Here is a 121896-nt window from a genome sequence, read left to right as displayed (position 1 = left end):
TACTGAAACAACCCGTTCAAAAAATGTACTCGTTCATTGTCCGGCATGTAAAACTAAAATTTACGTTTACAGAATATTGAAGCTTGATAAATACAGATACTCGTACAGTAGAAGCGTATTCCTATTCCTATTCCTATTCCTATTCCTAAAAAAGCAATGCAATCTACGGTACTTCGGTAGCGATATTGAGAAATCCGTCTAACTTTAACGGAAGTATGTTTCAACTACTCTAGGGTCTGAAGACGCTGTTCGAAATCAAAATCGGGATTAACGCTATTTGTGCAATAGAAATCAGAGTAATACTAATGATAATAACTGGTTTGTAATTATTATAAACCAGTTCGGAAGGATTTTTGCCAGAAGGGTAATTTCGTTCCACTAGTTTATGTAAAATTTTGTAGTAGAGTTTTGAATCGAATATTAGAGTCTTGTCTTTCTCATGCTGTTTTTCTGGTTGTCAACAATCTGTTAGTTCTTACAGTAGATTGGTTGACATATGAATATATCACAACCAGGGTTAAAGTTAAAAATTTGTAGTGCACTGTGCAAACTAACTGATCAGTCTCGGTGTCTTTTTTCTGTAATTGTTGTTTCTCTCTTTTGCATTCGATTTGGGTTTATTATCATTTACACAGCTGCTGAGTTTCATGATTAAGAGCTTGATTGTCTGCAGTTGCCTGTCTGCCAGATCAAAGAGCTAACTGGAAGATGAACATCACTGCACCGGCAAACGATACAAGTATTCTATTTACTACGTCACGCATTGCTAATTGCTTTTCTAGATACAAAGAGTGGAATGATATCTGTCAGTACAACAGACAGCAAGTAGAACAGGTGTACCTATTCTACATCTTCACATATTTATCTCTTTTGGTGGTTTGCACGATCGGCAATGTATTCATTCTGGTTATCCTAATGCGCAGTTTGCGCAAGTGGAAAGCATCTGCGCGAAGTTACATGTTGGGAACTGCCATTGCCGATCTCGGCGCTCTGTAAGTAGCCTCTGCATCGTCCATCGATGCAGTATAATATCTTTTCGTGGCACATGTGCACGTTTAAAAATGTTCTGTACAGATATGCTGGTCAGGACGAAATTGGTTTTTGTAGTCAGATTACTAATGGCTTCGCGGTCTTGTTGGCTGCTGATAAAATGCTACCCAGTAGGATACAACAAAACCGTTGTGTACTGTATGGGCTGTACCGTGTTTAATTATAACAGTCGCTATCACCTTACAATAGTTACACTCAATCTTCAACTCCCTGCAGGGAGATGCAACTCCGTGGAGCTGATTGGCCCCGCCTTGCGCCGTTATTGGTCGCTGTGCTCTTCGGAATTGCAACTACGGTCTACGGCGTAGACCAGCTAAATAGCTGGTAAAGCTTCGCCGTGGACGTACCCCGACAGGCCCGACCAAACTAACCTGAAGTTTGAAGTCAATTTTCAACTTTGATGCCATAGACAGGCAAAAATTTATTTTCATGCATTTCCGTAAACAGAAGCACATCATAACTATTCAAGAAATTTTAACTTTCCAAAAGTAAATTTTTGATTCTTTCATACTATCGCGCACATAAGCATACTATGTAAGTAGTAAAGTTTTAGAATATATATAGTAATATTTTGTCAGTACAATAAAGTTTTTTTGATTCTCCGTTAACTACCCCGTAAAAGGGACAACTCCGGACGCGCAAAACACTGGAAATCACCCTCAATCTTCGTTGTTAACTTGAACTGGGAGACGTATTCTTATTCGCTGCTTGAAACACTCCCCCTCTCCTCGGGGTTGCCAGCCCGTGCAGGGAGTTGAAGATTGAGTGTAACTAATATTACATGCATAATGCATCTGCGGAAAGTCAGCTTCGTCTTGAGTTGTAGATGTATGCCTTCCAGCATCGTAAAATTAATGGCTTGCAATCAGTTTCTCAAACAAAATGCAAGCACTTATAAATCTTTAAATTATTTTTAGATGGTTAGGATTGCCATTGTGCGTCGACAATATAGGGATATCATATCAGCTACGGTTTTTTAACTATTCGAACGTATACTCAAGTTTCGTGCTTCTGGAAGGGTGCACACTGTGGTTTCAACAAATTTGCATGCACTGCGCTGACTGGTAAGCCTTACGAATAAACAAAATTGACAAGACAAATTCACGACAAGGCAAATTCAGTATGAATAATTTGTACGGTCATCTTGGGTGTTTGGTCCTCAACGATCCTGTTTCTGATAAATTTTATCTAGGATGCTAGTGGCATTTAGCTGGGAACGACTACTAATAATTATTAACCCATTTCGCTTTGGATCGTTGCAACGAGTGTCGACGGCCTGGATTATAATAGCGATCCTATTTCTCGTAGCGCTACCGATTGGGGTATTCAAGTTTGTGGTTTCCTGCTTGTTGTATAATGACATAATCATCATGCCAGCTTGGGTTAATCGATGGTCAAAGATTGACCGTTCGGCTAGGGTAAGAAACCTTGTACCACACAGCTTATGAATTCAATTTTAAAATGCGGATGGAAATCTTTTTATTTTACTATTATTTTTACTTGAGTCCTGGTGCTGAGCGTACAACTGGCGTACAAGCATGCCCACAAAACGACCGACCTGTGTACATAATAATACAATATAACTGTAAGATATATGGACGATTTACTCAAAAAACTCGACCCATTATCAGCGGCGCCTGTATTTCCGCTTATTTCACCAGTGTTCCTTTGTGTTATGCATGTATTCCACCGGAATTCTGACTAAGAAAAACTAAAAAGCTAAGAATGACCTAAGAAAATTAAAATGCCGGAGGAAAGCGCGGGAATACAGGCAGAACATACACGAATACCGGTGGTCGACTAGGCGGGAATGCTACCTACGAATACGTAGCGAAAAATAATGGGTCGAAACCTTACAGTGACTCCAAGTCTCCAACTGTACGGCCAAGTGAGTCAGTCAGTCAAGGAATGCAAACACGGCCACTTCGTAGACCGTCCATGCTATTGTCTTCGCAAATTTCGTTAACATAAGCAGAGTGCTGAAGCGTGTAGCAGGGTCGATGGGGTCAAACATATGCTTTTGATTCTCCCCGCTCACATGGGGCGGTCGATTTGTAATTGTGGATAGGTTTGTAGTTTTCCAGATACAATACATACAGCACGGTATTTGCTTGCAAGAAAGTTGCTTTTCTGTATTACAATCATTCTATGAGTGTTAATAATTGTTTTTCGCTGATAGGTTATTGCAGAACTAGTGACCTTCATCCTTATCTTAATCCCCGGTGTTTGTCTGATGGTATTACTCAGTCGTCAGCACCGTTCACCCATCGGCCTAATGCGACTGCAACAGATACAGTCGTCGCATGCCAGCTTAAAGGGGAATAATTCTCGTTCCAGCCGCTCGGACACGGGCAATACCATCATCCTGCTTAGCAGTTCCGCACTGTACCTTGTCACCAGAATCCCCATGGTCGTTCAGTCGTGCTATTTTTACTTGAGCGGTGTAGATTACGACTTTACGGTTCAGCTTTTTACAGTTCCTTTTGTCGATATTGCCCAGTACGCCGGGTATTCATTTACGTTTTTCACTTATCTTGTCACTACCAGGAATTTCCGTGAGCATTTGTTTAAACTATTTACACCTCCAATGTCCGAGGATGGTACTTACGTACAGCATTGCCGATCGGGGAGACTTTCTATATGCTTTGGAAGACACTATCGAGCGTCTTCGTCCGCCGCGAAAGCTAGCGCAACGGCTGACGACAGCTCATCTGAGCAAATTCCGCGAGAAAAATCTTCAGCTGATATTAAATGTCGCCTTACTACCACGCTTCTATAAAAATTGTGCTAAAACATTCATTTGCTGAATTTGTTTTTTGGCAATTCTGGCTTTAAAATGGTTCGTTGGCTTTGCGAGAAGAGACCCGATACAAAGTAGCAAATTCGGGTAAATGCAAGAAGACGTTCACTTTCGTGCTCTTCCAGAAACGTTTTTGCATCGTTTAATGGCATTCTATAGCCACATGATTTGTGAACAATAATGTGAAAGCCGTTTGTGCGCGCAACATCCGGTTGAGAAGTTATGGGTGACATGAAATCCCTAAAGTTTAAATGCACAGAGGTGCACCAAAGTCTCATTATGTACCGATCTTCTTTAAATTTTTTACGAAACTATACACAAGAGAAGAAGGTTGTTTCGACACGAAATCGGGTTTCCATCATGTTCCTAAAATCTTAAAACGAATTTCACAAGTTTTAAAATTCATCTTAAAACCGGAAAAAAAATGCCAGAAATCCGGTTGCATGCAGTCAGAACAATCTTTAAGCCATCCATCGAATCCGACACAGGCCGAAGCGTGGTACCGTGCCTTTGGCATTCTGGCAGTCGCTCCAGATGTCCGCATGCGGGTTGTAACAGAACGCAGAATCGGTAACCCAATTTTTGAGCATTTGACGTACAACCTCCGAACGCGAACAACAGACCACCGAGACTGGCAGCCGCGAACTTCTCCAGGTGCGTTGGTAAGGTACCAAAGACGCCACGTACGCATACCGATTGACCAATCCATCGTGGCTCACGAGTGACCCCTCATGACCACCAATGCGGTCGCTAAAAGCGGCAGCACCGAGGTCCCTCGGACTTTCCAGTACAGCCACATCCGTCCAGCCAGCATGAGCGCTCGCGAGTTTTCAGTTACAGTATTAGCTTGATAAGCGGCGTATTTGTGCACAAAACCAATGCAGATTACGAACAAGTTGTCAGCGGAAACATGAGAGAATATTTACGGTTTGTAGATCAGCATCGTCAAACAGACACTATGGGGCGGCTATTGCTACTTTCAATGGTAATGGCGTATTGCTACTGCCGCAGCTCGGTAAAATTACTGTATCTCATTTTAGACCGCTACAGTCCAGAAACCGTTTTAACAATGTGTCCTTGTGCTTCCGTCATGCATATTTTACGGCATGTTTAAAGAATGCAAACGATACGTAGACTGATTAGTTCAGACTGCCTGCAGTTATAAACTGATTCAATAACAGCATACGCTCATCATTATCCATTTTCGGCTAGTTAAACAAAACAAAAAAGGCAAAGGAACAAAAAGTCAGCTATACGATCAAAGAAAAGAGTCGTACTATGCATAGTAGCGAGGGCATTAGTGCCGTATCTACAGACACGTTTCGTGTAAACGGAGTTTAAAAACTAGGTGATTTCGAAATAGAGCTGAGGAAATTGTCCTTCGGCAACAGTTGTAGTTCCGCATGTACTAGTTTCGGTAATTGGATTATAGCCAATTTCTCTTTGGCTGTAACTGTACAAGCCGTTGCGTCGCTGACGTTCATCTGAAAGCATTAAAATTATCATTCTCATCCTGCGCACTCTGTTACTATAAGAAATGATTCTTGTAGCACAAGCATGTGCATACATTCTGGATCTAGAACGTTGGAGAACTGGACTGAGAGCGAGCAGCTTCCAGAAGAAGCGGTCACAGTTGCTTTCCCATTGGAACCATACCAGGATTGTTGCATGCCCTAGACAGTAATTATTACAAACATTATGCTTGTACACACCGCATCTCGCAATTTGATGATTTTGATCGCGCTGCACATCGTTTTTGTTATTCATGGAACTCGCTCCACTTACTTTAGTTTGCAGTGATAGAACGTATCGTTTGCCGAAAGCTACCGGAAACCCCGTGCCCAGTTGGAGTTTTGCAACAGTTAAATTTTTCTTCCTGAGAATGGCCCCTGAATGGCGAACACTTTCCAACTTTTTTCGTTGGTTTCTCGAGCGTCCATTGGTGCTGGCCGCTTCGCAGTCATATATTTTGATGGCCACATCACATTGCACGCCGGCAGGAAGTGGACTTTGGACAAAAACACCAACAGCCACCAAGTTAATCGTCGCCATGCTCTGATGAAAAATGTTGTTAAGTGTTAACACTGAAAGCAAAAATTAGCAGGTTAACTGTGTTATATGTACCAAATCTGCGCTGCAAGGATGTTGGTCGGGTGCGATAGATAACCTGAAAAAATAGACTGTTTATGTTTTGACTCGATCTGGTGCAGAACATCTATGTTTTATTGCGAGGTACTGAATACATGATGACATCGGGAAATCCAGCCATGTAGGTCCAATAAGACGAGCTGATCGTTTTGCCAAACCTGGATACAGTTACTTCGATTTGGCTGCCCACTCTTATCCGGTTGACGAATTTCTCGGGTAATGGTGTTTTAGTGAACCAAAACTGAAAAAGCTGGTCGGATTCTTCGGCCGATAATAAACCCGACTGCAAAGCAAATGAGCGTAATAAATATTACTTCTAGCGTAAATCGTGAACTGCGCAAGAACTTTCCGTCGGACCAGCCCGGACTGGCATCCAGAATGCCCAGTTAGATATTAGTGTATCATTCGGACATTCTATCCGAACGATGGAACTTCAGTTTTGTCGATCATTATCATATGCAGTTTAGGTGAGTGTACTCCGTTATGCATCTATTGCTGGATAAGCGTACATGCATGCGTGCGAAGTTAAAAATAGAATACGCCGTTTATAAGAAAATTTAAATCGACAAAGCACTGAGTGATCGGTAAACATACTAAGCACAACAAACCTTGGATGGTCCGTTGGCGAATTCCTCGGAGGTCATGATCGGGAATCTTATCAAAAATAGTCTATCGCCTAAAACCGACCGCTGGTTGGCTTCGGTAGGATCAAGTTTCTTCTGCTTGCACTGATGACTGGCCCATCTGCAGTTTAAAGGAAAACAAAACGAAAATTTGTCGAAATCTATTCTAAAGGTTCGGTTGGTTAAAGTTTCAACATCTGTAAAAATAAATGATAAAAGCAAACGATCAGTAGTGGACACCTTACGTACTTCACTACTGCGTTGAACACGTCCACTTCTTTGGCCTTTAGAGTGTCGCGACGTAATATTAGTGTCAAAATTTCCAAGTCAATTTCCAGGAAATCTGCCGACTGCAGTACCGAAGCTCCCCAAAGATCGGTCTTCTTCAAACATAAGTTCTCCAAAAAGGTTTCGTCGTACAGCTTTGCCTAGGTAAAACAACGCATACCGTGCATCCTACATTTTATTAACAGGGTGATGCTGCATGTACGGGAAACAAGGGCACTGGCGGCAAGCAGCGCCGTGCAAGGGTATTTTTAGTTTTCGATTTTCGAACTTTACAAAGCTTACATTATGTTTTTATCATTTTGCAGTGTAAATCTGACAACATTGACGCAGTGACGCTTTATCTGTTCTGACAGTGGCAACTTGCGTAAGTATGTAACATATCGCTTGTTTCTTCTCGCAAATACATACTTTTTTTCAAGAAATAGGGATTTTACAACTACAGTCTTCCAATTTTACGAGGTCATAGTCATCGCCCGTTTCCAGATGTACCTTAAAACGTTACTGAAGGTCTCGGAGTCCATGTCAGTGATTTTAACAACGCTTGCACCAGCCTCCTTCATTACTCCGTAAAACATCGTTTCAAACACCGCACTGCCCATGGCCAACAAAAGTCTGCAAAATCCAGTTGTCCAATGAACACTTTTTTTCAGTTTCACGTTTGAATATCGTTAGTCGTTACATCAGCATATCAGACTAACGATCAATATAAGGTAAATCAATAGAGTATGTAAAGCATAAAGCGATCTGCAGTGGTGCATTATAATTTTAGATCTACAACTGGGAGTCTGAGACTAATCTATACTTCTAACACAATTAAAAATATGTAGTTCGCCCAGATTCCAGACGACCACTGGCTTGGCTGTGCTAGGCGGCGATGCCAATCGGGTTCTTCACAGCTTTGTGGAACGAGGGTATGGGAGACACCACCGGTTGGGGAAAAATTAAATCAGGATGGTTTTAACTTGAAACTTTTAGACTTTTTTCCGCTTGAGGGACTACACACCTAAAGACGGGCTTGGTGCCAGTGATTTCTTACTTGTGTGCTTTGATGTCGACACTGGGGCTATCTAGCGGCTGAATCCGGCAGGTGACATCGCTCAGAATATCCTTCCCGAAAATATGTTTGGCCCTACTGGCGATCGTGGATAATACACTCTGCCATCCCCAAATTGGCTCTACCGCTTGAGCAATAGAGTCCATTGTGGATGCAGTGGTAGCCCGTGTAGTCCGTCAGAACGACGCTGGAGGGTGTCCACAAGGATTTGACACCGGAAGCGCACGAAGAATAAAGGACAAAGCGGAAAAGGATAGCGCACCGAAAAAGGAAAGCGGAATAAGAAACTTTGCAGCGGTGCTTCTCGTCAGTCAATGACAACTTTAAAAGTCGACGGATCGGTCGCTAATGAATTGTGCCGGCAAATATTTGGCAAAACAACAGCGCAATGGCAATTTTCTGAAACCTGATTGAGTAAGCCGCAGAGGCCGGCATAGCGTGGGAATCGCTCGTGGCACCGCCCACACAGAGAGCTGCATTGCTAATTGGTCGGTGTGATGAAATAGCACTCGATGAATCAGCATGATGGTGCAGCGCTCTAAACTCCAGAGGATGCGCAGAGTCAAAACGCGGACTTACATCGAGCATCTGCGACTTACATCGAAACGAGAAATAGGCGTACCAAGTCCCAATTGGCTGGGCTTCGATGTAAGTCGCTTTTTGCTCGATGTCTGTCGGTGGGCGTCGACGAAAACCGTTACGAACATGGGCGTACCTTGTAACGGTCTAAGCGACGCCCAGGTACTTACAAACTTCGCGTTTCCGCGATTTTTATTGGTGGGTCAGCATTCTGAGTTAGATCGAGGCTGCCCACCGCCAATAGCAAAATTCAAAACCACGTGATCGTTTCTCCATACTTTGGGCTGACAGCGACGGTTACACAGTAAAACGACAGGGTTTTCCGTCTTTTTTAAAGTTTTTTAAGTTCTTGTCTTCTAGTTTGCTGTTGAAATCAGAAATATGAAACTGATATTCATCTATAGTGCAGGGAAGCCTGTATTCTGGGAATTCAGATAAGACGGTGCAGTAAAGTGTTCGGCCAGATGCACTCCTGTTTATACTGATCGCTTGCTACCTGATTATCGTTCAGTTTAAAATAATTTGAATCCCACCGCAGCTGACTAGCGTATTACAAATTGATTCCGACTTGCCAAAAGGTCCTTGAATCCTTGTGGCTGTCTCTAACGATTTGTGGTATACTTGTCATGTATTGCTGCCATTTGCTGCCGTCGTATCGCAGGGAACACTGCGCGCTGGCTACGCAGCTGTGGGTGTTGGTTGCAGTTTACTGCATTCTGTGCTTGAGTTCCTGATCGGATGTGGAAACCCGACTACGATTTATACTCCTGGACAACTCCATTTTTGGTTTTTCGTCCGTATATTTTGACAGAAAATTGTATGTTTTGCTTGACCGTGTGGCGGGTTCCCGCTGTGATCTGGCTACCCAGAAGTATTGTTAGTATATCTTGTTGTTTTTTTTGTTTATTTTAGCTTAAAATAATACTGCATAGCAGTACCTTAGCGCGCCTTGTTTTGGTACTTTTAAACAGGTTATGTGTCGTTGTTTAACTTTTAGAAAAGTAGTGCTACAGTTTATCGTTAGAAGCATAATGTCAGCACAGCACGCATATTACATGTCAGTCTGTATGTCCTGACTGTTGTGCGCATGCGGTCGAGTTTAGCCCGTACATACATACATGCAAGACGCGTAAACGGGCGCGGTTTTGCGTTCGATGTCTGTATGTAAAGGGTGAAAAACGTTGTAAGTAAGTCCCCGAAGCGCCTGTGCGCATCTGGTCTACTACTGCAGAAGAAATACGAGTTACAGATAGTTCAATGGCTGTCTTCGATTAAAAAAAACACACGCTAAAACAATAACTGTAAAAAATGGTCGATGTTTCGGCTCCTAACAGCGGCATAGAAGTCAGGGGAAAAAGAATGAACAAAACGCTGGAATTACTGTATATGCTTCTTGAGTTTCAAGTTCACGTTTCAGTCTCAGGTTATTCAACACGTATCACGTACACTCATTCCTTATTCCATCTTCTGCGCCTGTTTTTTATCATGGCGGTCGTTGTACGTTTATCGAGATATGAAATCGAGATGCAAGCACGACAACTACTTACTAAAAGGTTTTTGCGAAATTCCTCTTGCTAAATTAACTTTCCCGTTGAGTGTTTCCAAGGAAGGGTGCAAGGAAGCTGAAGTGACTTATTGAAAGGTCAGTAAAGGCATTTTACTGAAGACGTCCTGAATAAATGAAACAGATGGAGGGAGTTTTAATCGGAAGACTGTTCCGAAAGTGCCGGGAGCCCAGTGCTGTCAACATTTTGTAATTGCCAGTATACCGTCAATTCCGTAACAGACACTTTCGTTTCATGCCTTTTCGGATTCGATAAGCAAACATCCGGCGGTATTACGTTTTGTGATGGGCAATAATCCACTAAGTCCTAATGTTGTGACTGCTTTTCAAAAACATAGGGCAAGAAATCATGCGCAACTTGGTACTAAAGTATTCCCATAATTTTTGAATTAGATACTCTGGCCTTGAAATGTTAAAAACCTTCTAAGCCTTCAAATATGAAGATTAAAGTAACCCTGTTTGAGCACGAACTCAAGTTCGCATTGTGGTAACAAAAATGCAAATGTTTTCACAGCACATAATGCATTTACAGTGTAATGCTTAGGAGATCAATTTGAAACTCAATCTCAAGCCGGTTCCTTAATAATAATTTTCCCTTAATTTTTAGTAAGTCATGAGCACATTACTAATTAATTATTCTCTTTTTCTGAAATGCATAATCTCGACCAGTAGTGTACGGTCAAAAGCGTTTGTCGTGTAACTCGTATTACAGGTACCTGTTAAGAGGGATACAATATATTGTAAATTTGTAACTATCTGTAGTAATAAACCATCGACTTCAGATTTTAACTATTCTATATTGGCTACTCGCTAACTCGCTGTTTGAATTCGCGTTTTCCAGTTAAATGTGAAAAACCGTAGCAAATGCTGTCGGACATCAGGCAGACAGAAACCAAAGATTATCGGATCCACAACAGCTTGTAGAGTGTGCACTGTGCAGCTGGCCGAGGTAAAGCCAAGATGGACGCTTCATGCGGAAAAAGAAATTAATTGTCCAGTACCATTTATTAGGTCCCCAGCAAACCAGGAGACTTAGCGTCATAACTGTTAAGGTGAAAAGTGCACGCGATGAATCCCCTGAGTGTTCACTGCGGTGCCCGTTGAAATCGCTAATCTGACGCTCTCCACTGCGGCGTTGAAAAGCGTTATACAGGATGAATGGGCAGACGCCTATCACTGCAATTGCCGGAATGTCGAACACGACGAAGAAATTAGCGAAAATGCAGGCAGCTTGCACCGTACTGGAATCATTTAATCCGCAGTAATCTGGTATCGAGCTGCAATGTAGTTGATTGCACACAATGTTCGGAATGCAGAGGATATGGAGCATCATGAATACACCAATACACAACGCAATCGCTAATTTTTTCGTGTGCCTTCCACGATACGTTACCGGTGACACAATAGCCCACACGCGGTTAGCAGCAATCAAAAAAATGGCAATAAGCGGACATTCCGGTTGTCACTCAGTTAGCAAAGATGTTAACGATACAAGCCGTCAAGCCCACGACCCACTCATTGGCAACGGCTTTTCTGTACATTTCCACCGGATTCCCAATTATGCAGTAAGTGAGAAGATTAAAGGTCAATAGGAAACGATGTAGACGCTGAAAGCGTTTTGGAGCTGCTTGTGAGCGAAAAGACGACCAGCAGTGGAAGATTTGTAACCAGGATCATGGTTGATAAGGAGAGTTCGATCCACAACGATGTGTTTGTTGATAGATCCACCACAGTCGTATTTAACCGCTGCAGCCTCGTGGTAGCATTACGGGTTATTTTCAGTCTTCAGCGACGAAACAATAACTTTTGTTCCGCGTCGCAAAGTTTTTTTTTTGCAGCGGCTGAAAATTTTCCCAACTTTGCAAATAGTAAAGGCTCTGGGAAGGTCTGTGACGAGTGATTATAATATCCGCAAGCTAAGTGAGAAGCGAAATCATTCAACTAAAACTCGGTCAAACATCAGTATCCCAATTCCCAAAGGTGTGCTTGGCTACTGGCGCCAGACTTGGTAATAATGTACCACGGTCTCTTTATAATGTACAGATACACCCGCTCTTAATCCCGGCATGGGATTTCTGTGGAGCGGTCTCAAGTCAACCAGCAGCCCTAGCTACTTCCTCTCTTGCACGCTTTCTAATCGAGGGCATCTTTTTCCGCTGAAAACGCAATTTGTATTTACCGACAGACTCTGATGGAAATCAGTCTGTAATGTGACAATTAAATTTAGGATGCTTTAAACAAACAATGAATCCTGTTTTGCGGCGCATGTGATCAGCTATCATGCACGTGCCCGTATAAGAAGAAGTCTTGGAACAGGCATGTTGACCTTTACTATATCCTTAAGGAAACAACCGTTAGGCGCCTCCTACAAAATTAGTTTACATATACTGGGCGTGAGAATCCGTTTCGGCTGCCAACGTATTCACATTAATTGATAACCCAAAAAATTCCAAAATTATTCTTTGTAAGCCGGAAATTGCCGGATGCGTTTTGGATAGTACCGTTCTTTGAACAGACCAAAACTCTTGGCCATGCAGCTGGGTTACTGGGTTGAATACTTATGATTTTGCTAATGACACGGAAGACTCATGATCTTTACAGAGAATGACCTAGCGGCGGGAGTAAGTCGATTGTTACTGCTGATAATGACATTGTTGTGTCGTTGTGGTTTCCCATGCTTGTAGTTTATAAGTAAGTATATTTCAAACGGGACCCAAAAATGCAAGCTTAGCAATTATGTATTGTTTGCTGTTACATCATGTTTCCAAATTCTGATGGTAGCAGATGCTGACTGTAGCGTTCATTGTATACCGAACAAATGTATCAGTGCAATGTGCAAGAAAGCGCACGTTAATACACTTTATAAAACCAAATTACAATACGGAGAACGAACACTGCAACATTCATCAACGGAGAACAGTCTGAAAGAGGAAAACCGGTTCGCATCACAATCGCCAGGCGCCAGCACTGGGCTCGAACAGAGAAGCGCTTGTCTGCGCAGTATGTGCTAAACGAGCCATAAACTTCTTTTTGTCATACATTATACTTGTCGCTCTTCAGATAGCCCCATTAAAAATGAACAGAGGGTTTTATTCAGTTTACGCGTAATCGCACTTTTAAAACGAATGAAGCACCTATTTTCCGCAACAGTTCGAAAACCGAAATTTAGCGATACGAAAGGAGTTCAAAGGACGAAAAGAATAACACAAGGATGCAGCAAAACATCAGCGTGAACCTTGAGCTTATACAGAACGTATCTACAAAATCCGGTGCAAACACTCTTGATGCCAAATGGTTAGGCCACTTCGAAATAGAGCTGAGGAAACTGTCCTCTAGTAACAGTTGTGGTCCCGCATTCATAGCTTCGGAGCGCTTCGTTATAGCCAGGTCTCTGTTACAAGAGTATCCGGCATTATTTTGTCTGCGTTCATCTAAAATATAAAAATTCCGATTGTCAGCATGCACAACCAACCATTAAAGCTGCACAAAACATTAATAACACCCTTTTGCAGCATGCTTACATTCTGGATCCAGACCATCGGAGAACTGCACCAAGAGCGAACAATCTGCAGCAGACGCGGTTACTCCACCTCTCCCGTTGGTACCAAAACAAGACTGTTGCATGCCCTATAATCAATTCAACATCAATATTAATTTTACCACGCCCATGCTTGCAAGTTGCACATCAGTTTCTACTATCCACTTACTGCAATCTGCAGTTGTAAGGCGTACTGGGTACTACCGGAAAGGCTTGTTTCAGCTCGATTTTAGCAGTGGTTGAGTTTATGTGGTGGGGAATGGTCCACGTTTGGCGAAAATCTTCCAGTTCTTTTGGCTGGTCTTTGTAATATCCACGAATTTTGTCATTTTCATAAACATAAATTCTGATGGTTGCAGTACACACATCGCCGGTAGGAAGTGGATTTTGCACGAAAAAAACCAACAGCAGCCAGGTTAATCGACGTCACACTCTGTAAGTATATAAAATTTGTTGTCCATTAGTGATTAAACAACCTTCGCTATCTAGTCAACCAATCATTAAAAACAGGTATATGTACAAGTGCATGTATTAAGCTAAAGCTGTACCGAGTCTGCATTGTGTGATTTTGGGGTGGAGGTGACAGAAAACCTAAAAAGATCAGAATGGGCTGTCAGTGCTTTGCTTCTGTCGGTTGTATACGAGATAGTAAATACTTGATGACATCGGGATAACCGGCTCTGTACTCCCAAGATGTGCTGCCGAGCTGCTGGTGGTGCTGCCCAACCTGGAGATCATCACCTCTGTGTGGCTCCCGACTCGTAGGCTGCTTCTGAATTTCTGGGGCAATGGTGCTTTGGCGAACTAGTACTGAAAAAGCTGACTACTTTCTTTGTCCAGTAACAAGCCCGACTGCAAAGTACGTAAATGAACATCATAAATTAGAACGAATGAGTAAGCTGACTTTCTGTTGAACTCAAGCATTTTAGATTGTTCGCTGTTATATTGACTGGTCATCAAAAACCTTAAAAATGGGCATTACATAATGTGCAAGCCATATAAGTAATGAATTGAAGAAATGGTTAATCGCTAAACATAATAGACACGCTAGATATCTGGAATCTTGAGGGGTCCACTTGCAACATCTTCGGGCGTCATAACAGGGAATCGTATCAGAAACAGAGCATCCCCTAAAACCGACCGCTGGTTGGCTCCGGTAGGATCAAGTTTATCCTGCTCACATCGATGCTTGGCCCATCTAGAATTTGCAGAAAACTTACAAATTTCTCGAAATCTACGGAATGATTTGTCGAATTTGCAGAAAATGTACAAATTTGCCGATTTTGTCTTCAAGAGGTTCAGTTAGAAACGCTAACAAGCAAGATCTAGTCAGTAGGTAACCACGCCAAAACGAACGGCTAGAGTTACTGTCAACGCCTGCATGAATAGGAAGATAATGCTGTACATACTTCGTAACGGCATTGCACACATCCACCTCTTTGACCTTTAGAGTGTCGCGACGTAAAATGATTTGCAACACCTCCAAGTCAATTTCCAGGAAATCGGCGGAATGCAGTACGGATGCTGCCCATAAATCAATCTTCTCCAAGCAAAAGTTTTCCAAGCTGGTTTCGCCGTACAGCCGCGCCTAGATACAACCATGCACAGATAATTTTATATCGCAATGCCGAACATCTATGATTCAAACAACTTAAAGAATACGAATCTAGCGCCGACTAAGAGCAGGAATACGATTACGTACAGTACTTCGACTTTTCTGAACAACGGACCGTGTTCACTCTTTTTGAACAACGAATCACCCACGTATTAAGATCTTGGCTACTCTTAAGCAGTTTGCAAGTTAGTATTACAGAGTATACTTTGAAGTACTGAACCATTTGCTAACCAAAACAAAGTATTCAAAACAAACCAATCCATTAAGTGAAAACTACTCACCTGAATAAACCAAGCCAGACAATTATGTTTCTTAAAACACGAGATTTTGCAGATTTCTCTTGTCCATGGGCAGTGCGGTTTTTGAAACGATGTTCTACGGCACTATGAAGGAAACTACGAACGTCGTTAAAATTACTGACATGGACTCAGAGACGTTCGAAATCGTTTTAAGGTAAAGCGCGCTTACCCTGACTGCTGTATTGTACATGCGCTACACGGTTACTGCAAGCGCAAGGCGACATGTGATCTACGTTAACAATGTTGTACAACCTGGTAGGTACACTTATTACGATCAAATTGGACCCTTCAACAAATCCACCGCATTTTCGACTCTTTATGCCGCGAAAAAGTATGGTATCCCGCATCTGAAGGACGAGAAGGACGCTTGCGAGCAGTACTTGCGACAAAATGTGCTTTCTTCGGGCTTGTAACTTGTTGATAAGCAGCATTCGTTTTACTTTTATCATAAACGTTTGAACATCATATCAGCTAATAATCTTAGTTTTTCTCTAAACTACTCAGCTGTTAGTTAACTGAATTTCCTTCGAAACACCGCAGTAGCTTACTTGTGTGCTTTAATGTCGACTTTAGGACTGTTGGGTTGCTGGATCCGGAAAGTGACATCGCTCAAAATATCCTTCCCGAAAATGTGCTTGGTTCTGTTGGCTATCGTGGACTGCTGACTCTACCATCCCCAAATGGGCTCCACAGGTTGAGCATTAGGGTCCATCGTAACGCAATGGTTGCCAAAGTGCGAAAACAAAATTGGCTTCCCGATTCTCTTCAGAACGATGCTGAGAAACTGAATCACTTCTGCATGCAGATTTACAACACTTTATTTAAACTGATCGAAAAATAGGACGCACAAAAAATCACAGGAATCAGCAAGGAACCATTATTGCCTATTAGGAGGTGTCCGTCAGCCCGTGTAAAATCACCTGATAGTGCAGGAGTGCAAGCGAAAGCACATACAGTAAAACCTCTGACTTTGAACACTCGCGTAAATTGAACACTGGTGTATATTGAACGGTCATTACGGAATACGGAACCGGCGCGTCTCGTAGACTATAACACAGGGGGGACCTCGCGTATATTGAACACTTCCCTAAAGTGAACATTGAACAAATTAGCTGGAACGAATCTAATTATTTACTAATATTTAGACCTTTTGAAAATGAACAAAGCGCCGGAATCTGGTTTCGACAGCGAAAAAACACAAAAACAGCCCTTAACGGACCAGAGTTCACTGGTGTCAAAGTTGTAAATAGCGAATGCCTACAGATTTTGATTTGTTATGCGCGAAAATAGCGTAAACAAGGCTTGCTAGCGGGGCTGTCCCCCTTGAGGCGGCGCCTGTTCGCCCTCAGGGGCAGCTTTAGAGCGCTAAAGCACTGTTTCCAAGGGCGGTCCCCCTGGGCGCAGCTGTTCTGTACATTGAACAGGCGTCTACATTGAACGAAAAATTTGGAACCGCAGGTGTTCCAAGTACGCAGGTTTTACTATACCATTATATCACTGCTCATCGGTACGTACATATAATATGATGATACGCCGCGTTTTGTGTAAGCACGGTACTTTGCCATCTGCGCAGAGAAGCACTGAACTCTGTGCGAGCATGCAAGTACTGAAGTCTAAAGGTATTCTACTCTGTATATCGAAAGGGAAGAAAAAGGAGCGATGACTTTATTTCATCTGGAAGAATAATAAAAAAAATTCAGTGCACGAGAAAGACAGGTAATAACGTTCTGTTCGGCTCCCACAGCTGTAGCGGTTACGATGGCATAGCGTGTTAAGGTACTTCGAAATAAAAGTGAGGAAAATTGTGCGCTAGCAGTAGTTGTTGTTCCGCTTGTATTATAAGTAGACAGTTTGTCTGTAATTACCATAACCATCCCCGTAGATGTTATTATTGCTAATCTGCTGGTGCTCGTCTAAAAAACAAAAAAATAACGATTTTTACCATGCGCTAGTGAGTTAGTGCATTTGTTTTATTAATCTAATAAAACTGATATCAGTATGAGTACATTTGGATCATGGGCATCGAAGAACTGCACTATGAGTGAGCAGTTCGCCGAAGATGGTTTCTGATGGCTTCCCAGTTGTACCATAACACGATGCTCCATGCGCTCAAAATTTTGAAGTTATATTTAATTAAGGTTATTTTAGCCTTGCAGTTTGTGGCGTTTTATGACTATTACACTTACCGTAGTTTGGACTTTGGAGTGATAGAGCATGTTTTTTGAGACACTACAGCGCAGTATGCCACATTAGCTGGAAAGGGGCTGCGTGCAATAAATGTACGAGTTATAAGTTCAGATAATAAGAGTAAGTAATAAGTAAAATTATGCAATAAGTAATAATAGTACGCCCAAAATGGTACTGCATGCGGTTAGTCGAAATTGTGTTCTGTGTACTGTAATTGGATGTCTTTTCTGTTTCTCGCTAGAAGCTAATTAAGCAATCGTATTTAATTTACTTTCTGTAATCATACATGTAGACTATTCATTAATTGTTGCACATAGAACTGCTAATTCAACCTTTATGTGCCGGATGTGCTTAGGAACTTGGCGTTATTTGAACACTGAAAGGTTCACTTCGGCGCACCTCAACCCTTGCCGAACAAATTAATGGTCTTTACGCCGCTGGTTCTTCTACTGTAAAGTAAAGTTGAGGAAATTGTCCGTTAGTAGCACTTGTTGTCCCGCACGTACTACTTCCATTTTTTGGATTATAGCCAATTTGTCTTTGATTGGAGTAATATCCGTGCATGCTGCTATTTCGTTGGCGGTCATCTACAAGCATTCACATTCCGATTTTTAGCATGTATTCTGCAGAAATGCAACTAACCATCAGGTAATGTGCATGTTAAATAAATGACTGTATTTTGTATGACTTGCATTATGCATACATTCTGGATCTAGAGTGTCGAAGAATTGTACAGATAGTGCACAATTCCCAGAAGAAGTGGTCACAGTTGATTTCCCGGTTGTACCATAGACCGATTGTTGCATGCCCTTCAATTCAATATAAACTTTCTCATCCTTGCCCATAGTTTGACATCATTTAGTGCCTTTGCTGAATAACTCGCTTACTTTAATTTCCAGCGAGAGGGCATATTGTTTTTCGGGCATTACTGGAAAGGCTGAGCCAAATTTAAATTTTGCAGTAGTTGAATTCGTATGACCGGGAATATTCCATATTTGTCGGAAGCTTTCTAGTTCCCGTGGCTGGTCTCTATAATATCCACGAACGCTTACTCTTTCATATTCGTATATTTTGATAGCGGCAGTGCACGCAACGCCGGCAGGAAGTGGATTTTGGATAAACAAACCAATAGCAACCAAGTTAATTGTCGCCGTCGGGCCGCCCTTTGATCACAAAAAATTATCCCTGAGTGGTGAGATAGGCTTCGCAATCTATGTACTTATGTGCGTAAAATAACTGTTGTACGACATCTTACTAAATTTGCATTGTGAATCTTCAGAATGGATGTGACAGAGAACCTGCACAAAATCCAAAAGATATTAATCTGTTGATAACTTGGTTTCTGATGCACGTATGCAGGGCGAACTCAGTATCGCCCTACACACCTTCCCCGTTCTGCTCCATGCAGTCATCTGCCCGGAGCACTACCATACGGCTGCATAGACGCTATATGTGCAACCAAGCCGCGAAACTCTGGGCGGACAATTAGAGCAGTGCCTACAGCCAAGGTGTTTATAACGCGAAATGGAATTTCCCCTATTCAGAAGATCTGTATGTACCTTATCACATCGGGAAACCCAGCCATGTACGTCCAATTTTCCATGCTATTCGTACTATCAAACCTAGAAATAGCCACTTCTGTCTCGTTGCCATGTCTCATTCGATGGATGAACTTCTCTGGAAGCGCAATCTTGGCGAACCAAAACTGAAAAAGCTGACTGATTTCTTCTGCCAGTAACGCGCCCGACTGCAAACCATATAAGCGGCATAAAAATTAATTGAAAAAAATCATTCTCCATGACAAACTATTGACTTCCCGTCTAACGGAACGGAAGTACATCAGACAGGACTAGAGTAGTGTACTCTCTCAGATACATCCGGTCCGTCGGACCGACAATTAAATCAATGGTAACTTAAAGGTCAGTTGGTTAGTGTTGCCCAAAATTATACACAGTTATAACTGTCTAATGTTAAAACTTTAAAAATAACTCATTTTGGTATTGCGCAAGTCATTTAGTTGAACTTGATAAGCTGATCAAATCCTGAGTAGTCGAAAATTAAATAATGCAGTAAACCTTGGCGGGTCCAGTAGCAACCTCCTCGGAAGTCATCGTAGGAAATCTTATTAGGAAGAGTGCATCCCCCAAAACCGACCGCTGGTTGGCTCCAGTAAAATCGATTTTTTGCTGTTCACACTGATGCTTCACCCATCTAAAAATTTCAAGTTTTATTAGCCTTGATTACAGTTCCAGGTTAAGTTACAATAAAACGCACATTTCAAATCTCTCCACGTCGTACATACTTCATAACTGCATTGTATACATCCACCTCTTTGACCTTTAAAGTGTCGCGACGTAAGATTACTGACAAAACCTCCCGGTCAATTTCCAAAAAATCTGCGGAATGCAGTACAGATGCTCCCCATACATCAATTTTTTCCAAACAGAACTTCTCCAAGTTGGTTTCATCATACAGCCTTGCCTAGGTGAAATATTACGGACAGCATATACGGTAAAAGGTAAACTGGACCATCCACGATTCAATCAAATATTGAAGTTAAATATACTATTCCAGTCTGAGTCGGCTGGATATGGCACATATGACTGGAATTTGTTGATTATTAAAATTGTCTGCATACATCAGTACCTCAGTTTTGTGCTATGTAGTATGTACACTCTGGACAGTTCATAATTTTACTTTAATTCCATCAGCAAATAATACCTGAACAAACCAAGCCAGACAATTATCGGCAGCTATATTTTGTCTCAAGTACTGATCGCAGGCGTTTTTCAAAATTGGGATGCCGTATTTTTTCGCGGCATAAAGAGCAGAGAATGCGGTTAATTTGTTGAACGGGCCAATCTGGTCATAATAGATGTATCTATAAGATACACAGCAACATACACATGCAGATATTGTAGATAAATCCTCTTCAGAAGTAAGCGTACAGTATGTAATTGCCGCAATTGAAGTAAACGTAACTGAAGTAACCTCTACCTTAAAACAATTCTAAATGTCTCTGGATCCATGTCAGTGATTTTAACGATATTTTTGGTCTCTTTAACTGTACCATAAAACATCGTTTCGAACACCGCACTGCCCATGGCTAACAGAAATCTGTAAAGATCAAGTACGCTGTCAGTAATTATGAACACTTTTCTCACAATACTTCTGGGTGGTTATGTAAAATACTACGTCTTAACTCCAACCGTGATCTCACTTATGCGCTTTGATGTCCACAACGGGGCTATTGGGTTGCTGGATCCGGAAGGTGACGTCGCTTAAAATGTCCTTCCCGAAAATGTGTCTGGCTCTATTGGCAATGGTGGATTGTTGCCCCTGCCATCCCCAAACTGATTCGATAGCTTGAGCGTTAGGGTTCATCGTCTTACAGTGGTAGATCATCTACTCTGTACTCACAAAGCAAAAACAAATTTTCAACACCGATGGAACATAAATGATATCAAATCGAAAAAAGTGGCAGTTGTCGGTGCTGGTTATTGGATAACTGGCAAAGAGGCTGATAGAAGGAACAATATATTATTAAGATTTTCTCCTCCTGCAAAAGTAAAGGAGTTACTAACTACTGTATGTTCGCTTTTTAGGTTAGTCGGGTACGATGTAGCATTTTCTAATCTCATTAAGACCCGAGTCGGTCAAATCGTGTGTTTACGACAGTGCAGTGCACGATTTGTTCGAGGAGTTCCAAACTTAACTTTAGCTGCTTATCTGTACAGATTAGCAAACACTGTTTTAAGTGCTACCTACCTGTATAATAGAAAAGTGCGTGTCTCAGATTATTATTGATAGGCTATGATAGCTAATTCTCGTCGTGACCTGCTGACAGGTAGCACCGTGTATTTGGGCTTGAACGAGCAAAGATATCAGCCTGCCGTTGGAATGCATTCTTGCACCGTTATCTTTGCCGACGAAAAACTTGGAAATATTATTATTATTATCGGTAATGTATACGTCCATGGAGATACGAGGATATGAGTTTGTGGAACAATTTATCAGCCATTAACTGTCAAGACTTTTTAACGCCTAAAATTCGTTATTCAAATGACTATGATGATTCGTAAAATCTTCGAGTTATTTTACCCAGGAGTTTCTACAGAATAGCGTGAAAACAAATTTTGTTCGATCGGACAAGTGCAAGCAAATTGCAAAAAAACCTTGGGACGAACAAATGTATATCTATTTGGTCGCGCGGTTTATAACGCGCAATATAAATGTACGGACATTCGGCAGACATAATGCAAAAATTACAGGATCCACCACCGCCTGAATGCTATACAGCTGATCCAAATACAGCCAAGATGGTCGCTCCAAATGATGGAAAAAATTAATGGTCCAGTACAACTGATTCGGTCCCCACGAGATAAGAAGACTTGTGGTCATAACCGTTAAGGTAAAGAGCGCCCGTGATGATTCTCCTTTTCCACCTCGTATCCCGCTAAAATTACTCGCTCCATCATTTTTCAGATTCTTTAAAGGATCCTTCCGATGCCGAATGGTTTTGTACAATATAAATGGACACACTCCCACCACCGCAATAACCGGTATATCGAAGACCAGGAAGAAATTAGCAAAAATCCAGATGGCTTGCGCCGGGTTGGTGTCATCCAGTCCACAAGGATTCGACCCGGGATAATACGTCAACTGATTGTACAAAATATTCGGCAGACAGAGTACGTGCAGTGCACTTAAGACACCGCAGCAAAAAGTAATCGCTAATCGTTTTGTATGCCGATTTCGGTAGGATACCGGTGACACTATGGCCCACACACGGTTGACAGCGATTAAGAGATGCGCATAGGATGACATTCCCGTGATGACCCAGTTCCCGTAAATGTTGACAATACACGCCGGCATATTTAAAGCCCAAGCGCTGGAGATGGCGTCGCTGGATATTTCTATCGGGTTGACCACAACGCAGTAGGTGAGCAGATTGAAGACTAAGAGAAAAATGATGTAGACTGCAAATGGCGTCTGCAGCGGTTTTGATATCAAGAAAATCAGTAAAACTGGCAGGTTGGTAATTAACACGGCGATACTCAACGAAAGGTCCGCCCACATGGAAATGCTACTGGCTTCCTCAACGCTGGATATATTTTGCCGCGCGGTCTGGTTATCCATAAAGCTGGACGACAATGAACCTAACGGAAAGCCATAAGAATTAAATTTGATCAAACTAAGAAATTTGTGATTGTTTGTGGAAAACAGCTGTCGAACGATTACTGACTACTGAAAATTGTTCGTTATAACTGGCAGCCTGAATTAAAGTCAAAGCAAAAAAGCACTTCACTAATTTACTGAAAGCTGCTGCAGATCAAGTCTGTTAGGAAAATAGTGGTACCATATATTTGTAATATATAGTTGACAAAAGCAAAGAGTGTCTCAACACATACCCGAATCAAATGTATCGATACCGACAAGCGCCATTTTCCTGAAACTCGTACCACGGCGTACGTATGTTGGGAGGCAATATCCAAACAGTAAATTAATATTAAACTTCTAGTCCGTTAAATTAAACTGATTGTTAAAATATTGGTTCAAGGTTAGGTTATGGAAAGTGCCTCCAAAAACGTGATAAATGGAAGGTTTCATAATTGAGACAAACATTACTGCAGTCGCTTGCAGTGCGTTGTTTACATACAGGCAAACTACTTTATATGCAGTAGAAGGATGTTTCGGGTAAGGACCTTGACATGATCTCAGATCGGCATAATAATCGCCATTTGATATTCAGCAACATTTTACACCAGTACATAAGTTCCGGCACTTTGGGGAGACGGACCATCTGCGCAAAGCAAACAATGTCTATCCCGATGCATATCTGGATATGACGGTATTTCCCGGCATTATCGTGCAGGTTATTGCTGATGCAGCTTTAAATCATAAGGGAATGCGGACACATCCCATTCATTACCTGACATTTCGCATGTCGGAATGGCAAAACTATCGACGATAACGTAAAAAAAACCTGACAGTTTATAAAAATACGATTGTTCAAATGGTATTAAATATATTTCACAATAGCGAGCAGTTAAATAAATTTACTAAATTTACTTTTGTTTAAATACACATTTTATTTTCTGTGTTTTTTTGTTTATTTTTAACTGTGATTGCGGACCATACATTTTCTTTTTTACTGGCTACTACACATTTTAGTACGCAAATTACGGTTGTTCGTCTTTGAATTTATTGTTTACTGAGTACACAGCCGCCAGCTCGAGCACAAGTCATAGTTACAAGTATTTTGTACAATAATTGAGCATATTTTACAATGAAATGCGCGATCGTGTTCGTTTTCTTCGTATTAAAACGACATTTATGTAAATCTGTACTGTACCCCGGGCGTTGAGGCAACACTTCTTGTACAAACAAACACAGCCAGCACACTTCTGTCTACGTATACCACTTCTTCTTGAAATACACTTCCGGCTGTCAAGGCAGTCCGCTCACTCCGCTGGACATTCGAATACACAGTACTTCCGAGTACGATGCAGCACCGTTAACTTGACAGCTGCTGAATTTCGTACGTGTTTTTACCAGAACATTCAATTTTTTTAAGCGATCCATGTCCTTCCGCTGACAAGCGGTATATCTGATTACGGTGCAATTGTTAGTCTGTACTCTGTAGCAAGAAACGACAATAAGACTGTCAGTAAGGCAATCCATATTCCTGAGTACCTTAACACAGCCGACGTTATAGTAGGGGCATCGATGGGGTTGCCAGACTGGCACAACCTCGAATTTTTCAATCCATAAAAACAGGCTGTTCAAGAATTTCTGCTTAACCTATGTTCTACAGAGTACTGCGTAAAGTATAACGCATGGCACGTTTTATCGGTGCGAAGCATTTCTGCAAAACATAAAGTCAACAAATTCTTTTCCCGTAAAGCTTTGCGAACTTAGTATAGGAATTTCTTTATTTATGGGGATAGCCGACAAAAGCTGTACATTAATAGGCGAAAACATTATTAAAATTTCGTCTTCAGTTTCGGCGTCGTTTTTGCCGCATCAGTTTTAATGGAGCGCAACAACCGTACCGTCATTATCGGACGCATCGTAATCACCATCAACACCACACTCAACGATACCGACGATGCCATCTTTTCGCCCAACCGCAACATCTTCTACGTATCCGTGGATATCATCGCCCTCATCGGTGTCCTGGCCACCAACGGTTTTGTTCTAGGTATTCTCTTATGCAACCGCCATCTGCACACCCCCTTCAACATCTACGTCATGAGTCTATGTACGTCCAACATCCTTTGTTACGACGTCTTCGTTAACGTCCTGCAGATCTTAAATGACTGGTACGCCACGTGGTGGATGGGACCGGCCGCGTGTGTGGTGTTATTGTACGGGAATTTCGTCTTCACCGGCGGAACGAATATGTCCCACTTCCTCATCACTTTCAACCGGCTGTGGGCGGTGTTCCATCCATTCTCCTACCGCGAATACCACTCCAGGAATTTCGCGGTAATTGTGTGCTTATCCATCTGGGCGATCATCCACCTGGTGACCTTACCGCCGCTGCTTCTTGATTTGCCCAGTAAAGGCCGTGTGGATGAAGGCGGGTGTGACCTTGATCCTGGAACTCATCGCACATGGACCCTGGTGGTCTTAATTGTCGTTTACCTGATTCCGACCGCGTTCGTCATTGGATCCTACCCGGTGTTTGTGTACAAGAAGATCCGTACCGGTGTGGAGAAAGGTCGCGATGTGGTGCCGTCGGTATCATCGCGCAATCAAAGTTTGTTTCGCAGCCGTCACCGGGAGCTGGACCGCGGATTTTTGGTGTTGACCGCGATGACGATGAGCGTTACGGTGTGCTGGCTGCCAAATAATGTCTCAGCCACTGTCACGATTTTTACTGGACGTGCGGCGCCGGAATGGATGCGTAAGATGTTCTGGGCGTTGTATCCGGTGCAGGCGCTTATCGATCCCGTCCTATTTGCGGTGTGTCTGCAGGATGTGCGGCAAGCAGTCAGAAAGTGTTTATCTATACCTTGCCGAGCTGGAACGTGCGTAACTAATCAACGTGATCTCGTTCACAAGAAATTTACCGGTCAAACTTAATTGTACAATTACAATACAGCTCGTGTTTGCAGTAACAGTCATTGACATTCAGTGCTATTACTTGTTACCATGTATATATATCAATTAAAAGGATAACTTTCAAGCTCGTTGTACTCGTACTGACAAATTTATGACATTTTGATGCTTTTCCTACGCTGTGCACATATATACATTGTACAGTTTTACATAATTATTCTGATCTGGTGTTCTACGTTGCCAGTTACGTCAGTGTGTCCAGTTAATTTTGTTTCGCCCGCTGTCGATTAACAATACGGTGAGAACTCAGAATACGTACTGTCAAGCAACTAAAAGCAAGAAATTAAGAGCTGAACAATCTCGAGTATACAAATACACTTTACAGCTACGGTTTCGGCTACAGTACATGTATTACTTTTTTGGACCTATCCAGATCTATGAACCCTCAAAAGTCATTGCAATTGGTCTCATTTGGGATGCTCTAGCAGTGTAATTTCAATATTCGGACATGTATAAACGCCTAATGAGGTGCGGAAAATGAGATACCAACTACACTATGACAGTATGCATATATCTGCATATGGCAGATTCACTGCCGCATTGGACGTATTTACCTGTATCAGGCTGTATGTACATACAGCGAAGACCTCCATTGTATCACACCTACTCTACATGCCGTGTGTTATTGCATTGTTTCCACCAGGCTCGACGCAATTGCTATCTGATCGCAATTCGGCGTGCTACGAAATACCGCTCATTAAAATATTGAGCACTGGAGATGTGGAATTAAGGAACAGCGAACCAGATTTACAACGCAGCTACGCATTCGCCTTCCGCGTTTCTGTGATCAGTGGTTTCCGCTGCCGTTTGTTTCTATACGGCGTTCATACTAAAATTCTAGAAGTGGCCGATAACGTTTAATATACAAGAACATCACCCGATACCGCAACGGCTGCATGCAGTGAAAGAGAAGTTACTGTCGATGTCTCAAACGCCGATGCGGCTGATGTAACAGCTGACCATAAGACCGATTCGAGTCCGCTCTGTCAAGAAAAGCTCCACCACTTTCTGGACTTCTTTTACATCCAAAAGCCGCAGCAAAGCCTGCACAGTAATACTGTACCGCCAATTGTTTCTACATATCATTCGCTGGCTTAATAAATTCCAGATCTGCACGGGCGCACTGCCATTAATAATCACTCACGTGCAACAAATCCACCGCGACGTTTACACCTAGTAACTTTTCCTGAAGTCGCACAACAAAATTGTGGTTTCATGCCACCAAATTTTCACTGTACAGAGTCTGTGTAGAATATTGAGAACAATGTTCGTTCATAAATATCTCCTGGAGCAGAACGATAGACTCATCAAAGGTGCTTCAACGGAGCAGCATTCTACCACGTCTGATAGAAAGAAACGTGGTATTGTTTGTCACAAGGCGCGCCGGAACAGTCAATTTCTCCACTCTAGACCACAATTTCTCTAGACCACTCTAGTCAATTTCTCCACAGGGCGCCAAATCCAATGTGCCGCAGTGCATTTCAAAAGTACGTCTTCCACCTGGCAGGATTGCATGATATCCAGCCCTATATCACCTCACCATCCGTATATCTCCTCATCATTTTAATAACGTTAACCGAAATTATGTTCGGCTCGGGATTTTAAAAATCCAGTTTGCGTATTCGCATGTTGCTTTTTTGGCATTTCAGTTTCATGCATTAAATGTGATTAACATGTTAATCATGTTACGTATTGTACCACGCATCGTCGCACTAGTACAGACTACAAAAATTGTTTAATAGATAAAAAAACAGACCACAGATTACGCTAGTACAGACGCACTAGCACAAACTACGAAAAAAAGCTATTGAATTTTAATAGCTGTTAAAATCTAATTTTTTAGTTTATTGACAAAATACAGTTAATATTGTGTAACACAGATTTTTTAGCTTCCGCACTTTTGTGCATTATTACTTAATTTCCATTGCTTGTGCGTTCGCTGTTTTCAGTTACTGATGTTTTCCATTGCTTTCGTCCGTATAACTCGAGACTCGACAGCGCTCTCTGAGTTGCACAGGACTGGTATGCAGTAAACATTTTAACAAAATATCACATACTTCCGCATATTGTACAGAGCCAGAGTAAAGACGATGGGGTCAATAACAGCTTGAAAATTGAAAATCAAATTAATTACTTGGGTAGCATAAGGGTCATACGTCGCCGAGAAGCTCAGTTTGATGTACCAGATCATGCTTGGTGTCCAGAAGATGAAGACCGACACCGTCAGAAGCAGTAACAGCCACGACGTCTCGTAGTTATCATCAAACCGTGTTCCGTTTCGGCTAGGAATAACGCCTATAAAAAATAGTACGTATGCAGCGTTAATTGGTGTGCCGAAATTCTTACCCCTCGTATTTTGACGGCGACCGTAACTTATTTTCACGGCGGATAATTGCGATAAATGCCGATAATCAGTCTACAGCTGCCACGTTCGTTACAAATAATAACGGCAAAAAACTGTTCTTAGTAATAAGCAGCAGAAATTATGTAAGCCCTAAGGTTTCGACGGCATTTCAAATCAAAATCGATGGCATGGTCAATCCTATAAAGTCTTATACCCGGTAAGCGCTGATGCTAGCTTTTATTAAATATTAATACTTCTATGAAATGTGTGTATTTGCAGAGTACTAACCTTCATTACTAATGGCATAAATAATGTTCTCCGGAGCAATAGCACTGAACAGCTTTCCAATCCGCCGACCACGATGTTTCTTGCGCAAAATATACGGACACCCGACGAGCATGATTACCTCGCTCATTACCAGAACCATCTGGGCAAAGGTATTCCACGCCTTTAGGACCACACTACTGGCGATATTAACAACGCAGCCGCTAGCCATACGGGACACACGAAGCAGTGAAGCGTTATAAACAATCCCTGGAACGATTATTACGTGCAGGACGATCCACGACGCCGCACACAGGAGGACAGCCGTTTTCGTGGTATGCCGGTATTTGTACTGTACCGGAAAGGTGACGGCCCAGATGCGGTTGATAACGATCAGCAGATGACCAAAAATACTAACATTACCCAAAGCGTATTGGGTGTACAGGTAGAAGGAGCAGATATCCACTCCGTACTGAAAATGGAACATATCGTTCACCGTAAGGTCGATCGGCGTGTACGTTACCAAATACGTTAAATTGGTGATCAGTAAGTTGAGGATGTAGATGAGAAATGGATTCCGTGCAATCTCCCGGTGTTGGCGCAAGAGAATAATTAAGACGACAGCGTTGAGGTGAGTAGCGCGAGAACGACATTAAGGATTTCACATAAGTCATACGCGCTGGTCAGTGAATGCGAGCAGTTGGTATTGTTGAGGATTATCAATGGTTTCATAATCTGTCCAGTATTTATTTCACGAGTTTCAAAGGTTACAACCAGGTACTACTGCTCATAAATTAGATTTCATAATTATCGCTGCATTCAAATTCAAACTACAGATGACTGCTTCAATAATATTATAAAACTAGGATTTAGGACAAGGAAGCCTCGTAGCAAGATTAAAAAGAGGCAATGGGTCTGGGACTCCACCGGTTGATTTTGTGCTGCATCATGACATACGTACACGTTTACGTTCATAAAAAGCAATCCGTACAAACGCGCGGCTCACAAAGCGTTCTAACACAAGTACTGTAACATGAGTAAGCCAATAATTTTGGAAACAAGTAGGGTAGGTCAGCATTTCTATAAGAAAAAGAAGACAACCAAGCTTACTTGTTCGCCGAAAGATATCTGGGTTGATAAAGAACGCCAATAATGCAAAGAACGTTTTCCTCTGCACAACACAGTCTTGGCTAGCTACAATCTTCCAGAAACCGTTGTTAATACGCGCTGTGCGTAGGCGGTTTCTCAATTAGGCTGATGCGTATATTGACTGACAGGCTGGGATATTACGGCTTCGGGGACATCACAACAAGAGGTACACCGTAAATGGTGGAATTATACTTGACCCACTGACTGCGGTATGGCTAATACCAATACTTAAACGCACAGTGAAACGGAATAATAGTACCACGTTGTAATATTAAAGCTGAACACAGCGGGTCAACGAACATTAACATGCAGCATACGGCGTCATAAGATGCCCATTTTTCATTCCTGGATCCGGCTGAAGACCAAGTTAACTTATGATGCATCAAAACGATGCATTAAATGTTCATTTTGGCATAGATTTAACCATAGTTGACGTAGGCTGCATCGGATGGAACAAGAACATACTTTGTGGAGAACTGAATTATTGCTACTTAAAACAGCATCACGTTTGGCACAAACTCAGTTGAAGAGATAACTATAGTAATTCTTTGCTGTAGGACATACCAACGATAACAAGCTTTGCGGCATCAAATTTTTAAGGTAATCTTGTTTTAAGGTTTCGGGAAATGTGGAAAATATAACTTCATTACGTACAAGCAGCAAAACGTCATATTGCATTGCGCCGGCATGCGATGTGATCAAGTCTACCGCTTCGCTTGTTGATGATGCACTATCAGGCTGCAGGCACCTAGAGTCCCACCGTTCTGCATGACGGTCAGTCTAATAAATCTTTTTGTTTCAAGGAAAAAGGGCAACGCGTGGGCGCAGAACGGAAGCGTTGCCCCTGCAGTTGCAATATAATCCGGTGTATAGGGCGAACAATGACAACACAAAGTGCACCTTAACGGCTTAAAGATTCTTCCGGTGTCTTTCTTGCAGTAAACCTTTCAAGTTTGCACACACACGTGAAGCATGCTGTATTGTGGTGGTTCACCAAATGCGGCTGTCTTCAGTAGGTAATCTTTAAAAGGTTCAGCATTTTATTTTATTGTAATGTGCTAATACGTTACAGCGTTCAGCTGGCTCTGCTAAGCAAGGGCTGACCCTGAGACGCACTGCGGACCGAAATAACTCTTAATCCTGTAAACTACAACGACACGGAATTTTTGGATTCGCTATAAGCAATCATTTCTTGATAAACGCCCAAAGCCGCTACCGTACCCTGTATACCAGTAATCAGACAGTAGATACCAAACTGCACAGATACTGTAGTATTGTGTGCATCACGAACTGAATACACTATGGAACTGAACTCACTACAGAATTTGTAGCATTCTCTACACGTATGAAAAGCCAGAATGATATTATCGAAAGCGGTCCATATTACAGTACAGTACTACTCGTACAAATAGTAACACAGATAGTCAGAGCACATTGCTAACGCAGAAATTTTCGAAAGGCAATTTTTGCCTGTGTACGAGTGCTGTCAAAAGCCAGGGTAAACACAATGGGGTCAACAACAGCTTGAAAGTCATAGACTAAATTAACAACTTGGCTGATGTATGGATTCGATGTGGAGCGAAAACTCATCATCAGATACCAGACCATGCTGGGCGTCCAGAAAACAAAAACCGAAACAGTTAGCAGGAGCAGAAGCCACGAAGTTTCTTGATTGCTCTCCACGGTTTTTCCACTTCGAGCTGCTCCATCGTCTGCAGAAAACCACAACTGACATATAATAACAGAAATCAATACCTAAAATTAAAAATATTTATGCTGGTATTTATTTGTTTAATTGTGGTGTTTTGCTGACCTTATTACGCAGTCTGTTACTGTCTGTAGAGAATCAAAATAAGAAGTAAACTGCTGCTTACCGTCATTTATAGAGTTTTTCTCTGATGATAACTGCGAACTACGAACAGTCTTTAATCCCACACGTCGCGTTCCCTGTTTCTTGCGCAAAATGTATGGACACGCTGTTAACATGATCAGTTCACTGATTACCAGCAGCATTTGGGCAATGGTATTCCACGTCTGCAGCACCACACTCGCGCCGGTGTTGATCACACACTTTAGCACGCAACCATTGTTGGACGCCCGCAACAACGGCTGATTGGCAACAATCCCCGGAAGTATGATTACATGCATTGCGACCCACGAGAGTACACATAAAATTATCGCGGTTTTTCCGCTGTGATGCTGTTTGTAATGCACCGGCATGCTGACCGCCCAGATGCGATTGATGGCGATCAATAAATGGCCGAAAATTCCAATATTCCCCAGAACGTATTGGGTGTATAAGTAAAATACGCAGATGGTAACACCATATTGGAATAATTCCAAATCCTGGACGGCGAGGTCCAGTGGGGCGTAGGCCACGAAAAAAATTAAATTTGTTACCAACAGGTTAACGACGTACGTCAAAAACGGATTTTTGCCTAATTCACGCGTCTGCCGCAATAAAACAATTAACACCGCGACATTTAACGGAACAGCTAAAATCAAGTTAATTAATTCGCAGATGTCGTAGATGCGCAAAACAACCGGGATGAACGTGCAGTTTGTGTTATTGGCCATTTTAAATAAAATTACTGTCAATATTTTTGCGAATGAATTAATAAATGGCCAGCTCCAGATGTTCCCGGATGTTCTCGGATCTGATTAATTTTTCACACCCGACATTTCAAAAATCATCACGGATGAAGCTTGGTATTGCCATACATTTTACGGAAGGATACACCCACGTCGGGTACCTTAAATGGGAGATGAACACGCCGAGTGGCTTATCGAACACGATGGCGACAATTTGATCCTGCGGCGATGTTGAGTGGGCTCTTTGTTTGGCCCTGTGGCACGTAAGGAGATGGATTAAAGGGCAAATCACAGCTTGAGCTGGACGTGTTAAACCGCTCTCACAACCAGCAGGCAGTCTAGGTAGAAAACGTCAATTTCAAAACGCAGAAAAATGAAAGCCACGGTAGTCATACATTATACGCCCAATCGTAAAGTTTTAACTTGCGCTATTACCATTACTTACTACTACTTGCGCTGCTTGCCCTTAAAGTGGTTATTAGTTACTTCCCGACATGGGTACTGTTAATAGATATGCAACGTGTTTGGTCTTTAAGGGCGTAGCAGAAAAAGCCCTACCTTTCATGTACGCGGCGCTGCAACGCATGCATACAGTACACTCGGGACTGGCTTGCTTTTTACAATTATTCACTGTACTTTTGGTGAAGTATGAAAATTGTAGGCAATTTTAGATCCCATATAGAGCCACAAACATGCAGATAGGTACGGAGTTCAACAATTCCTCAGTGACTTCCTCTTTTTATATGGCTGTGAAAAGCCACTGGTCCTGGCATGCGGTTACGCTGCCCATGTTACTAGTAAGTAGTAACATTATTGGCTGAATTGGAATATCTGTTTATGATACATCGTCACTAATGCAGTAACAGATGTGCGTGACAGATTATTTTAAATTTTACGGTTTCGCAAGATGCTGGACTGCAAAATCCGACTGGGCACATAAATTTTGCACCGGTGTACAGGTGTATCTGCACCGGTGTACCTGTAGGCTGTATAGTGTACATATAAGTCTCAGAAAATCCATTTATTACAATAAATATTATAAGTCTTGAACAGTTTGTCTGTTGCATCTTCTGAAGCAAATAATCCGTTTTAATCTTGAAAGGCACTGGCACCGCAATTATGGACATAATACAGTACTGTTAGTTCTGTATTAAAGCGTACAATCGGTGGTCCAAGGCCCAAGGGGATGCAAAAGCACGTTCTTGATAACAAAAATTGTGTAACTGGTGAAAATGAACGAAGATCCTGAATGATAATCAGATAATTTGTAATGAACGCCTGCTTTATGTTCGACATTTGTTGTTAGTGGATCTAACGTGCTGCTCTTTTCATGATTTTAACCTCGTTCTTAGAAGCAACTGAAGTAGCGTAATTAACCTCGAACACGCCCACGAACGATTTATCGTCCTCCACTGTTATTTAACTGACGACTGTTGGTCGAGTCAAATAATAACCGGAACCCGTGTGACCTCAGGCAGCAGTGTAAGTTTACTTGGGGAACTCACCAAACCTTCAGAAACAAGAAATATCTGTTCGTCCCTATATTACAGAACAACATGAAGTTGTTATGGAATCAAAGGAATTACACCGAAAGCTAAAAAACATTTGCTAAGATGCCTACTCTATTTTGTCCTGTTGTACTCTATTTTATCGATGCAGGTTTATTGCAGCAGCAAGAGCGGAGAAATATCGTCCAAATTTTGGATCGAATGAATGGGGTGTAAAATCCTAAACGTTCTGTTCGTGGGCGCCGAATGATGAGTGTAAAAAACAAAATATATTTTATTTTATGTTACACAAGAAAGCTGCCAGCGACTGAAGGTACACTTAGGTACATTACGCAGCCAGGAGCACATCATTGGAGCATCAGTTGCATCAATCTTGTTTCGTCAAAGGTCATGCACATATTCTTGGGTTACGCAAGCCCTTGTCAATAATGGCGTAGCGCCCCGCTGTATCGTAGAAGTTCAGTTCAGTTTCTGGTTCATATTAGATTCCGCTGTTTTACAGAGTAAACAACCTGTTTATGAAACGCTCTGTACAACAGTTTTCAGGCAAGTGCAATGGTTGCTGGCAGTGAAACAACTCAAAACAGACAACTAAGTGACAGCAGTGAATGGGATAGAGCAGCGCTTTGCAGCGGGGTTTTAAGCAGCCGCTCAAGTCGCGGAAACTACCGAATATACCGGATATACCGTTGACCGAACATGGATGTACCGTACTGATAGCCCATTATAGCGGCTCGATCAAGTAGCCTTACAGAGTTTGTGTACGCGAAATCAGCACTTTCACAGTGTGCGCTGGCTGCTTGTGCTTCCGAACGCACGAGCATGCAAACGCTGCATGTGTGCTGTTTTCCCGTACACAAAATCTGTGGTGCCCACTGGATCGAGCCGCTACAGTATGTTTGACCTATTCTTACAGCTTCCTTCATGGTTTCAGTTACTACCAAAATGTTTACCATCTTGCAGTGCGAAAACTAACAAGCCGTTCGATGTGTTGACAGTTTTGAAAACGTAAACGTTCTAAATGCTGCTTTGGTTAGTGGTGATCGAATCAAGGGATCGATTTGCTCTGCGAAAACTATTTCTGTTTTATACATGAGTAATTCTGTTGTTGTTGTTGTTGTTTTGAACGACCTACCGTAAAACGTTTAACATTTTTCCCTTAGCGTACGTATCACCATCCAAAATATTGCACTGCAAAATGTCTTTGATTTTTTTAATTTTTTCCCAACGCGATACAAAGTATTTCTGAACCAAGTAAATGCTGCTGTACCACCCGTACACGGATTGTATTCAAAGTATTTTCGTATTCTATCAAATGCCAAGGTGAATACAATAGGGTCAACAACAGCTTGGAAGTTGAAAATAAGGTTAATCACTTGTGTCACATATGGATCATAAATTGAGGAAAAGCTTAGTTTGATGTACCAAATCATACTCGGGGTCCAGAAGAAGAAGACCGAAAGAGTCAGTAGCAGCAGCAACCAGGAAGTCTCTTTATTCTCATCAGCTTTTCTCTTGTACACTTTCATCACTACTGCTAAAAACAGAATCTCATTACACATCCGCGAAATGCAGGTGCACATCTATTTTTAAGCACAATTATTGTATCGCTTACTGTCTTTGTTTGCGGTATAACTAGCGCCGTCGTTGGTGTCACTGTCTGCCGATTTTGCAATCTGACGCGTCCCGTGCTTCTTCCGCAAGATATAAGGGCATCCAGCCAGCATAATTATCTCGCTAATTACCAGCACCATCTGGGCAAAAGTGTTCCATGTCTTCAGGATAACGCTGTTGATGACATCCACAACACAACCTTTCGGCATATTGGATTTGGACAAGAGCGTGGCGTTAAAAACGATTCCCGGAACTATGATAACGTGCATGATAATCCAGGAGATGCCGCACAGAATAGTGGTTATGCGGACTGTGTGATGCTGCTTGTAATGAATGGGTGCGGCAACGGCCCAGATGCGGTTAATCACGATCAGTAGATGGCCGAAAATACTGATATTACCTACGCAATATTGTGCGTATAGGTAAAATGAGCAGGCCGGCAATCCAAACGAAAAATCAGCCATATCATCCACAGCAAGGTCCAGCGGTGTATAGCAGATAAAAAACACGAGATTTGCAATTAGCAGATTCAAAACGTAAATTAGGAACGGATTTCGTGCGACTTCGCGAGGCTGGTGCAGTAAGATAAGTAAAATTGTGCTGTTAAATAGTACCGCTAGAATTAGATTGGTAATTTCACAGATATCATAAGCTCCCAGCGGTGGCTGGGAACGCGACGAGTTGGTTGCATTCAGCATGGTTTCATTTGTGGTGAAATTAAGAAAGGCCTCGTGATTATGCATTGCCGGTGTGGATCACGCAATTTTGCACGATTAATGATGATGAGACTGCTGTCACATCGTTGAAACTGTCAAGAAGTACTTTCCACGACATTTATATTCCAGGAAGCTGCTGTGTGATGTGGCGACGTGGTGAAGATGGTGACAGTTGAACAATCCCGATCGTGCCTCCTACGCCTTGATCTGGACACGTAATAAGACCGCAGACATTGTTGGATCTGGAATTCTGGAAATTGTTGTTGTCAAAATAAACGGCGTGATAAAAAATGAATGTGCGAACGCCAAACGACCCAGAGCACGACCACCGAGGTGTGTTTTGATAATAAGAAAATGCCTGGTTGTTAGAAAATAATTTGAGAAGCTGCGGTATGGACGGAATCTGGCTGACAAGAAACCGGACATCTCCATTATGCCCACTGAAGTAAGACTAATACGGAACTTCACCGGTGAGCTGTGAATTAAACTGACATTTACGCCACCTACATCAACAAGTAAGCAAGATTAACAGGATATAACTGACGTCAAAGAATCGATAGGTACCTTAATATTCAGATGCCGCGGCTATCCTATGAGCACGCTAGGCTTGGCTATTTATACTAATTAGACGGCTAAATTGACATCAGCATGTAATACGTTTAATTACGAGCTATTTAGAACGGGTAATTTCTGAAAACTGCACTAGAATTGTGCGTTCTATAAATCGTAATACGATCGTTGGCGCTCGAGAGGAGCCCGAGGCCGTATATGTCAAGCACACCTTCACACCAGCGGATGCAGTTTATTTACCAGCGTTGATAATGAATCAAATTATCTTATTAATTTTAACACAGATACGATTCCTAGATGAATGTTTGTGGATAGGAAAATGCCATCCCAATGTGGCAGCATGTTTAATCATTCCATGCACGATAGTTTAGTCTAGTCTCGTTAACGGTTAACCTTAACAACAGGCATGTTGTTTACAGGCATGTTGTTACAGGTTCTACAGACTGGGCACCATTTTGATAGCTGCTTGCTTTTAGACATGGAAATGGAAGTGCACATGTAATACTGTACGTACTGTAATACAAACATAATACCACACCACAATAAAAGGCGAACTGAAAACAGTATCGGGACCAACGTACAATACGGCATACAGGCCTGTATATTATATCACGCTACCGTGTCCACATTCCGGTAAGTACGAGTAATTAATAAAAAATCGGATCTGGCGCTGTTTACGTAGTGATGTGCTGAAAGCATCTAACCATGATCATTATTTGATTACTTGACAAGCATGTAGTGATGATAGCCGCCGTTAATTACGTAACACATTCGTCACTCAGAAGTCGACATTTATGAGAATAGAAGACTGCATACACACGCTGGCGAAACTTTCCGGAGGTATGTTGAACTTCCTGCCCGTATGATTTAAACTGAAATTGACTAGAAAGCGCCCTAGTGCAAATAATATCCCAACAGGACTAACAGTTATTAATAGCTTTTGAGCAGACGAACTCGGAGATCACATTACCTCACCTCGAGCCTTTCTTGAGAAACCCGGAAGTACTGTACCCGCGCGAGTTTAAGGGACAGTGAATTCCCCTGGACTGCCCGCACTAGACGTCGGTTTCTTTGATGTCAAAGAAGCCGACGCCTAGTGCGGGCGGTCTGGGGCAAGTTTCTGTCCCTTAAACTCGCGCGGGTACAGTAGGTTGTTATTCCAGACGTACGGAAATGCCGGGCTAGCTGACGAATAGCGGTGAAATCTTTTTGTTCAGCAGCTGTGAAGCACAGCAGTCATCGGTACGTTAGAGGAAAAGGGTGAAGCCTTATTGTCGCTGAATACCTAATAATATCCGTGGAAACTGTGGAATCCGGAGGAGAATACCGTAAGCGAATAAGACTAGGAAAACAAATGTACAAATGTACGAAGTTGACCGAATCTGCAACTGATCAGTCTTTAGGGATGCAAGTCCACTTGATGTGCTTATATGTGTGCTCCATGCTTATCAAGTGCTTGTATGTACGTACACTGTACATACTTGTATCGCGTATTCCGAATTGATGGATTAGTCAGATTTCGAAAACATAAATTAGATTTTGAAGAAAAATACTTTGAATTAATTTTGTAAGCGGCATCAGTTGCGGTACCTTGTTTTGCTGTAATTCAACTGTTTTGTCTTTTTCTGCACAAAAAAACATTACAGTGAAAGCTTTAACTACATAATAATAAAAACGAAAGTAAAGTTTGGAGTTGCTGGTGCATGTTTCCTTGCATAAAATGTCCGCGAGGGTTTGTTAATATTGATTATTGCGCCAACCCAACAACTAAAAACATCATCACTAATCCGCCAAGGAGCACAGGTACAGATACATCCACAAAATGAGCGACCTGAGCTGCGGCAGACGCTAGAGAACCAAATAGAAGCAGTAATAACCTATTTGTTACAACAGCCTAAGAAAATCTTGATTTTTATCAGGGAAGAATTTTGATGCAAATCTACAGGCTGCTCGATATAACTTACAGGTAAATCAACGAAATTAAAAAGCCAAAAACGGAAAACACTGATCCAACCTCATCGCAATCGCACTGCTCCATTACGGCACACCCACAATCTGAGATAAGCCGCAGAAAATCGACATAACCGGTATTCCTCAAAGAGGTTTACAAGATCGCTATAGTAGTTTACTATGGGGCTCCGCTATAACATAAGCAAAATCGATCGAGTTTTCAAGTTTTAATTAAGAAAACTGCGTAATACGCAAGGGCGATGTTTCTTACCGATAGGTCACATAAAACAAGAGTACTTCTCAAGGGGCCTTCCTGCATAACTTGTAGCATGTGCCCCCGAGGACGGTACTGCTAAGATCTACTCCATTAGCACACTACGGAATAGTTCTACAGAGTATAAGAGGTTGCGTAAAATAGTTTCTGGGCTATCGGAGTAATGCAGGTTATCAAAATCACGGGTATTCCTCTACAGGGCTAATCCATTTGAAGATGTTATTCTGTTTAACGGGAGCCTGGATGCTGAAATTCCCAAACGTAATACCCTTTATCATCCGGTGAACCTGAAGAACTTTTCATGCATACGAGTACTCAAGAAATTTCGGAATTTCGGAAGACGGTATATGAAATTTAATCGTTTTCAAAGGTCGCTGGACTTAACGCACGTCATCTGCCATTCCGTTTCTTTAGATACTAGTATTACTGATTTCTGTACAAGCGTTGCGTCATTAACGATTAATGATAAAAAAGGGAGTAAAATTTCCCGAACACCAAAATGGCAGCGCATGTAAAACTGATAACAAAGACCCCAGATTCCCATATGCATCGCCACAGAAGATATTATAATATTTAAGATCATCAGCACAACGAAAATGCAACCAAAGCATTCGGTAAAGAAACGACATGCAGCATCTCCGAATGCCATGTGGTATGGACCGTGATTTACTCCAGAATACATCGCACGTAATGCGTAGCAGTACCTTGTAGTCTTATACACGAGTAATTCCTTATGCAAATGGTGCAAAGCGGGGTCTTTATCTGAGTCATCTGCAATACCTACCATTAACTGTTTTTCGCGCTCTTGTATCGCCTCTCCCACGGAAGCATAACTACTGTGTCGATTATCAGAAAGCTAATACGGTATTAGCTAGGATAGCTACTGCGGAAATACGAGTGTAAGTTGCGCCCTGAAGTACAATTCAAATGAATTTTTGATGATCCGTCATTTTTCTAGACGAGAAAAAAGACAAGGCTTGTGACAGCAACCAACACTGAAAACAATGGCTGGTTACCGGCAGAAATGACAATATTCACGAAGCGTCGCAAAAAATTTTGTAGTAGCTTTGCGTCCTCCAAAGAGCAATGGTATTAACAATGCTTCCCAGTTTCCATTAAATAAATATGTAAATGGCAATGCTGGCATTTGGTGTGAATTTCGCTGCCTCAGGAGTCAGGATCGCTTGGCAAATATCCAAATTATTTTCGTACATCCGTTTTCATATGCTTTTTATTATGTACAGTCTGCATTTAATAGTTTTCAGACTGTTTTGCAATTTCAGTCTGTCGAGGATAGTCCAGCAAACGTACCACATAATGCACATAGGTATTTGCTTTACTTACAATACAGAGCGCCGACGCACAGCATGCAAATACAGATATGTACGTTCTTCTGGAACAAAACTTCGCGCACTATTTACGTACAGATATGCAAGAACATTTATTTAGGCAGATTAGACAAACGCAACAGGACAATATTAGCAGCATATCAGGATTTTTACCAAGAAAGTGCTTTAATGTAAATGTAAAGATCGCTAGCTATAAGGTAATAGTAAATCCATGAAAAGAAAAAGCCGGCCATAAATAACCATAGTCCAGCCATAGCGCACCCTGTACCGCAGTACGTCTCCACCGCGATGATAACCATACCCAAGATTTGAGATACGCCGCAGACTATTAAGGCAACGGATGTTCCCAACAGATGCGACGATTCTTTCCAACCGGTTATGCGTATACACGACCTCTGAATAAATTGATTCGTGTGGTATTCCTCTATGGTTAAAAAAGACCGATACACCTTTAAGCAGACTCAGTTGTGACCTATGAGCATTCGATTTCGGCCCGTAAAACATGCAACCGTTTTTGAATTTTGTGTTGTGTTAACGAAGATCAATCGCTTTCTACGACGAATAAATATAGGGGGAAAAATGAGTCTAGCCGAACCAGTCCCGTGTACTTCTGACGTAAGCCAGCTGGTGGTTTACGTTGTGGCTTGACAGTGTTTTATGTAAAGCGCTGCTATTAAGGCTGTGCGGCATTGACGGTACATGTGGTTTTAGCTGCACCGGGCTACAATACAGTTGTAGCCTGCTTACCTGCAATTTGAGCTGTATCAGTCGTCAGCGCGTACTCTTTGGCAAAGAATACCAGTCTCCTTCCAAGGCATTCTGTCAGCATGATTTCTGGTTAGTACTGGTTACCTAATTTATTCTGTTCATACTCGTTTGTTACTGCTGATCCAATTCCTGAACGCAACGTGAATAATGTGTTGAAATTATGGATTTAACTTCGGGAGGAGCTGTGCCGTCCTCAAAGCCTTCTTTTCCTTGTTCAATCTGCGGATTTGTCTGCACGACCAAAAGCGCCTTCACCAAACACAACGGAAGCAACAAATGCAAGGAGAATGTGGTGCGTCGGCAGCGCGGACTGGACACATCAGCCACCAACCAAGTTTCCGCCACGGTCTCCAGTTCCAGCCTTCTAGACCAGGTGAAGTTTCTGAGAGCAAATTGTCGATTAGTAAAGCGTATTCCCAAAGGCGCTCGCAGAGCAGTCGCCACAGCGTTGAAGCGCGTAGTTTCTCGGTGTGTTACGGAAAACTCAGAAAAATCATGGGAAGACCTGCTTACGTTTGCATATTTCGTGTTTCGTTTACCAGGGAAAGCAAAGAGCGATCGAACCCAGTCTTTAGCCTCGCTGATTAAATGTAATATTGCTAGCTTTGAGTCAGGGGTTAGAGAAATTCCCGTCGCACCTGCCCAACCGCTACGTCCTTTTGATTTACCGAAATTCGTTCAAGGGAAAATTCAAAATGGCGACGTGTCAGGAGCTGTCCGCATTCTTTGTTCAGGAGACGCTCTTGCGCCCCGCACGGCAGCCACTTTCGCAGAACTGCAGAACAAACATCCGGCTGCCAACCCGGACGCTTGCTACCCAGTATTGTCTTCAGCTCAGAGAGATCAGATAAGCCGTGTCAAACAAAAAGAAATATTCGAAGCGATTACCAGCTTTCCGAACGATTCGGCTGGTGGTCTAGATGGGTTTAGACCGCAGCATTTCAAAGACATGATAAACGATATCACGGACGATAGCTCTGGCCAGTTGTGTGAAGTTCTAGCCCAATTAGCGGATAATATGCTAGCCGGTCGGGTTCCCGAAAAAATTGTGCCTGTACTTTACGGCGCAAGTTTAACAGCCTTAAATAAAAAAGGAGGAGGTATAAGACCTATTGCGGTCGGTAGCACTATACGCCGTATAGTCGCGAAAATTGTGATTAAACGCGTACAACAGCAAATGGGTGAAAAACTGAGGCCGAAACAGATGGGTTTCGGTAGTCCCGGCGGCTGCGAGGCAGTTGTACATGCGGCTAGACGTTTTGTCACAAGTCCATCAGATGAGGTGCAAGTTCTCGTAAAGTTTGATTTTCGTAATGCCTTTAACACGATCCATCGCGATAAAATGCTACAGTGTGTGCAATCCGAATTACCAGAATGTTTGCATTTTATTAGCCAGTGTTATCGAGATCCCAGTAGTTTAGTATTCGGCGAGTGGGACATTCTTTCCCAGGCCGGCGTGCAGCAGGGAGATCCATTAGGCCCTCTGTTATTCTCTCTTCTTATACTAGCGCTAATTTTGTCTTTGTTGTCGCCCTTGAATGCATGGTATCTAGATGATGGCGTCATAGGCGGCAAATTATGCGAGGTATTAGCTGATGTGGATAAGGTCATTGCTACTGCACATGAATATGGTCTAGAACTAAATCTCACAAAATGTGAATTCTTTGTTTTCGGCGGCACAGCGCTAGATCGTGAAATTGTGCGGGAAACGTTCATTAAGTGCCACCCAGAATTCTTACAACCCACTGAAAGTGAATTGTTACTGCTGGGCGCTCCTCTTTTGCAGGCCGCTATTCCTGATGCGATTGCCAAAAAGACCGAAGATCTGCAAAGGCTCTCTTCAAAGCTAAGTGTTTTGCCTGCTCATCAAGCATATTATCTCCTGCGTACCTGTATTTGTGTCCCAAAAATGAACTACCTACTTCGCGCTAGTCCGACCTGGCTCTGTACAGACGAGCTAGAAGTTTTTGATAGCGTGAGCAAATCGGCACTTGAGTCAGTTACCAATGTCAGATTTGATAGTGTCACTTGGGCTCAAGTTTCGCTTCCCGTTTCCAGTGGTGGGCTAGGGATCAGGCGTGTGGCAGAACTAGCGACTTCAGCCTATTTGGCTTCGGTTTACGCCACGTCGTCTCTGGTTTCAAGCATCGCTCTGAACGGATAAGCGACTTAGTGCACCAGTTGTGGCAAGCAGCTTCGGGTACAGAACTACCACAGAAAACCTTAGACGGTCACAGAAAGTGTGGATACAGGAGTAGTCAAAGTCTTGCGAAGTAATTGTAAATTTGTTTAAAACGATGTTACCCACTGTGCGCGCTTTTAGTTGCACAGCCGGAATCGGGAAAGTGGCTAAACGCCCTCCCGTACCTTCCCTTGGAACGTTGATGTCTGATGAAAGCTTCCGCGTAGCCGTCGGATTACACTGGCGCACCAATCTGCAGTCCTCATCTCTGCACTGACTGCCGTCAACCTGTCGACCAATACGGCCACCACGGACTTTCTTGTAAAAAGAGCGCCGGACGTTTCCTTCGCCACACATCCTTGAACGAAGTGATTCGCAGAAGCCTGGTTACTGCTAATATACCGGCTGTACTCGAACCGAGAGGGACTGATCCCGTGAACAATCGCCGGCCGGATGGTTTGTCACTACTGCCTTGGAAAAACGGATTACGACTGGCTTGGGATGTGACATGCGTCGATACAGTTGCCTTGTCTAACGTTATCAGCAGCAGTATTAAAGCTGGTGAGGCTGCCAGGAAAGCGGAAGAGGAAAAATGTAGTAAATACGAATATCTGGTAACCGAGTACGATTTTGTCGCTTTAGCTTTTGAGACTTTTGGTGTTGTCGGTCCATCGTATTTGAAATTTTTACGTGAGCTGGGTAAACGCCTAAAGGATGCTACTGGGTGAACGACGATCCTACGAGTTCTTGTTACAGCGTCTTAGCATCGAAATACAGCGCGGGAATGCTCTGTCGGTTACTTCAACTGTTCCACGTTCTGATGGTTTAAGTGCTGTTTACTTTGTTTTGTGATCTGTTTTTGTGTATGATGTTAAACTGCTAGGTAATGACTAAACCAATAAATATTCTTCATATTGCAGAAATGTAATTCTATGGATGTACGCAGTTCCATTTCCATCTGCGGAATGGCATTTCCAAATCCTGCAGTTATACGAGTGCTGCTTTAATACCTGTTATCAGTACTTGTAATCTTAATGACCTGGGACGCCACATGTGTGCACGGTAGCTTTGTCGCACATCGCGGCAACATCGAAGCAAGCGGGGGCAGCCGCGGCGCGCGCAGAGCAGGATAAAGTGGCAAAGTATCGGGAACTCACCCGAGACTACCTGTTCCGTGCAGTTGGCGTCGAAACACTCGGACCACTCGGACCGGACGCCTCTCGTTTGGTCACCGAAGTCGGGAAGATGATACAACAGGAAACAGGCGAGGTACGGGCGACGGAGTTCCTGCGCCAACGGATCAGCATCGACATCCAACGCGGGAACGCGGCCTCAGTCATGGGAACAGCACCAGCATCGGCTAACTTAGACGAAATGTTCTGCGTGATTAGGCCGCCCATTTCAGTAATCGGCTGAGCTGTGTATTCAGTACAAATCTTTCACTTTTATAGAAAATTTGCGACAAATTTTGAAGGTCAATTTTTCCACATTTGCTACTTTATCGGTTTCAGTAGAAAAGGCAAGGTGGTATATCTTAATAGCGGCGCTGTACATAAAACGCTGTCTAGCCGCAACGTAAACCACCAGCTGGCTTACATCAGAAGTACAAGGGACTGGTTCGGCTAGACTCATTTTTCCCCCTATATTAGTATGCCCAATTTTTAATTTCGCTAACCACTTGTTAAGCATAAGGCATGCGGATATATTACCTTGCACTTACCTCGTTCGCAGACCACTTCAAAGCAGAGCTTGCGCAAAACAGCCTCCGGACGATCTCAAGCATGCAGAGTGTCAGCGTCATCCAGTCCATTTGTTGGATCAAGCCATTTAAATACATCGTTCTGTCTGGTAGGGGCTTGCATGCTGACATTTCCAACAGTAATCCGGCCGGCCGCATTCGACGTACCTATTAATTATTCAACTGGATACTTGGAAGCTGAAAATGGAATATAAGAACTTATGAATAACATCATGCTTTCTCTTTTCCGTAATTTTTCTACCTGGATTAAGTACAGTGTAATTATTTTAGCTATGTAACGCTTTTCTTCAAACTCTGGGTTGGTAAAGCTGATAAACCATTATCTTAGAAATTGTACTGCCTTGAACTCGCAAATATTACTTGCTGTCGAGCTGTTACATTCCGGTAAAATATTTATCTCGGCATATCCCTGCATAGAATATGCCCTCCTTTAGTACAGTAAACATGAACTCTTATAATACTAGCTTAGGAAAATTTAACACGACTTTTTACATATAGAGCTGGGCTTTTACCAGGACAGTGCATTGTTATAAATGTAAAGATCGCTCGCTGCGAGGCAAAAGCAGAACACCGAAACTATAAAGCCAGCCAAGAAAAGCCTCAATCCCGTCATGGCGCCACCACAGTGCTTCTCTAAAGCGAGGATAACCATACCCAGGATTTGGGATGCGCCGCAGGCTATTAAGGCGATCGAACATGCCCACAGTCGCGACGACTCTTTCCATCCGGTTATGCGTATACACATTTGCTGTATCCATTTGCTACGATACTCCTCTACAATTCAAGAAAACTGTTATAGTACTAGAGATTTGCGCTAGGCACTCAGCACCTTGAGTCCCTGTGCCTAAAACGTGCACATGACGATAGTTATTGCAGTGCAAGCTTTTCTAAATAAATGTTATCGCTTTATTGAAGTTTGGTCGCCTTTGCGTATACAGGATATATATTACAATTTACATACATATCAGCATACGCTGCATACCAAATTTTTAGATTTGCCAATCACTTTTTGAGCATCAAGCACGAGTATGCATTTACCCCGTTCGCAAATAACTTCAAAGCAGAGTTTGCGCAAAACGGTCTTCAGACGATCCCAAGCATACAGAATGTTAGCATCATCCATTTTCTGAGTTGAATCCAACCATTTAAATACATCAGCCTGTCTGGAAGGAGCTTGCATGCTGACATTTCCAGCGCCAATATACCCACTAGCATTCGGCGTACCTAAAGATAACTCTGTTTTGTAATATATGAAATGATAAACCCAACTAATGCAGCAGAGTAGTGCAGGCTAATTCCTAATACCAAGTAACGCCTTAAACTAGCTATTACAAAGTACAGATACTCTAAATCTTTCATTTTAACTAAACGAAAAGAACCCGAGAAGAAGTATAATTCTTAGGAAAGGTCAGCGAACTCTACGTGCATCTACTGCCGCACGGCAACGGTATATTTGTAAAAGTAAATGTTACGTTGCAGGAAAACTTCAAAAGAACGTAGGAATACAAAAACAAAACAGTTTGCACAGTATCGAGAATTCGGTCACCTGAACGTACAGTGTCGGGCTTGGTAATTGACTCCCCAGATTCCCATTGCGATGGCTGGCACAATGTTAAGGACCATTATCAAGCCGCATCTCCAGACGCAGCATTCAGCGAAGACACTGCAGCAGCTACGCACACCAGATGGTACGAATCGTATTATGGCAATCTGCACGCAGTTGCGACCATCTTCCTTCGATTTCTTGCTTTCTTTAAATATGCGGCGAACCTTTCGATGCGCCATTTCCCTTACTTTACACGCCTGGGCTTTGATCGACCTCCATAAAGCTCCGTCACCAGTCTCTGGCTTCGGCTTTTGGCGCACCACATTGTTAATTGCTATCGACGGCATTCCTTTGTCCAAAACAACGACGAATACCAAAAATATAAACGTTTTACTGCTAAATCTAAAAGAATTTTTTAATTTTCTGCAAATCTGTAAAAGATCTGCTAAATTACCATTTGAACAGTGCAAATGTTGGGCCCTGCTAGCGCTACTAACGCCGATGCGCACACTAATGCCAACTGCGGCATGATCAATAACACTCCCGGTATGCCGCAGATAATTTCATCGCAAGCTTGCAGTTGTCGAAAAATAAACAAATACGCTCTGGTGGCAAATGCTGCTGCTTCCAGTAAATGTTTATCTGGCATGGCTTTTAGCATATATTCATTGCACGTCCCATTGTCTCAAAAATATCATGGTTTTGTGTACTAGCACTTCCGTTATGACTGTCATTCGTTGCGGCGGTTAACATACATGCTTCGTCTCCTTTCTGGTATTTCTGATAGCATACTTGATTCGAAAGTGATAAGGTAAGCGTTATAATGCTTTTTACTAACGGCTCGTGGGTTAAGTGGGGCCTTTTATTATAAACTAGGTTAGATTCTGAAATTTTCTTTTTCTAAAATAGAAAATCTGGTATTTGTACGTTCTCAGTTATCGTTCCGCCTTGTACGAAGATTGTTAATTAAAGAGGAAAGGTTTAGGTCTGGATACGCAGTAACTGTCGATATTATTATTTTCCAAAATATTAATATTGAATGAAATGTATGGAGGTGAGTGTGAGCAGATCGAGGCGAACCTTACGGCAATTTGCCATGCTTTGTTAAAATATTCCATAAACCTGTAACAGACTCTGGCGAGGAGATCACGAGTGAGCTTTATTGACAAATAAAGGGGAACAATACTGCGTAATAGCAGGGAAGCAAGAACAAAGGCGCTGATGGCCAAATCTAGCAAGTGTGTGCTAAAGGGTTCTTGAGCGTCTACCAAGGCGTTGAAGAATGCTGGCTGCGACCACGTGCGTGCTGCAGGCCAGATGCGTCAGCTGTGTGATGATGCGCAGACTGGACTCAATCCAACGCGAGCGTATGAACGCTGAGTAGTACTGCGAAAGAGGAACGAGAGAGCAAGTACTGCTCAGTGTGTGCGCTGCGTATATCCGCTTCAGCGGATGAGTCAGTGCAGCAGCAGCACACGTACGTACGGCGAGAGAGGCGATAGCGGCATGCAATGGGTGCAAGTACGTCCTGTGTGGACCGTACGCACCAGGCGCAGGCTGCCATCTCTGACAAACCTTTTAAAAAAATTATGCTACACAATCAAAGTTTAATTCATGGTTTCAAAACCTGAGCAATCATCAAAATCAGAATACGGAGAATTAATGTAGATTACGTTTTACGTACTCCCAAGAAAGAACACCGACAAAATGTCTATGCACTGCATCATGTAGTAAAGCTCCATCGAAGGCGTTTTGTTGCTCAGAGGGATCATTGCCAAATCGCTCGCATAATGTTTGGAATTCGGGAATATTGCCGAATTATAATGATAGGATATATGCATGACTTGATTTCATTGGGTCGGTTGACACGTATCGAGTTGTGTAAAATATATTTGTAGCTTTTTACAAGTGTCCCAAGCTTGACCACGAGTAGCGATTCGAGAAAGGTGAAAGTTTGCGAAATAAATCATTTAACTGCATATCTACCTTATTCCGCCGTTTTGAAGAATAGCGCTGTGACAGGCAAGCACAGAGAGCTCACAGGTGCCTTTATTGTACAAATAAAGTGGAGCAAATACCGCGTGATTGCGGGGAAAAAGCACAACAAAGCCAATGTCTGGCGGAAATCAGCAAGTCGAGTTGCTGCGAGCTAGTTCTAGAGCGTAATGAAATGTAGAGAATAGAATGTGCTGGCGGCAACGGCGTCACGCTGTCCAGACACATGGAATGTGTGTGCGCAGACTGGACTCGTATCCAACGCGAGCGTATATGCGCTGAGTCATACAGCGAGAGAGAGGAGCGAGAGAGCAAGTATGCTCAGTGAGTGCGCTGGCGGTAGATCCGCTAGGCGGAGAGTGCAGTGCAGCTACTCACGTACGTACAAGAGAGGGCGAATCAGCATGTGTGCAGTGATACGCATACGCGAAGTGGCGTATCTATCACGCAGGCTGTCGTGCCTCTAACAGCGCGAACGGAATGCAGGACTTTGAGCGTACTCTCTGTTATTGTAATTCGTCTTTAATTCCGAAGAAACTATTGCATTAGAGCAAAATAAAATAGCAAGAGCCGCTTGCAAAAAGCATTCCAGCACAAGAAAATCTAATTAACTAATTTATGATTTCCACATTAGGACAATTATCATCATCAGGACGAAGAAGTCCACGGATAGTCAAAATATTAGAATTGCATCCCAGTTCTGTATATATGACTTCACCGAAGTTTTAAACGTTACTAGGAAGGAGCGCTGATGAAGACATACAGGCTACTTGCAATACAATACAATCCAGGCAATGAAAAGAAACACCCAAAAACAACAGAGATTAATCCAATTATCGCGCAGTCCCCTTGGTTGAGGCAGGGTACAGTGAGGAACACCAAGCCCACGATTTCATACACACCGCACACTATTACGGTGACCGATGGTACCTCAAGAGGCGTCGCTTGTCTCCATCCAATTGCGCGTTTACAAGGTCCCGCTCTCAGTTTGCTATGGGTCTCCTCTGTTATGTTAGAAAACTGATGAAGACTGAATGTGCACAAGCACCTTAAACACACTGACTGTCTGCACCGAAGCTTACTCATCTTTGAATAAAACCTCGGTAGTCGGAAAAAAATAATACATCGTAAGTCTATAATGAGCTGTATCGTTGGAATTTGTTATTACTAAAACACTAAAACCTACTCGGTTGGCAGACAACGGAATAGCAGAGTTTGCGCAAAATGGTTTCGGGACGATCTGAGTATTGCAGGTTATCAAAGTCCGGGTAATCCTGCATTTCTTGTTCTGGACTTATCCATTTAAAGACATCCTCTTGCTCGACAGGAGCCTGCATGCTGACATTTCCAGACGTAATACGGCCATTAATATCCGGCGAACCTAAAGGAGATACTTTTGAAAAAGAGTTCAATATTCCTAGATTTCCTTCTGCGGGCAGGCTACCGATCACTTCGGCCGTTTTCATTTCGGCCGCGTTTATTTCGGCCAAAGTTTTTCGGCCGCCATTCACTTCGGCCGTCATTCAGTTCGGCCGTCATTCAGTTCGGCCGCCGATCACTTCGGCCATAGTACATTTCGGCCGACGCCCATTTTGGAATAATTTACAAAACGTTACTTTCGATAGAAATTTGTCGGAAACTTTAAACCGTAGAATCAAAAAAAGTGACAGCGAAGGGCCGCGTTTAAGAAACTTTAGAAACCTAAGAAACATAAGGAAAACCAAGAAAACCTAAAATGGTCGAAATGTCCAGCTGCCGAAATGAGCTTTGGCCGAATTAAGTGTCGGCCGAAGTGAGCCACGGCCGAAATGAACGTTGGCCGAAGTGAACCTGTGCTGCCGAAATGTAACGCGGCCGAAGTGATCGGACGCGAAAAGGGCTAGCTTACTGTTAGAAGCACGCATAACCAAAACAAAATTTGAATAAAATCTGTTACTTCCCATTTACGGTTTCGCCGGACAAACTTACAGTGTCGGTATTGATAATGCAGTCCCCAAATTCCCATTGCCGCAGTGAATAATGCTTTCCAGAATGGATTTTTTATGTGGTCGCGGTACGGTTACCTAATTATAATGTAGATGTCTCTTGGTGCGACCAGACGTTGTTCGGAATGTGTGCGGTACATAACATGTTAGGTGCCATATTGTACAATGTCGAATGTTACGGGCACGGCCCCTAAGTGTCTAATTTTTTCTGTTGGCCTTTAAGACTGTCCGCCACAACAATGAAAACCTGGGGTCCCACAAAAGACTGCAGTCATAGTGCGATTACTGCAATGCGGAAAATGTATTCATTGTACTGTATCAATGTAAGGAAACGTCCGGGAAGTAACAGATTTTATTCAAATTTTTATTACCGCAATTATCGAATTTGAACCCCCCCCCCACCTCATAATACAAGCCGCCCCCCGTAATTAGAGCCCACCCTAATGTCGTTTGAAAAACTTGCTGATCTGATATCGAGTGCTGAGTGATCTGATAGCTGCACCGTAAAGTATAAGTGATCCCATGACGGAGCAAATCGAAGTACTTCTATACCTAAGTGGGAGTACTCGTATACTGCCCAGTCTGCTACTTATTCTATTGCTTTACGTTTGGGGAGTTCTCGTTTCTTGAGCATATACGCGGTATTTGCTACTTCATTAATTGCTTTATCTGACTTTTTCTTCGTATGAAAATAAAAAAACAATTTTCACACCGTAAAGCGTTTATAGTTTTGCGTTTGCTTCGATATTTATCAAACGGAAAATTAACGAGAAGTTGATGTTTTACGTTTTTTTGGCATACAACTTCACAAAATTGTTTGTTCATATAGCGTTAGCGGTACAACGAAACCCATCTCGCTGGTCAAGCGTGGAAGACGCAAACAAGGATAGCCATACCATAATTACTAGGAAAGTGCACTCGCCTTTTGCGGGCACTGCATGACCTAAGCGTAGGGTAAAGAGTAAAATAAAGTTATTTATCCACCAGTGTTCGGTGCACACTTGTGTTCTCGTGCACCGGTGACGTATGGGATAATTATTGTTCATAAATGTTGGTAGTTAATTGTATACGGTATAAAACGTTTTTTTACACCGATTCCATGAATACAACAGTATATGGTGCACTAAAATTAATATGTATTTTTGGGAAAATTCGATAAGCCTAGAGTCTGTACGGCTTCCGCGCACCAGTGTAGTGGGTGGAAAGTGGAAACGTCCGACGAACGTAACAGTTTGCATGAGTACCTAGGGCCAGCATACAATAACCTTTTAAAGTAGAATAACCTTACATTCGTGCATTAGGTGGTAGTGACCGACAGAAACCACATTTTCCATGCGGCCTGAGTGTATACGGCCAGCGCGCATGTGCAAATGGCAGTACGGTGACCGTGCGCACGTGCATTAGGTGGCGGTGACCGACAGACACGACATTTTCCATGCGGCTTGAGTATATACGGCCAGTGCGCATGTGCAAATGGCAGTACGGTGACCGTGCGCACGTGCATTAGGTGGCGGTGACCGACAGACACCACATTTTCCATGCGGCTTGAGTATATACGGCCAGCGCGCATGTGCAAATGGCAGTACGGTGACCGTGCGCACGTGCATTAGGTGGCGGTGACCGACAGACACCACATTTTCCATGCGGCTTGAGTATATACGGCCAGCGCGCATGTGCAGATGGCAGTACGGTGACCGTGCGCACGTGCATTAGGTGGCGGTGACCGACAGACACCACATTTTCCATGCGGCTTGAGTATATACAGCGAGCGCGCATGTGCGAATGGCAGTACGGTGACCGTGCGCACGTGCATTAGGTGGCGGTGACCGACAGACACCACATTTTTCATTAACGCTGAACATAGAGGACCTTCGCTACGCTTCGGTCGATAATTGTAATTCACGAGCCTGCTTGATAAAATTACAGTGTCGAGATTGGTAGTGAGTCAGTAGCGCAGATTCCGCATTTCTATTGCCAGTGCGAGTTCAACTTCAACATTGAATGCCATCAGCGAGGTTCTGTTACCAACACTGCATCGGATGAAGAAACCACAGGACTTCTGAATGCTAAGTGCAGAGTAGAATGATCCATAATTTGCCCTGAAATATTTTGCCGGTTTTGCGGCGTGTTATTTGTTATCCGGTATCAATAATTTGGATAAAAGGTCGTGAAACGCGGGCTTCATCTTCGCTTCTGTCACCTTACTTTTGCCGCACTCCATTCTCCCTTGCCGCTTTCGGCATAACTTGATCGGTTAATAATGGTTACTGCGGAAAATATGTGCCTTCCACTAAACCGTAAAGAACTACATTTTGGTAAATTAATATAAATAAAGTCATGGACAATACGTCGTGTTGTCCAGACGAGAAATTATTAAAGATTGTGCCGAAATACAGTTAATGGTCGCTGCCTTCTGTAAATCGACAATACTCAGGTGAGTCGAACAAAATTTTTTGCTTACGTTGACGCCAAAAATCGATGGTAATAAGTATAATAAAACTCTCCAATTGCCAGTAAGTAAATACTTGTAAAAACTTGCGCCGGTAATGAATTCTGCTGCATCAGGTCACATAGAACATTATTGTACTGCTTCTATACACTACACAGTAGGGTAGCTTTTAGACTGTATTGCAGATTTCTGCCTATCGAGGCTAATCCAGCATAATCATTGGGTACAGAGCGACAACACACAAGCTTTTATTTGCATATTTTTGACAGCTTTTCCGGTTTTACTGGCAGTTGTTTGGTCCTTATGCTTTTGCCCTGCTAAAGGACAACTAAAGAATGTCGAAGCCATTTTTGCACATGAACATCTACTGTACAGAGTACGAGTACGAACGAGAGAAACTAACAGGCAGTTTCAACGCATCGCGCAAGAGTGTTCTGCGCAAGAGTATTCGTGATTCTCGTCGAGACTGCAGACTGGCAGTGTGTCATTTTGACGTCACTAACAAACAGGGATTTTGGAGTGCGCCAACAGGAGAATTATGCATTCGCTCTGTTTCTGTTCGTGTGCTAGAATTTTCGAGGCGGTAATGCATTGAAGTGGCCACAACGCCAGCGCTAAATTTAAAAATACCGTAAACATTTTTATCACACATTTTTTCCTCGTTTGCAGAGGATGGTTTTTTGTAAATTTTCATGTATCTGCCCAATTAACCAACAACATGGTTTGCGAACGCGCGCTGTTTAAAAAGTGCCGGGATAAGCGCTTGTTGTTATGGGCCTACGATGACTTCCCGGCGCACCGTAGGCGCACGGCTGCCAACCGCCACAGGGTACCATCCTGGCGAGAATCGTCAATTAGTCATCCTATTATCATTTTTTAACGCTCAATCGTCGCTCATGACATAATGCTATGTTTAATTTGCTTCTGAAATTTCGACGCTGCCATATGATGCCGTAATTCGTTTTATTAAATTATCTACAACCACTGAGAGTTGTGTGTTCGGAAAAGTGTGTTTGCAGTGCTTCTGTGAGTGTGAAGCTCTGACGTACCTTGCACTGTAAATAAAAGCTGCATGTACACTAACGTTGTAAATAGAATTTTTCGAACATATTTTAGAGCTTTAAACAAAGGCATTGTACATGTACATCAACATCCTTTCCGAATAAAGTTTCTTGTGCTATTTACATAGGTACAGACTGATGTGCATGACACTTAAGCAAATTAGCAAAACAATATCAAAAACATTGCTGGATTTCTACCAGGAAAGTGCTTTGATGTAAATGTGGATTTCGCCCGCTATGAGGCAATAGTAAATCAGCGAAATTGCGAAGCCAATAAAAAATAACCACAGTCCAGCCATAGCGCCACCGCAGTACTTCTCCAACGCAAGGATAACCATACCCATGATCTGAGAAGCGCCGCAGACTATTACGGCGACGGATGCTCCCCACAGGTGCGACGCTTCTTTCCAGCCGATTACGCGCATACATAGCGTCTGTATAAACTGGCCGTGCTTTTCATCTGTGATTTAAAAACAAGATCGGTACAATTTGGATGGAAATAAGTTATGAGCAGCAAAACGTGCAATAACGTTTTGAAACTAAATGAAACGATGGACGTTTGGTCGCTCTTCACTGCAGCATATCAGTACTTCTATACCTTCTATATAAATATACTCCTATATCTGTATCTAGAGTAATAATGTTTAGCTTCGCCAACCACGTTTCATAAGCATCAGACACGCGTATTTAATTATATTTACCATGTTCGCAAACCACTTCAAAGCAAAGTTTGCGCAAAACAGTCTCCGGGCGATCCCATGCATGCAGAGTGTCAGCATCATCCAGTCCATTCGTTGGGTCAAGCCATTTAAATACATCACTCTGCCTGACAGGAGCTTCCATGCTGACATTTCCTGCAGTAATCCGACCGCTGGAATCCGGCGTACCTAAAGATCATTCAACTGGATTCTTGGAATATTAAAACTTGCTAATGCAGCCGAGTAGTGCAGGCGATTTCATAACAACTCACGTTACACTACTACAAAGTATACGTACAGTGCATTTCAGCGAAGCGAAGTAACATGAGCAATGCGTTGCTTTTTTAAAGGTCAGCGAATTTAACGAGCATCTGCTATTGCACGGTAACGCTTAATGTAAAGAAGGCCGTCCTCCTGCCAGGATGACCTCACAGGGAAAGAATGTAAGCAAAAACGAACAGTTTGCACAGTGCTGATTTGCTTAACTGAACGCACAGTGTCGAGCTTGATAATTAAGTCCCCAGATACCCATTCCAATGGCGGGCACAACGTTAAGGACCATCAACAAGCAACAGATCCAGGCGCAGCCTTCAGCAAAAACGCTGCAGCAGCTCCGCACACCAGATGGTATGCATCGCATTATGTCCATCTGCACGCGGTTCGGACCAGTTTCTTCCGATTTCTTGTCTTCCTTAAATATTCTGCAGACCTTGCTATAGGCCATTTCCTGCACTTTGCACGCGTAGCCTTTGACTGAATTCCATAATCCTCGTCTGTTATCGCCAGTCTCTGGCTTCGGTTTTTGAAGGGTTATACTGTTAATTATTGCAGTTGAAGGCATCTCTGTGTCCTGCGTCAACGAATACTGGCAAAATTACAAGCATTTATTATTTAATATAAGGAAATTCTGCCATTTTCCGTAAGATTATACCGTATACGTACCTAGAAGGTCCGTCAAATTATAATCCATGCACTGAGAATGCTAGGCTGTGTTAACGATCCTGGCACCGGGGTGTTAAGTGTAAGCAAACACCAAATGAGACATGATCGATAACACTCATGGTATGCCACAGATCCGGATGATGTTAGTGCAACTATGCAGTAGTCGATAAATAAACAAATACACGAAAGTCCACTCGAGTGGCGAAATTCGCTGCTCCCAGTAAATGTTTACCTTGCGGAAACCTTGTTTACCTTGTTTACCTTGTTTACCTTGTTTACCTTTTGAAATCATTCTTTCTCCGTATACATTCTTTCTTCGTACACATACTTTCTCCGGTTCATTATATCGGAAGTATAATGGTATCATTTGATTTCCGTTATACACTCACTGCATTGATTAACTTAAGTATAAATAGTATTATGCTTCCTTTTTTCTTAAGCATTTAAGTTTTGTAACCTTTTCTATTAACCTGTCGTGGGTGCTCATAACTCAGTTTTAAGCCTGGTTAAGGCTTTAAACCATCTTAAGTTTTTTTGGCTAGGTTGAAAAATTTGTCACTTTTGAAAAATCCTTGTATGATTTGTTGGGGTAATTCTAGTTAATTAATGGTATTGGTGCTGGTAGTCGTACAATAGTGGCACTGGTACTGGTGGACTGTCAATACAGTATGACCAAAGCCTAGAGTAGTATGATTTATAATAGCCAACCGCATGAGTCAGTTGATGCTGTGTAATAAGTGAAGTTTCTTGAGATTGTGTAAGAAATGTATGTTTAAAAAATAATAATAGACAATAGCCATCCAAATATAGCCAACGAAGTAGGTATTGGCCAAATTCTCATGCCAATAAAAGTGATTTATTATTGTTCTACGCTTCGCTCAGTATTACTAAAGATAAATTTGTAATCGTAGGTTTGTGGTTTTTCCAAGATTCAGTTCATCGCCGATTCATTCCGCGCAGTTTGCGCGGGGTCAACTAGTATTGTTTAATATGTTTGTTCGATGAAGTACAGCTACTACGTACTTACTCTGCTATCTTTTGCCGCCGCTTTTTTACGGTTGTACTCGTCAGAAACCGAATCCTTTGTGCGCAAATTTTACTCCCTATTTAGGGCAAAAAGATATTTCAGCGACGCGTTCCTTCTATTCACGAGTCTTTCGGTTCGACAAAAATGTTTTAGATCACGTCCGTGCGCCCGGAAAATTCCGGGCGCATAGCAAATTAAGAAACAATCAACAGAACATCGCCCCAGACGGCATTAGCAAACAACAGTCACGTGCAGTCTGAGAACAAAATAAATAAATGAAATAATCTTAATTTGCTCCCGGTGGAGCTGTTCCCTGAACGGCTCCACCGGGAGCACGACAGCCGAGCGCAAAAGTGCAAAAACGTTGCTTCTATTGTACTTAATTTTGTAGGAAGAAAAGTTGAAGTAGACATAATAAAGTATGCATGAACAGCTTATAAATAATGACTCAAACACAGCATGTTCAAAATCTTAATAAATCATCGTAAGGAAGCGAAATATTAAAACAAATATCAATATCAGATATTTAATAAAAGTACACCAATAAGCAAGGCCGCCAAGGATATTTCATCAAATGCAAAGGCTGATAAAATCTTCATTTCTACCAAGAAATCGCACTGATGAGAATGTGGAGTTTACTCGCTACAATGGATAAGTAAGTCCACGACATTATAAAGGCGATTAAGAAAACGAAGCATCCAACCGCAACCCACCCAGACCGCTCAACTCCGCCGGCGAGCACAGTCAGCAAACCTACAAGCTGAAAGACGCCGCCGCTTATTGCCAAAACCGACATTCTCCAAAGGGGCTCCGTCTTTCTCCATCCAACTATACGTTTACAATATTGTCTGGGTGTGGGCCACCTCTATGATGCAAGGAAATCGAGTCATAAGTATGGAATGAGTGGTTAATTTAAATAAACGGGAATATTTTAGCTTACTGCTCTACAAGAACTGTCAAGAAGGGAAAACGGATTACAAAACAAAACCAACAGACTGCACATTTTAATTGTATAATATTAGAGAATCTTTGATTATTTAATCTACCCATTTCGCAGACAACGCCAAAGCAGAGCTTGCGCAACACTGTTTCCGGACGATCTGAATGCTGCAGTTCATCGCAGTCCGGCCATGTTTCCCATGGACTAACCCATTTAAAGATGTCATCTTGATCGACGGGAGCCTGCATGCTGACATTCCCAGACGTAATGCGGCCACTGTCATCCGGCGAACCTGAAAAATTTTTCAACTTACATCTATACTTCCGTATGTCTTGTACTTGCATTTGTAGATCGCTTTCACTGTAAATTTTAAGCTACAGCTCACCCACGTATTCAAGATTACTGAAAATGCAAAGATTTTAAAACTTTTTGTGTCCCGTATTTTGTCAGTTAGTGATCCAGCGCTGTCATTTTTTCGTTCAAGTTTTTAACAGAATTTGCGCCGCAAAACTCTTGGCCACGAATAAGTAACTGGATGTTTCAAACATAAAAAAAACTTACCGGCTGCTACAAATATCGAAGAATTCATGAAAAATATTATTAGTGTGTGGTAAGAGAAACAACATTATAGGGGCACTTTTCTCTAAACTGTATAGCCAAAGGTCACTAATGACTTAAAGCGCGCTATATGCTATCTCGTTTTTAATAACCGTTGAATTACTATACGAGTGTTGTGATATAACCATACGGAAGGCGCATTAAATGAATGTAGAAATGACAGCATTTATCGAATAAAATTTGCGATGTTTCCAGATTGGTAATACTTACAGTGCCGAGACTGATAATTTAGTCCCCAAATTCCCATTGCCACGGGTGCCACAATGCTAATGATCGCCATCACAACGCAGATACGAACATAGTATTCAATAAGAAAACCCCCACAATTCTGGATAGATTGTAGCATGAATCGGGATTTGTTCCAGAATACTTGGCCGACTTTTTTGCACATTGTTTCCATCTTGTTTGCATACATTCGTATAAAATGTTCTGAAGCACGTTCTCCACCTGCAATATCTGGCATCATATTCCGATGCGTTTCGTCATCACTTTCCGCTTTCGACATCACTGTGCCGCTAGTCACAAACTACTGCAAAAAACGTGTTTTGTTTTAAAATACAAAGAATACCTTTTTGGTTAACTTAACTTGAGTAAACCTATGAGAGATCGGTCATCCTATCCGGGACAGAAAATATTGCACGTTGTGCTCCGCCAACAACTGAAATCGATTGTCGGTTACTGCATAACAGGCTAACATCAGACATTCGCGGTGGGCCACAGTCAGTTTGCCCTTTTCAACAATCGATTGGGATAACAATAAATAAGTAAATGCCAAAACCGCGGTATCGGCTGGGAATCTTGCTGCATCAGGGTCACATTATAAATATTCAGTTTATCCGCTCACATCCGTGTTGTATGTTTTTTTCACCGCTGTTATACAGTATGCATACGACGATTTTTAGATTGTATTGCAGACTTCACTCAGCCGAGTAAACGTTCTCAATGCAACTGCACTAGAACAACATCATGAAATTTTAAATTTGCAAAAACTGTTATTTAAATGTTTAAAGGTAACTCAAACTTTTACACCCACAATAACAGGATACTATAACATATATAACGTCCTACGTATAAAACAGCCGCAACTACAGAGCAACTTGGTGTTGTTTTAAATGTTTTTCATGCCAGTTAAATCCCTTCTAACATTTTTAGCGTTGTTAAGAAAAACTATAAAGATTCCGGGAAAACAGTCACACAACACTTTCCGTGACCAGCCTTTTTATTTGCGCAGCTGTGTTAACACGAATCCTATACCGTATGGCTGTACATCTATAATTGTCTCGGCGTACCATACACCGATGTCATTATTTATATTGTAAGGGTGCATCAATTCTTCGGCATATATCCAATACATTTATGCATAATCTGTATATAATTTTTATTAATTTTTCCTAAATATTTTTTGTCTTAAAGCTTCTTCCCAGTTTGTTTCTTAGCAGACATACTCTGAACCTATTTGACTGGTACTGTACTAATTTTAAAACCTGTTTTCGAATAAGTTACTTACCGGTGTCAATAGAGTATCCCCTTAGTAAATCAATAACTTACACGTTTACACGTCCCCTGCTATGCGTTGTGACTATTCCACACACGAGAGTGTTTTCCGGCACGTTTTTCATGCAGATTTAGGTAACATATTCGTATATGTAGTGAGATTATCGTTTAAAGAGTTACCGTAGTTGTTGAACAGAAGCGGATCGTAGCGAAAGCCTACGGGTAGAGATTCAATGCCTGCGCTATCGTAGCAGTCAACTAGCAGGAGATTCCCGTTCAGTATTTTATGATCAATAATAAGCTTTAATTCCCTGAACGGCCGACCCTGGCACTAGACGTAATATCTTTTTATTCAAATTCAAAGGATGTATTGCTGTGCTTGCAACATTCTAATAAGAGATAGGGCCATATAATTTACAGAATACATACGAGTACTTGTACAAGTACCGCGTTACACACAATTATGGTAACATAAACTTAATCTGCATTAAATTTTGTACTAAATCTGATATTCTCCCGACACATCGTTACTAAATATGACATTCTCCCGACGCACTGCTATTCTACGAATGAGAAAAGGCGTCCCACTTCGGTAGCAATTTTATTCATTCAAGCAGGATAATTCTTTAATTGTCTCTGCAATAAAACAAATCGTCAAGGTATATAAAGGTCAACAAAAAAAAGCAGGCACACTGGCCGTAACATTTGGCACTGAACAATACAACAAAAGCTCTACAGTAACCTTGTAGATGCAATTTTGCAAATAAGTATTTTAAAGCACTACAAAAGGGCGTTGATAGCCATGTATGATTATGAATATCTCGACATTTTTTCAGAATAAGATTTCTGTTCTATTTAGATACGTGATTATGTGCATTGACATTTTCTTGAGCAGCTTAGGCAACAAGACAAAAGTAACAAGACAAAATTAAAAACATAACGGAATTTTTACCAGGAAAGTGCATGGATGTAAATGTAAAGATCGCTCGATATTACGTAAAAATAAACAAGCGAAATTAAAAAGCCACCTATTTCCCGCACTTCGCACGCCTGGGTTTTGGTCGAATTCCATAGAGCTAGTCTCCCGTTGCCCCTTTCCGCGTGGGAAAATTGATCCCATGATATGAGTTGTGACTACTATGCCCGCGACAGTGTTTCGCAGATTTCTACTGCAAATTCAGGTAACCCCTATTCATCGTGTAAGACTGTCGTTTAAAAATTAGAAGTTGTTGCAAATACAGAGTAGCTAAGCGGATTGTAGCGGAAGCCGAGAGATTCAGTACGTACGTACTTTCAATAGTAATCAAGTCGCGCGAGTATTCCCGTGCATTATTTTATGATCGCTAGTAAGCTTTAAATCCCTGATTGATCGACGCTGGCAATAGACGTAGAATCATTTTATCAAATTCAAAAGGATGTATCCGTATGCTAGCGAAATTCTGATAAGCGATTTACTTAAGAGCAGCCTTCTGTTTTACTTGTAAAAGCACCGTATCTACGGTACATAACCATGACAATATGGCCGCATGCTGAGAATCGAAATTGCTTAAAAATATGTCGCTGTGTAAATACAGAAAAATCCCGATTCTCGATATACAGATAGGTACATCTAATAATTATTCTGACATCTGCACATTTAGAAGACAAGCATGGACAAAAACAGCCGGTTTGATATCATTATGGATAGAAGCATAAGTAGATTTTTACCAGGATAGTGCTTTAACGATAATGAACAAATCGTTCGCTATAAGGTAATAGTACAGCAGCGAAAGTAAAAAGCCGACCATGAAGAACCACAGTCCAACCCCACCGCTACCGCAAACCTCCTCCACGGCGAGGAGCAGCAAACCCATGATTTGGAATGAGCCGCAGACTATCGCCATGATCGAGATATCCCACAATCGCCACGCATTTTGCCATCCGATTATGCGTTTACAAGTTGGTGGCAAGAGTCGACTATGAGAGTCTTCTATAACCCAAGAAAACCGATAATGCCGACTTATTTCTTGAGCTGGGAACTCACTGGTCAGTTGGAATCATCGTACGTTTCTGCGCGCAAAACGTTTCAAACTGAACATACGTATTCTGTACATATTTCTGCATTATTAAAAGCTTAAAGCGTAGGTTTCAAGAAAAAGCGCGACTTCCGGGTAAACCAGATTTAGTACCCCAAATTCAGCTTCGCTTATCGCCTTTTAAATATCACATATGCGCACAGAATATAAGTAGAATATACAAGTAAATAATGGCATTCTAATACATCATAGTATTATTATGTACCCCATTCGCAGTCAACGGCAAAACAGAGTTTGCGCAAAACAGTTTCCGGACGATCCCAAGCATGCAGAACACCAGCCGCGCCTTTCTGTTCCGGGTTGAAGTCCAGCCATTTAAATACGTCGTCCTGTTCTACAGGAACTTGCATCGAGACATTCCCAGTAGAAATCCGACCACTTACATCTGGGGAACCTAAAGATTAGTCGACTGTTGAGTGGCGGTTTTAAAAAAAAGTACCCACAAAATATCTGTAGTAAAATCGCCAGAGCGCACTAAAGAAACCACGTACATTGATTATGCCATGATCATAAAGCAAATCCAACCGAATAAAACGTATTCATTTTTTAAAGGTCAGCGAGCGTCGAGTGTTTTATGAATGAAAGTTATTTGCAAAGTTGATTCAAAGGCTGTAAAAATCGTAGAAAAGCTTTAATTAGAAAACGCGCAAGTGAGAAACCGGTCATTTGCACGGTGTAGGCAATTAGTTAGTAATCTGAACGTACAAATTCGGGATTGAAACTTAAGTCCCCAAATTCCCAAGGATAAGAGCGGCACAATGTTCAGGACCATTAACACACAACAGGCCCAGGCGCAGCATTCCGCGAAGACACAGCAGCATTTCCGCACGCCAGATGGTATAAACGGCATAACAGCTGTCTCAGTCTGCGTTACGCTTGGGTCAGTTTTCTTCGAATCGTTGTTGTCTCCGAATATTCGGATGGCCTTCCGGCGCGCTTTTTCTCGCGTTTTGCATACACCGGCTTTAGCTGACTTCCAGAGAGCATGACTGCCGTCTCCAGCCTGTGGCTTCGGCTTCTGATGCGTTGCAACGTTAACCGATATGGACGGCATCACGTCGGCCCTTATTAACCCTGGCCAAAAAAATGGTATAATATTCACGCGATTTTACCTACAGAGTAGTAGACCGTAAATTTCCAAAGATAGCCCGCACAACGCGTGGGTGGCAATGATAAAGTATCTGCTCCCAAACACAAAAGAGATTTCGCAATTTCCGCGAGATTGTAGAAGATGATTCTATCAAATTATCCAGGCTCTGAAAATGTACGACTGGAAGCATTTTATGCTCGACTCTGCTAACGAGACTAACACGAGATGCGTAAAGAAAAATACCAACTGCGAAATGATCGATAACACTTAATGATGGGCGGCACAGAATTTTCATATGCACTTAACATTTGTCGATAAATAAATAATTGTGCAAAAATTCACTCTGGCTGCTGATTTTGTTGCTTCCGGTTAATTATGTTTTGCAGTTCAATTTCCTGCGCAAACATCCGTTGCACATCACATTTGCCAGGAACATAATGGTTTCGCTTATGCTTTTTGTACAATTGAGGTGGTTGGAATGAATGAAATCCATTACGCTGATAATTAATTTTGTTATCCTAACTTTTACCGACAACCGTTCGTCGGTAAAAATTTTTCCGGAAGCACGGGTGGTTTGGATGAAAGTACCGGAACTACTTCCCTTCCGGTCCTTTTGGAATCTTCGCTCAGCCCTCGGATCCTGCCACAGCTCATTTCCAAAGTGTTGACTCTGAGGTGAGAACAAGCTTATATACAGCCTTACAGAGAGTGAGAATGCTTCGGCTCCGGGGGTCCACATTATTTTTATAAAATCAGTTTGCAACAGTAGTGCAGCAAGCACAGGCTGATTTTACATAGGTACAGTGCTATCTGTCGCTCTCGCTCGTACAAAATCCACAACATTTACTAAAATCGAGAGTGTGCATGAGCTGGGAGTCTTGGGACAAAACGTAACATCTGTATGGCTAAGTTAACATACGAAATGTTGCGGCAAGTGAGCGCAACAATTCACTAATTCGTCGCCAGTAACACAATATATGAAACCACCGAAACTGTCATCACTGTTTTCGTTTGTGTAAAAAAAAACTGGAAAAACTGACTAATGAAACACGGAAACAAGAATCACTAAACCAGTGCCAAAATCTAAAAAGTGTGTTTAGAGATCTAGATCTATGTTTTGTTTTTGGTACTGAGTTTGTATCCGATTCCGATACTTATTAAAGGTTCGTATTCTGATCTGTGTTTTTAACTGCAAGAGCGCTTATTAACGATAGCAGATCCATGCATTTATACGCTCCGACAATAAATATTAACGTCAATAAACTGCAGCTGTTACAGTTTGCGTAAGTACAGTCTACCAATGTAATAGGGATTAGTAAAAAAAATTGAAGTAAGCCAACATTAAAGCATTAAAAACAGTGGCGAACATGAATACGGTTTTGTGTGCAAGCAGTAATGTTCTTATTTTGATGATTGCATATTCGGACTACCGGGTACTACCACAAATCTGATGCCGCGCGATACAGTGCGGTTACGCAGTAGGATCCATAATTCGTGCAAAGTAGACCGGCACGCTGGCCGGTTCGTTCCAGATGACGACGAGGAAGGGACGATTAACCACGAAGTTTGGATAAGTGAGCATCGTTGGTTCTTTCAAACTACCGGTACATGGCGCCGTTTTGATTCCGTATTCGTCCAGTTCTGGAAATCGCATTAGCAAAAATTTGATCCGGACTGTCACCCCACAGGCGCATCAGCAGAGCCAGATATTCGATACAGAAGTATAATAATCAGTTACGTACAGATAGAACATGACATTTTTCGCGTTAAAACGAAGCGATTACTAGTATTTTATTTGTCATACATCATAGTTCTTACCTAAGGTAACCTCCTGTTTAAATTCGTCAGCTTTTATCGGTCCTTCGCTGCTGAGGATATCCGAAAACGACGTCCTGGAAGGCAAGAACATTTCTTGTAATCCAATCGACTGCATGCACATTTTCAAATCGGCGTCGTAACGGATACGAAATCTGGGAAGAACAATATACACATTGCCGCAGGAGTGGCAAGGCAGCATGCTCTCTTGTCGCCAATACTGCAGACTGTCAAGCGTCATTTTCTTTTCCAGTGCTGCTATCCCACCACTGTCTTCACCTGGTAAAACAATCATTACACTGAATTTTCTCCCGACGATATCCAGAAGGACCACCTGCGGGTCCCTGATGTTAACAGGTCGCGTGCTGTCCGGCCGAAGATTGTAGCAACGCTCGAAACCGTATTTTCGCGTCATGAAGGCCACGATTTTCTTGGCACCATCGGCGCAGTGGAATGTTTCATTTTCAGTGTACCCGGGGTAAAAGGGCTCTTCCCACTGTCCGGAAAACTCAACCTTATTCAGCAGGATCATCGTGACATCCGGTCGGCGTTCATCCAGCAAATCCGGAAATCTGTTCTCCGGTTTCTCCGTTCCAAAGTGGTTGATAATTTCTGTCGCTTTCGCTAAATCATCTCGAAACGACACTGGAATAAACTCGCACTGGATTGACTTGTAAGGTGTGTAATGATGCTGCACATCGGAATATCGGTAATCTTCATTTTTATTGAGATAGATCGGTGTCTCTCTCGTACGAACCACGGTTAATTGCTCCACTATCTCCAGATATTTTGAATCCAAACAACAATTTTCGTCGTAAAATACGGCACTGACACTGTTCAACGCGCCATTGACGTTCACCGCGTCTAACGACACAATCAGCCCTCGATAGGGTTCTGACATATGGAAGTCCAATAGATCCGCTATACCCACATAGACTCCGCTGTACGTTCCCGGTAACAGCATCGCCAAGATGACTTGAACCGCATGTGGACAAACAACGATGTTCTGATAGGGACTGTCAGATGCTTTTGCAAGCTCCTTAAACAGTGTCACAGCAAAAATGCTATCCGTATTTTCACCGAAGTACGTGCAATACGGCGGCGGTTCCCATGGACGCGGTCGTTGGTCCTGTACAGGCGGTGGAGACTTGCTCCCTCCGAGGCATGCTTTGAGAAATTCCAGTAGATCGCGCATCATTCCCGAACAGCGGACCAACTGGTGTCGATAACAGAATCAGTCTCTTGGATGAATTACTTACACTTTGGATGAATTACTTTACACCATCAACAATCACCCGGCGAAATGTGAATACATATTAATCGTAATAATCCAGAAAGAATTACAAACCGGCAGCGCGGCACAATTTACCAAATTTATTTACCACATTTTCGGGCATAAATGTCCGTGCGCAACATCAAAATTGCCAAGCATCGCTAAAATTATTCTCTGCAGCGCAATGGTGTACGGTAGAAAATCTTGGTCTTGCCACTAATGGTGATTTATGGTATGTGTGGCATGTGATGGTGTTAACAGTTGCTGTTAAAGCTAGTACGCAGCAAGCAAAACTGCGATCGATACTGGTTTAGTGGGTACTGTAATGACACAGGTTTAAGGAACGCTCCAGGGGCCGGGCAGCGCACACGAGACGTCGGCCCCTTTCAAGATCAAAGAGACCGACGGTCCGGGTGCGCTGACCACGCCTCCCCTACGTTCCTTAAACCTGTGTCATTACAGTACTGTAACTCCATTCCATGCGACTGTTAAAGCCAAAAATAATATGTATATATTACCATTACCGTAGAAGTACATGCAAGTGCAATTATAACAACTGTGTATATACAAATGCATATATAGATATGCATACAAATGCATATATAGATATGCACTACTCGGTACATGTACCTCATATAGATATAAATACCTATAATATTACTCGTGTATCGATTGCATCTTTCAGCCACCGCAAGAGTGTACGGGCTATATTATTTATTGCACAGCTTTCGTCTATAAAAATGTAATATGGGACAATAGTAATGCAGAATTATAAAAATTAATATTTTCTCTTTTGCTGGTAACATTGCGTTAACTTTCGGGTCCAAACGAAACCACTTTACAATGAAAGAACAGTACGAAATGCGTACAGATCATATGATGTGAGTAATATAAAAATTGGTGAAGCCAGAAATCCTCCGATGAAAAGAAGCCAACCGAAGCCATCAGCGCAGCTGGAAAAGCATGCCAGCCGGCCATGCCGGGGACTGTGGCATCCATGAAACGATGACAACGGATCGTAATACACCGACAGTTGGAGAAGAATTACACCAAAGATTTGACATAAACCAACAATAATGGTCACAATGGCTTTAAGCTGCAGAATCGAATATCGTTGCCATCCGCGTATTTGCGAGCGATGACAGGGTTGGTATGCGTATTCAGATTCTGGAAGAAAAAAAGCAAAAATTAATAAATAACGTATTACACACAAAACAATTTGTAAACTTCGACGAAATTTTTATGTTGCATGAGGTGGTCATGTTTTTGATTAACGCATAATACGTTGTACCCCAGGGCAATAAAGAACAACATTCCTAAACCTTACTAATTACCAGATGATTTGCAAAAACCAAATAATCGTAGTATTTTGGTTTTGCAAAATAAAACCCAGCACTTCTTTTATGTTCAGCGCTGTGCTAAAGTATTTAACAAGCCCCTACTACTGTAATTATACTGCGATGAGGATGCGATCGGCTATTGGAGTAGCTTAATTTTTATTATAACCGAATCACTACTCTTGGTGCTACAGAATGCAAGTTTAGATTGCTTACGGCTGTTGCAGGCAACAGAATAGCACAGTTTGCGCAGAACAACTGCCGGAGGTTCGGAAAAATGATTAATGTAATTCCAGTTTCTGGACCACTCTTTTGAATCAATCCATTGAAAGACTTCGTCCTGGCGGACAGGCATTTGTATGGTGACCTTTCCGTATGAAATGCGGCCGGTGGCGTCGGCTCTGCCTATTCAGCACACGATTAACCGTTATTTAGTAGACTGATATACAATACCAACGTATAAAGTAAATGTTGAAACAGATTTAGCTTGCATAAACTGCAATTTGACAATACAATAATGTGACCACGATACTAATACTGTATTTATATATTTGACAATGTTGCTGCATTAAATAATTATAGTATTTGACAATATATACATACGTAATTGACAATACAGTAATTTAACAATACTGTAGTTTGACCGGGATACCAATATTACATGTTCAACAATAAGCAAATGTACATCGATTCAATTACACATGTATTGATTTCTCATAACTGCTAATGTTAGTGCTGCTTTCAACCGAATCAACCTACAGTACATGATAACTCCGACTTACAGTTTTCGTACTGGAAAACCAATCCCCAAATTCCGAGTCCCACAACAGTCAACGCGTACAGAATAACAAAAAGCCACCATGCCACTTCACAAGGGTAATAATGACTGTAGCAGCACCATATGCCAGGTGGTAAATCGTACTGTACGGCCAGGTTTGAATGCGCGATCGAGACATTCGGCTTATTCGGAGTCTGAGAGTGCAATCTTTTGCGATTCCCAAACAATTTCCGGATTTTTCGGCGCACCTTGTCCAACAGCTTTTGTCCAAGATTTTTGGCGATATAATGCAGACATGGGCGTCGGTTTACCGTCGCCGTGTCAGCTATTGCGTGAACTGCACCATGGCTTATTGTCGATATGGGAATAACTGTAGCAGTATTCATTTCAAATCAAGGCTTACGAACAGCTGGAAAAGGGCAAAGGGGACTCGAAAAGCATCAAAAATGCCTATTTATTTAGGTGGCGGTGATAGGTCATTTCGAAAGCGTGTATGGAAGGAAAGTTCGTCCGTAAATTTTCCGCTATAAAACTGACCAGCAGAAACTGCCATGTAGGTTTCGTTACTGGTGTGAAATGGAGTCAGAAGACAGCTGAGTGATCGACAGCTGCAATATTATCAGACGTCTGGGCAAAATATGGGCTCCATTCAAAGATTTTGCAAGCTATGGAAAACCTGTAATGCGTATCAACAACCGCAACACTTTGCTGTATATTTCACTGAATTATGTAGGGATTAGGTTGTTCAGGGAAAAACAAGTGTGAGCACACCTGCTATGGTTCCAGTGTCAATTAACAGTGGAAACCTACCCGAGTAGCCACTATGTACAGTGCGCAATAAATTACGCACATTTACAGTAAGGATAATTGTGTAAACAAACGCAGATCGCGGATTCCACGACAAATTATGAGTATCATTGTCGAACTACTGGAAAAAAGTATCCCCATTGAGTGGTACTTCACAAACATCGTGTTTGGCTTTTTGCATATACATCACCAATATTTTATGAACGGGTGGCCGTGGAACTGTTGCGCAAAAACGGTTTACCAGAAAGTGTAATAGAACTTCATCGAACTAGGTGCACACTGGATGAGTTCAGTTCCGTAGGTGGTGACCGAACCTCATTCTGAGAACGCCGTACAAATTTCTATTGCAAAACCTGCTTGTTTTTTGGACTACTGCAGGTTGATTGCTACATGTATATTAATGTATTAATAAATGGTAATTATTATTTGTACGGCGTTACAGAGGCTTTACAGATGCGTCTTTCGATCGATTGAGTACGTTACCTAAACCTTTTCTCTTCAAAAATCAAAACTGTAATGTAAGACAAAGGTTGTATCTGTAGGTATTTGGCAGGAAAGTGATAAGTAAAGCAATTTACTGATTTCGCCTAGCACGAAGTTTTCCGCTTTGTAAATCTTCCTGCCGGAAACATCAAAACTCACGATGGACTCATTGAGACTTTTGTTGATTTAACAATAGTATAGATGTATTTATTGCAGCGCACTGTTAACCTGTTAACCTGTTAACCTTCACTCTTCCTGCCTGGTGTGTCGGATGATGCGTACAAGATAAGATACGTATCTACAGAATTTGCTGGATTAAACAGCCTATCTTATCCGACTGCATTGCTAAAAAATTAAATTTTACTGGACAACGGAAGTAACCAAAATATGACCACAGATTGAAGCACTGCGGCATACAGAATGCTTAGCTCCAACCTACCTTTTGGGTGGATGCATAGAATAACAACCAGCAACCAACCAACCTCCGTAGCAAGTGTAGAGCCGACTAGTGTGCGTCACGGAAAGTGTGCACCGAACTGTTAATAATCTAAGCAAACCATACCATCAACATCCACATCCTCGTGAAACACCATCAAATTATTAGGTCTTTCACTCGGCATTCAATAGCCATATTCTATCATGACGAAGATTTTCACTTATTGCTCTAACGTATTATTTTGCATGACTGCGCAGTTTTCTGGCCGTTTCGCTCGTTGTGGCTTTGTTATAGCTGCTGAACAACACTGGCCAGTCTCTCCAGAACACACTACATTCAGTGCATTACGTAATATAAACGCTGGCTATCTGCTGTACCAACTGCAATATTTTATGTAGGCTTTTTTCATAATAGTTGTTCAACTGAAAGGAAGTACTGTATTCCAGTTACAGATAATCCAGTCAGTGTTGCAGAGTTTATATAAAGCTGTCATTTTGTTGTAGAAAACTGATAATGGGTATATTGCATTTTAAGTATCATTGTCTCGTAATATTACCGTAACAGAATAAGATTCGTGGACGTTAAAACCCGTTTGAGAGCCACAAAATGGTTTCAACACTGCTAATTATGAGTGCTGCCTTCTTCGGTTGGGAATTGTCGAGATGTAGTTGTAACATGACAGAACTTCCTGCTACTGGATTGCAAACCTTTAATATTATCAAATCAGTGAATCCATTAGAAGTTGTGCTTCTGATTTATGGTATCTGGCCGGCATACATCCAAACGTCTATACCATTTATTGGACCAGGCTACGACGTCGGACTGGATCAAGTCAATCAGATTTATGCCGTTCAAGGAATTCGTTTTCGCTTGGTCTATGTGGCCAGTAAAAATGTTAAATCTTGTCCAGATCAACCAGCTTACGTTGACGATGTTTCCCGTTTCTTTTACCGCAATCTGACTCCGACGGCTTGGTACTCTGCCAAAACCCAAAACTACAGCTTCCAAAACAGTGCTGCATTAATGATGAACCAGACCCGATCAAGCCAGCAGCTGGTCCAGCTGCTTCCAGTGCTGATTTATTCAGCGTGTGCGGATTTCGATACCCTATCACAGCTTGGAAAAGGTTTGTAACAGCGACAGGCGCGGTCCTGAATGCACAGACAAATTTGCTAATTCTAAGATTTTCTGTTTTCTTTTAGAGTGGAATATGCTGACGATCCTCACGTAAGTTTTGTGGTCGCCTTCGTAAATCAGATTTATGTAATCACTCTAATTATTATCGACAGCAAGCTCGTTAGATTTTTCAGCCTTGCATTTATTGATACAAAAAAATTATCTCAGTGCAGCGAGTTAGCGGCTGCCTTTGCTTGAAACGGAAATATCACTTCTTCGTTTGCAGTGGCTTAACAATAAAAGGATTTCGAGATCGTGATCGCTACCCTACCAGTATATCCCTAGGATACTTTAACTTCCATGGTTATTTATCCATTGTGGCAGCGCTGTTGCGGCGCTACAGCTGGCAGACCGTGTGCTTGGCTTATGACGTGTCCCAGCAAATTCCCTTTAGCTACAATATCTACAGACGACTAGATTCATACTTGAAAAAGCTCATAATAACCATGAAGACAGATGATAGCTTGGAAAATGGACACTGTTCGAAAGGTCACCGGCACAATAGTCGGACATCGGACAGCGGTTGCCCAGAACGGCGACGCCTTCAATTATTTGCCTATGCCCACAACGCTTCGGACACCATCGACTATGGGCGCATTGTTGCTGATATTGCTCTTAACTGTCGCGGTAAGTCTGCAATCAAATGTCGCACTACGGTCTGTGTTTTCTTGTTTATTGTACTCGTATTAAATTTTGTTATGCGAGTATTGTGCTGACTTTTGAAATTTATACATTTGTTTCTCTGTTTACCAGCAAAAAAAATTTAATTATGAGTGTTTCGCTTGTTGGATGCACCTTCTTAATCATGTTTTCGATGTTAGCTGTCTGCTGCGAATGCATAAAAGAACTGCTGAATTGACTCAAAAATGATCCCTAAATGACATGTAGGAGCCTCTTTTCATAGCTTTTGTTACCACGCTTTGCGCTTGCGTTAGCCAAACAAGCTGTTTACGTTTCATCTTTATGAAGTTACGTAACTTTGATTGCAGTGGTAATTATCTCCAGCACGCCTCTGGTCACCCGGGAAATCTTGGTACGTGATGTTGACAAATCACCACATAAATCTGCCAGTCATGTTGCGCTGGCGTCGCCGTCAGCGTGTTCGCATTCCGAGAAAGATCTGCATTAACGACTCGTGAATATGAGCGCATTGTAACAAAATTACATAGTTATTAGCTTATGTACAAGAACGATTTAATAGAAGAAGCCTGGATTTTGAAAAAGGCTTTTTGCAGATCCAAGCATTTAGACGACAGCAAGGCAACTTTCATGAATATGTAAGTGACACTATGTCAGTGTCAATACTTTCTTTATAAATACTAAATCTTATGTTCGAAATATGTTTTTCCTTAAATTTTAACCACAAGAAGGTCTGTATATGCAGGTCTGGATCAGTTTAGAACTGCCGGAAAATCCTCTGGGATTAACGCGATGGCACAGCAGTGGTGGAATTCCGAACGCTAATGTTACCAGGACATTTTGCAGTACCACGACGAAGCAGAATTGTAATTCCATAGAAAACGAAGAGAATTCCGACGAGGTAAAACAAAAGCGACCATAAGAACTATAGAAAATCTAATCGTTGTTGCATGCGCTCAAGGCAGATAAGTTAATATCCAGATACTACGTATATAAAAACTCAGTTTTTATATACGTGGTATCTGGATATTAACTTATCTGCCATTAAGTAGCATAGCTAACTAATGATTGTACCGTTCTAGTACGAATAAGATTACGGAAGTGTCTGCACTGTAGGTGGCACTGGCTGCTTTTTCGAAGGCCTCTATATTGCAAGTGGTCAACTGTATTGAACACGATGAGCAGCTGGCCGGTTCGTTGCGCTCGCAGTTTATGAACTTAACTATTGAGAAATACAACGCCTCATACAAACCGGGAAGCAAGGTAAGCTCGGGATGAAAAGACTTCCAGCTTAAGTCGGTAACAGAAATTTGCTGCTTAATTTTTAGCCAACTGAATCAACCATGTCAGCGTACAGCGCAGTTCACGTAATGGCCAGCGTGATTAATGAAAGCTTCTCGGATTTCAACTTAGCTGCTGGCCCTTATAATTACGAAAACAAGAAACAGTGGCCATTTGGAAGCATGTTGGCGGAAAAGTTTTTGAATCGAGAGTTTGCTGACGGAGAGAATGGCGGTGTATTTGTTGATGACTTTGGTGAACGACAAGTGCCGGTTTGTGTATCCATATTTGACCGACAAACCAAACTCTTTCAGGTCAGTTGCAAACCTTTCCATTTGAGGCAAAAAAACGTACTTTACAGTAAGAAAGTTTGTGTTATGCAATCTTTCAGAGAGTTCAGATTCTGGATCATACAAACCAAGATTTGCAAGAGATAAGGAATACATCATTTAAACTTGTGTGGAAGACACCCGATGGAAAACCACCGCAAAATGAACCTGTATGCGGATTTCGAAATCAAAAGTGCTCGTCTAATACAGGTGAATCTCGTTCAATCCAGTATACACTGGGTGCGTTTTATAGCATGGACTAATCTTCTAAAGCAACCTTTCTGCGTTAGAAAATGATCTGATGCTCGCTCTTGTGGTGACATGCGGAAGTTTGTCCTTTGGATTAATCGTCGTTGCACTTTTCATGAGGTACTACCACCTTATGCATTTATAACAGGAATTATAAACATACATATGAAGATATACTTACAACTATAGTGATTTAGGAACAGTAATATCAGCAGACCGTCGGTCTCTATCAAACGACTGTGTCTGCTCCTAGCTATAAAACTATTACTGTACTTATAAAGGACAAATAAAACCTTTCATTTGTAGACGTTTACTGAGAAATGGGGCAGACGCAAGGTGGCAATTGGATGTCAGCCAATTAAAGGTGCAGCTCCAGCAGCGCTCGACTGGGGTGAGGTACCACAAAGCATCAACTCTAATCTCCGATTCAGTCGAGCCTGCTAAGCCATTCAAAGCCGACAGCACTGACTTTGTCGGTTGCTCGTCTGATCCCAGTGCAATAGCCCTACTACAAATGCATGGCGGCGGACGGCATGTGACTGTATTTTATCAAGGCGTTATGGTTTTTGCCAAAATGTTTTTCTTACGAGTGGCCAGTGAGCAGCTGGTTACAAGGAGAAAAAGCATTAGCCGGCAAAAAAGCGTTAGCGAGGCCGAAAGTACACTCTTGTTCACTTTCAGCAAAGCTATTCGTTTGATACAACAGGTTTGTCTTATAAAAAAAGTTCCTGCTCTTTTTACAGTTTAGCGAGAAAGGTTATTCACTTTTTCTTACTTTGGCGTTTAAGGTCTGGCAACTGTCTCATCATCACATGAACATCAGCACCGTGATTGGTTTCCACTTGTGTCCAATATCCATACCCCCCGGCGATGAACCGGGCGTCTGTGCCATCGTTTTGAGTGAATATTGCCACCGAGGGAACATTGCGGATCTAATAAGGAGCAATGTTCGTTTGGACTGGGATATGCTGACGTCGTTGTTTATGGACCTCACACAGGTTTATCGACGCTGATCAGTAAACCATTATTTATTAAGAAGTCAGATCTTATTCTCTTTACTAGGCTATCTTTCTGGTCCACACATCTCCGCTACATCGTCACGGTCACCTGCGACCTGAAGTGTGTTTAGTGGACAAAAGGTTGTCGCTTAAGCTGGCTTGCGTTGGAATATACGACATCTTTGGTACCGATCGCCGCTTCTGCTTAAGTAGTAGTCCGTCAGCAAACAACCTACCCGATCTGGTATCTCGGCCTTGTACAGAAGCTACCAAAGCGTTTAACAAAGATTATCTAGCGAAGTGGTGCACTCCGGAGCTGCAAGGATTCCTATACAGTTCGCAGTGTAACGATATGGTTGCACTGGTCATTCATGCCCTGAACACGCAGTCTGCAGATATGTACTCGTTAAGTAAGATCTTTCAGTATTTTCTCGATTACTACATGGAACAAGAAACACCCGCGGGAAAGCACGCTACCGGTACAAGTCAACCAGAAGACCGGGTTCGAACGTCAACAATGTCGGGGAAAAGGATCAGAGTGACCATTAATACTGCCGACCGTAGATACACAACAGTGCGCCACGAAATACCGAAGCATCGCAACAGCAAACGGAGTCAAGCGCGTATGCGGTTACACATGACCATTTCGGCCTGCTTAAACGGCGATCCGAGTAAGCGCCCAACGATTCAGCGTATTCGAGCGGTTATGAAGGAGCTGAATACTGGAGATGACACAGGTCACAGCGTTGTAGAGGTTTTTATGAAGCGCATCGAAAAATACACAGGCCAACTAGAACAAGCCGTGGCCGAGCGCTCACAAGAGCTGCTAAACGAACGTCGACTATGCGACGAGCTGCTTCAGGAAATGCTACCAATGTAAAACAGAACTCGTTTACAAGTCTTAATTACTGTACCGTCTCGGGCAAGGTTATGTTGCTCGTTGTAGAGAAATAATCCGGAGACTAAAGTCGGGCGAAGAGATCCAGCCGGAAAATTTTGCGAGTGTCAGCATCATGTTCAGTTATCTGCCGGGCTTTTCCGAGTTTTCAGCATATCAGAAGGAATCCCCTGTTGTGGTGACAATATTCCTGAACGAGTTATTTGGACAATTCGACAAAGCACTGAGCGCCTTTCGGGTGTACAAGGTGGAAACCGTCGGCGACAGTTACATGGTACTACGTCATTTTCTTTTATTTGCTGCTTCTGGATGGCTTTGAATTTTGCTGCCTTGTGATAGGTAGCCAGTGGATTGCCGGTTGTGTACGATAAGCACGCATGGGAATTATGCCGAGGAAGTTGTGCTCTTCGACAAGCCTTTGCGAAGGTCCTCACCCGGCATACAGCACTTGATAACAGTAATCGGCAACGGATCAAGATGGATGACACTTTACAAATTCAAATCGGCATAAACACCGGTTCGAAAAGCTCTGAAACGCGACATAGTCTTATTTGTAAGCGCTTTCTTATTAGGTGCATGCGTTGCTGGCGTTGTGGGACTGAAAATGCCTCGCTATTGCTTGTAAGTAGCAACTGCCAGTCACAATAACTATGACTATTGTACCGCATAACTGAATTCTAAACATTTTAAAAGAACGGGAAGAAAATAAGCAGGTTTGTTTGTTAGATTTGGCGATGCAATCAACACGGCCTCGCGACTAGCGTCTCACAGTGAGCCAGGACGCATACAAATATCCTCGCGTACTTACGACCATTTTATCACCGTATGCAAGTCGGACCAGCCCCAACTTTTAACCGTCACTCAACGAGGTTCTGTTCTTTTAAAGGTAAAGTCTCTGTTTTGAACCTTGCATGGCGTGGCAGATGTAACGGTCGTCAAATTTTTTTTAACAGGGAAAAGGAAGCGAATTAACCTATTGGTTAGATGAATTGCCAGCCTAACATGCAACAGAAGATACGCGATGGCTCCCGCTTTTTAGTTACATTAGCGTGACTGTAATAAATTGCCGTTGTATGTAGTATATACCCTTGCTTATGGTCGACTTGTAAGACTTTTATCGGATGATAACAGCCCGCTAAAAGTTTTCGTCGAGTCAGTATTATTACATGCGATAAAGAGGCAGCAATAATTACTGCTCACATTGACCATATTATGTTCCAAGGGCAACAAAACTTGCGTGCAGAAATGGGACAAATGAATGAATGTTAATAATGTACTCGTACACGATGTCTGCACGCCGGGCAATGCGCTTATTCTTGCAAAAACAGCTGCAGTTATTTATACACGACGCACCAGAATTCCAAGATCAAGTCTTGAGACCGTTGTCAACAAAAACTGCAGTACAGAGCAAGTGTTACGAAACTAAAACAGCGCCATTACAAATTTAACAACTAACATTCGACTACGTACCATTCCGTCCACACAGACCAATGCCATGTACAAACAAAGATACAGAAGAATTAAATGCGCTAATCAATTCCGAGTCTGGTTGATGTCAAAGACCATTTATAAAAATGTGAGCGAATAACCATGTTCCAAACGAAACTAATGAACGGCAATTTTCCAACTCCAGCCCAAATGGATGCATCATCCTCTCAATCAAATTTCGGCACGACAGCCGAACTGGTGAGCAGTGTTCAGCCTTTGTAGCACTGAGTTAGCGTGGCGCAGTGAGAAATGGCTCCAAACAGGTTTTGTTCCGTATCAAAGAAGCGATCCCACTGATTCTTTTCGGCATCGTATCTCTCCATGGTGGTACTTTGCGTCCCGTACCATACACTTCCTCCACAGACGTACAGCCGGCCATTAACAACAAACATAGCATGGTTGTATCGGGCCTCCTCTAAATCCGCTATGCGTTCCCATTCCGCCTCCGGATTGTCCAGCTGCAGTCGTTCACACGTGTGCATGATACCTTGGTGGAAGGTTTCCCCGGAATTACACGCGCCTCCCGTCGCGTACAGGTATCCATTGAAGACCTTGACTGCGAAACAGCGGCGTGCGAAACGCATACTGGGTAAAGAGGTCCAATACTGGTTGTCGGGCTCGGCATCGTACATTTCTACCATCGATACAGCTGAATGACGACGCTGTCCGAATATGGGCATCCCGCCGCAGTAATACAACTTATCGTCGAAGCAGTCGAATGCCGCCTCTTTCCTGTTGAATCGAAGATAGCACTGTATTTTTAAACATCAATCAGACGAGGAAAGCAACAGCTGCATTTTTCCATAGACCAACTGGTACAATAGTTTTTTCAGCACGCTTGACAATAGCCAATCAATTAAAGATGGTGAGTCTGAGAATTTGGGTTTGAAATCATTAATTTTGGAGCGAGTTTGAGAACTAAAGTTACTTCGACCCTTTCGCATTCCGAACACTTTCAGAAGAATTATCGCAACTACTCGCCTTTACAAGTTATAAGCAGTTTTTTCTGCAACTACAGTATTTAGGTATGTATGTACGTTACCTCAGCTCATAAGGAGGTTGGAGATCTTCCACAGTTTCTTTGGAAACCGGATCGTAGGTAGAATTGTTATCATAATCCTCGTTCTTAAAATCCCAGCGGTGCAGTAGTCCGTTTAAATACGCTGTCGGGCCGACTCTACCCGTTGCCAGTGGTTCATCGTACAAAAGGCGAACTTTCTTCGAAACCGGACAATACTGAAAGGTCTGCAATTTGGCACCGCGCTGCACCCGGAAAGACAATTTATTGTCGACCACCGGACCGAATTCCTTCCACGTCGATGATGCGGGAACACCTTTCAGCGAAATGGTGGCGGACAGGGTGTTGTTCCGCCAGTCGAAGCGACGTAGGCTAACCTGATGTCGGTCAGCGTGGAATGTGTACACAGTTTCAGTGAAATGGCGTTGTCGTGGTTCAGCCGTGATCCGGCGCCATGTCGGCTTAACAACTTTCTTTATATCAGACAGTATCTTGAGTGTCGGATCTTTTGCCGTTGAAATTTTCTGCTCCAGAGTATCAATTAACAGATCCCAGCGAATCTCGGCTAATAATGGTGCCAGAATGCGTTCCTTACAGCGCGATTTGCGCTGGTAATTGCACCACTTCATCACTGCCTAAAATGATAAATAACGTCAGAGATGCAAAAGAGATCAGGAATATTTAAAGAAGACGGAACATCTAAAGAACCGTGCAGACCACACTACTATAATTGCTAAGAAGTAATAATTATAGTCTCGCGGTACAATCAACTCAGGCCGCCGAAGGCGGGTAATTAGTTTCTAGCGTAGAGGTAAACGCGATGCCGGCGCTTAGAATCACCCAGTGAATTATTACGTTAAGTGAATTCGATAAGTAAAATCGATAAGTAAAAATGTTTTAGTCTAAACGATATCTATTAGACGTGCATCTGCGTTGCCTAATGCATGTAACGCGCAAAGAGTACTCGTACTCTTTACGCGTTACATGCATTAGGCCCGCTACATGTGTAGCGTGGCGGGTCGCAGTATGGAGCTTAGGCAGCTCGTGAATCTGCAGTTCTCGCTGTACCTTCACGCAAAACGCTAATCACCGGGCTTGTACAGCAACCTTCAGGCTGCAAGATGTGAAATCGCAAAATTATCATCATTATTAAATATTCCTCCTTGTTTTTTGCAAATGTGTGGTATCCACCAGTGATTGAACGCCATACGGCCCCTACGTACAGTACCTGATAGACATCCTTTTCGGACCGCACTGCCAAGAAACCTTTCCCAATCAGCGTTAACAGCTGTTTGAAAGGCAGGTTCAAAAATTCGGGCGTGTTGGAATAGGACCGGAATGTATCCTGCATCTCCTCATACGATTTTGTAGGGACGCCATTCGGATCCGGAGGATCTGCATCACCATCTTCGGACTCCGAGCAACCTGACCAATCTTCGTCTGCTGAGTCCGAATCCGAATCAACAGAAGAATCTTCGTCTTCGAAGATCTCGACGTCGTCCTGGTTATCTATGGCTCTAGCACTGCCAGCCTGTCCGGACGGAGCGCTCGACGGTCCCGGTGCAGGGTTTATGTTAGCGCGTTGCCCACTACTGCTGGGCTTAGGCGGTGGTAGCCCTGCAAAATCTTACCGTAAATTTGATACCAACACAAACCTGCAGTCTAAACTAAAACAGTTACAAATAAAATGAGCAATAATTTTTACTTGTACACTACAAATTAACAGATGAAATAAAAGGCCTTCTACTGCTAAACAATTTATTAAAGTGAGTAAAATAACTATATTTTTAAACGTTAGAAGGTCTCGAAGATCAGCAGAGTACAAGTAGAGTACAGTACAGCAGAGTAGAGTACAAGTACAGAATGTAGTGTGATTTTGGTTTATAACACCCAACGAAACTGCCTACAAATTCGAAGCTTAAATATTTTAGCGTTCTGTAAGAAATGCTTAACTCGTATGTCGACAGCATCTACAGATACACATTATTTTTAAAGGCAAGCATCAGGCGGCAGAGCGACAAGGCAAAATTACTGCTTGTTAACACTTTATCGCCATTTATCCTCTGCAGTCTGCAGTCTCCATCGAACTTTTCAAAAACACATAAACAAACAAGGAATTTCATCTGTCCTTTCTCTTGCGATTTGGACTACTTGCTCGTATTTGTTAGCCTTACCCAGCTTTTCGACGCTGATATTGAAGTGCGCCGCCGCTTTCCGCAGCTGCTCCACCGTCAAGCCCTTGGCCGTTGCCTTCCAGTTGAGGGGTACTCCGGGAGTAAGCGCGGTCAGCAGGACGGAATGAGCCGCCAGCGGGTCCACACCGTCCGGCACCACCACCGTATATTCGTTGCCCACCGGAGTCAGTCCATGCTGGAAATAAGCAGCATCCGGCAGCAGATCCTGAACGGCTCCACGCGCCGCATACTGCACATGCTTCCCCACCACGACGCGTACCAGCAGCTTGCGGATGATCTCCTCCGGCTCCCTCTTAATGTACACAATGGCGACATCGTCCTCGTCCTTATTATAGGGAATACGAGGTTTAATCCTCGTATCCCGGATGACGAATGAATATGAGACAACACACGTGAATAAAATGGGAATTTTATTCATAAGTGAATGCAATACATTGCGGAGGAAAGGGCACAAAAGGGAAGAGAAAAATATATGCCAGTCAAGACTGTGCATATCAACACACTAAAAGAACACAACACCACGCTGGCCACATATCCACCTGGCTGGCTCTGCACACCTGTGGTGACGTAGTACAGAGTTGTATCGTACAACTCGTACCGTCATCCCTGCATGCCACCGGAAAGGGACTCGAGCTCCTGCGAGACAATGCTGTTCGTCAGCCTTCATATCCATCCGTATCGTCTCTGGCCAGCGTGTCAATAAAAAATTAACACAAATTTCATGAAATAAAGAGATTTCATTCCGTACAAAATGAGCATCATTAGAATGAGCAAATTTATCAAGATCATTTCCATCACAATTATTTAGGAAATAATAAACTGTCAATTTCTTTGGTTAGATCAACATTTGAAAAAAATTAACACAAATTTATTAACACAAAATTCCAATTATTCCCATTTCAGCAGTGCCACTCGTCAGTTTAGCGCTTCGGGTCGTATCGTCCAATTTGGCGGTTGCGGCGTCGCTGCTGATTTTCGTAATCATCTTCATCATAATAATCGTGTTCGTCACGATCATCCCGATCCGCAGCGCGACTGCCTCGTCCCGAGTGGCTTTCGTAGCCATATCCAAGCGTTCCAGAATTTGGCTGCTGATCGTCAGCAGCTTCTCCTTCGTACTGGCGGGATCGATTAGGATCGCGACTATTATCAATGATAATACGGGCGTCGTTAGCCTGAAGGTTTCGTACCTCTGGCTGAACTGGCTGCACAATCCGGGGAGTTTTCACATGGTCCATTAACGCATATTCCGCACTGAAGTCTCGTGCTTCAGGATTAATATCCATGCCTTTGAATCCATGATTTCGTAGATTGTCGTTTTCAATCATCGCCCGGATGCGTCTCTGAGCCGTAGCGCGGTCCTCTGGTTTACCGAGTGCATCCACCATAGTTCGTCCGTATTCACGCCAGTTCTTCTTCTCATCCGCGAGTTCGCAGTGGGAATTAAAATGTCCCAATCGTGCGGCAAATACCAGACGGAAGAAACGTTTCAGTGGGTCGTCCACTGGTCGATCTTTCCACTGCGTATCGCTGTACTTGTTAACTTCGCAGATGGCTTGCGTAATATCCATGGAAGCGCGACAGGCTAAAAAGAACAACGCCGGATTCGTCTCCGGTAGGATAAACTGTAGCACATACGCCTCCATTTTCGCGTGTCCACGTATTTGGAATTGACTCAGCCATTCTGCATCTGGAGTTAACAGAGGAACTCCGATTCGGTCGCGGCTCAGCTGTGTTTGCATATTGTGACGGCGTCGTTCCGTGTAGTACACATACTCCGCTTCTTTCCGGGAAAATTTCAAGCCTGGAGTATTCTGTTCCTGCACGACTTTGTCCAATTCCGATTTCTGATAAAAGGAATGGAAACTCAACACCATCCTTTTCAGGGCCGTCTCTGTTACATCGTCAGCATTCCGCAGATTCAAAGCTTTCTGCAACCGTTCCGCTTGAGTCGTAATAGTGCCGTATCCGAAGTGAATACCCATCATAGTTGGATGTTGTAAAATGCGCGGGTTCATGTGTTCGTCACATGAATCGTCCTTCTCCTTCGTAGGAGGTTGCAGTTTCGGGTCCAAGAAGACGTTCGGTACCGATGAGAACTTCTTCAAGATCGGTTTGTTGGCGATCTGCTCGTTATAGATGACGGGTTCTCGGGTTCGTCCCCATCCACGGAATGTAGCTGTGACATCCTGGATGACTGGCTCCGTTTCGGTGATGCGTTTCATCAGCGCCGGCATGTTCTCCACTCGTTTATCGAGTGATGGGTGTCGTGGGGCTGAAGGTTCCTGCGTAGATTTCGTGAACTGAGCCAGATTAACAACTGGCAGCGTACCTGCGTTCGGCTTTTCAGCTGGCTGTGATGGTGGGCGTTCGATATCCCTCCAGCGTTCCTCCTTCCGTCGAATGCGCATATGCGTTTCCACGATGACTCGTTCGCGGAAATTCTCGTTGTTGTGCGGACTCTCCCAGTACTCCGGGCGGATAAACTCCAGGTACGCGGCTACATTACCCAGAATGGCTTCGTAGAAGAGTTCTGCTACCTTCTGCGGTTCCGTCAATCCGGACAACAAATGACGTACGCATGGACGTTCGGCGTTCTTCTGACATCGCTCACAGTTTTCGTGGAACTTTTCAATTTTATACTCCATTTTACCGGTACGTGAAAAAAAAATTCAAAAATATTCACTGTCAGCCGGCTATGCAGATGAAGGACTGGTTTGCATGCGGTTTTTGCCGTTCAGCTAGCACGTGCGTCTCATCTCGTTCACTCATGAAATTCGGAGGCGTGGTAGAGAACTGCAGGCTGTTCGTCAGCCAATCATAGCGTTTTCTTCGTATAATTCTTTCAAGTGGGCGTAATAGACAGATCAGACTGTTCGTCAGACAATCATAGCGTTTCCTCTGTCTACTTCCTTCCGACTGTCTTATATCGGCCGTCGTCCTCTGCGTAATTCAGCTCATCTGCTAATGTATTTTTGATTTCTTGTTCAGCGTTATTTGGCATTCCATTGATCATGTAAATTCGTAAATAATTATAAATTTCCCGGATTGTTGATCCGTTAGGATGCCGAATGTCTCTGATGATGCGATTGATAGCCCCCGACCAAATGAATGAATTTTCAAAGTCAGCATTTTGTCGATTCGTAATGCTGCATGGCTGCTGATAAACTGCTTCCCAGCTGCCGTAATATCGTTCTACGAGACGTGCGTTTCTGGCATGCGGTTTTTCTTGAACTCTTTCTCGCGTAATTCCAGTCATTCCCGGCTGTGCACGTATTACCACCCAAATTCTAATAACCGTAGGTCAACTTTGAATATTTTCGACGATTCGTATTGCCTGCGTATTACTATCGATAGAGATGAATACTGGTGCATCCACTGAAAGTGCTGCACTACGTGAACTTGCGGGAGACAAGGGATCGTGCGGGTTTGTTCGACGGTTTGCTTTCCTCGCGACTGGTGGTCTGGATGTTCCCGAAGTGGTTCCGGTGCTGTCTGTGTCAGCCGGGCCGAGCGTTGCGTACGCTGGGCTAATTCTTTCACTTCGTCGCGGTTCAGACTGTGGTTCATCCAATAAATTACAGATGTATTCCCTCGCCAGATGACGTCGTATCGTAACGGCGTTTTGGTTCCATCACTACGTTAGAATATCGCCCATGCGTCGTCGGTGCTGGACGTACATCTGGTCCTTATGGCGTTTTTGGAATTTTACGCCCCAGTTTTGCAGTCAGGCCAGACAATCGTTGTCTGCGTGATGCCATGAAAGCATAACGTGGCTCTGGTATCATTTCTCTGGCAAAAAACTTCTGTCATATATTGTTCAGCCAGGGCATCTACCGCTCGACGACCGTTCTGCTAGTGTCGAATCCAGTCTACTGTGGGTGCTGGAAAAACGGCCTTTAAATGTCGTAAAATTTCGTCGTAGGTGGATCCCTTTGGGTTTCGAATTTCCTTTAAGGCCTTTATAATTGCCTCTTCAATTCTGTGCGGCGTGTCCATCGTGTAGTCTTCGTGACCACGTTGCAGTGACTCTGGATTCACATAGGCTGCATCAGTCTGCCAGTCGTTATATGTTTCCAAAATCGTTCCACGCTGCACTCCTTGTTCCAGTGCGTACTTGAATAATTTCATATCCGCTTTACGATTATGAATATCTTTTTCCCATTGGCGATACTGCTCTTTCCAGATAAGCCATAGAAGGCTTACGCTTTCGTTTCTTGACTGTCTCAATGCACTCCTTAATGGCAACAATCGCCTGGCTAATTTGTGGAATGTCGTACTGCCGTTCGTCGGCATGTCGGCTGCGGGATTCAGATCGTGCTGGTGTCGATGCGCGTGAAACAGGGACTGAAGACAGTTCCGAAGGAATTTCTGACTGTCGAGACTGCATCACTTCATCCAATTTCTGAATTTTAGTCTGCGTAGACTTTTCCTCTGTCACTTTTCGACGGCGATTCATTCCTTTCGTAGGAATACGGAGTGTAATTGATTCGTTCATTGGATCGTCTGATTGTTCGATAAACGCTTCTATCTGTCCTGGCTGTCGCATCTGGGCGTTTAATTCCGCGCGTAATTCTTCCATGATTTGCCGGCGATACTGTTCGTCAGTATTAAGTGGGCCGGTAATTCGTATACGGTCTCGTGGATTCTCTGCGCGTAAATCAGCCATAATCTGGACAGTTTCTCCACTTGATTGACGTGACACTGACGCTGGACGCGTAGCCATAGATGTAGAAGTAGCCGTAGTTGTTGTGGTCGTATTCGTTGCAGATGTGACGGCAATCGTATAAATCGGCCTTGGTACGCTTCGTTGCGAAGTAATCCACTGTCGTTGCGTTCGTTGCGCGTGTGTCACTGGAGGTGTTTCCTGCAGCACAATAACTGGTGTTAAAGGAACTGTCACCGTGCCGCCTCCCTGCTGATATGGGTTTTGCTGGTGCGTCAGCGAAACATTCGGGAGTCGTATCGGCACTTGAATTTCCTGTGCTGCGTTTCGGGGATCGTAGATATAGGGACCACGTAGTGGTGGATTAAAATATCCTCCACGATTCATCGAGGTCGTCCCCGTCTTGATCCGCGTCCTCGTGATGGAATCGGGACAGGTCGTTGATCCTGATTCTGGTCTCGATCCATATTATTCTGGACGACAAAAATAACATAAAATAATCCCAACTAGTCCGCGTAATTATTTCTCCGGTAATTATCGATAGAAAATATTCATAAAATTAACTCGTGCCGTTCTGCCCGTTTTATGTAATTTTGAATAATTAATCATTTTTTTAGGGCGTAAAATTCTGCGTTTCAGCTGATTTTCATGCTCATCCTCTAAATTCGTATTCAGAGGCGCTGTCAACATTTCGTTGGGGCTTTTGCGTTTAGGCCCATTAACTTCAGCTGATTTATCCGGCACGTTGTCGATGGCGTTCATCACTTCGTGTGATTTATCGCTACTATGCCCAGGCGTGGATTCCTGTATTTTATCCGTTGCCTGCGGTATGGGAATGCCTTGCTGTTGCGGTGTTATCGTAACACTTGGAGTTTCGTCTTCGACATTTTCCCACTCGTGTTCGTCACGAGTATCTGATTCCGCTGGTTTAATTGGCAACTTGATTCGTAATTTGGGAATTTTCCGCAGTTCAATGTCCGGTGATATATACGGCTTAAATCGGTCAACTGCCACGTCCATTATTTTTCCGTCTTTTTGGCATTTTACTGTGACCGTATTTCCGTATGGAAATTTTAAAATTTCGTATGGTCCAAGATACTGCTTTCGTAGCGTATCTACTTCATCTTTCTTCTTTTGATTTTGCTTTATCCATACGAGATCACAGATATTGAACGTAGGCGTAGACTTTCGTCGGTTATATAATTCCGCTTTCTTTTGGAATTCTTCTTCAATAAATATTTCCCGCTATTTCGTGTGCACGTGCGAGGTGATCTGCTGTCGCTTTACGTAATCATCTACTGACTCGTAGTCGACGGGAAGATTCGTTTGCGTAACGATATCTTCTGGAATTACTTGTTCCCTGGCGTACAGCATCCGAAACGGGAGGACATCTTCGTCGTTTTATGCGGTACTCGGTTTCGTGCCGAGACTACAAATGGAAGAAACTGGTCCCAATTTCGTACATGTCCTCTCCGCACGTACATCGCGAGTGAATCTGCTATACTACGCATCTGCCGCTCAACCAAACCGCGTCCTTCCGGGTGGTATGCGCATCGAAGGTGTCGTTCGATTTTTAAGATTTTCGTAATCTTTTCGAAAAGTTTACTCGTAAATTGTCTTCCTCTGTCCGTATCGACTATCCTTGGTGCTCCATATGGCAGTACCACTCGTTTCATGAAGAAATCAGCGACTGTTGAGGCTTTAATGTTTGGCAGCGCGTCTGCTATCACGAACTTCGTTAGGTGATCGATGGCCACGGCGATATATCGATTTTGATTCTTCCGCGTAATCGGCAACGGGCCTTTTAGGTCCATTTGAATTTTGAAGAATGGTTCACCGACTTTCACTTCTTGTAGTTTTCCTGGCGGTAATTTCCCGAGAATTTTCCGCATCTGGCATCGTTTGCAGCTGTCACAGTAGTCGATGATGTCCTGCGTCATGCCGTTCCAGAAGTATCGTACTTCTATCGCCTTATACGTTTTCTTTCTTCCAAGATGTCCGCTTGAAGGGGAATCATGCATGGCACGTAAAATATCTCCTCTCATGTGACGTGGGACAATGAATCGACGGTATTTTTGTGCATCTCGTTCCGATATTTTATACAGTACTTTATGCCACATTTCGTATGTGTCATAATCTTTCGGCAACGGTTTTGTCGCATCGCGGTGCTCCAACTTTAGAATTTTCTTTAGAATCACAGGATCCTTTTCCTGTTCTTTTCGTAAGAACATAAAGTTTTCTTCGGTGTACGGATCGTGATCAGCTGGATCGTCCAGCGTAATCACATTTATTCGTGCTGTTGACCGCTCATAATCATTTAATTTCATCCCTTCGTCTTTATACGCGTCAAATGTTGGCAGTTCATCCAGATTTTCGTCTGGTGATGGCTGTCCAATGGGATTTCGGCTTAAATCATTCGCGTTATCATTCGCTTTTCCAGGGCGATATGCAATTTTTATCTGGTATCGTCCCAGAGCAATTGCCCAGCGTGTAAGTCGCGGATTAATTCCATCCCGTTTCGACGTTGATCGTAAGAGGTTTGCCAATGCTTGATGGTCCGTTTTGACCGTAAATTCACTGTAATCAACATAATGTCTGAATTTATTTACAGCGAATACAACGGCTAGACACTCCAGCTCCGTAGGTGCGTATTTCTTCTCAGCGTCTTTTAACACGCGGCTTGCGTAAGCCACCGCTTTTCCATCCTGGCTGAGTATCGTTCCAATTCCTACGTAGCTAGCGTCACATTCTGTAACCACGGGTTTTTCCGGATCGAATTTTATCAAAATTGGCGCGTTGGTGAGAAGATGTTTGAGTCGTTCAAACTCTTCGTCATGTTTCTCGTTCCAATCGGCCTTGACGTCTTTTCCGCCTTTCAGTAAATCGTATAAATTACGCGTTTTATTCGCGTAATGGTGGATGAATTTCCGGTAATAATTCGCGAATCCTAGGAAAGAACGTAGCGACTTTTCGTCAGTCGGCTTTTTCCTTGCGTTAATCGCGTTAATCTTCTCCGGATCCACTTTAATTCCTTCCTCGATACGATATGACCGAGGAAATGAAGTTCCTCCTTGGCGATATGGCATTTCGATGGCTTTAGCGTAAAGCCAGATTTACGTAAACATTCAAATAGTGCTCGTAGTTTCATTATGCCATCTATCAAGTCTTTGCAGGCGCATATTAGATCGTCTAAAATGCGAAAATTCCTTCTAATCCCATCGCCTTTAATGGTTGTATCGTAGTATCCATTGCAGCTTGGAAGGTCGCAGGACCATTACAGACGCCGAAAGGCATTCTCGTAAATTCGTAAAGTCCATCCTGCGTTATAAAGCTGTCTTTTGTATCGATTCTCGTCCATAGGAATTTGCCAAAATCCTTGGTGACAGTCAAAGGTGAAGAAAAGAGCGTTGCCGGCCACGGCTCCCAGTAATTCATCTGGATTTGGAAGGGGATAGTTGTTTTGCGCGTGACATTATTAAGGCGAATATAATTGACGCAGAATCTCGTATTCTGCCAACCGGCCAGACGATGTCCATCGGCGTTATGTTTAATCGCCAGTACCACTGGAAAACTCCATGCAGACTTTGATGGTCGTATGACGCCTTTCGCTAACATGTCCTTCACGTGCTCCGAAATATATTCTTTTCCCTTCCAGCTCGTACGGTGTGGCGGGCACTTCACAGGTTTAGCGTCACCTGTATCGATATGATGCTTTGCTACTGTCACTGTCCCGTATGGACGGCTTTTTGATGGAAAGACATCCCGAAATTCGTAGAATAATTCTACAAGTGACTTTTTTTCTTCAGCACTTAATTGTGGACCGAAATGCATCGCGGCAATGTTTTCGTCCATCTCTTTCTTTTCCTCGGCAGTCATTGGCGTTACTTTCACAGTGGAAACTACAGGTTCGTCCTGTACTTCTTCATACGTTTCCAAAATTCCAAGCCAAGTGCCTTTCCGTACAATCTGCCGTTTATCTTTAAAATTGGCCATAAAAATATCGATTATCCGGTTTTCCGGCTTCACCAGTCCTTGTACTGGTGTCATCTGCGTTGCAGAGAATATCGCGGGATTCGGCGAGAAAATATACGGTTCGTTTCGTACGATATCGTATTTCTTTGGCATTGCCGATATCCACGTGTATCCGGGGTCCACGTTGAAGTCGTCAGTCGCGTAGACTTTTAATAATTTAACGCGTGACTTAGGCTCGTTTGCCCCTTTATTCACTGTTGCAGCTTTCGTAAGCTCTGTTTCCACCGAGTCCACATCATTTTCTTCCTGCATTTCTTTCAGCTCTTCTGGTGACATCTCGATCACACTATTATTGCTGTCCGGTTCGCTAAACACGATTATCCGGTAGTTTTTATCTTTGACGGGTGAAGTACGGTTTCTTTGTTGTGGGCTGTATGGTTGTGTCCATGCAATCACATGCCGGTTCGTCCGACATTTGTTCGCGTAGCCATTCTCGAGCTCTTCGCGTTAATTCTTCAAGATCCTCTTTATCGGGATTTTTTCTTTCTGATCCTTATTGTTGTGAGATAGTGGCATCTCGACCGGTGCCACCGGTATAGGGAGAGATGACACTATCTCTGCTGCCGTATTATTTTGCGTTTCGTACGCATCCACATTTGCACTCGTGGCAGCGTTTCTTCACTGGCCCTCTTTCGTTAGGTGGAATCCATTCCGTCGCCACAATGCGACTTCCACTTATCACAATTTTTATCTTCCGCAGAAAATCCTGTCCAAGGAGGACTTTAACGGCATCCTGCGTTGGCTTCACGTAGAAGCAATGGCCAGTCATTATTTCGTCCATGGAGACGGGCACTGTGCAAGCGTATTGCACGGGGAAATTATGTATACCGCCTATTCCGCGTATGGAAAGTGGCGTCTTTAATTTATACGTCTCCAATTTATTTAATTCGCAAAATTGTTGCGAAATTAAGGACGTCTCCGCTCCAGTGTCAATCATCGCGTCCACTGGAATTCCTCCAACTTGAATGCTGTGCGTCAGCACCGGTGCAATCTCCGGTTGATTTAATGCCGTTAATAAATTTACTTCGGCGTATTTCTGTGGAGGGCGGTTCACGGTGAATCCGTGAATATTTATTCCTTTGGCGTTCGTCGCCTTATTATCCGTACTCGTAATTTTATCCGGCGGTTTTGGAGGTACGGGAACAGCGTAGCCGGGATTTACTGGCCGTTCCCTTGCGGGTTTAAATTACCAGCTGCGGCTCCTTGCGGTACAGGATTCCCGTTTAAATCAGTGAAGGTTCGTCCTCCTGATTATTATTATATCTGCCGTTCCCACGGTTTCCTCCGCGGTATCCGCCGCCGCGAAATCCACTCCGTCCTCTGCCACCACGGAAATTCCCCCGGTTTCCGCCGTTCGAGTCCGCATTATCGGCTCCGGCTGCGTGGCGCGCAATTACTGCTGCTGCTCGCTGGTGTTCCGGATGAGTTTTCATGTAGAATAACTCCATTTCGGGATGGTTATTGCAGAACGTAGGGTTGTCGATTTTCGCGACTCCAGCAAATCGGCAACGCCGGGTTTCGTGACCCTTTATCTCACAATTATCGCAATAGAAGGAGTTGCGAGCGTAGTTGCCGTTATTATTGTTATTTCCACCGCCGTTATTAAATTTTCGATTTCCGTTCCAAGGACGATTAAATTTCCCTTTCGGCGGTGAGGATGATGGCGTGGGGGATTTACGGCTGTCGTCACCGTTTGGGCTTCCTCCGTTGCCATTCTTCCACTTTTTTCTCGTAACCGTTTTCCACGGTTCCTCTTTGTCGTCAGCTGTTGCTGCGTTAATTACGGCGTAGCTTTCTCCGTCGACGGTTACCAAACTAACTGTTGCAGTCTTTTTGTCAGTTCCGTTTACATATTTCGGATCGTCCGAAATAATACTTCTGACATACGAAAGCCATTCCGTTGGCGTTTTCGGATCTTTAATTTTCAAGGCCATGTGTAGTTGCGGATAATCCCTTATTCCTTTCGTAAGGAATGTGCAGAGTTGTTTATCCGATCCGATCATACCGGCCATATCGCGTAAAGATACCATTTTCTGATAATAGGTGTCAATGTCTTCTTTTCCGGCTTGCCAGACACGTGTTGTCAGCTCATTCAAGGCTGTCGTAGCCCGATTCTTATCAGTAAAGCGCTCAGTCAAGAGCGTTAACCAGGCTTCAATATTATCCAGGTGTGGCTGCGATCTGATCGTCAGATTATACCACTGCTGTGCCTCGCCGGTCAATGCCGCTCCTAGCTGCGTTACAGCTGTGGCTTCATCCCAGGCATTTGCACTACAGCACGGCGAAACTTTATAATAAAACTGTCAATCTCCTCCCGGTTTCCATTATATTTCGTAATTGGAATCGGGGCGCGCCGCTTTAATTAATTCCGTAACGTCCTTAACGGGCATCGTTCCCGGTGGTAAAGGAACTGTAACTGGTGCTGTGTTGACAGGTGGTGGGCGTCTTGGGGGAGGTGGAGGTGCTGTGGAACGGGCTTGCAACGATCTGTTCGTCAGATCTCGAATTGTTGCATTTAAGCGGAAATTTTCTTCCTGCATTTGTTCCACTGCCTCCTGATATCCTTGCTCGTAAGCGGTATACTGCGCGTTCTCCACTGTCTGATCCACTTGATCTCTGGTGTACAAAACCTCTCGCGTTTCACGTGGCTTCTCGAAAGGTGATTTTCTGCCAACCGCGTCACGGCGCTCCATTTTAAAATATCCAAATTTTTCCGTTGTTTTGACCTGTTTGGCCGGTGCCTTCGCGTCTTCGTGACGTTTTTCCTTCAACGATTTAGCGAATTCTTTGCGTAATTTTTCCATTTCGGCTACGTGTTTGCTTTTATCCAGCTTTCGTAGCTGGTCCATTTTGAAAATGACTTTCTTATAACGTTCATTTTCAGCAGTTAATGTTTTATTCTTTTGTTCGTTATTCGCGTTCTCCTTATGTTTTTCGTCAAACTCTGTTTCCATGGCTTCGCGATTTTTCTCCAGTTCTTCAAGGCGTTCCAACGTCTCTTCGTAATGTTCATTTAATTGGGACAGTTCTCCTCGGAGGTGCGTATTTCGTTGGACGACTTGGTAAAATGCGTCTCGTAATTCCGCTTCAGTCATATCGGCGGCTTCTTTGTCCATGGCTTCCTCTTCGTGAGTATCGGTGGTTGTATTTTGTGAATCTTCCATCGCTGATTTTTCCGTTGCTGGTTCGTCCAGCTCTTTTTCCGGTTTTTTTGTTTTATGGTTTTCTTCGCCGATTATCGGTATTTCGTTTTCAACATTTTCAATGATGTCTTTCAGATTGTCTTCATTCGCCTCGATCATAGTCGTGTCGAGTTGATCTCCATTCCAGGGAGAATCTCCTCGTTCGTTATCGCTGCCGTCTCCCAGCGGGAATTCCGGTGGAATTTCCATGTTGTCTGCTGGGTGCTTTCGTCCTAGGAAAATTCTCCTCGCAGTCGTCTGCGATGATGTGTCGTCATCACTGGACGATTCCTCAGTCTTATCGTCGTTTTTCGACTTTTTAGCAGCTCCCAATTTCTTTGTCTGCTGGCGCGTCGTAGCGCCAGTAGCAGTTGACGGTTGACGAGGGTTTGGTCGATCAGCGTACATAAACATAGTTTCCTCCATGTTATCACGTGTTCCGAACGGGAAAATGCTTTTCAGTCCGTTAAGAATTCCGTATCTCCCAGACATCGTATTTCGTATTACAGTATACAAGTATATTTAATTCTACAGGTCAATGAGCAGGCAGAAAGGCACGGCTTTATTGCAGTAGCAATATTTTTTTGTATGCGGATATATCCGCTTCTTTTGTTATCGTGCTAGGCTGATAATAATCTAGCTACTGTGCACTTACCACAGACAGACAGTTAACAGCTACCAAAATTCCAGGTACGTAACCAGGAAATTCTATCGTAGAATTTATCTGAAAAGGTCAGGAATTTTTCGTATTTATTCGTAAAGATTTCTGTTCGTCAGAAGTAATTCTAGAAACAATTCTTTGATCGTTTGGCAACTGCTGGATTCGTTTCCTTAAAAGATACGGCGCGCATACACGGTTCACTGTTGTCCCTGTGACACAGCGTGTTTCGTACACAGAAATGTCGGACGTTCAGCAGCGTTATTCCGTGAACTGTTCGCGTCGTGAGGTTGATTTTCTTCTGGAGTTGATTCCTCCCTTTCCACTGTTCGTCAGTGAAGAATTGATGGTGCCCAAATATCCGCAGGAATATGGATCCGTCCGATCAAGGATGGGATCCAAAGATATGATTCTAGTCTGCGCTGTAAACAGCACAGATCGAGGCTCTTCTAGAGACGAGATCTTTCACAGATCTGCTACCATATAGGGAATACGAGGTTAATCCTCGTATCCCGGATGACGAATGAATATGAGACAACACACGTGAATAAAATGGGAATTTTATTCATCAGTGAATGCAATACATGGCGGAGGAAAGGGCGCAAAAAGGGAAGAGAAAAATATGCCAGTCGAGACTGTGCATATTCACACACTAAAAGAACACAACACCACGCTGGCCACATATCCACCTGGCTGGCTCTGCACACCTGTGGTGACGTAGTACAGAGTTGTATCGTACAACTCGTACCGTCATCCCTGCATTATCGTCAACAACCAATTCGGGCGGCGCTTCACCCCTGTCCCGGGCATTTATTTTGGCACTTTTGGAAAGTGGACGCGTCTTCGAGTTGCTGACAGTGGCCGCGTCCTGTCTGACTTTCTTAGCAGGAGGCTCCATAAAGTTCCTTAGGAAACTGCAAGACTAATACTTAATCAAATAATCCCCTTGCGCACAACTGTCTATAAACGGTCTATGTTAAGTTAAGTACGTTGATATCTATTATCATAATTAAAAACGCGTCAAAATAAAATGTTCAATGCCACAGCTCATAATCGCAATTTTTAATAAGTACAGGGAGCATGCTGGTGGCTGGTTGCGGTGCATAATGAAAACAGAGCGAGATAGGAAACCGCTGTGTTCACCCGGGTTGATCAACACAGCGCCGGCGCGGTGTCGAAAACTTGGAGTACGACTGCGGTACGACCGTACGAGTACCTCACGCGAGTACTGTACGGTGCAGAGTAAAAATTAATAATAATAGAGATATTATGGATAAAAAATGGATTAATTGGATGGATATATGGATATATTATGGATTAATTGTACAATATTATGGAAGCTGACACAACACGGTACAGTGCAGCACTGTACTGCCGCTCTCTGTGCTGTGTACTCTGTATGTACTGTTCATACAATAATACAGTAATTATTTTTTATTGTTAATTAAATACCGCAGTGAGTAATTTCACTAATTGTAAGTAATTACGACATCGGGTATCAGGTAACTGCTAAATCGTAGTGTCGCAGAATTGATCAAATCATGATCTATGATTATAATTGATTCGATGATCTAGCAGCTACCTGATACCCGATGTCGTAATTAGTGTAAATTGTAATACACTAATTACGACATCAGGTATCAGGTACTTTACTAGTATCTGCAAGATCGCAGTACCGCAGAATTAATTTTTATGATAACTGAGCTGTTGTGTCTTGGCAACAAAGATCAATAATATATTATAACACAACTTGCGCTGATAACCATACTGTCCATACAGATACAATACAAACTCACTGAGACCGCCAACTGTGTTAAAATTTTACAACGATCTCTCTGCCGTGTGGACGAAACAGGCTATTAAACAGCTGCTTTCGTACAACACTCTTTGCCATGCTATTCATCGATGTCAATGAACTCCAGTCTATCCTCGGAAATTTTACAGCGAAGTAAGTACTTTCAATACTCTTATGAGTCGCATCCGCTTTAAAGAGCCTTAGTTAGATACTCACTAGTCACTACTGTACGAAAACGTGCCATTGAAGTTGACTCAACAACACAGTACAGTACAGTAAATATTCGCATTGCAGAATTGCAGACTACAGCAAGAGACCAGCACGAACTTGTTAATTTTTGTGGCCCGTGTAAATCGTGGGACGATACTAGCATTATAAATTATAACTAATGTACGGTATTGTTTATTGATTTATGTAAGGTAGTTCTGGTACTGTATCCGACCAAATAGCCGATAACAATCGGGAAGCGGCAGTCTCCAGACAACTGTACGATTATTGTGCGTGCTGGCCGTGAGCTGCGCTTCGTAATGGCAACTCCTACGATAAAGCTAGAGTCCCCCGGGCCAGCTCGAATCAAGCAAGAAAAACCTGAGGAAAACGCAGTTCGGGTGCCTCTCAAGAACCCAGGTGGTGCGTCTGAGGCACAGACACCACGGCTGCCGACTGGATGCCAACAAGAGCAAGTCAAGCAAGAACCGTTGGACCACCAGCTCTTCTTGCCACATCCTGTTCAGCCAGGAAACCCGAACACAGCGGTCGATGCATCTCCTGGCACGGTTAACACAGCCATACGAATCAAACGAGAAAATTGTGGAGATGAGCTTCCGACGTCTGTTACAGTTGTTGAAAAGGAAAATGCTGGCACGGCACCGCTCCCTCCGATCGAACCAGTGGAGCAAGAAGACAACACTTCCCAGCCACCTGCCAAGAAAGCCAAGATGGATACGGATCATCCCATTGCGGAGAATCTGGAGCAGGTTGTTGCAGACCCTCAACCGATGACTGAGGAGAGCGCTAGCCAGCGTCAAGTTCCGGATGGGGACGACGTCCTGATTGACTTCGTTAAAAAGGAGCCGGAGGACATCATCCGTGATCAGCCGGTCCGCATTGTCAGTGGCAATCACGAACTAGTCACGACGCGGAGGGACATCCAGGCGCTGTTACCGGACACGGGATACTTTTGCAGTGGATCGAATGACGGCAGTTCGTATCAGATTAAACTACCGGAGAATGTTAAGCCGTTGGCTTCCCACAGGCTCCTCTTGATAGCTCTCAATCCAGATGTCCCGTTCGACTGCACGTCCACAGACAGCGTGACGGGTGTGACACTGGAAGAGCTGCGGAAAGCAGCAGAATACTTCAAGATCGATGCCGAAAAGATCGGTAAGAAAATGAACACAGCAAAAATTTTATGGGCAGTTTTATGTACGACTGTACAGCCGGATTAACAGACGAACTTCTATTTTTTTAATGTTATTTAACTTTTCCAGTAAAGAAAAATAAGAGTGTATTTATCTGTATAAATAGAAGGTATTTAATGTGCGTATTGAAACATGGTCTTTTACGCAGAAAATCTTGATTCGAAAATGAATGTTTTTTTGGGACAGCAGCCTGGAAGGGTTAATATTGTGTGATTAATATTTACTATTTTTCTGCCAGTGCAGTTTTATTTTCCAGCAGTTTGTCTTACAGGATTGTTTACTTGGATTGATATATGCTCATTAATTAAAACGTTATGAACTGAAACAGTGTTTTGACTGCGTTGAACCGTGCCTGTTGGTCTGGTTACCGAAGCTTTCATTTTGTGCCTTTTGTTGGTTAGGGTTTCACCCAGCGCCGTTCAGCGATGAAGGTGTCCACGCCAGCTCAGTACCGGAGCCTGATATTTCGCAGCCTACGGCTTCTGTTGGCGACTTGCCCAATCCACCGGAATCAGCAGCTCCGGAAGCAGCGGCGGCCGATGTGGTGTCAAACACCGCACCCATCGTATCGCTCGATGGAATTCCGGATAAGTTTTTCTCCTACCAGAACACGCCCGAGTTTCTGGAGCTTTCTTTGGAGCAGATTTTAACGCTGCTTAAATCAGATTTCCTGCGCGTCCCATCCGAAATGGATTTGTATCAGGTAATTGACTGATAGTCCTTAATGTTCATGTACTATTTGAAAAAAAATTTTTCTTAGCAAACACGTCTGTCCGGTTCGAGAGTGCAGTAAAATTATTGTTACGAGGTATTATCGCAGATTGTAAAATTGTGGTATGTACTAACCCGTTAAAGGTAGAATTTAAAGTACTCGTATAAAACACTCTGCAGAGACATGGTGTGCATTTTGATGGGCAGGCACAGTAATTCAGAACTTGCTTGTAGGCTGTGATGAAGTGGTGTCGCCACCGGTCTCCCGAGCGTTGCACGGAAGAGGTCCTGACGGCTTTATTAGCCGAGATTCGTTGGGATCTGCTGCTAGATGCCCTGCCGATGGCTATCTCGATGGCGGAGGGAGCGCTGCACACCGTATTGACCAATTTACAGACGTTCCTTCTTCCCAAACCACGCGTCCTTACCGCCATGCCGCGTCAGCGCCATATTTCCGACACCGTTTATCTGTTCTTTGCCGACCGCAACCAAGTAGCTCTGCACCGGTACGACTGGCGAGCAAATAATCTGCATGACGTCGCCCTCCCAGTGGATGTTACACCGTGGTCTACGTATAAAGAATTCGGACCGCTGATCGGCAGTTCGCTGTGGTTTCGCGTGGAGCGTAAGGATAGGCTCGTGACCTATCTGTTCAGCCCCACCACAAGGGAAGTCCAGAGGATCCTGGATGAACCGCTGACCATGACTGAACTGTGTCCGACGGTACACTTGAATGGAATGCTGTATCGATGGGATTTCCAGAATCCCCGTGAGAAAAATAATTCCTGCATCTATGACATGGAGTTTGAATCGTTAGACAAAGAAGTAGCCTTACCGAAGAAAGTCAGGTTAGTTTGAAAAAATTTTGCAACGTTAAGTTTTTAGCTTATAAAACATCTACTACCAAATGCACGTTGACGTATACAGATACGGTATTGGCAGACCGGAGCGTAAAGTGTGTTATTTATTAGACGAAATACTTGTACTGTTGTTCGAGATCAGACGTAAGTAAGCGCTAGAGTTATTGAAAAACAGATTTATGGTAACTCCCTCAAACTGTTTCTCATATATACATCTCGTATATTACATCGTTGAAAATACAAACCAGTGCAACCCCGAAGCAAATGCACTGAGCCCAATGTAGACACTGGCTTAATCGTAGATAGTGCCGGTGCGGTACGTGATGGCAGCCACCAGTAACTTCATGCACGGCGGCTGCAGTGACATCATAGGTGTTAGTTCCGCAACGGACTTCCGTACCGAACACGTATCCATTTCTGTGTCGGTCCTGAATTTATAGGTCTTTGGCTACGCTTCGGTCGAATAATTTTCACTTTGGTACTGTACTTTGGATTAATTACAGTTCAGTTATTCAGAATTTATTAACAGGAAGGATGCAGCCTTTGACTGTCATGAAGGAAAATTCTACTACTGCGGCGGAGTATCGGTTAACGGGAAGAACCTTCGTCCCGTCGCCACTGTGGAGGTGTTTGACGCTAAAAGCGGCAAATGGCGTTCGCTGCCGGACATGCGGCACGCTCGCAAGTGCTTTGCCGTCAAGGTCTACAACGGCTACCTGTACGCCACGGGCGGCGTACAAATACACGATGCGGATACCGAAATCTTGCATAGTTGCGAACGACTGCAGCTGGGTGTTAAAGGCGCCACATGGGAGAGGATGTCCCCTTTAAGAGACCGCCGGTACCAACACGCGATGTTTGTGGCCAACAGTCAGCTGTATGTGTGCGGTGGCTACCTGTACGATGGAGACCAGGCTTGTGATATGGAGCGCTACGATATGGCAACGGGCAGATGGAAGGCCTTCGACAAACAGGATAAGTTCATTTTCGAAGCCTTCTCGCACTGCGCCGTAATGGTGGAAAGTTACGCGGATTGATTATACGGGTGTGTGTTGCATCTCATGACTCTGCGCTGACAGTTTGCAGGTGTTCTTTTTCAGTACTGTACATTTTGTTGTTCGTGTTAAGAGTAGAAAGTAAGGATACCTATCATTAGGTAGTTTTTTTTGTTGTCACAAAAATTCTCGTAGTGGGATCTACAGCATCACATGAAATAGTTTGTTCATTGGATTTGTGTGGTTAATTATTACGTTTGTACCTTCTTTCCGTTGTGTAGCATCGTGATTAGTACGTTTCAAGGGGAGACTTTGTAGTGTGCGGATCTGGTCTTAAATCATGGTTTTACGAACGATGGGTTCATCTGGGATACCATCAAGCTCTGAAAGGTCATGGCCATGTTTTGCACTGAATGTCATCAAAATTCCTCAGTACAGTAACATCGTACGTTTTGCAGTCCGCATACATACCTGCATTTTTTGTTCGTTGTTTTTAAGTTTCTCCTGATAAAATCTTCGAGCCTGAAACGTACGATCTAGGTATTCACTGCTTTCATAGTACAAAATCTGCGTGGCTTCGTTCAAAAGTTTTGGCTTTCGGGTGAGCAGTGAGCACTTCATGATGACGGAGAACGGAAACAAGACGCTGCCGTAATGTCGGTTTACAATTCAGGCACGTCAACAAAATTACAACTGCTACAATAGTGTTTAAACAAGGTTAGTCCATTTCGCGTATGGAAAAAAATGTCAGCGTACATGTATATAACAACTTCATCTAACTGGCAATTGCAATACTATGCACATAATGCACTGTACTGACTGTACGAGGAGGGGGTAAATGAGCTCGATGCACCCGAGCAAGGGGTAACAGAGCTCGTTATCTGTGACCGTGCCTGTGCAACACGGCCAGCCACCAAGAGACGGCAGCCCGTGCTATCACGCAGAACACCTGAAGCAGTCACTGAGCCCGATAGATTTTTGTTTCCATAGACTTGTATGCTAAACTGAATCACTTCTGTTTTGCACATTCGGGAACGAAACCAAGCAAATAACATTCCAAAAGAATCAGAAAAAATTCACAAGATTTTTGATACTAAACTAGTAATGATCCATGGTGCAGGACACAAGTTATAGCCATTTGCGTTTCTCGTAGACATAGCATAGAATTCGAATCAACGGTTGGGTTCCACGCACAAACTCTATGCTGTGTCTACGAGAAACATAAATGGCCATAACTTGTGTGCACCATGAATCATAACTTAGTATACAAAATCTCGTGAATTTTTTCTGATTCTTTTGGAATGTTATTTGCTTGGTTTCGTTCCGAATGTGCAAAACAGAAGTGATTCAGTTTAACAGTCTATGAAACAAAAAATCTGTCGGGCTCAGTGACTGCTTCAGGTGTTCTGCGTGATAGCTGCCGCTTGGTCCTGTTTGCAACACAGATAACAGCTCTGTTATTGCTCGGTGCATATCATTACCCTCCTCAGTATCTTAAAAACAAATACACGCAAGGAATTTCTGTGTCTGTTGAATTCTTTAACCATTCTAGCACAATGACGAAGTCTTTTAACAATATGTTTAAACCTAAGCTGCTCCCGATGCTTAACCTTTGAAGCACTGAGTAATCGTAACGCACTGAGAAATGGCTCCAAACAGATACCGATCCGCCTTAAGCAACTTATCCCATTTATTTCCCTCCACGTCGTATCTTTCCATTGCGAAACCCTGCTCGCTCCGCAACCTTCCTCCGCAGACGTACAATCGGTCATCAACAACAAACATGGCATGCTGGTACCGCCAATACTGCAGATCCGCCACTCGCTGCCATTTTGCGTTGGGACTGTTTAGTTTTAGGCGTTCGCACGTGTGTAGGATAGCATAAGGGAAGGTTTTGTTGGAATTACACGCTCCACCCGTCGCGTACAGGTACCCATTGAAGACCTTCACTGCAAAACAGCGACGCGCGAATAGCATGCTGGGCAGTGCTGTCCACTGGCCGGTTGTGGCGTCGTACATGTCCACTGTCGATACAGCTTCCGGGTGAGCTTTTTCGCTGATAGGCATTCCACCGCAGTAATACAATTTGTCATCGTAACAATCGAATGCTGCTTCTTTCCTAGTAAGGAAATGTAAGTAATTTAATCATTAAGGAAAAAACAACACTACAATTTAAAGCCACATCTGCATTACCGAGTACTGCTGTTGCCAGCTGCGCAAAGGGCGCTAAATAATGGTATTTTAACGTTTTTCACATTGAACAGTGCATTTGTAGTTTTATGCCTCACAAATAAATTGAAATACCTACAATGTCAAACTCCACAAATCTGGAAAAGTTTTTAGCTACAGCAAACTTAAAGTAAAAGTAAACTAACTTGAAATGCAGATGGAATCAATCTTTCAAACTTTTATTAACGATGACAATGTGTAGACAAATTCACCTTAAGTAGGTATTACTGAGTATTTAATATCTGTTTTTCAAGTAAGTAACGAGGGAGCCATTTTTCAATTACATGCATACTGCATAATGTTCCTTACCTCAAGACTTTCGGCAGTCGGAGACCTTTCACAGTTGCTTTAGATACCAAATCGAAAGTACACGAATTGTTCTTCTTTTGGCCATTCTCAAAATCCCAACGGTACAGCAGCCCGTTTAAATAGACTGTTGGCCCTAATCCCAACATGTCCAATGGCTCGTCATATAAAATGCGCACTTTCTTCGTGATGGGACAGTACTGAAAGGTCTGCAGTTTATCACCGCGTTGAACCCGGAAACACAGCTTATTTCCGATTGCCGGGCCCAGTTCTTTGCACGTGGATGATGCGGTAAGACCTTTTAGCGTTATGTCGTCGGATAGCGTGTTATTGCGCCAGTCGAATCGACGCAGGCTAACCTGGTTCCGGTCGGCATGGAAGACGTAAACGGTTTCGGCAAAATGGCGTTGTCGTGGAGCAGCTGTGACCTGACGACGCGATTTCAGCATTACTGCCTCTTTTAGTTCAGACAACACTTTACGTAATGGATTATCTGACGCTGAAATTCCCTGCTGCAGGGTATCCGTTATCAAATCCCAACGAATCTCGGCCAACAACGGTGCCAGTATGCGCTCTTTCCAGCGCGCCGGGTACCGATGATTACACCACTCCATTACTGCCTAAAAAATAACGAATAGCCATGTACATATGTGGCTGTTGAACCGCGAACAAGCACTTAAAAAAACTTGAGAAAAATGTATACTTTGAAGTATGGTACGAGTATTACCAGCTGCATAATTAGTATGAACTACGATTCTTCGCACTGGCTGACTAGAGATGTCTATTTTTATATACGGTATGTACCTGATACACTTCCTTCTCCGATTGCACTGCCAAAAATCCCTTCCTCAGTAGCGTCAAAATCTGCCCGAAAGGAAGGTCCAAAAAATCTGCTGTTTGAGAATAGGAGTGGAATTGATCCTGTATTTCATTGTACGGTTTCGTTGGAGCATCACCAGACAGCTGAGCATTATTATCTTCTCCATCAGATTCAGATTCACTAACACTGTACAGTGGACGACAAAATTGTCTTACACTTATGTAATCACAAAACGCGCGCAACCAAGCCCTTTTCTGTGGCTACCGATCACTTCGGCCGTTTTCATTTCGGCCGCGTTCATTTCGGCCAAAGTTTTTCGGCCGCCATTCACTTCGGCCGCCAATCACTTCGGCCGTCACTCAGTTCGGCCGCCGATCACTTCGGCCACAATACATTTCGGCCGTAGCCAATTTTGGATAGATTTAAGAGAAAACGTTACTTTCGATATAAAATTTGTCGGAAACTTAAATCCTAAAAAGGGTTAAAAAATGGCCTTGCATTAAAAATTTGCCATCCCATCGTGCAACTTTTAAAAATTAAACAAAATTGAGAAATCTTTATCGCCAGCATTAATACACAACCCAATATAGCAGACACAAGGCGAAACCTTCCAAAAAAGCTTAAAACGACAAATGATCCGCATTACCTTAAGAAGACGGAGAAAACATGGACGAATGCCTGAAGGCAACCGTCACGAGGGCGAAGGCTAGGAAACCCAAGAAAACCCACACAAACAAATCCAAGAAACCTAAGAAAAAATAGGAATGACCTACGAAACCTAGATATGTCTAAAAATAACTCAGAAACCTAAAAAGAAAGAATACCCAAGAATACCTAAGGAAACCTAAAATACCTAAATAACCTAACAAACCTAGAAATCTGAGAATACCTAAGAAACCTAAGAAGATCTAAAAATAACAAATAACCAAAGCCTAAGAAAACCTAAAATACCTAAAATAACCAAACCTAACCAGAACCCTAAGAAACCTAAGAACCTAAGTAAGAAACCTAAGAAGTGTAAAAAGGTAGTGCCGAAGAAGTGAGAAACTAAGTGAATGTGCGGCCGAAATGTAACCGAAGTGAACTTTGGCTTTTCTGTACCAAACAGCCAAGTTTTTGACTGGCCGTCGGCCTGCTCATTTACACTTTCACCTTGCGCATTTCCCAACGAAAACCATCGACCGATATCTCAAACGAACGAGAAAACAATTTCAAAAATTTTTATACCAAAGAAGTTGTTCTTTACAAGATCTAAGAGATAATCGAGGCATCTAAAGTTTCTCGTAGACATAGCATAGGATTTGCATCCGCGGTTTGTGTTTCAGTTTTCACACAGAAATCGTGTGCTTTGTCTACGACAAACCAAAATGGCTCGATTTTCTCTTAGATCTCATAAAGGATGACCATTTTGGTATCGAAATTCTTGAGAAATTTTTTTGTCTTTCGTTTGAGATATCGCTTGATGGTTTTCGTTGGGAAATGCGCCAGGAACAAGTGTTCGTATTCTTGCGCGTTTTCTGTTTATTGGTCATTTGGTCCTGGCCATTTATTTTTATTGGTCATTCGGTCCCAGACCGAATGTAAGACAATTTTGACTTCCATTGTAATTATCGCCAGGGTCATTAGTGTCATCGTTGTCGTCGGGGTGTTTGTCTTCAGAGTTTCCAATATCGTCACTGGAGTCAAACTGCGCGTTGTCAACTGGTTTTTTCGATGGACTGGAAGGCTCAGCTGCTTTGTCCATATGGGTGCCTTCACAATTAATGTCATTCTTGGACTTTGGCGGTGGTAGTCCTGTTGAGTTCAAGAGCAGTCATAAAGTTGTTATGTAAAACGTGGCAGCGCATTAGCCAGCTTAGAGTTTAGCGAGTTAGCGAGGGCTTACTACAGAGTACTTAATCAAATGAAAGATCCGTATAAAAAAATACAGCACAGCGGCAATACTACCCTAGCGATACAGTGGTACTACAGCATTAGCCACTATCTAACAAGGTAAGATCTGTATAAAAAATGCAGCACAGCAGCAATATTAGTGAGACAGTAGTACTATTGCCACGATCAAATCGTTTTTAATTTTTTTTCGTAATCCGTGTTATCATTACATTTACACTAACAAATACCCTTGTGCACGTTCGAGTGTACGTAATACATTGCACTATATAATATGTAGCATAAGTACGAACACCCAAATGGCTCTTGCTAATATTCAGAGAGAACGATGAACTGGAAATACATATATCCCCTCGTCGCATTAAGTTTTTACAATTTTGCCAGAGTAGGGTCCATATTTTTCGCATCAGTTCGCACCGGTAATAATGCTTATATCATACCAGAGCTTCGCTATCAGGTGATACGAAAGGTGTCTGTTGTACCGAGCCAAGGCCTTACCAAGTTTGTCGGCACTGATGTTGAAATACGACGCCGCCATATGCAGCTGATCCACCGTCATGCTCTTGGCCGTTGATTTCCAGTTCAATGGTACTCCGGGATTAAGCGCTGTCAGCAGGACGGAATGAGCAGCCAACGTCTCGATGCCGTCCGGCACTACTATGGTATATTCATTAATCACTGGAATCAGTCCATTTTGGAAATAAGCAGCATCGGGCAGCAGGTCCTGAACGGCTCCGCGCAGCGCACACTGCACATAGTTCCCAATGACAACACGTACCAACATATTGCGGATGACGGCTTCGGGGTCGCGCTTGACAAATACGATGGCGACATCCTCATCGTCGTTATCAAGATGTTTTAGGAGATTTTCATTTCCTAACTGAGATTTAGGCCTAGGGTCAACAATACTGGGACCTAACTTGCACTCCTTGCTTCCCGCGTTTTGGTTGTCGACATCTGCCGTCTCCAGTCTGGGTTTTTTAGTGATAGGTTCCATATTATGCCGAGAGTACAATAATAACTGTATCGGTCTGTATGTAAAAGCATAAAGTTTAGTATAACTAAAATTATTAGTCCTTCAAGGCCACTGAAAATGGTTGGTACACTGTACAGTCGTTTGATACGAAGGTACGAACGTTTTTCAGCGTAATCGTTAGACAGCTCAACTGAGTTTCGTTGACCTTCCCAAAAATTTTAAACAACTACACTGCTAAACCGCCATGAAAACTCTGTCGGCTTTGTAGAATCTCGTTCAAATATCTAGTCAGTATTCTCTCCGCGTAGGTATGTTGATAAATTTCTGTCTACAGATAGATACTGCCACTCTAGTAAATAGATACAGCCTGAAGAAACAGAACGCGATCCGGATGCAATGGCGGACATTATGTGCAGGTACAAAAACTTAAGAAAACGTGAAGAAGCGTGGTGGTGCAAACTTTGTTAAGTATGTTCAGAGCAAAGTCTTCAGAGTAAACTGGCACAGCAAGAGGCATATCAGAGACTTAAAGTGGATCAGTTTGTGTCCTTTCCTTGCAGACAAGGCAAAACCTGACCTCTAGTTTCTCAGCAAAGTCCTGAATTAGGTACAGCGATACGAATTAGTCCTGAATTAGATACAGCGGTTATCAGCGATACGTATAGGTATTACAATGTTTAAGATTAATTGGGGGTATCTAATTCGTGGCCGTTGTATGCTTGATTTGCGCAATTTACGTCCCGGAAACGCTAAGCGAGTATATTGTGGGAATTTACAAACTAAATTCGGGACTAAAGTGTATTCCCATTACCTCTTCGTTATGCCGACTCCTCACACGGAATCATTAGCACCGCGGTATGTTTTGGTTTATAAGCAAGAAAACCCCAAAGAATTTCGGTTCCGGGGAGCTTTTCTTCAGCCAGGAAACCCGACCGGATCAGCGCATGCTGGGAGCCCGTTGCCGGCAAGTATCCATTGTTATTCAGCAAGAAAAGACCGACGATGAGCACTTTCCAGTCCCTGTTGTTCAGCCTGCAAATTCCGCAGCAGTGAGTATTGGTACTAGTACTTTGTTGCCGGCAAATGCATCCACAGATATTAAGCAAGAGAAATCCGACAACGAGCGCTTCCAGGCGCCTTTTGCCCAACTGGACAATGTAACCACGCCTGCCAAGATGCCGTTACTGGCAAATGATCCCGCCAAAATCAAGCAGGAAAAGGGCGAAAACGATCGGTCCCAGGCGCCTGCGCTTCAAGAAAAAAACGCAGCCATGCCACCGTCTCCGCAGATAAAACAGGAGCCTTCTGATCAGGAGGGCACCGGTATAGTGTCTGAGCCACCTTCGAAAAAAATCAAATTGGAGCCGCTTGATGACAACATGGGGATCTTGGAGCATACATCTGAAGACTCTGTACCGCAGACCAACGAAACCAATGACCAACAGCAAGTTTCCGAAGGAGATGATGTCCTTGTCCTCTCTGTTAAGAAGGAGCCTGAAGAGATTTTCCGTGATCAGCTCATCCGCATTGTAAATGGCGAGCATACGCTAATCGCTACCCGGCGTGCTACGCAAGCGTTGTTGACAGATCCTAAATATTTTTATAACCCGATCCACAAGGAGGGCGATCTCTATCATATCAGACGGCCAGACGATATCAAACCGTTGGCTATCCATACCATCTTGTTAGTGGCTCTTAATCCGGATGTGGCATTCGATTGTACATCTTTAATGACAGATGTGAGCCTAGAAGAACTGTACAAGGCGGCAACGTATTTGCAGATCGATCCAGAAATACCGTAAGCAATTTCTAGTAGAGCTTAAGGATGAATTTCATATTTTTGTTTTTCCCGTCAATACGGTTCTTATTAATTTTACTGCTTGCTGGATAATTATTATTTATATATTTTACCAACGGTTTTACAGTACAGATACAATACGGTGTTTGTATGTATCAGTTATCTTGTACGTGCGACACTTTGTTCATCCAACGAACGCCCAGTTTTAGTTAATTGTACAGGGTTGCCGCCACCGTCCAACGATAAAGAGGAGCATGCCAATCCAGTTCCAAAACCTGATGGTCCCGCAAATTCAACTACCAGTAACGATGTGCCCACACCATCGGAACCACCACCTCCGGTGGTTCCCCCGGTAGACGTTGAGCCCAGCAAAGAACCCAGCAAACCGTTGGAAGAAATTCAGATTACGTTTTCTTCCTATCATAACACCCCAGAATTTTTGGACATTTCACTGGAACATGTTTTGAAGATAATTAAATGTGAATTCCTGTGTGTCCCATCGGAAATAGATGTCTATCAGGTATACTGATTCCCTGCATTTCGTAATAAGTAATAACTAAAATACTATGTTGGGCTAACAGGACTTAATGTTGATGACGATTAATGAATTTAATCTTAATATCTTTCCATAACCAGTCTGCTGTCCGGTCATTGGTTTTCTGCGCAGTCTTTTATCAAATACCGAATGCACTTGGAGATCGTAGATCGAGTTTTATTAGTTGTAGACGAGCGACTAAGAAAGTAGAGATTAAGAAATTTCAATTAAGAAATTTTCTACATGGGATGCGCATGATGCGGGCTTTCATGTACCTACTTAACTGCTGTATTGCAGTGGTGTAATATTATATGAAGTAATCTACCGTTTCTGCGATAGAATTAGAAATAATTTTATTTGCTTCCTGCGCATCGTTTAATGCATACTGTTTACTTCACTGGTTGTGTAGTTGTCATCGTGCAAATTGCGCTGGTGTTGTCACCTTATAGTCAGCGTGCAAAGTTGTCACCTTATAGTTATCGTACTGCATGAAATAGTTTGTGTTCTTCCCAGGCAGTGATGAAATGGTGTCGTCACCAGTACCCGGCGCGTTGGACCGAAGAAGCCTTGGCACCTTTGTTGGCGGAGATTCGCTGGGATTTGTTGCCGGATGCCCTATCAATGGCTGCCGCTTCGGCGATGGGAGCGTTGCAAACCGTATTGGCTGATTTGGAGCAGTTCCTTCTACCCAAATCACCCGTCCTTACCGTCAGGCCACGGGAGCGCCATTTTACCGAATCCGTTTACCTGTTCTTTGCGGACCGAAATCAAGCCACTCTGCGGCAGTTCGACTGGCGAACAAATACCACTCACATCATCCCACTACCGGTGGATATTGCGCCGTGGTCTACGCATAAAGATTTCGGGCCGGTTGTCGATAACTCGCTGTGGTTTCGCGGTGAACGCAAGGGTCAGCTGCTTACCTATCTGTTTTCGCCGGTCAAAAGGACCGTAGAGGAGATTTTGAAAGAGCCGTTAGCCATGATGGACCTGTCTCCGACGGTCTCCTTGAACGGAATCATTTATCGGTGGGATTTTCAAAATAGCGGCGAGGCAAATAAATCGTGCACGTATAATGTGACAACACGGTTATACCGAAAAGAGCCGCGTTTGCCAAAAAAGTTTAGGTAAGCGCTGGATGAAATTTGAAAAAGATCTACATTAGTATGTGCTTGCGATAAGCTGATGATAGTCCGTAGCTGATAATAGGCTGATAATGATAATAAGACGATTTCTTTTTACTTTTTCGATCTGACTGTGGTGTGTAAGGTCTATGGAACAGCTACGCGAATAAAACGTTTGCATTATGGCAATAAAACTTTCTTTTTAACAGTTACTGTATATCACAAAGTTACATGTAATGAAGTCGTTTGTAATAATATTTTCTGAAGCTTCTGTACTCGTATGTAGGAAGGACGCAGCCTACGAGTGCCACGATGGCCAATTCTACTACTGCGGTGGAACGGTAGTCAGCGGAAAAAAGCGCAAAACAGTCGCCACCGTAGAAGTATACGACGCTACCAGCGACAAATGGCGTTACCTCCCTGATATGAACCACGCGCGTCGCTGTTTCGCTGTCAAGGTTTACAACGGGTACCTGTACGCCACGGGAGGAGCATGGGATGACGACTCCGCCATCAATGGCACCTGCGAGCGATTACGACTCGATGTGCAAGACGCCGAATGGGAGCAGATTGCCGGGTTACGAAGCAGCCGTTATCAGCATGCGATGTTTGTCGCCAACAGTCAGCTGTATGTCTGCGGAGGATATTGGACATACGGAACGGAAGCGTATGATATGGAGAAATACGATCAAGCAAAAAACCGCTGGGATAACTTCAACAAAACGGGTAATTTTATTTTTGGATCCATTTCGCATTGTGCAACGATGACGCAAAATCTGCAAGGATGATTCTTCGGTCTTTTATTTGGCCGTATTATTACGCAGTAATACTAGGTAACTGGCAGCTTTGAGCCGTTATTTTGGATAACCCGAAGTTGGCGCATTTTATCTTTAATTAGAATACTCTGTACACATAAATATTTAGTGTTTAGTCTCGCAGGTGTGTTTTTGAATGATACTGTATGCCATGCGCGAAAAAGCTAAAAATGGGTAATATTGCAAACGATTTGTCAGCGACTTTTGTTTGGAGAGAATCACTGAAGCGAAAGATAATTGTTTCGCAAAGTACTGTATAAAATATTCTGGTTGAATTTTTTATTTAGTTTGGAGATTTTGCTGCAGCTATGCATTAGATCGTGGGTACTTTTATTTGTTATTAGATCGTTGTTTGTTATTAATACTGTATGCAGTACATAATTTGAAATAAAAGACTTGTGTCCATGGTGGTAGAGTCAGCCCAGCCAGGCAATAGTATTTTTTGTGAGAACCATTTCCTCACATAATTACTCGTACACTTTCATCTGATCACTAGAACTATGGATTTTATGAGAAGGCTTACTTAATTTTGTCAGGTTAATGTGTCCGACGGTAGGATCGGAGACAACAAATTTTTGCTGACGGGCGATTTAACTTTTTTCTTGCTGCCTGTGCACTTTTAATATGTAGCTGAGGAATAACAGATTGCCTCAGATGGGAATTGTGCGAATTACGATAGCTGAAAAACGGTATATCAAACGAGATGCCGTGTGCTTCAAGATCAGTTACATTACAATTTTCCTTGGAATTACATGCACTTAACACCATCCTTGGCGATGAACGACTCTGCCATCATTCATAATGTTACGTCACATATTTCACATTCTCCACCAGACGGATGGTATTTTGTCGTTGTTCATGTCATTACCATTTTTGCCGTATTTGTAACCAACACTCCGGTGCTACTAATTTTGTTGGTAAAACGAAATCTGCAGACGCCTTTCACTGCATATATCATAGCGCTGCTCATTACCAACATGCTGCTACACTGCGCTGTTTATCCTCCGCTCAACGCCATGGCCAAAGCTTCCTACTGGTGGATGGGATCAGTGTTGTGTACGATCAGCAACTACACCGTGCACATTAGTTCGGCTTTCTGTCTCCTACTCCATACTCTCATCACCGCCAATCGACTGTGGGCTGTCGTATATCCGATCAGCTACAGAAACCAGCATACGAAACGCACCGCGGTGTGGACAATCTTCACAGCTTGTTTATTTGTCCATGTAATGAGTGTTCCATATATTGTCCTCGATAGATTATATTATGCAAAAAAAGAAGAGATCTTTGGTTGTGGCCTGAGCACCAGCGCCCAACCCATATATTCGCTAATCCTGACGAACGTATTGATCCACCTACCTCTAGCGCTGATCATTGTCTTCTATGTTTACTTGTTATTTTTTTATATGAGTCGACAGCAAAATTTGCGGAAAATCCAAAGCCGACAGCGTGATTCATCGAATGGTAATCGAAAGAGCGTTCGCGGCGCCTTTGCAGTTTTAATGTTGACCAGCATTAGCACATTGCTGTGTTGGTCGCCCGTTCAAGCAATTTGGCTCGTCGAAATAACCAACCGCTCGAAGGTCGTTATCTGCAAAGAGTTGCTGGAAAAATTTCTGGTCGTCCTGTACCCTCTACAGGCAGTGCTGGATCCAGTTCTTTTTGCTGTTACATTGAAGCCACTGCGAGAAGAGGTCATTTGGTCGGTGCAACGTTGCCTCGTTCTTCGTCGATGTGAGAGACATTGACAATGTGGTATACTTCAGTACTGATTGCATTAGATTATAATCAGTAAAGATAAATTTGATGTATTGCTGGAAACACCATACGCATGCTTCATAAGGCATGCAGCACTACGGAAATCACGGTAAAAAATTTCAGTAAAAAAGTTTGGTAAGCATACGGCATTTCTTTGTCGTGTGGCCTTGGTGTCTGCTTCTGTGTGTGCCCCGAACAGAGACTATTATTTTTTGAGCTACATAATACTCGTATAAGCAGTAGAACTATGCTTACTCGTATACTTAATACACCGCATTTATGGCGTCTTCACAAATATGAATAGAAAACCAGATAAAAATTTACGATGCCCTAATAATTCATCCACGGTCGACAATCGATTCGCACGTGTTTCTGTGCTCGAAGTTGTTACTAACAATTGTAGGTAATATAATCCGCATTACTATCAGGGTAATGATTTTGAAAAACGATTTACGGATGTCGTTTACCAGTGATACAGAGAGATCTAAAGATGAAACGTGAATCGATTGATGCCTTTATTAGCCACTGCCGACATATCCTTATATGTTTTTATTAATCATATTAAATTTCCTGCCACACGCTGAGCACCGCACGACGGCTTATTTCTTCTTGTCCCGCATATTCTGCCAAAGTATTCCATCATTAGTGACCGGCAAACGGCAAAAGGTTATCGTTGCTGAAGTAAGTGGTACTGTGGTAGTGGTTGTCCGCCAAGGCTTATTTATTGTACATGCCGCCGGTCTCCCACGATCCGGTGCGGGAATAGCATACGCAAGGGAATACGCTAAACTAATTAGGCTAGGTTTCAACAAATACAAAGAGCCTAATTGCGGAAAGGAGGGATTTTGCGACCCGTACATGTACACTATCATTTCCTGCGCTGCTGCGGAAACAGCGATCACGCAGTCGACAAAATGCGCATCAGCCAACGAAACCTCAAAGGGAATACCAGAAGCGTATACCTGTTTTACATTTTCCTGCGTTTTATAAATGTCACAGTAAGATGTGAAGTCAATGCCCGGGAAAAGGAAACTTCGCTAGATGTTGTGTTTTTGAGTTATGGCATTTGGCCAGCTTATCTCATGACATCCATTCCGTTTATTGGGCCAGGATACGATGTGGCGCTTACCCAAGTGAATCAGATCTACGCTGACGAGAAAATCCGTTTCCGGTTGATCCATGTGGCGAGCGGCAATGTTAAGGCGTGTCCCGATCAGCCAGCTTTTGTTGACGATGTTTCACGTTACGTCTACAATAATATTTCCACTGTTAAAGATGTATACGGAAACACCTCAAGACATACCAAAATTCTTCCGATCCTTTTATATGCCGGTTGCTTCGAATTCGACACATTGCCACAGCTGGCAAGAGGTAAAATTTATGAAAGATGTTCATGCAATCTCATAATATTTACATATTACATTTACTGTTATCTTTGCAGTATTTTATGGTATATTAAGGCTATTTACAATGAAAATGTGATTTAAGAGCGATTATTTTGTTGCAGAATGGAATATGCTATCAGTCCTAACGTAAGCTCGACATTTGTAAATTATAAACTTTATTAAAAAAACTCATGAATCGTATTAATAATTTTGTTTTAGCTAAGTTTTTGACAACGATAGCATTTTAGCTCGTTCTTAATGGACTACTACGCATGACCCTAATAGTACGAGCAGGAGTAAATATCCGGGTACTTGTTTATGCAGCGGCTTGACTTTCGAAGGATTCAGGAACCGGGATCGTTATCCAACCAGTATTGCGCTTGGCCACTTTAACTATCAAAACTATGTGTCCGCTGTGAACGCCTTACTTCAGCTTTACGGATGGTATACCGTATGTCTGCTGTACGATGTCTCCCAACAGATACCATTCAGCTATAATGTGTACAAAAAGCTGGATTCGTCGCTGCGCAATTTGACTATATTAGCGTTGGAATCGGATGATGCGTCATGCAACCGTTATCAACCAACGTCGCCCGGATCTACGAGCGGATGTTTTCGAACACGACGAGTGCAGTTATTTACGTACGCTCACAACGCTTCGATGACTGTCGACTATGGGAGTATACTGGCGGATATCGCTTTGAACTGCCGCAGTACGTATTTAATTAAACGAACGTGCATATGATTAAAAAGCGGAAGATTTCTGCGCAGTAAATGCTATTCATTTTATGGACTTTGTGCTAAACCGTTGCAGCATTCTTTGTATCAAGAAAAATAGAAAGCATTGATCTTTTTAATTAACTTCGCAGCTACTACAGCATCCTGTAAACGCCGATTTTCAAACGTAACCGGTACTTCTACAGATAATTTAACAGTTCACGTGCCAAGGATTATTAGTTTATTACGATTACCAGCGATTTACAATTGATAGTTAAATTTTGTTTGACAGTTGTAATCATCTCCAGCACACCTTCGGTCACTCGGGAAATCTTGGTATGTAGAGCACCAGATGCATCGCTTAAATAGCATTTCCCGTATAACGATGTTACTGTACGAGTACTGCAAAATTAACACGTGGCTTCGCGCAGTGAATGGTTAATTTACATCAAGTTGTCGCCCACAGATTCAAGCGCACTGGCATCAGCAGACGAATCAGGAATATGTAAGTGCACTGTATGCATGTTACGGAGTTAAACAAAACTAAAGAGATCTGCCTGGAAAGGTCTGGATCAGCGTCGAACTGCCGGAAAACCCTCTTGGTTTAACGCGATGGCAGAGTCTTAAGTCATCCGCTGCAAATGTATCCATCGCAGGTTGCGAGAACAAGACAGCAGTGTGCAGTTCAACCGGCTCCATCGACAACAATAATTCAAACAAGGTAGAAACCGTTTGTTTAAATTCTGCCTTGAAAAAACAATAGCGTCTGCTGCAGTACTCGTAATAAATTTATACCAGGATGCACTGGCCGCGTTCTCCACAGCATCGCTGTTGCAAGTAATCAACTGCATTGAACACGACAGAAATATGACGAACACTCTACGCTCTCGCTTTATGAACCTAACAAAAGAGCGCTACAACGTCACATACAAGCCCGACACGAGGGTAGGTATGAATTTCTAATTACTGCAACGATAGAGAAAATTACAAATACATGTATTTGTATTTAACTATTCGGTCTCAGCCGACAGAGTCGACAATGACGGCATTCAGCGCAGTGCACATGATAGCCGCTGTTATCAACGCAACCATGTCCAACTTGCAACCAAGCACGGAACCACCAAATGACGACACCAATAGGACTTCGTACGAACATCAACAACAGTGGCCTTTGGGACGCCTAATGGCTGACAAGTTTCTTGGACATGAATTTGCGGACGGAGCAAAGGGACAGTTATTTGTGGATAACTACGGTGAACGACAGGTGCCGATTTGTGTGGCCATATTCGATCCACTAACCAAGGACTTCACGGTGAATCTGAATAAAATCGCACGCGTTTTCAAAGAACAAAAGTGAAGAAAATTACTAATCTTACAGAAAGTGCAAGTGCTGGATCATCATAGCCCGTTTCTACGGAACATTGTTAACGTCACAACACAACTTACATGGAAGACATCGGACGGAAATGCGCCTCCCAACGAACCCGTGTGCGGATTCCGGGGGCAAAAGTGCACAACAACTCAGCGTAAGGCGGGCGGTACTGAAAGACCACAGGAATTCCGCTGCGCGTTTCAAATAACATGCTCTTCCATATTACAGAAACCGATCTGATAATAGCACTTGTAACCGTTTCCGGTATCTTCTGCGTGGGATTATTAGCTGCCGCTTGTATTATACGGTAAGATGCGACACGCAACAGTAATTACAATTATAATCATAGTATTTCATATGACGTCCATATCTTGCAAAGGCAAGTGAAGAAAAACGGATGGTCGGCACTAATTCTTGCGGAAGCCAGATGGCGCGTGGATCTTTCGCAGCTGACAATTGGTCAGGAACGCCTGACACATCCCCAACTGCTCACCCAGTCTCGAAAGGCGGTTCCTAACCCTCTGGTCCCTGCGTCTTCTATGCGGTTTTCGAATGCTCGCGAAAAGCACCAAAGCAACCCGTTGGAGACGATGCACGACATTGATCCTGTGCTGTATCTGCAAAAGCACAGCAATAATCTGCACAAATTGTCCGTGTTTTACAAAGGCGTGAGGGTTTGGGCCAGGGTATATTTTCTCCAAGTTGCGGATCATAAGTCAGCGGCAAAACGACGGGTGGCATTTCCTTTGGCTAAAACTAGCAGGTTGCTCAATCAGGTACACCGCAAAAGTTTTGCTTTCGCTTGTACTCTGTAAACTATGATTTTGAACTATCACTGACAATCTAATTTTTACAATTACAGTATATAACTCAGAGAAATTTTCCCGTGGTGGCGTTCAGGGCGATGCTTACCGCTACATTTTAGAAGAAACTACAGTAATGGTAATAACTTTTTTAGGTATGGCAAATAACACACCAACATCTAAATCTCAACACATTGAATGGAGTGTATTGGTCACCCTTACCGTCTGGCATGACCGTCATCGTCTTAACTGACTTTTGTCAGCGAGGAAGCGTACAAGATTTGCTGAGCAGCAGCGTACGATTAGACTGGGAAATGCTGACTTCTCTCCTTACGGATCTTACACAGGTACGCTGTAGCGCTGTGCCTATAGGCTATACTCACAGGTCAAGACTTACTGGTAGTAGTGGTTATATTCCCTGTAATAGAGGTATGCGCCGATTTAAAACTTCAGAACATCTCTTATTACCTACATTTGCAGGCTGTGTGGATTGTTCATTCTTCGCCGTTACTTCGGCATGGTCATTTGCGACCGGAAGTATGCTTGATCGACAAGAGATTGTCGCTGAAGCTGGACACAGTGGGAATTTACGACATCCTTAGTGCCGATCGGCGCTTCGCTCAAACGATGGATCACCGTACGATGCATAATATACCGGATCTGGTTATACGACCAAGGGGAGAAGCCGTTGTATTACTGAACAAGGAATCACTGGAGAAATGGACAGCTCCCGAGTTGCACGGCTTTCTACATAGCACACATTGCTCCAGTATGACAGAGTTGGTTTCAAACCCGTTATCCACAGCCGCCGCGGATATGTACGCATTGGGCAGAATTTTTGATTATCTGCTTAAAAGCGTAATGGGACACGAGTCTTTGGCCAAGCAGGACTCCAATCAGACCGATCCGACGGAGCCTAATTCACCCGCACAGAGAGTCCCAGGAACCAATGATTTCAGAACACGCACTTTTACAGTAGATCGTCAGGGAATGCGAAATCATTTCCGGAGTAAAAGAATTAAAGGTCGAATGCAACTATACACGGCAGTGTCCGAGTGTTTGAACGTAGATCCAAGTAAACGGCCGACCATACAAAGAATAAGAAACGTCATGCAGAATCTGCGTGCTGGGCACAGCACAGGTCAGAATGTCCTGGAGGTGCTGATGAAGCGTATTGGGAACTATACAACACAACTGGAAGAAGCAGTGGCTGAGCGTTCGCATGAACTACTCAACGAACGGCGACTGTGCGACGAACTACTCAGAGAGATGCTGCCAGTGTATGGCAGAAACATATTATGAGCGTCTTTTATCTTTGATCGCTATTTTTGAATGTATTTAGGGAAATAATCCGCAAACTAAGGCTAGGAGAAGAAATCAACCCGGAAAGCTACTCCAGCGTCAGTGTGATGTTTAGCTATTTATCCGGCTTCTCCGAATTTTCCACCTTCCACCTGGCATCTCCCTTTACTGTAATTGCTTTTCTGAACGAGCTTTTTGGACAGTACGACGAAGCGTTAAGCGTCTTGCGGGTGTACAAGGTGGAGACTGTTGGTGATAGCTACATGGTGCGTCATTGATAAGCTATTAAGCGCATGGTATACTGAAACTACAGAATACAAATATTGTTATTATAGGTGGCTAGTGGCCTACCAGAAACTGATCAACAGCATGCGTGGAATCTATGTCAAGCTGGCTGCGCATTGCGCCGAGTCTTTCAAAGTGTACTCCATCGGCACTTGGCGGTGGATCTGCGATGCGGACCAGAAGCGTATACTCTCGAAGCTCTAATTGGGATAAATAGTGGTCAGTTTATCAGTCGGTTAATTTTATAATTATGGTACAGAGGCCATCAAAACTTGCAGCACTATTGAACGATTTCAAATGTCAATGTCACTGACGTACTAGTACGGGTTCTAAATTTCGCAGGCGCCTGCGTCGCCGGCGTTGTGGGATTAAAAAGGCCACGCTACTGCTTGTAAGTGCAGCAAGTTATCGAAGCGTACTATTCATAACGTTATGATTGAGAAAACTGAAACAGACGAAGCATTGTACAGGTTTGGCGATACGGTTAACACGGCATCCAGAATAGCGGCATGTAGCGAGCCTGGACGTATTCAAATCTCATGCCGGACGTATCAATACCTTCTTGCCACTTCCGCCAGCAGTGCAATACAGCCGTTAGTTATCACTGAAAGAGGCTCGGTTTATCTCAAAGTAAGATTATACAAACATACGTCTGCTTTGCGAAAAAATACCTAGATGATTTTGTTTTAGGGCAAAGGAAATGAGATGACTTATTGGCTAGACGAGTGATGTGCAGTCCTACTGTCTGGAATTATAATATGTAAACTAGAAGAACCAGGAGGATCCAGTTCAGACTTACTTATGTTTTTGAATTGCTCTGTGGCACTCATAATGTATAGCTGTATTCCGATTTAGAGGACAAAAAAGTGCAAAAAAACATTTACGTTAATAAAAATATTTGCAATAATAGACAGAACAATACACATATGTATAAAAAAATGCAATAGAACACCTATAAATGTCTATAGAATAAGCCAAAACGTTCTTACCAGCTCCGGCGGTTTCGTTTGTGGTCGATTGAAAAGCAACGAAACGGCAAAAAAAATTGACAGCATACCGATTCATTCACTTAATGTGCGTGGCGTCTTCCTTCTATTGATGCTACTCCCCCCTGATTTCGGTTGGTTGATCTCGTCGAGAAATTGAGTAGTCATTAGTACGTGACCGCTTGCCCCAAGCAGCTTAGTCCTTTGGCAGTTCGCAACTGAATGTTTATAATCGACGGAAGTGTCACCAATTGGATGTTCGCAATTGAATGTCAAGAACTGACGGAAGTGTCATAATTGGCCGTTCCGTTTCTGTGAAGTCACTGAAGTGCATAGACGACCTTCGCTGTGCATAGACGACCTTCGTGCTTCGACCAAAAAGGCCAACACTTCTTTCCCAACTCAAAAGAAAAGTGGAACATGGAATATGAAGGATGAAACAACGAATCATGAAGCATGAAACATGAAAAATGTTTGTCCGTATGGAAACTATAAAACAGTGTAACCAGAAATAATGAAACAACGAAACAAATGCCAAACAAATGCCAGACAAATAATAGATTACAACTATGAAACAATTTCAAACAATCAACATAAAATTAATGACACAACTAAAATATAACGCAGGAAACACGAAACATGATTAATTTGCTGTGTGTCATAGTGTAGTAGCATATCAAGGTAATCAAATTCTGGAATAACTCGATTTTTCTCATTTCTGGTCGCTTTAAGATTGCGTTTTCTTATTTTGGTCAACTGATGTCTAAATTTTCTGACAACGAAGTTACCCCAGAAATGAATAGTTTCCATAGTAAAAACTTCGCTCATGCGTTTCAAAGCACAAACATACATAAATTTCCATAAAGAAGCAAAACGGAAAACAGGATTTGGATTGGGTCATTCCGGTTGTTTTACTTAAAACAACCGGTCTTCAGCTTTTACAAACTTCAGGAGTTTTAAATTAATTTGTTTTTGTTACTCAGGTACAGTGAAAAACAATTCAAAAGCATATGGTGCAAGCAGGAGCCAATCATGTAGCTCGCCGCATATGGTGGTGCCAGTAGCCGGTGAAAAAAATATGAAATGATATACAGAGAGAGTTAGAGTGACCAAAATATGGGAAAAAAGCCATTTGACGCTTACGCGTAAGGACTATGGGCGGTATAGTAATAGACTGTATCTACATTCCACACTGCTTATTTTACATTTGCTTATATTTTTAATTTGATCAGCAAGCAGCTGCATAGGTGTGCCAATCACTGTTGCTGTGGAAGCAGCAGACTTCCGGTTGGAAAATCAATAAATTAGGCAGAGTGATTGTGGCTGCGTAACTGTCACAGTTCCTGGTTGGTGTCGGCTATTAAAACTCGTTATCCGAACCCCTTATTACGTTGTACAAGAAGAGCTGTTATGGGCGCACGACAATTAGGGGAATTAATGGGATCCGCAACTTATACCCTTTTTTTGCGCTCTTGCTACGTGCCTCCGCATTCACCGTGAGAAGTCAACCATGCAGTCAGAAATGGTAACCGGATGAGCTTTTTCAACTTTACGGTGCTTAACGCGGATCGTTCGATAATTGCCCGTATTAAGCAAATCATTTGCTCTTTATCATAATATCCACGCACATCCCTGAAGCTCAAACGCCAAACGGTCTCGCCAAGCCACAAGATATTCTGAAAGTGCCGTAAAATATTGCTTCACTTGCTAACGCCAGCGTAACCTGACTTTCACCATATATCCGTAGTTATAGTACTGATCTCAAGGCAGGAAAGGCTGCTGCACATTTACCTTCACACACTTTCCAGCAAGGATGGACAACGCTACAGCCGCTAACAACGTTTCCACCGGTATGCCGGAATGGAATACCAAAGTCGCGATATCTCTCGTCCTTTGCATCACCGGCCTGGGTTTCAACGGGATACTGGTGTTGACCTTTCTTGTTAACCGTCACTTATGGAGACCCTTCAACATATACCTTTTTAACCTGCTTTTCTCTAACCTCTTGTTCTTCATCACGGAATCTGGTTTTGACATTGTGCAAAATCTGAACGGCATGTGGCTGTTAAATTCCGCTTGTTGTACCGTGTATCTGTTCGGCTGGTGGGTGGTAACATTGGTGCAACTGACCACGCATCCGCTGATCGCCACCAACCGCATCTGGGCCCTGTGGGCGCCCATCAGTTACCGGCGTCATCACGGCTACCAGACGGCCATTGGACTGTGTGTGGCCACGTGGATCTGTGGACATATCATCGGGTTATGGGGGTTGTTGAGTGATCATCTCTACTATCGGAATCTGGAGGATACTCATGTGTGTCAAATTGCGGATACGGAGGCCAGTCAAAGGGTGTGGATGCTGGTTGTGCAGTTTATCAGTATTGCGGCGGTGGTGACGATTGTTGTGGCTTTTCCGTTGATTGTGTATAAAGACCAAAAGCGGAAAAAGATTCGCGAAGGAATTACTGTGGTGACCACGGGGAACGACGGTAATGCAACAGGAATAACGCAACAGAAGCAGCAAGGTGAGACCGGCACAGCCGGGAGTGGTAAGTTAGCGCAAACTGCAGACTCCATTTGCTGTCGGAAACACGATGACAGAATTCGCCTTCACGATAACATGCGGATAAACATTCAAGTGACATCCATGAATTGTGCTTTCGTTAACCTCTTAAATTAACCATGCGATATTACTATAACCACGTTGATAATATTGGCAGAGTAATTAAATTTCTGGTAGTTGATAACAATACTACCTTTATGAATGTTGGCAAAGAGTTAGACACGCACGCAAAAGCTAAACGGTTACATTTAATTTGAAGGTCACTTCGTCAGCGCTGTAGTTATGTACGTAAGACTGTACGTGCACTGTGCAGTACGGTATATGGCTGACTAAAATACTATGCCCGACATGACGATGCAGCGAAGGAAATAATATTATTGTAATCAGTTTAATTATTTTTTGTGAAACCTTAATACTGTTTTTGTATTAGTTCTGTGGTCTGCTATTTATAGTTGCGCCGTCTGCGCCAGAGATCATGCAGCACCATTCCAATATGCCACCGACGCGGAGTACAACATTGACACGTAATCCCAAAGAGCGCTCAAACGCCCATACCCTTCTGCTCTTTGTACTGACCGTTAGTGTCTTCATTTTCTGGTCTCCATCCGTCTTCTACTATGCGGTTGTCCCGTTTACCGGCTATTCCAATCCGACGGTTGACAATGTCGTCATGATTATGTTTAGTGTACAATCGGTATTGGACCCGATTTTATTCACGTTCAACTTACGCAACTTACGCAACACCGTGGTCAGTACAATTTACTTCTGGAAACGCTGTTTGCGATGAAAAATGTTTATGTGTACTGTATCGATCTGTGAATATCGTAAAATTGTACAGTACAGGTTTCCTTTTAGCTTTTGTTGTTCCGTGGTTTGTATGATTCATGCGCTTCGCCTTGTCGGCTTTAAGTTTATAATACTAGTTTCAGTTTTGTGGTTCCGTTTGTATTTTCCGCTCGTACGTATGTTCGGAAGATTGCGCAACTTCTTCTTATGTACTTGTTAAGTCGTATGTAGAAAAAGCGTCGTTCGCACCGATTATAACAGTATGCAGACTCCACAGTGATACCTATATGAATAATTTTATTCAAGTATGAGTCATAATAGCCAGTAGCATCGTACCGTAGAAGTAATTTGCACAAAGGCTCATAAGGGATTTTTCGCTAATCATACGTACTGAAACTTAAATTGTTAATCTTACATAAAATACAGTATTTCGTGTAGGGATCGTAGGTATAGTGTAGTAGCACATTTTCTATTGCTTATTCTACATTTATGTATATCTTTAAGTTATATTATCTACATTTATTATCTACATAATATCTGTCTACATTTATTTATATCTTTAACTGAAGCAGTGAAGTGCCGGTTTGCAAATCAATAAATTTGATACAACGGTTGCACCGTGATGGCTGCGCGGCTATCACGATTCCTGATGGCGGAAGGTATTAAAAATTTGCTGTCTGAAGTCTCATATGCATTGAAGATAGCTATTATGGGCGCACGAAAATTAAGGGAATCAAAGGAATCAGCAGCTCGCACGCTTTTTTTATACGTTCCTGCTACGTGCTCGCGCGTTAACCGTGACATACAAACACGTAGTAAACAACTGCAACCTGATGAGCTTTTTCGACTGCAGGAGTGCTTTAACGAGTACCGCTCGATAATTGCCATTATTTACCGGCTCATCAAGCGGCGCTTCATTAAAACAATATCGACCCGCATCCTTGGTGTGCAGACCACAAACGGTCGCGCTAAGATAAGCCACAGGATATTCCGGAAGTATCGCAAAACATTCCTTTATCTGCTAACGATGGCGCAACATGCTTTTCTTAAATACGATACAGTACCTATATTAAGGCTGGAAAGATTTTGTATTTT

The 121896-nt window shown here is 43.0% G+C and overlaps 15 protein-coding genes and 1 long non-coding RNA gene across 23 annotated transcripts; 7 read left to right on the top strand and 9 right to left on the bottom strand.

Annotated features, from left to right (window-relative positions):
• Positions 1-13212: 13212 nt before the first annotated feature.
• On the bottom strand, positions 13213-21405 carry LOC129586514 (BTB/POZ domain-containing protein 2-like). Of its 5 annotated transcripts, none has more exons than XM_055479788.1 (18): positions 20966-21405; positions 20743-20862; positions 20467-20626; positions 20048-20226; positions 19821-19956; positions 19305-19492; positions 19001-19043; positions 18633-18908; positions 18449-18554; positions 16107-18332; positions 15728-15905; positions 15541-15654; positions 15054-15232; positions 14301-14842; positions 14193-14235; positions 13814-14077; positions 13628-13733; positions 13213-13537 (listed from the first exon to the last, which is right to left on the bottom strand). In XM_055479788.1, the coding sequence occupies exons 1-10, from the start codon at positions 21148-21150 to the stop codon at positions 18175-18177; spliced, it is 1551 nt and encodes a 516-aa protein (XP_055335763.1). In that variant the 5' UTR covers positions 21151-21405; the 3' UTR covers positions 13213-13537; positions 13628-13733; positions 13814-14077; positions 14193-14235; positions 14301-14842; positions 15054-15232; positions 15541-15654; positions 15728-15905; positions 16107-18174. The 5 variants fall into 5 exon arrangements, with proteins under 5 accessions (XP_055335763.1, XP_055335765.1, XP_055335762.1 ...); XM_055479790.1 differs by having other exon boundaries at positions 15541-15905; positions 20966-21084; positions 21166-21405; XM_055479787.1 differs by having other exon boundaries at positions 15541-15905.
• On the bottom strand, positions 14692-15482 carry LOC129586493 (BTB/POZ domain-containing protein 2-like). The gene is made up of 3 exons (XM_055479755.1): positions 15465-15482; positions 15054-15232; positions 14692-14842 (listed from the first exon to the last, which is right to left on the bottom strand). Exons 1-3 carry the CDS (start codon positions 15480-15482, stop codon positions 14692-14694), a joined length of 348 nt encoding a protein of 115 aa, XP_055335730.1.
• A 234-nt stretch (positions 21406-21639) lies between the features above and the next one.
• Positions 21640-23011, top strand: LOC129586640 (uncharacterized). The gene is made up of 3 exons (XR_008690163.1): positions 21640-22156; positions 22231-22436; positions 22508-23011. It is a non-coding gene; the product is annotated as an uncharacterized LOC129586640 (long non-coding RNA).
• Positions 23012-24780: 1769 nt separating this feature from the next.
• Positions 24781-25836, top strand: LOC129586492 (5-hydroxytryptamine receptor 1D-like). Its single transcript, XM_055479754.1, has one exon. The coding sequence runs from the start codon at positions 24781-24783 to the stop codon at positions 25834-25836; it is 1056 nt and encodes a 351-aa protein (XP_055335729.1).
• Positions 25837-34900: 9064 nt separating this feature from the next.
• Positions 34901-36086, bottom strand: LOC129586491 (mas-related G-protein coupled receptor member A4-like). The gene is made up of 3 exons (XM_055479753.1): positions 35345-36086; positions 35000-35266; positions 34901-34920 (listed from the first exon to the last, which is right to left on the bottom strand). The coding sequence occupies exons 1-3, from the start codon at positions 36084-36086 to the stop codon at positions 34901-34903; spliced, it is 1029 nt and encodes a 342-aa protein (XP_055335728.1).
• A 5018-nt stretch (positions 36087-41104) lies between these two features.
• Positions 41105-43134, top strand: LOC129586490 (uncharacterized). The gene has a single exon (XM_055479751.1). The coding sequence runs from the start codon at positions 41131-41133 to the stop codon at positions 43132-43134; it is 2004 nt and encodes a 667-aa protein (XP_055335726.1). The 5' UTR covers positions 41105-41130.
• A 1783-nt stretch (positions 43135-44917) lies between these two features.
• Positions 44918-46053, bottom strand: LOC129586655 (uncharacterized). Its single transcript, XM_055479976.1, has 3 exons — positions 45950-46053; positions 45566-45685; positions 44918-45058 (listed from the first exon to the last, which is right to left on the bottom strand). Exons 1-3 carry the CDS (start codon positions 46032-46034, stop codon positions 44928-44930), a joined length of 336 nt encoding a protein of 111 aa, XP_055335951.1. The 5' UTR covers positions 46035-46053; the 3' UTR covers positions 44918-44927.
• Positions 46054-54138: 8085 nt separating this feature from the next.
• On the bottom strand, positions 54139-55665 carry LOC129586649 (uncharacterized). The gene is made up of 4 exons (XM_055479972.1): positions 55588-55665; positions 55141-55510; positions 54649-54834; positions 54139-54407 (listed from the first exon to the last, which is right to left on the bottom strand). Exons 2-4 carry the CDS (start codon positions 55484-55486, stop codon positions 54142-54144), a joined length of 798 nt encoding a protein of 265 aa, XP_055335947.1. The 5' UTR covers positions 55487-55510; positions 55588-55665; the 3' UTR covers positions 54139-54141.
• Positions 55666-61202: 5537 nt separating this feature from the next.
• On the bottom strand, positions 61203-62986 carry LOC129586642 (uncharacterized). Its single transcript, XM_055479967.1, has 3 exons — positions 62447-62986; positions 61947-62135; positions 61203-61635 (listed from the first exon to the last, which is right to left on the bottom strand). The coding sequence occupies exons 1-3, from the start codon at positions 62793-62795 to the stop codon at positions 61370-61372; spliced, it is 804 nt and encodes a 267-aa protein (XP_055335942.1). The 5' UTR covers positions 62796-62986; the 3' UTR covers positions 61203-61369.
• Positions 62987-64032: 1046 nt separating this feature from the next.
• LOC129586572 (glia-derived nexin-like) lies at positions 64033-66120 on the bottom strand. Of its 2 annotated transcripts, XM_055479886.1 has the most exons (3): positions 64820-66120; positions 64650-64723; positions 64033-64472 (listed from the first exon to the last, which is right to left on the bottom strand). In XM_055479886.1, exons 1-3 carry the CDS (start codon positions 65842-65844, stop codon positions 64303-64305), a joined length of 1269 nt encoding a protein of 422 aa, XP_055335861.1. In that variant the 5' UTR covers positions 65845-66120; the 3' UTR covers positions 64033-64302. The 2 variants fall into 2 exon arrangements, with proteins under 2 accessions (XP_055335861.1, XP_055335860.1); XM_055479885.1 differs by having other exon boundaries at positions 64650-66120.
• A 4666-nt stretch (positions 66121-70786) lies between these two features.
• On the top strand, positions 70787-76507 carry LOC129586489 (atrial natriuretic peptide receptor 1-like). The gene is made up of 18 exons (XM_055479750.1): positions 70787-70886; positions 70963-70987; positions 71163-71563; positions 71926-71969; positions 72172-72213; positions 72321-72476; positions 72692-72838; positions 72904-73170; positions 73248-73395; positions 73476-73554; positions 73741-74140; positions 74223-74432; positions 74497-75308; positions 75379-75604; positions 75670-75847; positions 75903-75951; positions 76057-76216; positions 76284-76507. Exons 1-18 carry the CDS (start codon positions 70787-70789, stop codon positions 76329-76331), a joined length of 3492 nt encoding a protein of 1163 aa, XP_055335725.1. The 3' UTR covers positions 76332-76507.
• A 226-nt stretch (positions 76508-76733) lies between these two features.
• LOC129586488 (kelch-like protein 1) lies at positions 76734-80449 on the bottom strand. Its single transcript, XM_055479749.1, has 4 exons — positions 80011-80449; positions 79065-79453; positions 77861-78471; positions 76734-77550 (listed from the first exon to the last, which is right to left on the bottom strand). Exons 1-4 carry the CDS (start codon positions 80447-80449, stop codon positions 77028-77030), a joined length of 1962 nt encoding a protein of 653 aa, XP_055335724.1. The 3' UTR covers positions 76734-77027.
• A 13922-nt stretch (positions 80450-94371) lies between these two features.
• On the top strand, positions 94372-98755 carry LOC129586509 (uncharacterized). 3 transcript variants are annotated; one of them, XM_055479781.1, is made up of 5 exons: positions 94372-94517; positions 94814-95747; positions 96187-96488; positions 96731-97344; positions 97886-98755. In XM_055479781.1, exons 2-5 carry the CDS (start codon positions 94892-94894, stop codon positions 98391-98393), a joined length of 2280 nt encoding a protein of 759 aa, XP_055335756.1. In that variant the 5' UTR covers positions 94372-94517; positions 94814-94891; the 3' UTR covers positions 98394-98755. The 3 variants fall into 3 exon arrangements, with proteins under 3 accessions (XP_055335756.1, XP_055335754.1, XP_055335755.1); XM_055479779.1 differs by having other exon boundaries at positions 94380-94517; positions 94659-95747; XM_055479780.1 differs by having other exon boundaries at positions 94395-94517; positions 94784-95747.
• Positions 98756-99845: 1090 nt separating this feature from the next.
• Positions 99846-104593, bottom strand: LOC129586487 (kelch-like protein 17). The gene is made up of 4 exons (XM_055479748.1): positions 104079-104593; positions 101691-101892; positions 100890-101506; positions 99846-100470 (listed from the first exon to the last, which is right to left on the bottom strand). The coding sequence occupies exons 1-4, from the start codon at positions 104591-104593 to the stop codon at positions 99957-99959; spliced, it is 1848 nt and encodes a 615-aa protein (XP_055335723.1). The 3' UTR covers positions 99846-99956.
• A 6722-nt stretch (positions 104594-111315) lies between these two features.
• Positions 111316-117288, top strand: LOC129586591 (atrial natriuretic peptide receptor 2-like). The gene is made up of 18 exons (XM_055479913.1): positions 111316-111973; positions 112110-112134; positions 112312-112700; positions 112997-113040; positions 113171-113209; positions 113270-113425; positions 113503-113649; positions 113729-114016; positions 114083-114230; positions 114305-114383; positions 114456-114852; positions 115035-115226; positions 115360-116159; positions 116222-116447; positions 116517-116685; positions 116809-116857; positions 116937-117096; positions 117157-117288. Exons 1-18 carry the CDS (start codon positions 111517-111519, stop codon positions 117193-117195), a joined length of 3804 nt encoding a protein of 1267 aa, XP_055335888.1. The 5' UTR covers positions 111316-111516; the 3' UTR covers positions 117196-117288.
• A 1977-nt stretch (positions 117289-119265) lies between these two features.
• LOC129586486 (uncharacterized) lies at positions 119266-120802 on the top strand. The gene is made up of 2 exons (XM_055479747.1): positions 119266-120001; positions 120468-120802. Exons 1-2 carry the CDS (start codon positions 119266-119268, stop codon positions 120800-120802), a joined length of 1071 nt encoding a protein of 356 aa, XP_055335722.1.
• The last annotated feature ends 1094 nt before the right edge of the window (positions 120803-121896 follow it).

This window comes from Paramacrobiotus metropolitanus, unplaced genomic scaffold (assembly GCF_019649055.1).
Source record: "Paramacrobiotus metropolitanus isolate TYO unplaced genomic scaffold, Prichtersi_v1.0 Parri_scaffold0000021, whole genome shotgun sequence".
Taxonomy (NCBI): Eukaryota; Metazoa; Tardigrada; class Eutardigrada; order Parachela; family Macrobiotidae; genus Paramacrobiotus; species Paramacrobiotus metropolitanus.
This window is presented reverse-complemented; position numbering and strand designations above follow the sequence as displayed.

What these genes read in the sequence shown, in the direction of transcription:
- LOC129586493 (XM_055479755.1), bottom strand. An exon ending in GTGTGCAATGCCGTTACGAA is followed by an intron (nt 14,843 to 15,053) that starts GTATGTACAGCA and finishes TGCAAATTCTAG; the next exon opens with ATGGGCCAAGCATCGATGTG.
- LOC129586490 (XM_055479751.1), top strand. Translation starts at nt 41,131, where the DNA reads ATGGATTTAACTTCGGGAGGAGCTGTGCCGTCCTCAAAGCCTTCTTTT.
- LOC129586509 (XM_055479781.1), top strand. Translation starts at nt 94,892, where the DNA reads ATGGCAACTCCTACGATAAAGCTAGAGTCCCCCGGGCCAGCTCGAATC. An exon ending in GATCGATGCCGAAAAGATCG is followed by an intron (nt 95,748 to 96,186) that starts GTAAGAAAATGA and finishes TTTGTTGGTTAG; the next exon opens with GGTTTCACCCAGCGCCGTTC. An exon ending in CCGAAATGGATTTGTATCAG is followed by an intron (nt 96,489 to 96,730) that starts GTAATTGACTGA and finishes ACTTGCTTGTAG; the next exon opens with GCTGTGATGAAGTGGTGTCG.
- LOC129586491 (XM_055479753.1), bottom strand. Translation starts at nt 36,086, where the DNA reads ATGCATAATCACGAGGCCTTTCTTAATTTCACCACAAATGAAACCATG. An exon ending in TTATACCGCAAACAAAGACA is followed by an intron (nt 35,267 to 35,344) that starts GTAAGCGATACA and finishes TTCTGTTTTTAG; the next exon opens with CAGTAGTGATGAAAGTGTAC. An exon ending in ATACAATCCGTGTACGGGTG is followed by an intron (nt 34,921 to 34,999) that starts GTACAGCAGCAT and finishes GACATTTTGCAG; the next exon opens with TGCAATATTTTGGATGGTGA.
- LOC129586489 (XM_055479750.1), top strand. Translation starts at nt 70,787, where the DNA reads ATGAACCAGACCCGATCAAGCCAGCAGCTGGTCCAGCTGCTTCCAGTG. An exon ending in CTATTCGTTTGATACAACAG is followed by an intron (nt 74,141 to 74,222) that starts GTTTGTCTTATA and finishes TTGGCGTTTAAG; the next exon opens with GTCTGGCAACTGTCTCATCA. An exon ending in GAGGTTCTGTTCTTTTAAAG is followed by an intron (nt 76,217 to 76,283) that starts GTAAAGTCTCTG and finishes TTTTTTTAACAG; the next exon opens with GGAAAAGGAAGCGAATTAAC.
- LOC129586649 (XM_055479972.1), bottom strand. Translation starts at nt 55,486, where the DNA reads ATGCCTTCAACTGCAATAATTAACAGTATAACCCTTCAAAAACCGAAG. An exon ending in TAATTATCAAGCTCGACACT is followed by an intron (nt 54,835 to 55,140) that starts GTGCGTTCAGTT and finishes AATGATCTTTAG; the next exon opens with GTACGCCGGATTCCAGCGGT. An exon ending in TGAAGTGGTTTGCGAACATG is followed by an intron (nt 54,408 to 54,648) that starts GTAAATATAATT and finishes TTTAAATCACAG; the next exon opens with ATGAAAAGCACGGCCAGTTT.
- LOC129586514 (XM_055479787.1), bottom strand. Translation starts at nt 21,150, where the DNA reads ATGATCTACCACTGTAAGACGATGAACCCTAACGCTCAAGCTATCGAA. An exon ending in CCCTCTCGCTGGAAATTAAA is followed by an intron (nt 18,555 to 18,632) that starts GTAAGCGAGTTA and finishes ATTGAATTGAAG; the next exon opens with GGCATGCAACAATCGGTCTA. An exon ending in CGACACTCTAGATCCAGAAT is followed by an intron (nt 18,333 to 18,448) that starts GTATGCATAATG and finishes GAATGCTTGTAG; the next exon opens with ATGACCGCCAACGAAATAGC.
- LOC129586591 (XM_055479913.1), top strand. Translation starts at nt 111,517, where the DNA reads ATGCGCATCAGCCAACGAAACCTCAAAGGGAATACCAGAAGCGTATAC. An exon ending in CTCAGAGAGATGCTGCCAGT is followed by an intron (nt 116,160 to 116,221) that starts GTATGGCAGAAA and finishes GAATGTATTTAG; the next exon opens with GGAAATAATCCGCAAACTAA. An exon ending in TCTAATTGGGATAAATAGTG is followed by an intron (nt 116,686 to 116,808) that starts GTCAGTTTATCA and finishes TAAATTTCGCAG; the next exon opens with GCGCCTGCGTCGCCGGCGTT.
- LOC129586655 (XM_055479976.1), bottom strand. Translation starts at nt 46,034, where the DNA reads ATGGATGATGCTAACATTCTGTATGCTTGGGATCGTCTGAAGACCGTT. An exon ending in TGAAGTTATTTGCGAACGGG is followed by an intron (nt 45,686 to 45,949) that starts GTAAATGCATAC and finishes CTTGAATTGTAG; the next exon opens with AGGAGTATCGTAGCAAATGG. An exon ending in CGGCGCATCCCAAATCCTGG is followed by an intron (nt 45,059 to 45,565) that starts GTATGGTTATCC and finishes AATAATTAATAG; the next exon opens with GTACGTCGAATGCGGCCGGC.
- LOC129586492 (XM_055479754.1), top strand. Translation starts at nt 24,781, where the DNA reads ATGGAGCGCAACAACCGTACCGTCATTATCGGACGCATCGTAATCACC.
- LOC129586488 (XM_055479749.1), bottom strand. Translation starts at nt 80,449, where the DNA reads ATGAATAAAATTCCCATTTTATTCACGTGTGTTGTCTCATATTCATTC. An exon ending in TATCAGCGTCGAAAAGCTGG is followed by an intron (nt 79,454 to 80,010) that starts GTAAGGCTAACA and finishes AAGATTTTGCAG; the next exon opens with GGCTACCACCGCCTAAGCCC. An exon ending in CAACCTCCTTATGAGCTGAG is followed by an intron (nt 77,551 to 77,860) that starts GTAACGTACATA and finishes TCGATTCAACAG; the next exon opens with GAAAGAGGCGGCATTCGACT.
- LOC129586486 (XM_055479747.1), top strand. Translation starts at nt 119,266, where the DNA reads ATGGACAACGCTACAGCCGCTAACAACGTTTCCACCGGTATGCCGGAA. An exon ending in GACCGGCACAGCCGGGAGTG is followed by an intron (nt 120,002 to 120,467) that starts GTAAGTTAGCGC and finishes TGCTATTTATAG; the next exon opens with TTGCGCCGTCTGCGCCAGAG.
- LOC129586572 (XM_055479885.1), bottom strand. Translation starts at nt 65,844, where the DNA reads ATGATGCGCGATCTACTGGAATTTCTCAAAGCATGCCTCGGAGGGAGC. An exon ending in TAAACAGGAGGTTACCTTAG is followed by an intron (nt 64,473 to 64,649) that starts GTAAGAACTATG and finishes TGCGATTTCCAG; the next exon opens with AACTGGACGAATACGGAATC.
- LOC129586487 (XM_055479748.1), bottom strand. Translation starts at nt 104,593, where the DNA reads ATGGAACCTATCACTAAAAAACCCAGACTGGAGACGGCAGATGTCGAC. An exon ending in CTTGGTAAGGCCTTGGCTCG is followed by an intron (nt 101,893 to 104,078) that starts GTACAACAGACA and finishes TCCACTGTACAG; the next exon opens with TGTTAGTGAATCTGAATCTG. An exon ending in CGACTGCCGAAAGTCTTGAG is followed by an intron (nt 100,471 to 100,889) that starts GTAAGGAACATT and finishes TTTCCTTACTAG; the next exon opens with GAAAGAAGCAGCATTCGATT.
- LOC129586642 (XM_055479967.1), bottom strand. Translation starts at nt 62,795, where the DNA reads ATGCCGTCCATATCGGTTAACGTTGCAACGCATCAGAAGCCGAAGCCA. An exon ending in TAAGTTTCAATCCCGAATTT is followed by an intron (nt 62,136 to 62,446) that starts GTACGTTCAGAT and finishes ACTAATCTTTAG; the next exon opens with GTTCCCCAGATGTAAGTGGT. An exon ending in TGCCGTTGACTGCGAATGGG is followed by an intron (nt 61,636 to 61,946) that starts GTACATAATAAT and finishes CTTGGGTTATAG; the next exon opens with AAGACTCTCATAGTCGACTC.